The 121,896-nt window shown below is 41.7% G+C and overlaps 1 protein-coding gene, 1 long non-coding RNA gene and 1 other non-coding gene across 4 annotated transcripts; 1 reads left to right on the forward strand and 2 right to left on the reverse strand.

The window, feature by feature from the left end:
• Positions 1-3,400: 3,400 nt before the first annotated feature.
• On the forward strand, positions 3,401-105,846 carry Ntn4 (netrin 4). Of its 2 annotated transcripts, none has more exons than XM_027392640.2 (10): positions 3,401-3,924; positions 6,846-7,375; positions 43,612-43,890; positions 66,179-66,305; positions 69,095-69,283; positions 92,090-92,303; positions 92,612-92,724; positions 98,930-98,998; positions 100,640-100,810; positions 104,794-105,846. In XM_027392640.2, the coding sequence occupies exons 1-10, from the start codon at positions 3,870-3,872 to the stop codon at positions 104,928-104,930; spliced, it is 1,884 nt and encodes a 627-aa protein (XP_027248441.1). In that variant the 5' UTR covers positions 3,401-3,869; the 3' UTR covers positions 104,931-105,846. The 2 variants fall into 2 exon arrangements, with proteins under 2 accessions (XP_027248441.1, XP_027248440.1); XM_027392639.2 differs by having other exon boundaries at positions 3,402-3,924; positions 92,609-92,724.
• On the reverse strand, positions 54,787-54,893 carry LOC113833029. The gene has a single exon (XR_003480574.1). It is a non-coding gene; the product is annotated as a U6 spliceosomal RNA (small nuclear RNA).
• On the reverse strand, positions 90,639-113,430 carry LOC118239439. Its single transcript, XR_004771562.1, has 4 exons — positions 112,235-113,430; positions 111,991-112,142; positions 93,675-94,496; positions 90,639-91,649 (listed from the first exon to the last, which is right to left on the reverse strand). It is a non-coding gene; the product is annotated as an uncharacterized LOC118239439 (long non-coding RNA).
• Positions 113,431-121,896: the final 8,466 nt, after the last annotated feature.

The raw sequence follows: 121,896 nt of genomic DNA on the forward strand, positions 1-121,896 counted from the left end.
TCCTCCTCCCTGGGAACAAGCAGCTGTGGCCAGGGAACACGTGAAATAAGAAACGGTGCCATTGGCGAGAGGCTTAGATTAAAGCTTGAGGAAATTCCTAAAGTGATGTTCCTAAAGGACAACTGAAGGGCAGAGGCCAGGAAGAAAGCAGAAAGGGAAATGATTTCAGTGGGAACATCTCTCCATCCAGCCTTCACCACAAGCTCTCCCAGCTCCAAAGAGAGAGAAGGTTGTAGCCACAGAAGACTGACTAGCGATGAGATTCTGGTCTACAAACCTAGGCCCCATTACATTCATCAGGCATTTACCGGCGTTTACATACTTACGATCTAAGTTTAATGGTGACATCTCTCCTGTCACTTTCTCTTTGTACAGTTCTCTATGGGTTAGAACACACACACACACACACACACACACACACACACACACACACAGAGAGAGAGAGAGAGAGAGAGAGAGAGAGAGAGAGAGAGAGAGAGAACTTGTATTTTACTTTGTATAGTTGCAAATGCCTATAAGAAGGTAAATGCCACAGTTACATAAAAGAGTCCTGAAAACAGAAGGGTTGCTTTGAGTCTTTTACTTATTGGAATGCTCAGAAGGAAAATTGCATGGCCAATGGGCAAAGTTTTCATGGTGAAAGCAGAGCTCCTGGTGGGGCAAGAAGTTGGGGCCCAGGCTTCAGTCATCAGGTTTTGTCCTGAGTTTTTATAGAGCAGTCTCTTCATCACCCTGTGATGCTTTATCTCTGGGCTAACAGGCCCTCAACTGCTGGGGGGACTTCTATTAGGGGGGGATAGATATTGTTGCTTATGCGTTTGTCTTCATGTCTACTGTTCCAATTTCACTATCCTCTTGATTACTACTCAGCCTTGGTTCATTCCTTCTCCTTAACAGGATCCTGCTGCATTTGAGCATGTTATCCTAACACACTGAGCCCCCAAAAGTACCCCAAGGAGACACACTGAGATTGGGGGAAAAATTTAAATATGGCTCAGGGTCACTCGTGAGTAAGTACTTTGGTGTGTGAGTTTTTTGCCATCTATTTTAGATATTAGAGGCCCTTTTTAACATCTTTCCAAGTTGTGAGGAATAATCTCAATTAAATTTATCAAGACAAGGGGCTGGAGAGATGGCTGAGCAGTTAAAAGCACTGGTTGCTCTTCCAGAGGCCCTGGGTTCAATTCCCATCACCCACATGGCAGCTCATACCTGTCTGTAACTCCACTTCCTTGGCAAAATACCAACACACATAAAAATAAAAATAAACTTAAAAATTGTCAAGACATTTGGAAACTTGCTGTTGAAATTCTGTGATTTCTTCAACCCCCCCCCCCATGTAATCCACGACACTTAGAAAATTCTGAATCAGTTCTTGCAAATTTCATAACACAAAATCATAATCAGTAATGTCCTCACCCCTGAGATTTACTTACATTGATCAACTCTCTTGAGTCCTTTCCTCAAAATGAAAATATAATTTGTGACAACTTAGAATAGATAAGCATTTTTTAAGTAGTTGTGGCTAGCCTCAAACTCGTTATGTAGCCAAAGCTGGCCCTGAGAGCTTGATCCTCCTGCCTCACCATCAAGTGGGAGGATTCCAGGCAGGAACCATCACATGGCATCCTAATAGCATTTGTTAGAATACTCACTACCTTTTCTTTTTGAGCTAGTACACACATGAAGCATTGGTGCAGAGAGCACACATTCCACTAGAATGCTGGAAGTCACTCTTATTTAGCTGGTTTTCACCTCGGTTTCTATTCTTAGCATATAACAATAGTTTTGAGATAACTCAGTCAAAACATTCAGTGAACATTTATTGCATGCATGACAAGTGTCTTCAGTTAAGAATAACGAGCAAAGGAAGAGAAAACATAATTGTGTCTTGCATAGACTAAGTGTCTAGCTGCCATTTAAGGAGCTTGAAGTTTTCTTAAAGGAGCAAAAAACCAGTTACAAAGCAACCAGGGAAGTTCACAGCATTGGTGCAGAATGAAAATGTTTCAGAAATTCATAACCAGACATGGATCAGCTCTGCTCAATATATTGACTCAGAGATTAATAGTAAATACTGTCTTTCTCTTGGCCAGTAGACTAATATTTGGGCCAAGGGCCTTAGCTTGTTGTAATTCCCTATCATTTGTTTAATAGAAAGAATAGTTGGAGCGGCAGTTTAGCGACTTCATCGGGAGCATTATCTGTGCGAGCCAAAGATGGCTCCAACATTGCCAGGATTTGAAAACTCAGAGGGTTTGTTTTCCAAAGCTAATGGCGGCTCCCACTTCGTCTGCCACTTCCAGTTATTGGCCAAAAGAATAATTTTAACGCCTCCCAAGTGGCTTATGCTAACCTCAACTCAGGGAAATAGAAACTTATATGTCCCCATCTGGGTCATTATAAATAACATCTACGATGTCCCCGAAGCTCTAATTGTCCCATCGATAATGTTGACGATTTATAACTGAATGTTATCTGAAAAGCAGTTAATTTTCTGGAAAATATTCAAAGGCAAACACTGAATGCTGCAATACAAAATTGTATTCGACTTAACTTTTGCCAGTTTCCTGGGATGTGTAAGCAGAATTATATTTTCACAGCAGTTAGAGAAGTCCCAGGCTGAAGTGCTATTTAATCTCCTTCCATAAACACCAGCCCTGAGCTACAATTAGCTGCTTTGTGGTTGCTGCTAAATTGCTCCCCATAAGATATTTCATAACATTATCGTTCCCCTGCAAACCATACTCTAAAAAATGTGCACCGAGGACCCAGGGGTTCTCTTTGTTACATCCCTGCTCTAGACCGGGATGTTCTTAAAGAGCCCATTCCCTGGTCAGAGATCCTGGGCTTTCAGACCCTTGAGTTTGACGAGAGAACCCGTAAACCCTCGGTTCCTGTAGGCAGCAGCTGTTAGCTGGGCTGCACCCCCCAAAAGGTGGCAAAGACTCAGAGGACACTTGGCACTTGGCGCGCGCTCAGTGCGGGTACCCTGGGCTGAATTGGGGTTTCTGAACCCAGACCGTGGAGCTCCCAGAGAAAGGGTGTGCAGTGGAGTGGAGGGATGTAGGCTTGTTTTTGTGGGTGATTTTGGAAAGTAGTAGCTCGCCTGTTTCGCGGGTTTTTAAGCCCCTTGGCATGCCCTGACCTGATCGGGAGGGAGTCAACTGCTCTCAGGAATGTTCCTGGAGAAGGTGGGAGACTGCTTCCCAGGCGAGGCCCGTGGGTGCTGGAGGGCACCCGCGAGGTCAGGCGGGGAGATGCGCACAGCGGGGGCGTCCGGGACCCCTCCCTGGGCGCCCGGTGACGACGACTGGACCGAGCCTCTGCACCGCCCGGGCTGTCAAGCGCGCGCGGGGGGGGGCGGGGGAGGAAGGGGTGGAGGTGCGAGGGGAGGAGGAGGGCTGGCACCGGAGCGCCGCGGTGTCGGTGCAATAAAAATGCATCCCATGGAACTGCCCATGGAGAAGGACGGGACCGAGCCGCAGCGGCCACAGGAGGTGGGAAAAGCAGAGGAGGACGGCCGGGAGGCGGCGGCGGCCGGGAAGTGAAAGGTCTCGCAAAGTTCAGCGTTGGCTGCCGGCGCCGAGCCCCGGGCGAGCGGCTCACCCGCCCTCCGGGCCGCTCTGCGGGCAGAGGCCAGGCCGGCTATGGTCCCGGGGCTCCCGCCGCTCCTGAGCTGCCCGGGCCCCGCCAGGCCGGTGCGCGACGGTCACCCCGCCGCCCGGCACGGTCCCGGCCCGCGGCTCCGTGCCCACGGTGCCCACTGAGCGAGCCTGGCGTCCCGGGAGGAGGAAGAACCACAGAGCCCCGGGTGCTCCCGAGGACCACTGCCGCTTCATCCCACCGGCTCCCGCCGCTGCCCGGCCATGGGGAGCTGCGCACGGCTGCTGCTGCTCTGGGGCTGCTCGGCGGTGGCCGCAGGTGGGTGGTGACGCGGCCGGGCCCCCACCCCTCTTCCCTTGCTCCTGCCCACCCCCCAAGCTCGGGGACTGTGGGGATGTAGGGACCCCGGACAGGGAGCCCTGAGCTCTGCTACCGAGGATGAAGCGAGTGGCCATGTTCCGTCTCCTTTGCCCGCGACTCCGCACTTTCAAACACTTGATTTTTTTTTTCCCCCTGCAACTGAGATACACATGTCCTTGAATAACCAGATATCCTGGGTACGCCCTGCAGGAGATAGAGAGATCAGTGTTTCTTTCTGGGTTTGGCTTGAGAAAAAAACTGCCTTTGCACTTGGCGAGGGGAACAAAGGACCCAGCTCGCCATCCCCGGGCTCTCCATGGCCTGAGGAGTGACGAGCTTGCGTGGGCCGAGACCGCTTTCTCAGTTAGAGCGATCACCACCTTCCCGGATCTCACTCTTGTGTACTTGGGAACCAGGTAGGGCCACCTGGGGTGAGGGTGAGCGCCCTCTTCCCCGGGGCGGTGGCTGCAAGGCAGTAGAACTCGGAGCTGGGGACCATGGGGGGTGATCACTCAGGTGGTGATTGCCCGGAGCTGGCTGACCGCCCCTGGGGAATTGGTACCCTGGTCGAGGCTCTGCAGGAGGTCGGAGGCGGGTCTGCTCCTTGGCTCAGTAACTGGACTATGGGCAACCGTCAGATGCCCTCTCCCTCCCACTCGGGTCCTGGCTCTCTTGGACTGCCCTTAGGCCACCGGTTCCAGGTTTGCTGTTTCTGAGTCCCTGAGCCCCTCTCTGCTCCTCTCCCTTCTTTCTCGCAGGACACCTGGCTTTCAGTTGGGCTAAGTACAGCACAGTGGGGTACAGGGTAAAGATTGTGAGGCACCCTGATTTCATCCTCCCTCAGATGGACGTGACTTGCTCCAGAAAGCAGAATATGGGTTAGAGGAACCGACTGGAAGATTCAGAGCATTGTAGCATGCATCTCTTGGGTAGGGCTGCTTCCACTCTCTCCTCAGAGCTGCTGGCTGGAGAGTAAGCCTCCTCTATCAGTCCATACCCCCCCGTCATCTCTTCAGGGATCACCACTGTTTTTGCTCACTGATAACTATTTATTATCAAATTATTAGGGTGTGGAAACTTTTATTTATTATTTTTCCCAAGGATCCGTCAAACATCTCACTGTTAAAGATCTCACTTGAATTCTTCCTGCTCACACTCCTTACTGTGCATTACACATCCACGCTCCCACAAAAAGTGAACTTTTCATAAACTTCCCCCCCCCTTTCAAGCCATGTTATGACAAAAAAAATAATAAACCACGGGAGCAATCAAGAGGTTGTAAATAAACATCACAAGGCGAGTGTTGCAAGTCAAAGATACTTGTACAGGCAGTATGCGCTTTTCCCCCTGGAATGTTTCTCAGGTGAGTCATAGAACACTGTGTTTGTGTGTTTCTGGCCACAGGCAGCTGTTGTGCCCGCTAATCAGAACAATAGCAAACAGTCTGGGCATGGTGCACATGTTCATTTGACACTTAAAAAATAATGCCTGAGGAAACCCCTTATTTTGGTTGCAAGCCTGTGTGAGGTAGTGATTGTCACTGTGTGAAATCTCCCCTCTCCAGTCAAAGCTGTCATTTGGCTCCACCCAATGCCCCCTGTGATAACAATTCAGAGGTCTGTCTCTTAAACAGAAACATCCAATTAGCCAGAGTTTGGGCTTTGGTTTCCTTTTCCTTCTTTTCCTCTGTGTTTTAATTTTTCTTAAATGGACAATTTTTTTGCTTATGGCAGTCACAATTAAAATGACAAACCCAAATTAAAGGATTATGACATGTAGCCAGAATGTGATTAAGTGGGTAGTGTTTACCACTCTAAGTACTCCTGAAGCATTAAGGTGGCTGGGAGCTTTGGGAGGGCAGGTCTGTCTCTTTAAGAGGATGTTTAGTTCATGGCAGTTGTGAGAGGTGCAGTTTGGTGTGCCAGACCATCAACATTTTCCAGCTAAGCCAACAGGTAAGTACCATACAACCTGCCACAGGAAGAGACACTTAAGAAGCAGAAAGCAGGGACAGAAAGCTTTCTGGTCATTGGTAGTTTGGAGGGTGTTTTTGTTTTTTAAATAGTTATATTTAGTTAGTATTAGACATGGATACCACACATTTGAGAACTGAGGTGTCATTGTATATTTATTAAATATCTTGTGTTGGATTTCCTAGAGAACTAATAAAGAAAATGAAGGAGACAGGGAGATCACTAGCTCAGTTGCTAAAATGCTTGTTATACAAACACGAGATGCCGAGTCCCATCCTTAGCAATCACATAAAAAAGTGAGGTGTGGGAGGGACCCCCACAACCCCACACTGGAGAGGCTGGGACCAGTAGACCCAGGTCTCACGGGCTAGCTAGTCTAACCTACTTGGCAAGTTCTAGGCCAGTGAGACCCTGTCTAAAAAAGCACAAGGTGAAGGGCTGGAGAGAGGGTTCAGTGATTGAGAGCACTTGCTGCTTTTGCAGAGGACATGGGTTCTGTTCCTAGCACTGAACACTAGGACTCACAACTATCCGTAACTACAGTTCCAGGGGATCCAGTACCCTCTTCTGGCTCCTTCATGCACCTGTGTTCACGTGGTACACATGCATGTACATACATGCACGCACACATACAGTATTCTGGCCTCCATATGCCTTGTGCACACTTACTTGTACACACATACAACTGCACACATGAACACACTATCATCTATCTTTCAAGCGCACACATGCTTGTGTACATGAATCACTGTGCGTGTCCAACCTTGTTTATGGTCCAGTTTGGCAGCTTCTTTTTAGAGAAAGGAAGGAGGATACCTTGACTGTTGTAGATAAATCAGGCACATAGCAGATCATGTCTATTCCCGATGGGTTTGTCTTGAATGACATAAGCTCTCCCCTCCTTAGGACTGAGTGGAGTAGCCGGAGCTAATTCCCGCTGTGAGAAGGCCTGCAACCCTCGCATGGGAAACTTGGCTTTGGGAAGAAAACTCCGGACAGACAGCACCTGTGGTCAGAACGCCACTGAACTGTTCTGCTTCTACAGCGAGAATGCTGATCTCACTTGCCGGCAGCCCAAATGTGACAAGTGTAACGCTGCCCACTCCCACCTGGCCCACCTGCCCTCTGCTATGGCAGACTCGTCCTTCAGGTTTCCCCGTACGTGGTGGCAGTCTGCAGAGAATGCGCACAGAGAAAAGATCCAGTTAGACCTGGAAGCAGAATTCTACTTTACTCACCTAATTATGGTGTTCAAGTCCCCCAGACCCTCAGCCATGGTGCTGGACCGGTCCCAGGACTTTGGAAAGACTTGGAAGCCTTACAAGTACTTTGCAACCAACTGCTCAGCTACTTTTGGCCTGGAAGATGATGTTGTCAAGAAGGGAGCTATTTGCACATCTAGATACTCAGATGCTTTTCCATGCACCGGAGGAGAGGTAAGGGCCCCTGTTTAACTATACGCTGTAAGGAGGGAAAGGTAGAAAAATGCTACCAGCCCACATATTTTAAAAGCGTGAAGCTATACTTGTAGCAACATGAATGAAATTAGAATTTTTCGTGAGCTTGTCATAAATTATTTCTCACCCTTGGACATGGATGTGTAGTTGTTCTCAAGCAGATTGCCCACTGGCTGGATTTTTGTCAGAATTCTAAGGTTCTAGGTTTTTCCTTTGCACCATCCCTCTATCTGGGATGCTTAAGACTGCTGGTCCCTCCAGGTAGCATGGATACTTACTATGTTGCTGAGAAAGCCTGCTTTGAAGTTTGTGCTGAGGTTTTTTTCTGATACTTGTAGCATAAATGTAGTAAATAAAAACAAAGCCAGGGAAGGGGGATACCTTCATCACAAGACAGTAAGGAGAGCTGCTGAGAAGGTGACTCAGTTGGCTAAGAGCTTCCCTTGCAAGCATGATAACTTTAGTTCAGAACCCCCCCCCCAAAAAAAAAAGCTGTGTGTGAGGATGTCTGCTTGCAACCTCACTGCTGGGGAGGTAGAGACAGGAGGATCCATGGGGCTCATTTGCCTGCCACTGTGGCCAAATAGCAAGCCACAGGTTCAGTGAGAAGCCCTTTCTCAAAAAGTAAGGGAGAAAGCCTGGGGAGATGGCTTGGTTGATAAAGTGTCTGAGATACAAGCATGAGGATTTGAGTTCAGACCCTTGGCAACTGTGTAAAAGCATGATGGGTCCCCAAGGTCTGCTGGCTAGCTGGCTAACTTAGCCAATCAGCAAACTCTGGGTTCTCTGTGAGGTATTACCTCAAAAGATAAGGCTGATAGTTGAAAGATACTTGATGTCAGCCTCTGGCCTCCAAATGCACACACACACACACACACACACACACACACACACACACACACACACACACTGTGCATGCATTACACACATGCACACAAATAAGGTAAAAAAGAGATAGAGGAAGATGTCCACCAGTAGCCCCTACTCTCCATGAGCAGGTATACATACATGTACATGGATATTACACATACACTACACACATATAAATAAGGTAGAAAAGTGATCAGGGAGGATGCTAGCCTTCAACATCTGGCCTCCATACAAATGTACATAAATTCATACATGTACACAAACATACACACACACACACACATACATACATACACACATACACACACACACACCTTGGAGGTTTGGTATTAAGATGCAAGAATGTGAGCAAGCAAAGGAAGATAGTTCCTTTTAATGCAAAAGATGATGCGAGGCTCACGTATACATGGCCTCCACTTAGGGACTTGGGTCTGTCCTCCTTCCTAGGGCCAAAGTCAGGCCATTTTCATTCTGTAAATCAGCCTTGCCATCTACAGGTCCTTCCCCTTTGGGCAGAATAGGTCATCTTAACTTTCACAGAGGCTCCCAGGGAAGTTCTTGCTAGGTATATGAGAGTACATACAAAGATCTAGATGAAAGCAAGCTAAGAGACTCTGATGCGTTCAACAGCTAGATCAAGAGATGCTGATTCAAAAATGACAAGGAGGGATGGAGAGATGGTTCAGCAGTTACAAGCAATGGCTGCTTTTCCAGAGGACCCAGGTTCAATTCTCGGCACCCACATGGTGGCTCACAAACCATCCGCAACTCCAGTACTGGGACTACAATGCCCTCTTCTGGTTTTCATGGGTACCAGGCACACACACACGTGGCACACAGACATACACATAGGCAAAAAAATTAAATTAAATTAAAAATTAAAACAATAAAAGAAGGAAAACAGAGAGAGAGAGAGAGAAGAAAGAAAGAGAGAGAGAGAGAGAGAGAGAGAGAGAGAGAGAGAGAGAGAGTCATCTTTCTGATGCTGATAGCTACCATGAATGTAAAGTCTAGGTAAGTGATGTACAGCCAGGGGTCATCTTACATAATCCCCTGGCATCAGGACTTTTAGTGATGTCTGGAGACACTGTTGTCCTATGAGGAGTGGTGTTCACCACTGGAATCTAGTGGTTGGAAGCCAGGGTAGAGCTAAGTCCTAGACAATGCACAAAATAGTATTCCCTACTCCTTCCCCAAAAAGAATTATCTAGCCCAAGATGTCAACACCACCCTGGTTGAGAAAGTAGGAGGTAGGTAATGGGCATGCATCCAATGCACATGACACAAAGGCTTTAGTCACTGAGATAAGAAGCTTGCAGGAGTCATTTACACAACTACTCACCAGTTTCCCAGATGGCGGCATTTAACAAACATTTATCGAGTCCCTGCTGTATGTCAAGCACTACTCTCCTTGGTGCTACTAGTTCTGCTTTGGGTCGGTAGAGGATCTGCTTGTGGGGCCTGATGCAGAGTTTAGTGTAGGAATCCCTTCTTCCCTGAGCACTCTGACACAGAGTCCCAACGCTTGCTTCTATGGGTTTGCTCCCAAAGCACTCAAGAACAGTGCTACTGGAACCAGAACCAGGAAGGACTTGGTTTGCCACTGTTTCCCATTCTCCTCAGTAGCCTTTAAAGCTTGCTTAATATTGTAAGCCCTTTATACCCTGTTATGATGGACGTTTTTAAAGATACGAGGGCAGGGGAGAGAAAGATAAGTTAGAGTCTGTTTTCTTATGTGGAGAACACTTTGTGCTAAAAACAAATGAATGGGCCAGGCGGTGGTGGTGGGTGACTTTAATCCCAGCACTTGAGAAGCAGAGACAGATGGATCTCTGTGAGTTTGAGTCCAGCTGGGTCTACAAAGTGAGTTCCAAGATAGCCCTAAAGCTACAGACAAACCTTGTCTCAAAAAAACAAAACTCAAAACAAAACATCAACAACAACAAAAAACAAGCAAGTGAATGGTTTGAACTCTCAGACTGCTTTGGAGCTGACCCACAGGTGCCTATCAGCTCTCTATACCTCAGTGTTACTGGGCTGCAGGTGTTTGCAAAAGCAGCAAAAATAGTGGGTAACCAGATGACAGGGGCCTGCTGACTAACAGGTGTCACACTGGATTAGTACAGTGGTTCCACAATTACTCAGAGATGGCTAACACAATACTTACCTGGGCTGTACTGGAAGGGCAAACTAAATTGCTGGGTAGCTCAGCCAATCAAGGTTTTGCCTTGCAAGCACAAGGACCTGTTTTCCATCCCAGAACCCACATAAAAAAGCTGGGCATGGTGCCACACACTTGTAATCCCTGCCCTGGGAAGGCAGAGATAGGCAGATTCTGAGGGCTTGTTGGCCAGGTAGTCCAACATACTTGGTGAGCTTCAGGTCAATGAGACCCTGTCTTTAAAAAAGACAAAGGTAGACAGCCCTGGAGGAACAACAAGCCTGTCTGATAGAATCCACACGTGTATGTGTACCTAAACACAAATGTGCACACACTCGTGCACAATACTAAATAGTTATCACCAGTGCTTACATCACATTCCAAGCAGAGACTACAATTTTTATCATGTATTTCAATGGACAGATACCATTTTATTTTTATTTTTTTGAGACAGGGTTTCTCTCCATAGCTTTGTAGGCCAGGTTGCCCTGGAACTCACAGAGATCTGCCTGCCTCTGCCCCTCCCCACCCCCCATGTGCCACCACCACCCGGCTTCAGATACTATTTTAAATCTATGTTGTAAACATTTTTGGTTAACCCTGCTATTTTAGCAGACTTCTTTTTGTTTGTTTGTTTGTTTTGTTGTTGTTGTTGTTTTTTCGAGACAGGGTTTCTCTGCATTGCTTTGGAGCCTATCCTGCCACTCACTCTGGAGACCAGGCTGGCCTCGAACTCACAGAGATCCGCCTGCCTCTGCCTCCCGAGTGCTGTGATTAAAAAGGTGTGCGCCACCAACGCCCGGCTAGCAGACTTCTTTTTTAATGGCAAGGGAAAACACATTTAGTTTAGCATCCCTTAGAGCAGTATTTACAACAGTAATCTACTGCTGAATTTCTCCCCGAAACTTTCTCTTCTGAGTTAGCAAGCAAAAGAGCCTTGCTCCTGACGGTGGTGGCACATGCCTTTAATTGGGAAGCAGAGACAGGTGGATCTCTGTGAGTTCCAGGACAGCCAAGGCTGCTACAGAGAAATCCTGTCTCGAAAAACCAAAGAAAAGAAAAAAAGGAGAGAGAGAGAGAGAGAGAGAGAGAGAGAGAGAGAGAGAGAGAGAGAGATTGAGAGAGAGCCTTGCTTCAAGATCAGAGCCCAAGGAAGCTTCCTAGGACCTATCAAGAATGGAACACCTCTCGTCACTCTAGAACAAAAGTTGGATGGAGTGAATTGTGTTCAGCTACAGTTAATTTTGCAGCTAACACTGCAAATCACCAGGTTGTATCTTTGGAAACACAGTGTTCAGAAAAACAAGCCAGCGACCTGGATTTCAAATAGGACATCTCAAGTTCCATTTCTTGCTTGCCAATAACCTCATAGATCTGTATCTTCCTGAATTTTATATGACTTGCTCACAACTTCAGTAAGCAGGTGTAGTTATGCCCCTGCCACAATTTAGCTTCCAGGGTTCATTCAGAAATCTGGAGCTGAGCTTTGAAATCTTCTAGCTGCACGTCTAAAGAGTCTCATGCCTCCATCAAACAAAGCTGGAGGGACCACATTCTGAAAGAGGGCTTTAAGAACTTAGGTGTATTAATTCACCCAGGCTGCTTTGTGGGAGACAAATACTGGTGGTTGAACCCAGGGTCTTGACCATGCTAGGCAAGCTCTCTACACTGAGCTACACATTCAGCCCCAAAGGATGACTTTTTAAACCATAAAGTTTTAAACCTGCTACATGGACTTCTGGAGGTGGCCAGTATTTTAAAAGGATGGGGTGTGGTTATTGTTAAGCATACCTCCTACCAAGAGGATGAGTATGTGGCCCAGAAGTAGCATGATTTGTCCAACAGTTTATTGTAAGCTGTGGGACAGAGTTAGGAATAAAGGGTCTTCTGACCTGAAGTCCAGTATTGTTCCATAAATTATGTTCTCCCTCTAATACTGACACCCAGAACTGCTGTGCACCCCCTCCCTCCCCACTGTCTCAAAGCCATTTATTTGCTGCTATTCATTTGGATGATATATAGAAGAAAAAGAATTTTCCAAATAGCTTTCTCCTAAGAAACAATATCTTGAGATGTCAATGGTGTTTCAAGATGGACAGATTCAATGGTCAAGTTAGTCTAGGAAACACGGACTGGGGTCATGATCTATTTTCTGTTACTGTAATAGAATGCCTGAATCTAGGCAATTTGCAGAGACAGATGCAAATTTGGTTTGTAGTTCTGGAGGTTGCCAAATCTAACACCATGGTACCAACGTCTGCTTAGCACTCTAACAAAGTCAAAGGCATCACATGTTTTCACAAAACAACTTGTTAGCTTGGGTCTCCCTAGTCTTATAAAACTACTAACCTCATCACCCTCTAATGCAATCCCAATTACTGCTTGAAGCTCCTACCTCTAATACTATCAACATAGGAATTTGGAGCTTAAGTTTCGCACAGATGAAATTTTGGAGAGCAAAGTCAAACATCTACAACTGGGTTCAACAAAGTTAAACATCTGTAGACACAGATACTATCATTTGCCTTGCACACCAGTGAGAGAAAAAGGAACATGGCATTCAATCCAATTGGTTTGGCCACGGGCCCTCTTTCTGCAGCACTCCAATTACGGTCTGCCAGGACTCCAGAGCTCCACAGAGCACTATGTGGGAAATCCTGCAAAGGAGGTAGTATGTGCTGCCAAAGCCTCAGTGAAAGGCACAGACAGGCCTGGGGCTCAGGTGGTTTGATTTCAAGACTCTCTGTCAACTAGGGCTTAGTCAATTTGACAGAGCAGTAGATAATAACAAGCTTGGAACTGAAGATGGTGAGTTAATTAGGCTCTTTCAGGATGAAAAGAGGCCCCCTTACCCCACCTCTGGGCAAAGAAAATGGAGGAAAGCGAGGAGAGATAGCACATCACTCAGGGTCCCCTAGTCTTCCAGGCTTCCCGGAAGTGGGATTTTGATCATGTGAACTGAAAGCAACGGTCATTTATCTCTCTGCTCACTCCCTGTTCCATTGACTGATTATTAAAAGAATTCTACACAATGCCGGGCGTTGGTGGCACATGCCTTTAATCCCAGCACTCGGGAGGCAGAGGCAGGCGGATCAAGTTCGAGGCCAGCCTGGTCTCCAGAGCAAGTGCCAGGATAGGCTCCAAAGCTACACAGAGAAACCCTGTCTCGAAAAAACCAAAAATAAATAAATAAATAAATAAATAAATAAATAAATAAATAAATAAATAAATAAATTCTACACAAGATTTGGATCACAATCAACTGGACCACCTAGTTTTTTTTTTTTTTCCTCCAGAACATAATGAATAGATCACACTCAAAGAGAAGACAGCAAAGTCATAGGCAGCAATAAGAGAAGCCAAGAGCACAACAGAGGAGCTACGTCTCCCAGCTGTCCTTGAACAGACAATGTCTGCTAACAGGGTAGGGATTTTATCAGTCTTGTTTATGACTGTTTTCTTGGCAAGTAGGACATTGATTTGATCACACAGGCAGTCAATAAATATGTAACTGGAATGAGTGGAGGGATGAGTGATAAGCTGGGAAAGTGTAGAAAAATGTTCTTAAATAGAAAGTGAAGGCAAAACTAATGAGGGCTGAGTAGGGAGTGAGAGGCAGAAGCTCCAGTTGACACGGAGAAACTAAGATGGCGTAATAGCAGACAAATATAGAGAGGGACAATTAATAAGGATGCCAATGTCCACCAGCCCAGTCATTTAAATAACTTTTGAGCTTCTGTGTGTCAGGGATCACTCTAGATTCTAGGGGTATATCAGTGAACTGGACAGGATTTCCCTATCCTAATGAAAACTTTAGATTCTAATGCAGGGGTTGGGTGGGCGGGCTGGGGAATTGAGAGTAAATAAAATGTGTCATGTACCAGAGAATGATAAATCCTAAGGAGAAAATAACCACAGGAGATGGAGAATGTCAACAAGAGGGCGCTACTTCTAAAAATTACTAAGTGATCTATGTTTGATAGAATGGACAACTGAGCTTCTGGAAAGCTCTTGATTGAACAACATCTGTTACTTAGGGGCCTCTCTCTCTCTCTCTCTTTTTCTCTCCCTCTGTCGCTCTTTGTGTGTGTGTGTGTGTGTGTGTGTACTATGCATGTGTATGCACATCTGTTTGTATACATGTGTGCATATGTATGTAAAGGCCAGAGGGGAACATTGGCTGTCTTACACCATCTCTCCCATCTTGTGTTTTGAGAAAGATTCTCTCACTGAACTTGAGCTCACTGGTTAGGCAAAAGCACCAGTAACACCCCACTCCCGCACCTCCCCAGCACCAGGATTCCAGCTTTTACATGGGCTTCAGGGATAGAACTCAGATTCTCACACTTGTATAGCAAACACTTCACTGAATTACATGTCCCTCAACTTGTAAAAAAAAAAAAAAGTAAAATGAAATTGGATGTTAATAATTATGACAACAGAGTGATCAAAATCTAATTTTTTTGCTAATCAATCAAAACCCACTTCCCTAGAATGAGGGAAAAAGACTGTAATGTCACGCAGGGGTGGGGGCAGGTACACTGATGACAGGGGAAGAGAACACTACTCATGAGAAATTTGAAGGCTGGATTGTTTAAATGGTTTCCCTACAACTATCCCACTGGACCCTGTCTTCCCAACCTCTTTTCCCACTACACATGCTACGCTAAAATGTGCCTGTGACAAGTTGGGTACCATGTATGTTCCTTTTCTTTTCGGTCCTTCAGCCTATTGAGTGAGAGGCCATCTATGGACTGACACCTTTAGTAACTTAGGGCAGTGTATGACTAGTCCCGAAAATACATTGTGTAGATGGCATTCCCTTCAAGATCCAAGCATTTAGCTGTCTCTTTAGGATATTGACAAGTTTGAATTCTAATACCTGGTGATAAAAGTCTGTAGTGCAGAAAGTGATCAGCTGATTGAGTTTTTACATGTATTTACATGTTTATGTTAAACTATGCTTGAGATTTTTTTTTAACTTAAAGGATAAGACAAACTAATACAGGAGTAGGAATGTGCTTTAAACAATGCTCTTTAGTTAGCTGTTTTTGCCAGTTGCTGACATCTGCTCATGCCTGTCTCATCAACAGTATCTGTGATAAGCCATGATGGTGAGCTAGTAATCTATGTAGTCTTCCAGTAGAAAGACCCTTGCAAGCATACTGTAGCCCGTCTTCTTTAAAGAACTCCATTAAAGCTGGGCATTGGTGGCCCACACCTATAATCTCAGCACTAGGGAGGCAGAAGCAGAGGGATCTCTGTGAGTTTGAGGCCAGCATGGTCTACATGGTGAGTTCAGCAAAACAAGAAGAACCCTATTGGTCAGGTATCAATATGAACTGAATTACATTGGCATAAAAATGATGGACAATTGGTGAGTCAGAGTAATTCAGCCACATAAGCGATAAGCTAGCCAGTAGGAGAGATGGCGTAATGATCTTACCTTGAGATTATTGATATGATTAAGTTCTAATATAACTTCAAAGTAGAGAAGGTAGCTGTCAGGATAGCTCAGTAGCTTAGGACACTTGCGACAAGCCTGATGACCTAAGTTTGATCCTCAGGACACATGTATGGAAGGAGAGAACTCACTCTTGAAAATTGTCCTCTGACTCCCACACATGTGATGTCACATATAACCTCCCCCCCACATAAATAAATGGAACAAAACGGTTAAAGAAGAATTCATTAAGTAGGAGACAAAACTAAAACTAGACTAGTCTGTAACTGTTAGGGGTTGTAAACAATGTCCAGACTGACAGGTAATTTGAAATGTATTGCATTATATACTTTGGGTTAAGAAATGACTGTTTTCTTATGGTCTAAAAATACTTATAACAAGTGAAGATTTAACATCAGATAATTTAAAACAGTCGTTCTCAACCCTCCTAATGCTGCAACCCTTTAATACAGTTCCTCATGTTGTGGTGACCAAATTATTTTCATTACTACTTCATGACTGTAATCTTGCTACTCTTGTGAATCATAATGTAAATATCTGTGTTTTCTGATGGTCTTAGGTGACCTCTGTGAAAAAGCCCAAAGGGATTGTGACCCACAGGTTGAGAACCACTGATTTAAAATAAGGCATCTGGGGAGAAGTGTGTAACTTTCTAGTGTCACTGAGCATACTTTTTGATTGGTTTGATTTTTGAGAGGGGGAGAGAAACTTTCACCTAGCTAGTAGCTGCTCAAAGAAGTTTTTCTAAGTTAATTATCTAATATATTGATGTGCCTGTCATCTTGAAGTTCATCCTCAGCTAAAACTGTACAATGTTATGTCTAGTCACATACAACAATTTGATTATATGCAGCCTAAGGAATTCCTTTCCTCGGGAATTATAGCTAAAAATATATAATAGCACCTATTCAAAAAAAAGGTTCCTTCAATTTAAACAAACCTCACCCAGGTGTTATTGGTTAAAATCATTTAAAGAAGCTTCAGAAAAGGGGGGAGGCAAACATAGATGTCCAGGAGTGTGTGTGTGTGTGTGTGTGTGTGTGTGTGTGTGTGTGTGTGTGTGTGTGTGAGAGAGAGAGAGAGAGAGAGAGAGAGAGAGAGAGAGAGAGAATGTATGCATGAGTGTGTTTGTGTGTGTGTGTTGTGTTTTATGTGTGTGTGTGTACAGGTATACACACACAAGTGTTAATGTCAGGCATCTTCTATGTCTCTCCATCTTATTTTTTGAGACAGAGTCTCTCACTTAACCTGGAACTCATTAATTAAGCTTGACTGGCTTGCCAGCAAGTTCCAGGGACCTGCCTATCTCTACATAGTCACCACAGTGCTAGCTTGCCATCCTGTGCAGCATTTATGCAGGTGCTGGGGACCCAGACTCAAGTCTTCATGCTCATGCAAGCACTTTACCTGCTGAGCCTAGCCATGTCCCCAGTCACCTGAGTGAACTTTCCTTCCAACAAAATAACACCGTGGTTGGCTTTTTTTTTTTTTAAGTCTGTTTTTCATTTGTTTGATGTTTTAACTTTGCCAATATTTGATCAGAATATTCTGGAAACTTTGAGAAATCAGATTGCAAAATGTCAAATTTTTGTAGTGAGTCATGGAAACATTAAGGTTTAATGAAGAACGTATGAGAGGTAGATACCTGGAAGTCAGGTGTGTTCAAACATATGAGGCAGCTTCGAGACATGGAGAACCCTCAAAACCAGAATAGGGCTTAAGGGTATTAGGTGTTGGGAGCTCCATAAGCCTGTGAAGGTGACTCATACTAGCAGTGTGGGAGTGACTGCTTTTCACCTGAGGTGGGAGGTGTGTGGGAACTTAGGGGACTCTCTTCCTATTGCAACATGCCTCCCATCTCTTCCACCCACAGTGTTTGTTCATTGGGGGCCATTGTTCTTTGTATCACTGTATTCAATCTGTGGATACCAGCCCCCAAAGCCCTCTCCAGCACAGATTTCTGTAAGAAGGAAATGTCTGAGGTACATTTGTTGAACTGAACTGAATTAGATGAAAGTAACTACAAAAATATTTATTGACTGTACTGGATGTTACATGTTTACTAAGTAGTGATTCTTTCAAAATATTCATGGTTCATTCTTTGTTTAAAAAAAGATTTTATTTATATACTTATTATGTATACAACATTCTGCTTCCATGTATATCTGCACACCAGGAGAGGGCACCAGATCTCATAACGGATGGTTGTGAGCCACCATGTGGTTGCTGGGAATTGAACTCAGGACCTCTGGAAGAACAGTCAGTGCTCTTAACCTCTGAGCCATCTCTCCAGCCCCTCATGGTTCATTCTTACTATCTATAAATAGTTGAGAAAAAAAAAGCCCTCCTGACTTTCAGAGAGAAAGTTTGGGGGGATGTTTGTTTTTTTGTTTGTTTATCCCTGTAGACTTGGATGAATGGTAAGGAAAAATGCTGAGCAGGGAAAGGTAAGAAAGAGGATGTACAGAAAGGGGTGAATGCTTAGGCAGAGCCTCCAGGAAAAGCATCACCAAGACTATAGAACAAAGTCCCAAAGGCAAGCTGTGAGCTGCAGGCCTGTGCAGGAAAAAGCAAGGGCCCTGGGCCTGCTGGCCTGGGGCTTTCAGAAGTGCCAGGCAGCAGATGCTGAAGCAGAGTGGTCAAGATGGAGCAGAGCAGGTGAGATGGGAGAGGTGACTGAGAGCAGTGAGAAAACAAGGGACATCTCAAAAGCAGGTACCACAGGGAGGTCCAAATTTACTTCCACAAAGTCAAATCACTATCTTCAGCATCTTCTTATACTTCAAAATAAATCCCAATTTGCATCACCAATTGATTTGACTTACTTATAAAGTCATTAGTTTTCACCCTGATTGTTATTAAGTTATTGGCGTATCTAAACAAATGTTAGATACAATGCATTTTAAGATACATGTTAGGAAAAAACTACACAGGGAGGAAGGGTGAAGGAGGAGTTGGGGACCAGCAGGAATGCATGGCAGAAAATCAGACTAGATCTCATAGAGGTTAGATGGGCAGATGAGAGAGGAGGTGGCAAAAATGGTCAGATTTGAGTTTCTTTAGGAAAAGCTGACACCTTGCTGACAGGTTGGGTAGATGATGATGATGGGAAGGAGGAAGGAGATGAAGGAAAGGAAAATATAAGGGTGCTTATAACTCATACACCTGGAAGAATAAAACAACCCCTTTCTAAGAAGCAGAAGTCTCTGGGGGGACAGAAACTTATTTTGACATGCTACATGTAAGCTATTTATTAGACGCCCAGGTGCAGACACTGAGGAGGATTAGAGTCAAAGAAGTTGACAGTTTGCAGGATGTATTTGACGCTTTGAAACTCACTTGAGATGATGACTAAGCCCAGGCAGGGGCAGCTTTGTCCACTGATGCTGCCATTTCTGAAACACTCTCAGAAGTCCTAAGGCATTCAGAAGTCAGTCTTGCTCACTTCCGGGACCTTTGGTGATTGTGCTTTGAATTCCATTCCACAGCCAGAAGGATGGGTGTAGAAAATGACAAGAGAGTGGGAAAGTGCAAGCAGCACTTTGGGTTTCTACAGGAGGTACCAAGACAATCAGAGAGAAGGAGGAGCAGTGGCTGGGACAGAGTGACAGTAGATCCTTATGGGTCTACTGTCTGTGATCCTCTCCATCAGTTCTACTTCTCATTCACCGGCATAAATTCTAATGCAAGCATGTTTTCGATGGATGGAAGGATGGATGGCTAGATGGATGAGTAGATGGCTGGCTGTCTGGATGACCAGATAGTTCATGTTCATCCATAAGGACTTTATTTAGGCTCCATCTTTCACCTAAACTCAGGGGTAGCTATATTGTACATGAGCATCGTGTGTGTGCATCCCAGTACCCGTAATCACTTCTGCTGTAGCAGCCATCACATTCTTTTGTGAGCTCCTTAAGGAAGTGCAGACCATACCTGAGTGTCTAAACATGCTGCCTGTCATTAGAGAGAGATTCATGAAATAAATGAATTCTGAGATTATTAATATTATTGATGACAACTTCATTTTTTGTGATTTAAAGTACGTTTACAGCAGAGAATCAGGTATAAGACACATAAGTAGTGTGCTTGAGCAGGCGCTTGCCAAATGCCTCTTAAATCTGCCACTCGGGGTGACAGGTCCTCAGGAGAACAGTCGACAAGTATAGCTTTTCACTAAGATGTTGTCATGGGTTCCATTCTTTTGCAAACCCAAGCCGCAGGCTCTGTTTCTAGTCTCCTGAGGCCTGCTATGAAGGAAAGACTCCCGTCTATTCCCACCTCTTGGAAACAGTACAAGGTACATGGCAAGGTTCACTCCAGGATGCCATTCAGTTTTGTCATCAGTGTCCCTGCAAATGATTGGGAAGGGTGCCTCGTGCATGTTCTTCTGCAGTGCTGCCAACTGGGCTCTCGCCACACTGCTGTGCTTAGGGCACGAGTAGTTGTTTGGGAATTCTGGAGAACGAGCCTCGTGATATTATCCCTGGATGAGCTTTCTTGGCTGTTGGCTTGCTTGTGTAAAACCAGGCTTGCCTCTCTCTCCCACAAAGACCTACTCTTTCAAGTAAGCCAAACAACATCCACCTCATCTACTTATCTAGAGTTCAGAGAAAATAGTAGTTGAGAGAGAAATCATTTTTGGAGAAAGAGCTTAAATATTAGCAGGAGGGTGGCGGTGGTGCACACCTTTAATCCCAGCACTCAGGAGGCAGAGGCAGGTGGATCTCTGTGAGTTCGAGGCCAGCCTGGTCTACAGAGCAAGTGCCAGAACAGCCAGGGCTTTCTTGGAAAACCAAAAAAGAAAGTGAGATAGTGACAGAGAGGGAGGGAAGGAGGGAGGGAGGGCGAGAGCCTGAACTGTGTCTCCTCTTCTCCAGTTACCCATATGGTGTGTGTCTAAAGACTGGATAATGCAAATGAGAGTCTCAAGGCATGTCTCTTAAGGATGACTAAAAACTGAAAGGAGGGGATGGAATTTCCTGGGAAAGTACATAACAGAAAGTTGCCTGCAGACTAGTTGGAGAGTCTGAAGCACTGGGTGACAAGGGGAATGGGAAGGAGAAGCGGACCATGAAGGCTGGGTTCTGATCTCTCAGCCTCAGTCCTGAGAGAGCTGGAGGCCCACCAGCAGCCCTAGGCAAGGGTAACATAACCAGAGCTATAGGAGGAAAATGGAGGGACCAGCATGAGAAACCCTTAAGCAAAACACGGAAGATTTATTTCAGTAGTGATACATAAATTCCTCTGTTCAAAGCTCGGCTGACCTACCACCACCAGGGAGGTGTGACTGACTTATCAGCTATTCATGTGAAAAGCGGGGAGGGGTGGGGATGGACAACCCTGAGGGTTTTAGTTGACTGTGATTTCAGTGTGAAGCATCAACACACCGTGCCTGCCAAAACCCTGAATGCAATCTTAGGCTACATTAGCAGAAGAGCAGTGTTCCAGGCAAAGCAGAGAATAGCCCTCTGTCCTCCTCCTCAAAGCACAGCTAGAATATTATGTGCAGGTCAAGATTTTCCTATTTAGAGACCGCCGAGCAGAACTAGTGAGAGCAATTAGAACCCTTGTTATATAATGAACAATTAACTTGGGGTATTTCGCCTAGGAGAGGATTTATGGATGTTCAGGGATTGGCAGCATTCTTCAGATATTTGAAGAGGGATTAAATGGAGTCTGATGCTTTCAGAAGGCAAGAGTATGACCAGAGCGAGACTTTCTGAAAACTTAAATGTATCCTGAGTCAGATTGAACTTGACAATTTCTCCTGCTGGGGATGTTTCAGAAAAAAATCCAAGGACCCATGGAGGGAGGCTCACCAGCAGAGGTGGCAGCCTCAGGAACTGCTCTGTCCCCTCCAGCTCTCTATGCATTCATTTCGACTTAAGAAAGTCTTTACATCCTTTCTCGTTTGAGAGCGGAGGTCTGGTGGTAGGTACTACAGAACTCTGCAGAGCTAGCTAGACTGCCGGTGTGGCCAGCTGAGCAGCCACCATCTGCTGCAGCAGACTCTCATGCTGCTGTGGAAGAAACGGCCTGCTTCTTAACCATTAACCACTAGGAAGTCATTCAGCAGCCAGGGGAAGGAAATGAAGATAGAGAAAACAAGTCCCTACTGTCCAGGTTTTTGCTTTGTATGGTTGGGGGTCATTTCATCCGTATTTTGTAATAGATCAGATACCATGTGGCCATTTGAGAGAGGAGTTGGAGCCCCCATCTGGCCTGCACCTGGGAGGCTAGCAGCTCTCTGGCTTTTACATCCATTGGCCAATTCTGCTGCTGTCCCCTCCAGATGAGGTTCCATCATCTGACACTGCAGTGTAGCCTGAGTAGCTGCCTTCTTATTCAAGGGACCTTCAGTTCTTCATTTATAAACTGGGTCAATGTAAGACTCGGATGTCTCATATGTAACTGTGTTTCTATAAATGACTGAGTACTGTGTAATTACTAGTAACAAATCTCTATCTTACTAGTGAAGATGACACTTGGGAACACTTCATTTGGTGACCAACCAGATATTTGTTTCTAGGGATGCAGTAACAAACAGAATGCATTCCACTTCTAAAGTCCAAACAATAGGTGTAAATGAAGTTTTCTTTTTAAAAATTATTGTAATTCAGTTGGGCAGTGGTGGTACAAGCCTTTAATTAGAGCACTTGAGAGACAGAGGCAGGTGGATCTCAGTGAGTTTGAGGCCAGTCTGGTCTACAAAGTGAGTTCCAGGACAGCTAGGACCATTAGACAGAGAAACTCTGTCTCAAAAAAAATGATTGTATTTCATGTGAATTAGTGTTTGGCTGAAAATATGTGTGTACAGCACAGGTGTGAGCATCATATGGGTGCTGGGAATTGAATCCAGGACCTCTGGAAGAGCAGCCAGTGCTGAGATATCTCTCTGGACCTCTAAATAGACTCCTTTACAACAACAGTCAGTTATAAATTAGGGACTTCTTGTAGTAACTGAGTATTTGTCAATGTTCCCTAGATCATCGAGGATCTATCGTTTTACCTTAGTGACTTTAGACATTTGGTGGCAAACAAACATCCATCTTGGTTATTTAATAGTAGATAAATAAACATAAAGAATTATATGCTTTTTTAAAAGCCATAGACCAGCCATCTTGTTGGACAGTAACAAAGTTGCTAACAATGTTAGATTTGGTGAAAAGACAATTCATGTCTCTTTGGTCCATATTTAGTTCTGCCTATCTCCTGTGACTTTACAAATTATTTTAACATTGTATCATGAATGTCAAGTACAAGATAAAGAGCCAAATTTTAAGAGATATTTTTAGGTGGCAATGCTACAGCCAGATGAAAGTATGACCTGAAAGTGAAATGCCTGAGCAAGACTGAAAGAAATGTACCCACCTACACCTTTTTGGTATTCCAGACTCCTGAAGTAATTTCTAAGTAGCCTTATCTGGAGGCTGCTCTGTAGTGAGCTTACAGTGAGCAACAGTTAGCTCTCAACCCTCCTCTGGGTTCCCTCTGAACTTTTTAGTCTTCAGCTAAGGGTAAAAATTCTTTATGACATTATATGAAAGGTTTGCTGTTAAGATGAATGGACTTTTCAAACACTATGCTTTTCAGGTGGGCGGTTGGTGGTGCACACCTTTAATCCCAGCACTCAGGAGGCAGAGACAGGTGGATCTCTGTGTGTTCGAGGCCAGCCTGGTCTACAGAGTGATTTCCAGGACAGGCTCCAAGGCTCCAAGAGAAACCCTGTCTTGGAAACCAAATATATATATATATATATATATATATATATATATATATATATATTCTCTTAAGGTGTTTTTCAAGTTAGTCAGGGAGTTAGAACATGTTTACAAGATTATCAGTTTAAAGTGTAAACAGAACACACACACACACACATAACCTGTTTTCCAAAAAACTTTATGAAAGATGTTCCAGGCCCATATTAAATCCACAGCCAGGAGTTCGGTGGTGCTGTTTCTCTTTAGCTGCTCTTTCCCCTTTAAAATCCCAACTAATAATGTACTTAGCCACTTTTGCATGGTCTTCTATAGCAGATTCCGTGAGCAAAGCCCATGTGGCTGGCTGCAACTCCAGGAGCTATGTCACTTATGTGGCTGGCCCCTGGTGCTGTACTCTTCAAAGGCCATTTTAATCTTATGGTCTGTTTCTAGCTAGTCATCTGCATCTTTTGAGCTGCTGGGGAATTCTGCAAAGACACTGTAGATATTTTACCCAGAAAGTTAATTTGATGACTGCCCCCTAAACTATTTGAAGGATTTCCATATTGAAGACTAAATAGGCTTATGTTGTATGGCCCCCCAGATAAGTATTAGATATTATATAGGACAGGGGGAACAATTCTGTTTCACATGTAACTACTGAATACTTAGACTCATTTAGTTTCCCCAAACCTTCACTCCTGTGTTGCCTCAGTTTTATCTGCCCTTCTCCCAATGAATTTAGTTAGCATGTGACCAGAAATATCACTTTCTTGGGATGGAAATAATGCAACACAAATGTTATAGAAATGTGTAGATTATGTATTTTATATTGTAATTCAGATATAGAACTGACTCTTCCCCTCCCCCACTTCCCAATATAATAACCTTTGTGGTCATTCTCAAATCATTGTTAGGTAACTGCATAAAAGCCTACACAAGCATGTATCTTGAAAACAGCACTCGGCCTTCTCATGCCACAGTCCCCGCCTAGTCAATGTGATTTCTTCCCTAAGAACTACACCCACCAAAAGCACTGCACGTCTTTTCAAACTGCATATTTCTCCAGTTCCAGAAAACCTTTGGCATCCATTTAGATTTAAAAGCACAGTCAGAAAAAGAAACGTTCAAAAACAGAGGTTACATGCTTGGCATCATAGAAGGAAAAGATGAAAATATTTTAATTGGTGGCTTAGGCATAGAAATAAAAGAGAAGCCATTGGCTACTCATTCAGAGGGGTAAATGGTATAGAAACTATGTGACATGAAGAACTGTAGACAGTTTACCCAGAGAATGAAAGCTAAGTTGATGACCACATTTAACCATTTGAAGGACTTTTCCATATTGAAGATAAAAATGAATTTACTTTGTTTATCTCCAATATAGTATCAGAAATTACATGACAGACTAGAGCTCAATGCAGACCTTCTGATAACGAAAACCATCCAGCAGTGAAATGTGCTGCTTGATGAGGGCAGGACCTCTTATCAAGTGGGTGGGTTCATACCAAGTCAGTGGGTCTCACAGCAAGTGGGTGGGACTCACAGCAAGTAGGTGGAACTTATAGCAAGTGGGTGGGATTCACAGCAAGTGGGTAGGTCTCATATCATGAGTAGGTGTCAGCCATAATAGAGGAAAGTTTCTCTGTTAAGAAATTAGGATTAAGTAGTCTTTTGTTCCCTTCTATTTCTTAAAAAATAATAATAAATAGAATTGTTTCATAGTATTTTTGATGGAGCTCAGTTTTCAAGAATTAAGGGGCAATTGGAATCTTGTGGTGTTCATTTTTCTAAAATTAGAGACCTCTGCAAACCAGACGTGATAGCACATGCCTGTAACTCCCAGGATTTAGAGGCTGAGGAGGAATAAGTGGAGGCTAGCCTGAGCTGCATAGTGAGTCCAAAGACAGTCTGGACTACACAGGGAGACTGTATTAGTTGCTTGTCTTGTTTTTGCAACAAAATACCCAACTTAAGCAACTCAAGGAAGAAGAGTGTATTATGTGTCCATCATGATGGAGAGGTCAGAGTGAGATGGACTTGGAGCAGCTGGTAACCTTGCATCTATAGTCAGGAAGCCAAGAATGATGAACATCACTGCTTTGCTGTCTTTCTTCTTTATTCATTTCAACAACCCACCTCATCAGATGGTGTCACCCACACTTTGGGAGGTCTTCCTACTTAATGTAATCTAGAAAATCCACGAAACAAAACCAGCAATGTGTTTCCATGATGATTCTAAATCCTATTGAGTTTATAATCAAGCTTATTCATCACAGAGACACTGTCTCATCAAAGAAGAAAAAAGGGAACCAAACCAGAAATCACTTGAAACAGTATGTGTGGTCGATTTTCTTCTTCAGTATTACAGCCTGGGTACTGTGTGAAATACAGTACTGAATGGTTCCTCTCTTAAAAAGCTTAATACCACAGACCTGAGATTTTCATCTTATTTTATCATGGGTTTGTTGTCATTTAAAAATAAAATTTGCTTTACATTTAAAAGACATATGCAGGCTATAGTGCGAATTTATACTAACTAGGCTTGCAATTTGGCCAGGTTAGGATTTTTTTCTTTTTTTCTTTTCTTTTTTTTTTTTTTTTTGCTATCAAAATGAACAGGACAGAAACTATTTGTTTGTTTAGGGGCTACAGAGATGGCTCAACGGTTAAGAGCACTGGCTGCTCTTCCAGAGGACCCAGGTTCAATTTCCAGCACCCACATGGCAGCTCACACCTGTCTGTAACTCCGGATCCAGTTCAGACACCCTCACATGGACTTTTGTGCAGGCACAACACCTGTGAACATGAAATAAAAATAAATTATAAAAATGTATTTAAAAAAGAAACTATTTATTTATATCTGTGTATGTTTCTCAGGAGTCAAACCTAGGGCCTAACATATACTAAACATATATTCTACCACAGAGGTACATCCCTCAGTCCATTTGTAGAAGCTGAGATGAGGTTCTACTTGTTAGCCTATTTCTCTTGGAGTCTAGAATTTCTACTATGAGCATTTTTGCTTAGAAACTCCATGGCTTGTAAACAACCTTAAAACTCTGTGATTTGAACTCTTCCCTAGAAATCTCTACTCTGTGGGCAGAGGAAAACATCATAGCCTGCTTTTATGGTATTGTTTTCTCTTTTTAGGAGTTGTACAAATTCCACTTAGCCATATCCCAGTTGACAGAATACTTGAGGATATGCAGTACAAAACAGGAGGTTTGTGCTTTACTTTGGAAAGACTAGTTAGCTGCTGGCCTTTTCTGTTCGAAAGTGTTTCCTCCTAGACAGCTTTCTGTTCTTTTCCTTAATTCAGCTCTTGAAACTAATCCTCATATTTCACATTGGAACTAATATCTACTGGGAAAATTTTTCATGGAGGTAATTAATACTGCTCTTCAAGGTCGCCTACCGGTGAAGGGCAAAGTGGCCCTGTTCTACCTACTACTCCAATAACAGCAAATATTTGTCTGTGGCCTAAGGCAAGTTGCAAGAACCTTTTGAAGTCCATTTGTTTGGTAGCCAGGGTCTCCCCACCAGGGAAACAGGATTTGAAACTTGTTTTCAGGACATTTGGTTATTCCTGATAAAGTCTGAAAAGAGGAAAGAACATTCTAGTGTTATGTTTGTGTTATAGAAATCTCTCATTATGCACACTCATGTTCAACAAGAGAGCTCATGTAACTGTGGTATTCTGTTTCACTGTAGGTAGGTAGGTAGGTAGGTAGGTAGGTAGATGATAGATAGACAGACAGACAGACAGATACCAACTTTCCCATTTTCACTTTCACCACACTTCTTCATTAGAATACCTTGTAGTCATAATGAAATGGCCAAGGCAAAGAAGAGCCTAAAAGCTTTATTTTGATTATATTGATTGATGAAAGCCTAGGATCTTTAAGCTCAAAAAGTGAAGCATCCTCTGAGAGGTATTGGAGTTTCCCTTTACTCCAGGGAAAAGGATGGCTCTGCTGTTCAGACACTGAGTATGTCTCCTAACACAACAAAGTACAGAGAACAAACTCTGCAACTTGTTCAAAGGAAAACAATCTCAAGTAGAATCCTCAGCCCCTGAGAGAGGAAGGGAGGTGGAGCCTAGAAGGGCAAGCAAGGAAAGAAGAAATGCATTTACGCATGCAAACTGCTAGCACTAAATCAGGTGGATTTTCCCCTTTTGTCTCCTTCCTAACATTCCACAAGTACAATTTCCTAAAAGTTATAGCTCTGATATGGGATTCAGTTTTGGCTCATGAAGAATTATCAGCTACAAGATTCAGCTTCCTGCAGTTTAACACAAAACAAAACAAAACAAAAAAAAAAACAAGCAAATTCCATTAATACAATTGTTTTCACAATTGAGAGTTGAGAAAGGAGAAACAAACATTGCAGGCCTTAGGGTTGCCTCTGCTTACCAATGGTTACCAAGAGGACATTTCCAAGCCTCAGCATAAAAAGGGAAACCCAAATTCTAGTGTCTGAGTTGAGGAAACAAAGAGGGACACGTGGAAGAAAGTCAAGACTACTACAGTCCTTGAGGGTGGGTTACTTGGGGGTGGGGATGGCTAAAAGATGGGTTCAAAGGTTGACTCAGACTTTTGGAGGAATTCCAAGTTGAATATGTATATCCTAAACCTCTCCAAGTATGCAGGGAGCACTTCCAGAAAGTTGTAGTTGAACAATTCTGAGAATTTCTTAAAAGGTGGGAAATAGCTGGTCTTCCCACTATACAAAATCAAAGATTTCATCATTCACAGGCACCAGGCAGAGTGGTTACAAGGATTCTCAAGAGAGCTTTAGTGGTGTAACTAAAGCTAGAAGATTCATTCTACCAAAGGAGATGGTTCAGTGGGTAAGAGTACTTGCTTTGCAAGTGTGGGGATCTGAGTTTGACTCCCCAGCACTCACATAAAAATCAAGGCCAGGCTGCATGTGTGTATAACCCCAGCACTGAGAAAGGAGACACACAGATCCTGGAGCTCACTGGCTACCCAACCTAGTAAATGTGGTGAGCTTTTCCTTCGGTGAGAGAGTGCGCTACAAGGCAGTGATGCAGAGAACAATAGAGGAAAACACCCAAAGTCCTGCCCTATCTAGCACTTACTCAGAAAGAGTTCGTTTATCACAATTAAACTAATTTTATACCACATTTAAGTCTAACCCATCTATGAGAAAGAAGTGCATCAAAATCTACCGAGTAACAACTTAAAATTCACAATGCCTACCCTCTAAGTAAAAACCATCAAGTAAGGAAAAGAGACTCCTTACCAGGAGAAAAGTTAATAGAACCATACCAACAAACACAGCCAGCAGAGTCAGCAGGCAAGGGCATAAAAGCAATTATTGCAAGTATATTCCATGTGTCCAAGAAAACATGAACGTGTTGAAGAGAGCCATGGGATACATGAAAAAGATTCAAAGGGAAGGTCTAGAAATGAAACACATACTATCCAAAATGAAAAAAAAAAAATCACATATGCTTCAAGGCATTAAAAGTAAAAGATGTGGTACAGAAAAAAAGTTTGTCACCAGTAGAAACTACAAAAGAGTGCAGACCAGAGGCAAAAGGAGATTGAGCAAAATAATAAAGCAACATTGAATCGTGGAAGAATACCAGTTCTTCAAAGATTCATGCAATTAGATATAAAGAAACAGATGGCAATGAAGGAATGAGGGAGAAACTTTTCCAAACTGGGTGACAGCTGTCAATCTACAGACCTAAGACGCTCAATGAATCTCAGGAAGAAGAAAAAAAAAAAAAAAAAAAGACAGAATGAGAAAAGCACCAAGGCTGCCAACACGATTCAAGAAAGAAAAGGCAGGCATTTCCAAAAATGGTGCCCATATAATTAGACCTGTAAAACTTAAAACACAAGTCAAACAATCCTCAAGATCTTCAATAGTCGGTTCATACCCCATAAAAGCTGACCTGAAACAGACTATAGGCCCAAATATAAGAGCTTCAATCCATAAAACTTATATAAAAGTTATATGTGACCTAGGGTTGAGCAAAATATTTCATAGATGGAGTATAAGAAGCACCAACTACCAAAGGAAAATATAAAATAAATTTTTCTAAAATGAAAAGGCTTTGCTTATTAAAACACATATGTGTCCTCCTGTGAGAAAGATTTTAAAACCTGATGTCTGAATATGTGTTTACATGTAATAATTCATGAAAATCGTAACTCAAGGAAAGTAACAATATGGGCGAAAGGTTTGGATAGACACTAAGTCAAAGAAATGAGCCAAAACATAAAACAATGCATAACCCAGAAAGCCAATGGAAAACCACAGATTAAAATCACCATGAGATAGTGTCCAGATTCACTGCAAAACTAAGATGGCTGATAAACAAGTGTTGACAAGGATATGTGGCAGCTGAAGCTTCTCATCATGCGCCCATAGCAGAGATACAAACATGCACAACACCCCAGCAGAAGCCTGGCTGTTCCTTACACACAGGTGCTTCGTTCACCACACCACCTAGCAATTCCCCTCTTGGGAAGAGCAATGGCTTCTATCCTCTTTACGACTTCTATGAGATGCTTTAGTGTGCAAACATCCCAAATGCCTCTCGACTAATGGATAAGTGGCTGCTGATATTCCTCTATTTCTTTCTGGTTTCTGTTTCCTGGTCCCATAGTCTCTCTTTAAACCTTTACAAACTGACCCTTATTCCCTCTGAGCTGTCAAAAATAGTCTGCATTCAGCAGGGTGTGGCAGCTCACACCTTTAGTTCTAGGGCCCAGGCCAGCCTTTTTGCATAGTTCCAGGCCCGCCAAGGCTACATAGTGAGACTCTATCTCAAAACAAACAACAACAAATAACTTCTGTATCTAGCCAAACCAGGCAAGGTTTCCACTCCCCCCCCCCCACCCCGCCTTTAGATTTGCATCGGCCATTGTTGCTTTTCCTTTCTGTGCATTTTCACTTCTTTGAGCATCCATTTTTCCTATTACATTACATTCATTCCTGACCCTTATATTTTTTCCTGGCTCTTTTCTTCCTTCTGATCTCTACCCATGGTGACCCTCAAACCTTGGCCTTTGGCTTCTCATTTTGGTTCTGGCATCCACTAACTTGCCTCTCACACTTGGCCCCTCTTCTCCTGACCTCCCTGGCAGCTGCCTCTGTCCTGGTTCTCGTCTTTGTCATGTTAATTCTCCAGAAGGCAGACTCCAGTCCTTTCTCTGCCCTGGTCACCTATTCACTATTCTATAGCCAAAGTTAGCTGAATTTGGACTCCAACAACCTGGTTCAAATGATAGCTGTGCCACTTCCCATACAGGACCTTGAACAAGGTAACATTTTTTTTTTTCAGAGTTCCTTTATCTGAAAGATGAGAATGAATAACACCATTGCCAATACCCTAGGTGTACTTTAAGGGTGAAATGAGATAAAGAAGAATGGAAGCTGTTTATAAACTAGAAACCATTGTCAAGCCTGACTTCGCGTTTTCACAATTACGTATCTGTAGTATATGCTAAGCTTTGCTTGCACAAGCAGATTAAGTCCCTGTGTCCATAGAGCTCATGGCCTAGAAAGGAATACAGACAATTAAACAATTTTTTTAAAAAAGCATAGTAACTTCCAAGTCTGGAAGGAATAATAGACACTTGAAATAGCACACGAGAGGACATCTAAGCTGGACTTGTGATGAAAAGGGACAATGAAGTTAGACTTCCTGAATAGAATGGCATGGGAGATAATATCAGCAAGACAGTATGAGTTGATCAAGTCACAGGGTGGGCGATGGGTGAGGATGACAGAGGGGTGTATTCCAGGTCAGGAACTCCTTTGGAAAGGAGCTTTTTAGGAACAGAATGAGGTTCAGTATGGCAAAGAAGGGCAGGTAAAAACAAGGAGGGCATCTGGGCATTCCCCTCACAGGGCAGGCAACTAGAAGCCCCTGTTGATCCAGGATGTGAGCCAAGTGTGCTCTTAAGAAATGGGTCATTGGCATTGGAGCATTACACAGGTAGACAAACAGAATCTGAGAGGCTTGTCAGTAAGTCCTAGACATGGACTGGCATCCACCAATTGGTCTGTGTCTCAACGAAAGCAAGGTCCCCAGGGAAATGCTATGTGCTAGTCAGTTTCATTTGTTAAGAGTGGTGATATCTTTTCAAGGCATTTCTACATTTGCTACTTTTGTTAAAAAAAAAAAAAATGCTCCCGGCTCCCTTGAGTGCCACAGAAACGTGATCATCACTTCTCCCAAGAGTACAGTCAATCCCAGTCACTATTAGGATAACAAGTAGAGGTCAGATATAGCATATGCAACATTTTCTAATTCCATAGTTTAAATTCATCTTACACCAGGAATGACCAGCTACAAAGTGGAATTAGTGGGGTAAACCCTTAAGGGGGAGGCTGAAATCCTGGGTTCTGGTCCTAACTATCAGCAACTTGCCCTCTGATCTTGTAAATCACTCTGAGCTTGGAAGGACTGGATCATTGATCCTAAGCATTCTTCTACCTTTTGAGTCCTTTAATTCTAAGTGCCGAGCAAAGGAAATGCTAGAATTCCATACTTATTGGGGAATTGGGGACATTTGTTTTCCACCCCATCTCTGTTTTTACTTTGCTCCTCTTTTGTTTCTTGTCGCTCCTTTGGGTCCTGTCTTTCTCCTCCCCTTTGAAGATATTTAAGAGGGGGCCCTTTCGTCACTCAAAAACCGTAAATATGCCCTTGAAACACGCAAAGAGGCTTTTGTGTACTTACAACTGGAGGTTATTATCGGACAAGCAAGTCACTTGAGTGCACGGAATTCCTCTGGCTGCCCCACTGAGAGCTTTATTGGGTTGTGTTGCTCTATCTCAGCAGATAAGACTCTGCCACTTTAAAAGGTGGGCTATCTGATGAAGCAGGGTGCCTAATGCTTCAGGAGTGTAAGCAAAAGGATTCTGGAGCTGCCCAGAAGTCAGACATACTTCTCCAAGACAAGTAGGTGCTTCGCTTAAAGTGTTACAGTCAAGGACAAATGTTCTAAAATTAAACCAACCAGCTGTCCGACTGCAGACGCCCACATGTCAGTTTTGCTATCCTCTCCTTATCTAGCCTTAAAGGAATTCCTGCTCTCTGCAAGGCTTCTGAAAAGCCTGAAACTTCACAGACTTTCCAGGAGGAACTCTGGCCATAAAGGCAGAAGCTGTTATGGGCATCCTAGAGCACATCTCCTCCTCTCAGAGCGTGTGTGTGTGTGTTCTTTGCATTTTTCAGTTGGATGTCCTTTGATGATGGCAGCAACTGGCTTCGGATGTCAAGGGGATGTAGCTTTCCTTGTTGACATTAAAGAATATTAAAGACTGTGTGTGTGGATGGAGAGATGGCTCCTGGACAGTGTGGCTCTTTCAAAGGGCCCAAATTCAGCTCCAAGCATCTACCATATCAGGCTGCTCCAGGGGAATCTGACATTTCTGGCCTTCACAGGTGTCCATACTCATAGGCATGTATATACCCACATACACATGATTAAAAATAAGATGAATCTTCTTTTAAAAAAAAAAAAAAAAGGAAGAAAACAAGCTGGGCAGTGGTGGTGCAGGCCTTTAATCCCAGCACTTGGGAGGCAGAGGCAGGCTGATCTCTGAGTTCGAGGTCAGCCTGTTTTACAGAGCTAGTTCTAGGACAGCCAAGGCTACACTACACAAAGAAACCCTGATTCAAAACAAACAAAAATCATTTGTTTTTCATGTCTTTTTTATTTACTAACTGCAACCATGCATACAGCTTTATTATAAAACTTTCAACTGAGTGTGATGGCATATGTCTGTAATCCCATCTCTTGGAAAGCTGAAGAAGGAAGACAACTGTAACTCACAGCCAGTCTGAGCTACATAATAAAACCTTATCCTGCAAAGCCAAAAACCTACCATCACTACCACCACCACAACAAACAAAACAATGACAAAACACTTTTCAATATGTCATTTATAGCAATTCATATAGGAAAATAAGGTATTAGTCCACACACAGTTTTATAACTATATTTTATGAAAGTCAAATTGCCTTGAGTTTCACCCTTTATTTTTTAGCCAGGATGGATGACAAAGACAAGGTTCACCCTCACTTGAAACAACTAAATGCCAGAAAAGATTTGTGAGACAACAGTTTCAAAGCACTGGGACATTGGGCAGGAGAAGACAATGATGCTTGGATCCAGTCCCCAGATACTTCTCTTACTTTAGAGAAAGTAACTGGGTACCAATGCAGAAAGGACGAACATAGATGGAGCTGGAGGATTCTTGGAGTTAAGAACTTATGAGAAATAAAAAAGAACTGTGAGACCCTGATAAAGTCAAAGCAACTAGACCTCATCAGGATGGAGTGCCTGTAGTTGAAAGCTTTTATATGTTTTGCCTGGTCCTGCAGCCACTTACAAAATAACACTCCCTGGTTTAATATTAATTATAATTGTTTGGCCAATGGCTCAGGCATATTACTGACTAGCTCTTACAATTATATTAACCCATATTTACTAATCTGTGAATGGCTTACTGGTGATGTTATGGCATCTTACCCCTTTGGCAGCTCCTTGACTCTGCCGTCTTTTTCTTTGTAACTCTGTTTGGATTTCCCACCTAGCTATATTCTGCCTGGCCATTGGTCAAAACAGCTTTATTCATCAACCAATAAAAGCAACACATATTCACAGCATACAGACGGACATCCCACATCAAGTTCCAGAAAGGAAGTAGGCTTTCCAAAGGTTGCTCTCAAATGTCCAGCTGAGTATTGATCAACATATATGGAATAAAACTGCCACTGGGTGTGGTGGCTTGCACCTATAATCCTAACACTTGGGACACAGAGACTGAGGCAGGATGATTGACCTGAGTTCAAGGCCAGCTTGGGTTATTTAGTGAGTTTCAGGGTAGCTTGTGCTATAGAGTAAGATACTGCTACAATGCTACTACTCATCACAATCATAATCATAATAAAATTAAATTCAAAACCAAAAACTACAGAAAGCATCCTCCCCATAAAAGGAAAGAGGAAATAGTTCCCATAGGTCACCCAGGCTATACAGAACCAGCACGGATCTTGTAATGCATTACAGACTAATTAGAGGGTGTTGTCGCCTCTTCAGAGAAGCAGACTGTGCCTGATACTGTCTCAGTGTTCTATGGCTGTGAATAGATATCATGACCAATGCAACTTGTAAAAGTCAGCATTTTATTGGGAGCTTGCTTACAGTTTCAGAGGTGAGTCCATGGCCATCACAGTGGGGAGCATGGCGGCAGGAGGGCAGGCATGGCACTGGAGCAGTAGCTGAGAGCCACATCCTGATATGGAGGCAGAGACGGATGGCAGGGGAAGCAGGAGGAGTGAGGGAGGAAGGGGGAGAGAGAGAGAGAGAGAGAGAGAGAGAGAGAGAGAGAGAGAGAGAGAGAGAGAGAGAAAGAGAGAGAGAGAGAGAGGTACTGGAACTGGGCCAGGTCTGGGCTTTTGAAACTTCAACGCCTACTCCCTAATGATACACCTCCTCCAGTAAGGCCACACCTGCTAATCCTTCCTAAACAGTCCACCAGCTGGGAACTAAACATTTAAATACATGAGCCTCCGGGGCCATTCTCATTCAAATCACAACATACACTAACAAGTATATTGGGTTTACCTAACAAAACTTAAAACTAAGCCTCGAAAGGATCCAGCTCCTGTCAACTAATTTGATTGCATCCCAGGATAAAGGTCAAGACTGCCAAATTATCCAGCACCTAACAAAGTAAGCTTCACAGTATCTTGCAGCCAATCAACACTTGCAAAGAAACAAAAAGTCAATACACAGTGGGAGGAAAAACCACACCCATGGAAAAGATGATGAAAAGCCAATGTCTCTTGTTGCTGAGGTGAAGGACATTCTGGCTGGTATTGGAAGACACCACAGAAGACAAGACTGGTAATTATGATCCAATAAACAACAAAGGGGGGAAAGACCCAGAAAAAGAAGTGAAGTATCAATGAGCTGTGAGAAAACTTCAAAGCAACTTAAAACAAGCATAGTTGAAATTCACACAAGAAAGAGAAATGGAGAGAAAAAAAAGAAATGATGGCTGGCATTTTTTGTTAGAATATAACCATAAACTCACAGATCAAAGAAGTACAACTAAATACACGAAAACACAAGAAAAATACCCAAAGGCATATCATAACCAAATTGCCAATGGTAAAAAGAAAAACTTAAAATCAGCCAGAGCAAAACATAGCACAGTGTGAGGAGAGGAACAAATGTGGGAATGACAAGGCTTCTGCCTTAATCAAAGCCAGTAAGAAGACGATGAAGATGGAATCTAAAGAATGGGGTGAAAACGATTACCACTATACCCAGCAACACTTTCTTTCAAAGTGAAGATGGAATGGAGACTTTTTAAGACCTAGAAAGGCCTCCCTTGCCCGACAAAAGATCATCACCAGCCAATTTGTACTTCCAGGAAATGTTAAAGGGCTCTCTTCAGATAAGAAAACTGATACCAGATCAGTATCTACAGCTACAAAAAGGAGAAAATATCATCAAAAATGGAAAATGTGAATATGCATAAAAATCTGTTTTTCTTATTTTTAAATTTTCCTTAAAGAGGTCTGTCTTTTTAAAGCAGAGGTAACAATGATATATTTTGGAGGTTATACTATATGGAGAACCAAAATGCAAAACAGCTGCACAAAAGATTAGGGGAGGAGAATAGGAATATACTGGACACAAGTGTCAATAAGTGTGAAGTTACATCAGACAGTATGTTCTCTGATCCCAAGAGAGTTCAATTTAAACAACAACAACAACAACAACAAGATATCTGGGAAGACCCAATATATTTGGAAACTAACATAGTTTTGAATAACTCATAGGTCAAAGAAGAAATCCAAAGAATTTTTGCCCTGAGTGAAAATGAAGCAGCAGCAGGTCAAAGCTGGCGGGTGTAACACAGAAGCCCTTAGGAGTCGTCTCACAGCAGCAAGCTCAGGTTCTATGCTAAGAAATAGGTGTGAGAAGAGCAAGTGGGAAGCAAAGAACAGAAGCGGGAAGGAAGGAAAGGGAAAACAGTGGCCAACTCGATGGAGACAAAAACTGCTTCTTTGAGAACATGAACTTCAGATTCCACTAAGGAAGAAATGCAACTATGATCCCAAAGCATCCTTGCTCCACAAATAAGAAAACACACCAAAGATCTCATATTTGTATATTTGAGAGATTACTCATTGCCACCTCATTCTTTTCCTTATAAATACAAAAAAAAAAAAAAATCACAGGTGGTGCCTTTAATCCCAGCACTCAGGAGGCAGAGGCATCCTTGTGAGCTTGAGGCCAGCCTGGTCTACAGAGCAAGTTCCAGGACAGCCAGGATGACACAGAGAAACCCTGTCTTGAGAGATGGGGAGATGGAGGGAGTCAGGCAAGACCAGGGATTGGATAGGAGAGGATCCAAGATTCATTCAGAAGGGCAGATATTTTTAAATTTTTCATTTTCTTTGCCCCATTGATTTTTACTTTTGGAAGTTAGGAAAATACCAAATACGTCCACATTTCACTTACAATGTTGTTCATTGTATTTGGTTACATGGAGAAGGAAACAGCCTCATTGCCCAACAATAGCAGCCTAGTTAAATAAATTATGTCATCCATACAATGGCATGCTAAGCAGGTTTTTTTTTTTTTTTAAACTGTGTGGCAATGTTTCTTACTCTCTCTTCTGCATCAGAATTAGCTAGAGGGTCCACTGAAACACAGAGTGCTCAAGACAAGCTTGTAGGGTCCCTGATTTAGTTGACCTGAGATAGAGCTCAAGAATTTGCTTTTCTAAAAAATTCCCCAAGCATGCTGTAGGTCCAAGGACTACCCTTTCTGAACTACTGCTGTAGAGGCAGATTTCTTGAATTGGAAGAGTACTCACCAATCGTACAGAACTGTTGGCAATCTATACAGGAGTTTAGGGAGAAAGACATTATTAAATTCATATTCCTGGCTGTCTGTGGCAAACACATAGGGTGGGAACTTAACTGCCTTCTAAGGTATGAACGGAACTTCTCTGTAAAGAGCAGAATGTCAGTAAAACACAGTAAAAATCACTTAATTTAAGGAGAAAGAATCACGAGGCACCGGGCATCAGCCCTAACAGGCTGGAAGAATGCTTCGTCTTCATCAGTGTACTTGTTGGGAGTGTGTGTTCAGGAGCAACTGGAGGCAGATCAATGATGGATCAACCCCCAGGCACCTCCTGCTCTCCATGGGGACCAAACAAGAGGCTTCTGGGAGATGGACGGCTTCCACAGTGCCTTACTTCTCTTCTATAGTGGCACACAGGCTGCTTCTGGGTGGGACCCAAGGCCACCTGCCAGGACTTTGCAGCATCTGGATTGGCATACTTTTTGTTTCCTGATGTAGGCTAGATCCCCTTCCCAGAGTATCAGATTAAGGCGTCTCCTCTGGGGGGGGGGAGGGATAAAGATTTCATGGTTTAAATTCCCGTTGGCTTTTGTGTCGATGGCACTCTGCTGTCTCCTTCCCGGCATGCAGCCTCAGGGGTCATGATGTCCCTTCCCTGCTGATACCAGCGTGCCAACTGCGGTGTCATGCACACCCAGCACAGAGCCACCATTCAGCCTCCCTGGGCTGGTCTCAGGAAGCAAAAGGGCCTCTAAGTTTCCCCAAACCTTGACTGATCTTCCTCCCCTTGTGTTGGTGTTGAGAGGGGTGGGGAGGGAGAGGCAGTCAGGGTAAATGGCAAGAATGTGAAGGGTAAACATGTGACCGGAACAAAGTGCAAACAAGCTGCCACCAATGTCCAGGAAAAGGAAGGGTGGGCAGACAGCGCATGAAGCATAGTAGCTTCTCAGTGGGCATTGCTTGGTTAGCACTGAGCTGTGTCTATGCCTGCATGAAAAGCTAAAAGAAACTCCAGGGTCTCCTTTACCCATGATGGCTCCAGCTTTTTGGGAGTTTTGTTTGCTAAGTGTCTCAAAAATATGAAATATGTTCTGATTTTTGTCTTTAAGAAGCAAACTCATAGAGCCGAGCGTTGGTGGCACTCGCCTTTAATCGCAGCACTCAGAAGGTGGAGGCAGGCGGATCTCTGTGAGTTCGAGGGCAGCCTGGTCTCCAGAGCGAGTGCCAGGATAGGCTCCAAAGCTACACAGAGAAACCCTGTCTCGAAAAACAAAAACAAAAACAAAAACAAACAAACAAACAAAAGAAACAAACTCATGATTTCTATGATGACTATCAACTATGTGACATAGTATTTGTTGGGAAACTTGATTCTTTGCTGTGTCATTTCCCAGCAACTTTACATGTGGGTAAGAATGGACTGGAATATATTTAAGATTGCATGTGTCTAGGTTTGAGGTATTTAGAAATGCATGCACTGGTTAGTTAATAATGCAGCCATTCTTTATTACTTCTGTGCCAACTTCTTGCCTCTCCCGCTTTAGTGCTGTGAAATTTAGTGCAGGTCTATGTGGGGACTCCTTACAGAGAGAGGGTGCTACAATCTCACCATTACTCAGGTGCAAATGGGAGTTTTGTAATTCATTAGATATTTACCAAAAATGCATTAAACACCTACAAAGTGCCAGGATGGTACCTGTGATGCTGGGACTACCCCCAGGAAGTTTTCACTCTCCCCTGGGAAGACAACAGATCAAAAAGAGCTATAAGTAGACTGTCGGGTACTAAAGTACTGTTTACTGTTAGTACCATAAGTATTGTCAGGTACTAAGCACAGGTACTATAAGTACTGTTTACTGTTAGTACCATAAGTAGACTGTCAGGTACTAAGCTTAGGCATTATAAGTACTAAGGACCAAAATCAGGCAGGGCCATTGAAGACTATTTTATTCTGAAGAAATTGGGTCTTTGGCAGGGCAGGGAGGATGGTTGAGGTAGAGTGGGAGGTAATTCAGTCTTCTCTTTTACACTAGCTACTGTATAGAGGCCAAGTGTATACCGAGGCCCTTGAAGGCAGTGTTGTAGCTGATCAAGAGCAGTGCTATCCTCAAAGGCATGGTGGTGAGTCCTCCACAGCTGATCCCTGCCTTTTCCTGCTTTTGCTATAAAACACATTTTTTGGGGTGGGGTGGGGAGTGATACAGGGTTCCTCTGTGTAGACCTGGCTGTCCTGGAACTTGCTCTGTAGATACCCAGGTTGGCCTTGAACTAGGTGATCCACCTGCCTCTGCCTCCTGAGCACTGGGATTAAAGGCAAATGACACTATGCCTGGCCATTTCTTCTTTCTTTCTTTCTTTCTTTCTTTCTTTCTTTCTTTCTTTCTGTGTCTGTCTGTCTGTCTGTCTGTCTGTCTGTCTCTCTCTCTCTCTCTCTCTCTCTCCCTTTCTTTCTTTTAAGTTTTACAATATTTATTTCTTTTATGCATGTGAGTGTTTTGCTCTCATGTATATGTGTGCCCCACACATGTGTCTGGTGCTTGTGGAGTGCCGAAAAGAGCACTGGATTCCCTGAAACTGGAGATTTGAATGTTTGTGAGCCACCATGTGGGTGTTGAGAACTAAACCCGGGTCCTTTACAAGAGCCACAAATACTCCTAACTGCTGCACCATCTCTCCAACCCCCTAAAACCCATTTCTAAAATGAAAATTTTATATCTAAAGCAGCCTTAAGAAAAAGTTATTTTTCAAAAAGAAAAAGAGAAGGAACAAGTGACAGCAGCACTGACGATATAGAGAGAGAGCTTCCTGGAAGGTGAGCATGCGCAATGACCCTTGGCCTCATCAAAAACAAATAAAAAAAATATTGTTCTATAAAGTCACTTGAAAACATTTTCCCTAAGCAGTAGTTTTTCCAAAGCCTACATTTGATAATTATTTTTGTACGACTTAGTTATCAAAATATTTGTTATGTACTATTATTAAGAGTTTTTAGCTGGGCAATGATGGTGCATACCTTTAATCCCAGCACTCGGGAGGCAGAGGCAGGCGGATCTCTGTGAGTTCAAGACCAGCCTGGTCTACAAGAGCTAGTTCCAGGACAGGCTCTCCAAAGCTACACAGGGAAACCCTGTCTTGAAACAAAACAAAACAAAAACAAAAAAAGTTTTTAAGTTCTCACAGCCCAAAAAATACTCAAGAATCTCAACATGCACAATGCTCAAGATTGCTTACGTTTTATTTGTCTTTATAAAACTTGTGTAATAAACATGCTTTTTAAATACTATTCATGCAATAATACTTCAAAATCTTTTTTTCTCAATTTTTTATTTAAATTAGAAACAAGATTATTTTACTTGTCAATCCCAGTTCCCTCTCCCTCCCCTCCTCCCCTGCACACCCACCCCCCACCTAGAACCCTACCTATCAATACCCTTTCTGCTCCCCAGGGAGGGTGAGGTCTTCCATAGGGGGTCTTCAGAGTCTGTCATATCCTTTGGGGTAGGGCCTAGGCCCACCCCCCTCACCCCACCCCCACCCCCGTGTTTCTAGGCTGAGGGAGTATTCCTCTATGTGAAATGGGCTCCCAAAGTCCATTCCTATCCTAGGGATAAGTACTGATCTACTACAAGAGGCTGCATATGTTTCCAAGGCCTCCTCACTGACACCCACATTCATGGGGTCTGGATCAGTTCCATGCTGGTTTCCCAGTGATCAGTCTGGAGGCCAAGAGCGCCCACTTGTTCAGGTCAGCTGTTTCTGTGGGTTTCACCAGCCTGGTCTTGTCCACTTTGCTCATCACTTCTCCTTCTCTGCAACTGGATTCCAGTTCAGTTCAGTGTTTAGCTGTGGGTGTCGGCTTCTACTTCCATCAGCTGCTGGATGAAGGCTCTAGGATGGCATATAAGTTAGTCATCAATCTCATTATCAGGGGAGGGCATTTAAGGTAGCCTCTCCACTGTTGCTTAGATTGTTAGTTGGTGTCATCTTTGTAGATATCCAGACCTTTCCCTAGTGCCTGATTTCTCTGTAAACCTTAAATGTCTCCCTCTATTATGGTATCTCTTTTCTTGTCTTCTTCTTTTCTTCCCCTGACTCAACCTTTCTGCTCCCTCATGTCCTCCTCACCCCTCCTCTTCTCCCCTTCTCATTCTCCTAGCTCCCTCCCCCCTCCTCCCGTGCTCCCAATTTTCTCAGGAGATCTTGTCCCTTTTCCCTTCTCTGGAGGACCATGTATGTCTCTTAGAGTCCTCCTTGTTGCCTAGGTTCTCTGGTGGTGTGGATTATAAGCTGCTGCTCCTTTGCTCTATGTCTAGAATCCATATATGAGTGAGTAATACCATGTTTGTCTTTTTGTGACTGGGTTACCTCGCTCAGAATGGTTTCTTCTAGTTCCATCCATTGGCCTGCGAATTTCAAGATTCCATTGGTTTTTCCCCCCTGCTGAGTAGTACTCCATTGTGTAAATGTACCACATTTTCTCTATCCATTCTTCAGTTCAGATCTAGGTTGTGTCCAGGTTTTGGCTGTTACAAATAATGCTGCTATGAACATAGTTGAACAGATATCCTTGTTGTATGAATGTGCTTCTTTTGGGTATATGCCTAAGAGTGGAATTGCTGGATTTGTGGTAGACTGATTCCCATTTTTTTTAGGAGTCGCCATACTGATTTCCAAAGTGGCTGTACAAGTTGGCACTCCCACCAGCAGTGGAGCAGTGTTCCCCTTTCTCCACATCCTCTCCAGCATAAACTGTCATTGGTGTTTTGATTTTGGCCATTCTGACAGGAGTAAGATGGTGTCTCAGAGTTGTTTTGATTTGCATTTCCCTGATGGCTGAGGATGTTGAACACTTTCTTATGTGTCTTTTAGCCATTTTAGATTCCTCTATTGAGAATTGTCTATTCAGTTCTGTACCCCACTTTTTAATTGGATTATTTGTTGTTTTGGAGACTAGCTTCTTGAGTTCTTTTAAATTTTGGAGATCAGGCCTCTGTCGGATGTGGGGTTGGTGAATATCTTTTCCCAGTCTGTGGGCTGCCTTTTTGTCTTGCTGACTGTGCCCTTTGCCTTACAGAAGCTTCTCAGTTTCAGTTCTGACTCATGTCAGAAATCAATCTGCCCTCAAGGGCAGCACATTCACTGTCTGTAGGGATGTTCTTCTTTAAAGTGCCATAAATGTGGAATTCAGTTCCAGATAAGGAAAATCACAAATATTTGTAGAATAGCAATAATGGCCCCAATTGTTAATCAATTAGTCTTTGAAAGGGTTAAATCTCACTCAGAAACACAAGCTCCTGGATGTTGCATGGCTTTATAGCTGCTTCTAACTGGTCCTCCTGTTTGACCTTTGACTATTTTGCTATTTATTTAGTGAAGTGGTAGGCATCCATCAAACCCACGGCCTCCCCTGTGCTACCCACACGCCCTTATTCTTTACAGGTACAATCTATGCCCTGGGAAGTGATGTCATCTTTTCAGAACATGCAAAGATATCTTTTTAGAACATGCAATGACTCAGATGGGTTATCTGGCCACACACCCACCATTGGCTACCTGCAGTGCAAGACACCCCACCGAAGCCTCAAAGCCTCCCTCTCTGCATGTCAGTCTGCCATTTGTTTCCTGCTTGCTCAGCCCCTCTGACCTTGTTCACTGGTCTCCAGACACACTTATCTTGTTGGTTTGCTTTTGGTTTTGTTTTGACACAGGATGTCCCTATGTTGTCCTGGCTGGTCTTGAACTCTTGGCTCATATAATCCTATATGCCTCCATGCCTGGCTTATTGTTCTTCCTGGAATAAGTCAAGCTTGGCTCTGCTACAAGGCCTTGAAGCTTGCTGTTCCTTCTGCTCAGAATGCTCTTCCAGGTGACCTCTGCGCGGCCACCTTCATCTTAAGATCCACGTACCTGTGGGTTACTCACTGTGTAATTCTGTATCCCAACAGGAGGCACACCTGTTCCTTAGAATAACAGGGTGGCCCTTCTCCAGGTGTGATCAAGGTCTAAAAGCCTCAGGTTATCTTATCAGTCACAGATAACCAAAGGGATAAATCAAACTGGGACTACAGTGGGCAAATAGTCCAGGGCTTGCACACAGCCTGTACACACATGGTGTTTTCTTCTCTTTACAGGTTATTTTCAGAGCTCTGTCACCACCATATGACACAGAAAACCCTTACAGTGCCAAAGTTCAGGAGCAGCTGAAGATCACCAACCTCCGTGTGCAGCTGCTCAAGAGACAGCCCTGCCCTTGTCAGGGAAATGACTTGAATGCAAAGCCTCAACACTTTACACACTATGCAATCTATGACTTCATTGTCAAGGGCAGCTGCTTCTGCAATGGCCACGCTGATCAGTGTGTACCAGTTGATGGCTTCAGACCTGTCAAGGCCCCAGGAGCATTCCATGTGGTAGGTAACAAGAAACAAAACAAAACAAAAAACCTAGAAGTTATGTTCAGCTTTGGGGACTATGGTCTAAGTTCCCTGAGCTGATATCTGCCTAACAGTGTTTATTTCCTCCTTGGTATCCACCCCTCCCATTCCCTACTCAACCCACAAAGTACTATTAACTTCTTTTTGAATCTTCAATTTTGGAATTACAGTCAAGTGTGATAACTGGATTCCTTGGGAATTATCCATGGCAGTTATTTTGTGCCATGACATTTGGATCTGAAGTGTAACGTGAGCAATATTGAAAAGTTGGCATGGTCATATTCACAGCATTATCACACACAAGCCACCTTTGGCTACGGTAAATAGGGACCACTGTTGAGATTATGGAGCGAGGAAAACAAGATCTTTGCTTCAATGTCTGGTGGCTTTTCTGTCCAGTAGGACAAATAGCAATTCCCTGTGAGAAGCAGCCTAAACACCCTTCACGGGAAGGCAGAGCTAACCTCTCTTACTTCCGTGTTCTCAGAACACAGACAAATGTCTTATATCCATTTCTCTGCAAATGTCCTTGAGTTCTCCCTCAACGCTGCCCATTGCCCTTTGAGAGTGTAACTTCCTGCCACCAGGGGATGTGTTTTCAGGATATTCATATCCTCAGGAACCAGCAGGTTACCTGAGCTACAAGCAGGTGCACAGTAAGTGAATACAGAACACAGAAGATTTAAAAGAAAAATATCAGCATTGGTTGTCTTCCATATCCACCAAAACAGGAAAGGTCTCAGACATCAAGAACTTCAGAACTATGGGTAGAGATTATAAAGAAAAAAAAATAAGTAGGAAAACACTCTAACTCTTTAAAAAAAAAAAAAAACATTTTTCTTTACCTTTGTGAAATTAATTTTTAGCTAGCATAGAATTTCATTGTGATATTTTCACACTTTCATGCCATTATACTTTGGGCTTATTCAGCCCCTACCCTCCCTTCTCCCCCTCCCCAGCTCTTGCTGTCTGTCTCTCCTCCCCAGAAGTCCCTTTCATGTCACATTCAGTCAATTTACACTCTCTTTAGAACTTTTTCTTCCCAAATAGTACTATTTTTGCTGTCCTGTCCTACACACACACACACACACACACACACACACACACACACACACACACGTGCATATGTATATGCATACATATGTAAATCTAAACCTAGATTCTGCACATGAGAGAAGATATGTGCTATCTTTATGAGTGTGGCTTACTTTATTTAACAAAGTGATCTTCTATCTACTTTCTTGTGAATGTCATGATCTCATCCTTTACAGCCCAATGTAATTCTACAAAGTCTGTGCATCTCATTACCCAGCCAACTGCTGACAGTCTTCCAGGCTGGTCTCCTGGCTAGTCACATCCTACATGCACTCAATTCTATACTTTTACACATCCCCAAGCAAAGCAAAAGAAGTAACAGCAGCAAAGATAAACAAAATGGAAGACATTTACATTAAGAAGGTGTGAGTAACTTGGGCCTGGTGGTGTACACTTGTAATCCCAGCACTCAGGAGACTGAGTCAGGAATACTGAAAGTTTAGGGTCAGCCTGGGCTACATATTGAGACCTTGTCTCAAAACGAAACAGAGTGTCTGTAGGACATCACATAAAGGGTAGATTCTACAGTTTCTTCTTTATCCTGGTCCTGATGCAGGACGGACCATGCACTGTTTACCCAGCAGTATACTGAATGTTAATAGGGCTGAGTTGCTAGGGTAACTCAGATGAACAAGAGAGTGGCCAGAGAGTAACAGAAATGATTACCTCTGCAAGTGAGTTTAGTGCTCCCCAAATTAAAAAAAAGAAAGAAAGAAGTGCAGCTATCACATAGCCAGTGGTTTCTAGTTTCTAGGCACTGAAAGGCCTTTGAAATAATACTGCTGCAAATAGAGTGGAATGATTTTGTGTATGTCAGTTAATTTTGTTTCGGTTTGGTTCAAATTCAAATGACCGAGTTACTCCAGACACAGGTAACTGCTCCAGCAGGGATGCCCAACATTTTGGCTTCCCTCAGCCAAATGTTGTCATCTACAAAGGTCATACTTGAGACCTGCACAAACAAGTCACATGACAGGAAAATAAAAGTTCATAATGTTATGAGTACCTTTTTGACTTGTGTGCTGGACCACATTTATAGGTATAGCAGAATGCGGGCTACCTGTGGGCTACATGGTGGACATCTGTCAACCAGAAAGCTCATGTGAGAGAGAGTGCTCGCACATCTTGGTACGTTATGGAAAGGTGCATGGGCCTTTTGTTCCCTCGGCTGTCTTGTCCTCCAAGACATGCAGGACTACTTCCCAGCAGAGTCCTGAGCAAAAGCCTTGAGGCCCCCAGCACATGGCACAGAAAGGCTACTCAATTAGTATCTGTGGAATGAATGACTTTTTAAACAATGATCACCCCTTACCAACAAGACTAAGTTGCCAGAGCAGAGCAGAGCATTCGTGTGCATGTATTTGAAAGCAGTTATTTCTTTTTATTTTAAATAGGTCATTGGCTGTAAAGATTTAGTAATCCCAAGGATCCTGGCCCTGTCTTTAAAACCAGAAAAATCCATAACTACTTGACACTGAAATGGTTGGACACACGCTTGAATGTGATTTTATTTTATTTTCTGGATTTGTGAACAGTTGATGGTATAGGCCGAGTGTCACTTTCCTGAAATATTTGGGATTTTTGGATAGTTCACATATACACAATAAGATTATCCTGGGAATGGAGTCTGAATTCAAACATGAAATTCATTTATGTTTAATGTGGACCTTATGCACAGAGTGTGAAGATAAATGTATATAACAGTTACAGTGCATCCATGTTTAGGCTATGACCCATCACATAGGTCAAGTGTGTAATTTTGTACTTGTGCCATTTTAGCGATGCCCAGAAAGTCCTGGATTTGGGATTTCAGGATGTTGGATTAGGGGTGTTTAAATTGCTTTAAATTTGGAAATTGGGGCTCAGGAAATGGCTCAGTTGGCAAAATGTTTGCTGAGTAAGCATGTGAGCTTGAGTTTTAATCCCTAGAATCCACGTAAGAAGCCAGGCATGGCAGCACACAACTGTAACAGGGAGGAGTTGAGGCAGGTAGTTCTCTCTAGCCAGGCAGCCTAGCCCCAGGATCGAGGAGAGCCTGTCTGAAAACTAAGGTTGAATGAGGAAGACATCCAATATTGATCTCTGGCCTCCACATACTTGCACATACATGAGCACACAGGAATACTTACACCACACACATACAAATCCTAAATCTGGGCATGGTTGCCTCTTTTGACTTGCTGAGTTCTTATTCTTAGAAAGAACAATCCTTGACCTCAGTGGCACATACAATGGTCAAATGTCATTCCATGTGTGCACGATTGTCAACACTATTTATTTATGAATTTGACTTTTAACAGCTGGATTAATAACTTATGACTTCAGAGTGGTGTTGGGCCGCTTAAGAAATGCTATTCTTTTATCGGTCACTTCATCATAGGTATGTTCATATAAGTGTGACTCTTTGCAGCACATCATTTTTTTTTCTCTTTAGGAGTAGCTCTTGACTTGTAGTTCCTGAAACAACATTGCCCACATTTCCCAGTAGCCTTTGCAAAGTGCAAATCTTTAGACTCTATTCCAGAGTGACTGAATAGGGAACCCTTAAGTCTGTTGAGCAAGTCTTCCAGGTGATCAGGGTACTTCAGTCTGAGGTGACTGGTTTAAAAACTATGATTTGTGTACAGCAAACCATGATCCTAGGAGTAACTATAACAAACTGATTTTCTAGACTAGAATTCTTTTTATTAAGATTTTTAAAATTAGGGTTTCTTTTTCATTTTATGTGTATGAATGTTTGGCCTGCATAAATCCACATGAATTGCCTGTTGGATCCCCTGACTGGTGTTCCAGATGGCTGCAAGCCACCATGTGGATGCTAATTAAAAAGTATGATGTCTCAGGCTTGGTGATACATACCTGTGCTCCCAGGCCTCAGGATCCTGAGGCAGAAGGATTCCAAGTTTGAGGCCAGGCTGGCCTATATCCTGAATGCTGTCTCAGGGAACCGAACATAAACCATAATGGCCGATGTCCAGGCTAGGGTAAACACTACTTTCTTTTCTGTTCTTACCCCATGGCCTGATCTCAGCCACCTCTACTGCTTTTCCCACATACACTTCTTCCCAGTTACAACAAAAACAAATCAAAGCTTGTGTGCTACTAGCATGTTTACAAGGCTAGGGGTTTGTGGCTCAAGAAACTGTACTTTGACTCCAGCCTGCTGAGAGCCCAGAAACTATGTGAGTGGAAGAACCCATGGTTTCTTCTCTTTGCAGTTGTGGAGGACTCATTTAGTTCCTGCTTTGTTTGTCTTTTTTTTCCCCTAGCAGCTGCTGATTTTACAGCTGTTGGATGATGGATGGCAATGAAAAGGAACATGGAAGGTTTTTTTGTTGTTGCTTTTAAAAAAAAAACTGGAATATCCAATCTACTGGACAACACCAGAGACCATTGAGTACCATGGAGAATTGTTTAAATGCCTTGAGCTATGCTTGTTAAGGTAGATTTATAGTTCACAATGAGAAACACATTTAAAAAGAGTATTTTGACTGCAGTATTCTAAATTTCAGACTCGATACTGATATTTGGGGAACAATACCAGCTGCGTTTGTGGATAAGTTCACATCACCTAGCAGTGTAAGGCATGTTTGAGACTCATTCAATAGTTTTTTGTTTTGGTTTGGTTTGGTTTTTGAGACAGGGTTTCTCTGTGTAGCCCTAGCTATCCTGGAACTCGTTGTGTAGATCAGGCTGGCCCCAAAATCACAGAGATCCTCCTGCCTCTGCCTCCTGAGTGCCAGGATTAAAAGCGTGTGCCACCACAGCCCAGAAATAGTTTTTTGTTTGTTTTTCTTTTTGCAACTGAATATGAGTACACTTATGTATGTTTGTACAACTCAAGTATCATAAATATAGAACAGATTTAAGTCTATCGTTCCATCTTCTTTCAAAAATTTCCTGTATTATAAATAAGTCAGAAATATCATTAGGGAGCTGGAGAGATGGCTCAGGGTGTAAGTACCCTGGCTGCCTTCCAGGAACCTGGCTTCTTTTTGAGCATCTATGTAGCTGCTTAAAATAGCCTGTAACTCCAATCCCAGTGATCCAATACCCTCACTAGACCTCTGCAGGCACCAGACACGCACAAGGTACACATACATGTATGTAAGCATAAAATACACATAAAATTAAAAGAAAAAAATGAATAAAAAGAAAATGCTGAAATATATGATCAGAAAACTAATCTTGGTCTTGTGGGAAAGAACAGAAAGTTTTAAACAATGTTATTAAATGAGATGACTGAAACCAGATTTTAAAATCTTTTTCTACAGTATGCTACATATCCATATTTGGAAGTGAACATCTGTAAGTTAGTTTTAGATCTTAGCATAGAAAACAAAACAATCTATCATGGACTCTAAATACCAATAATTACCATTTATTGAATGTTGTGGTGTAACAAGTCTTGGGCTATCATGCTACAAAAGCCACTGAATTTAATCTTCATTAACAGCTGTCTAATGCATCATCATTTTTTTCATAGAAGAGGAACTAAAGCATGGAGATGTATACTGGCTTCCCAAGAGCTACTAAGGAACAGCTACACTAAATTTACTTGTCAGACTCAAAAGTTCATTCTCATATTGATATACTGTGAAAGACATGAATCCAACTAGGGTTAACTGGCTAACAACAGAGGAAAGAGGGAAAGAAGATGAGGATGGATTATATGACAGTGAACTGTGGAATCGAAACCTAGCAAGGATGGAATTGAGGACACAAGAGTAAAGAAGTTAAGTACTCTATAAGGCTCTTGACATCCATTATTTCATGGGATGCTTGGCACATTGTTTATTTTTCGAGACAGGTTTCCAGACAGCTCTGGCTCTGTAAACCAGACTGGCCTCGAACTCACAGAGATCTGCCTTTGCCTCCCATGTGCTGGGATTATAGGTATGCAACACCATACCAGCTAAGAAAAACAAAACAAACTAACAAACAAAACAACAACAACAGAAATCCTTATTGGAAGGACTCTTATAGAGATAGGAAATCTATCCAGGTTATCTACCTTTAAATATGGCATCCTATAGTAGTATCCATTTCTTTCTCTTCCATTCATCAATCAGTGAAATATTCCAAAGAAAAGGAAATTTAAAAAGACACAGAGAAAGAAAGAATGTAAGCAATAACTTTGGATATTGGATTTGAATATCTACAAAGTAAATAATTTCCATGTGGCTGTCTTTTAGGGGTTAGGGTGATGGCTATCCCTCGGTTTGTTAGGGAGAGGATTTCCTGGATCTAATAGCCTTTACTTCATGTGGTCCTAAATCGTTGTTGCTGCTGACAAAAGCAGCCTTCAACCCCAGTTGTTTCATTTGTCACACAAAGATCTGGAAGAATAGAGGATCCTGTCACCAACATGATTGCAATGTATTCCTAACATTAAGGAGACATAAAACCTTCCCATTATTAACCAGACACACACACTCACGCTCATACACACACACACACACACACACACACACACACACACACACTCACTCACACACTCATACTCACACTCTTACACACTCACACTCATTCACACACTCACATTCACAACTCACACACTCATATTCACACACTCATACTCACACTCACATACTCACACTCATACACACTCACATTCACAACTCTCTCACACACTCACACTCATACACATTCACACTCATACACACACTCACACACACTCATACATACACTCACACTCATACATGCATATAAGTGCACACACACTTATTTTATAACTATAGAAGGTAGAGAAAATTCAAAGCCTTTTTTTAAATTTCGCTTTTGGAGCTGGGTACTGCTGTGTAGCCCAGGCTGGCCTGGAATCCACTATACAGTTGACTTCAGCCTCACAATCCTACCGCCTCAGCCTCCTGAGTACACAGCCATTTTAAATTACAGGCAAACAAAGTGTGTTGGACATTCAATTCTTCTTCAATATAACTGAGACTGCACTTGTATTCCACCTTATCATTGTAAATACCTAATGCAATAAAGTGTAGGTGGTGATAAAGAAAGGTTATAATATTTGTTAAAGCCAAATAATACTGATGCTAGCAATATAGAATTCTGATATCATTTTAGCCCCTCTCTCTAGTTCTTTATATATAAACCCAGAAAAACCTGTGATTGTATAATTTTGGGAGTGATAAGGTCTAGCCCTGAACTTTGGGCTTGAATGACCCTTCTGCTTCGGCTACCCAAAGAGCTAGAACTGCAGACATGAGCCACAGTGCCTCATTGGAAGTCATGCTTTCAAAGACAAAATAAATTACTAGCTTTGGGAGAGCTCACATGCTAGCAATGGGAAGTGATTACATATGGCCATAACATCTGAATGTGCCCAACCATGTCTATCCCAGAAGTTAAGCAGGGTCAGGTCTGATTAGTACTTGATTGGGAGAAAGTGACTGTATCTGTTTCACTATTAAATGTCTTATATATGATGCTAACAATCATGAAGTTCCTAAGAAATATTTGCGTCTCTAAAAGTACCATGGCCAGGCATGGAATGAAGCTGACTGTGAGCTCTCAGAATTCCCAAGGGGCAGGGACTTCACTGTGTGCCCCACAAAGCTTTAGCAGGGTCATGGAAATTAAAGGGACTGTGATGGGTTCTATGTTCACACTGAGCGGAAGATAACCTTCTCGGTCATAGTGCAGTTGCATCGTAACTCTTCTTTGTAACTTTATTTGATTCCCACATGTAATGAAGAGAGAGCTTCTTTCCAGCTTTGCCACCTACTTTCAATACTGTGCAAAAATTAAGAATTATACCCCTTGTCAAATGACTGGGTTATTAGAGCCATGACACAAAATTCTAATCGTTCTTCAAGCTGCCCACAGCCCTTCTGAGCTGGACATCTTTCAGTGTTACCATCATCACTATACCATTTACCTCACTGTGTTGTAGTTGACTGCTTTCACACTCAACTCTCCCTATCTGCTAAAATATCTGCTTTCATAGCAAAAGGTTGGCAATTCACAATATCTATTACATGGTATGTTAAAAATTCTGAATCAAGCTGGGTGTGTGTGGTGGTGTGTGCCTTTAATCCCAGCACTCAGGAGGCAGAGGTGAATCTCTGTGAGTTCAAGGCCAGCCTGGTCTCCAGAGTGAGTTTTAGGACAGCCAGAATTACAGATGGATATGCTTTCTCAAAAACAAAAATAAAACAACAAAAATTCTGGATCAATATATGACTGAATTAATCAATGGCATTGAAAAATAAGATACTTAATTAAGATAATAATGTTAATATTAAAAATAATGGTTAGCCTTAATGGTGTTATACATATGCATATATATTTTTTTCTCTTTCAATCCCCTAACAAATAAATAGGGCCAATATTTGTGCATCTTTATAAATAGGAAGCTATATTTGTTATAAGAGACCTTGTCTATGATTATTTAGAAGAGGAATTAGGAATTACATGTATCTAATTGCAAATTTTTATTTTCCTTATGCCACATAATGGCAAGAAGAGAACTCCAGAGCCCCTAGAGCAGCAGTTTCAACTTGTGGGTCACTATTCCTTTGGGGGTCACAAAACAGATGTCCTGCATATTGTATATTTATATCATGATCCACAACAGTAACAAAATTACAGTTATGAAGTAGAAACAAAATAATGTTATGGTTGGGGGTCACCACAACATGAGGAACTGTATTAAAGGGTGGCAGCATTAGGAAGGTTAAGAACAATTGCCCCTTGAGCTTCCTAGCAATTGCTTAGTGTTTTCCGTTGATTATTATTGTGGTTTTATGAAAGCAATACATAAAGACCAAATTATGTTTTAGGATCACCACAAGAAAAAGAAATCCTCTCAGGAAAGCATTGCAAACATTTGTAATCATACAGATATTTACAATGGCCAGAGGCACACTTCCTCAGAGAATGCTAAACTATCTTCAGTGCTTCTAATTATTGGACTTCTCTAAAGTTATATAAAGGAAAATACATAGTTAATTTATGATACTGACAGTGTTTTTCCTTTACTCACTCTTTTTTGTTGTTGATAGAACATATCAATTGAACAAAATAATGGTCATTGTGCCACTGTTTTTGTTAAACTATTTTTCAGGGTAGAGGTGGAATAAAACTTCTTGGAACATTTTTCATGTGATTTTTCTTGGTTTATCAAAAAAAAACATAATAGATGTTTACTTCTATTTACTTTCTAACAGATTTTAATAAGAAAATTCCACTCTAACCTTAACTCAATTTTTCTCCCCATAAGAAGTGTATGTGTGAACACAGTGAAAGGGGATTTTCCATAGAGGCTGGAAGACGACACTGGATCCTCTCAAGCTAGAGTTCCAGGCCTTTGTGAGCTGCCCAGTGTGTGTACTGGGAACCCAGTTTTAGTCCCCTACAAAGAGCAGCGAGCACTCTAAAACTGACCCCATAAGTTGTGAAGCTTTTTAAAAAACTAAATAACTTATAAATATGAACACATCTATTATCTTAAATACATCATTTATTCCTCAGTATAATATATAATACTGACTCTGTACTTAATTTATTATAATAGATATTTTAAAATTCTTTTCATATTACTTAAGTTTCATACTGTAGAAATTTGTGTTCTTAATTAAGATATACCTTTATATATTTTTTGTCTAGGCTTTTTATTAAGGAAAAAAGAGAATGGTATGCTCTTGTTTATGCAAGTTTATTTTAACTCAAATCTAGATGACTAACAATTTGAAATTCAGTTAATTTAGCATCAGAAAATCAACCAATGTAATCTGCCATAATCATAAGCAAAAGGCAAAATCTACCTTATCTTCTCAATAGATGTGGGGAAAGCATTTGAAAGTCAGTCCAACATCCTCTCAAAAATAATGACGAAAAGCACTCAATAAAGTAGGACCAGAGAGGCTGTCCTCCACACAGTAAAGGTTATCGACACTGGACAGCACACATAATGGTGGAAAACAAAACAAAACAAAACAAAACAGTGCTTTTCCTTCACTATCAGGAATAGATAAGTATTCCTGTTCTCAATGCCTGTTTAACTTTGTGCCGGAAGCTCCAGGCCAGACAATTAGGACAAAATAAGAAATAAGACAGCCAGACTGGTAGACATGGAATTCAAAGCCATCCTCAGTGGTACAGAGAGTTGCAGTTGCAGAGAACCTGAGACCCTGTCTCAGAAAACAAAAACAAAATAAAACAACACAATGAAAAAGACTACTCAATGACAGTGAATGTCTGTTCAAAAAATGGTGAGCATATTACAAAAATGTATTTAGGCCTATACCACACACCACGTAGAAGGTCACAAAATGGACCAACAGATTAAACACAGAGTTAGCATTGTAAACTCTTAGAAAGAAACATGGATTAACTGTGACTTTGCTTTAGACGATGGTTTAGACGTGACACTCAGAAACACAACAACAACAATAACAACAGTAATAATAAATAAGCTGAGCATGGTGGCACACAACTTTTATCCCAACACTCAGGGGGCAGAGACGGATGGATCTCTGTAAGTTCAAGGCCAACCTGGTCTACATATTGAGTTCCAGGACAGCCAGGACTACATAGAGACCCTATCTCAAAATAAAACAAAACAAAAATAAATACGTTTGACCTCAGTGGAATCAAAAATTGCTGAGCAAAGGACACTATCAAGAAAGTGAAAAGATGGTTTAAGTAGAATGACAGAATTCTTCCAAATCATCTCTCCACAAGGTTCTAATATCCATAGCGTATTAAAGAACTGTCACAGCTCAACAACAGAAAACCAACATAGTTTTTTTTTTTTTTTCTAATATGGAACACTTCACAAATTTTCATGTCATCCTTACACAGGGGCCATGCTAATCTTCTCTGTATCGTTCCAATTTTAGTATATGTGCTGCCGAAGTGAACACCCAACCTAGTTTTTAGAGGGGAAAACCGATGCACAGACATTCCTTTAAAGAATGCACACAAAGGGTCGGTGTGTATGTGGAAAGATTCTCAGTATCTTAAGTCATTTAGATGGATGCAAATCAGAACAACCATGAGACACACCACTTCACATCCACTTTACAGCAGTCACCAAAAGGATAAATAGTAACAAATGACAGTGAAGACATGGAGAAGATGGAGAGCTGAGGAAATGCAAAACGATGCAGCTGCTGAGGAGAACAGTCTGGCACTTCCTCCAAGAGTTGAAGATAGAGCTGTTGTATGATCCAGAAATTTTACTCTCCCCTATGAATTGGAAATATGTTTACATAAGATCCTGAACATGAATGTTCAAAGCAGCATTATGCATATTAGGAAGGATTGATTCTGCACAATGCCCCTCAATTATCAAACACATAAACAAAATACAGCATATCCATAGTCCAGTATTATCCAGCCTAAATAAGGAGTGAAGTTCCAATACACACTTCAACATCGCTAGATATTGCAAACATTAAACTACAAAAAAGAAGCCAGACACAAAAACCCATGTTCTATTTTTTTCTTTTACATGAAATGTACAAAGGGGGGAAAAATCCATAAAGGCAAAATAAGTTGGCAACTGCCTAGTGTTACAACTCAGCAAAATTGGGGAGTGCCTGTTACGTACTTTTTACTTTTTAGAGTGATGAAAAGCTCTACATTTGTGTTAGTGCTTGTACAACATCTTGACTATACTGAAAACCCCCCAAAAATGAAAATGACAAATTCTTTGGGACTATTACCTCAAAAAGAGAACAGAGATGTTACAACAGTCTCTCTGAAACAAACCCAAAAGACAAATGCGAATGTCCATAGAAGAATTTGCACACTGGCTGTATTTCTTTTCTAGCCTTTTGTCTTAAAGCTGTTTTAAAAAGCCATATCTTTGAAGGAGACCACTGCTTTTGCTACCTGCGACTGCTGTTTCTGGCCACATTCAGATGATAACAGGTCTGTCAGAGCTACCAAGTAAATGGAACTTTTAAGTAAGTGAGTTGCTTCTACCTCAATTGTTCCTATGAGCATGCCTAAAATAAATGCAGATTACATTTTACAGGAGAAACAGGCAATTTTCTACTGTGAAGAGGAGCCTTTGAATAAATCAATTCAACAACAGGAAACTGTGGAAGAAAATATGCCCTAGCAACTAGCTTCTTGTGCTACAGTCTGAGGCTCATTTATCTTAAACAAGTCAACTTGTGTGACGCCCTCTGCACTGTATAGAACACTGAGTGACAGATGGACAGAGCTGTCAAGGAAGAGGGGAAGCGGTGGGAAATTCAAACTAGAATGAATTAAGAAGGGGGAGGGCTGTAAGAGAATGCAAAGTAGTTGGTAGCAAGGAATTTTCCTTTAAAATAAGCCAAAGCTATGTGAGCACATTGAACAAGTGTCATTGAGGTGAAAAGTATTTAGTAAACCACCAAGCTCTCATAGAATTTCCCTGCCCCCCCCACTCATTATGAAAACTCATCTAAGTCCTAAAAGATGTTGAGCAAGATCCTACAAAACCTGCCTTCAGCCTCACGTCAAATGGCTTCACAGAAATCGCTTACAAAATGAGTTCTATTCACACACTCTCCCTCTCTCCCTCTCCCCCCTCATTCTTATGTAACATAGGAAGACAACAGCATGGGGGAAGATGCATGTCACTAACTCCACTGTAGCTATTCCCTCCTGAAATTATGAAATTAAATGTCTAACAAGAACCTGAAATTGAGATCTTCCTTTCCTTTCCACAAAGAGATTCCATCATAGGCAGCTATTTTAAGTGTTAGTGGGAAGGATTTAAAAAATAAAACACAAAGTCCCCTTGATGGCATGGCATCAGTGTTCTGAGACAGAACTTGGGGTGCCTGGGGGCCTCTCAGGGAGTCAGTCTTATGCGCTGCTGAAGATTAGCTATGAAAAGTATGAACTGTAAGTGTGACGTCAAATGAACGACACTTACCAGAGCCCTGCAGCACTCGAGAGAGCTGAGTGGCCACTAGCAGCTGTTCCCAGAACTGAGTGAGCCTGGCAGCCAGGCACTAGTTTGAAAGACATTTATAATTAACTGTCTATTGAGGGGGGTCCCTTATACAAAGCACTATAGGAGATTGCAGGGAAAATGTAGCAGTATTGATCCAATTTAAAAAAAAAAAAAAAACAACTTTTGCTCTATAATTTGACGTTAAAGAAACTGGAAGGTACAGAGCCAGCTTCATATTCTAAAGCAATGAGGTCTCAGACACAATGAAAGAGGTGTCAAGAGCATGTGACTCTACAGCCATTGCCTGCATGCAGATCTGAAGCCTGACAATATGTACACACTCGCCCAATTCACTTGTATGATTTAGTCAAATAACTTATCTGTAGACAGAATAATTTTAACTTAGTACTCATAAATATTTTTTTAATCCACTGGAAGCAAAACAAAACAAAAAAACCCAAATAATAAACAGTTTTCTGCAATGCAGAGAGGGAAAATGTAGTCTTATCTAAATGCCTTTCAAGGCCTCCTGGGTTTTGCAGTTTTTAGCTCAATGGTATCCTTTGCATTTTTACATCAGAGAAAAGATCAAGCACCTGGTGATACTGAAATGAAGAAGCTATCAGAATTATTTTTGTAAAAATATAAGACATTCAAAACTCATTTATCTTTATAAAATATGTTGAAATCCTATCTTTAGAAGTAAATTCTTAAGTTTTTTTTTCTTCTGTTTGTTTTTTTAGACTGGGTCTACACCACTTAGCTATTTCAGACCTAGAGCTGTCTAGGCCTGGTCTGACCTTACCTTGTGGTCCCCCCACCTCCGCCTCCCAGAATGCTGGGTGTCGGGTTGTACGCCCACACTCAACCTTTTTATTATTCTTATTCCTTAGAGATAGAGTCTCACAGCGTACCCGGGCTGCTCCTGAATAGTGATATTCATTCAGTCCTTCTGCCTCAGAGCCCCAAGAAGCCAAGACTACAGGCACAAGCCACCAGCCATGTTTGGCTTCAAGTAGTCTTGAAAAACAAGAAAAAGAAAGGAAGAAGGTAAGGAAAGAAAGGAAGGAAAGGAAAGGAGGGAGAAAGGGAAGAAAGAGGAAAAAGGAGAGGGGAGAGATAGGGGAGAGAGCAAGAGAGGATGAGACAGCAACAGACTGAGTCTGGACTATAGCTCAGTTGATCGAGCACTGTGGTGATGACCAGACCCTATCTCCACACCCTAATACCACAAAACAAAACAAACACTTCACAGATACCAAAGTTAAATGATCAGAACCAGTAAGACATTATGCAATTCAAATGAAAATTTTTAAATATACACATATTTAGGCAAATACAAAAATACACAATGCTGGTGCAAGCCAGGCATGGTGGCTCAGACCTAAAATCTCAGACTAGGAAGGCTAAGGCAAGAGGATTGCTTCAAGTTAGAGGCAAGCCTGGGATGCACAGTAAGTTGAAATAATAATTTGCATTCTTTCAACACACCTTATTCTCTAATACAACTGATTTGGGCTTCTATGGATAAGAAACATTTGAATTATTGGTTTTCTATAACTCCTAGAGATGTAAAACAGTGCAATGATAATAAAACTCTGACTAATTAAATAGAGGAGGGGGCAAAGAGAGATCCTTCAGGGAGTGAGATTTCCAAATGAAGGCTATCTGGGACTCTACTGTCCACAACTACAAACAGAAGTACTAGTGATCCCTGGCCTCAAAAAGGAGAGACTTGCTTTGTTCTATTTAATTCCCTACAAAGTAGAAGAGCATCTCACTTTATAACTATTTAAGAGCCCAACATTTAAATTACTCTGTTCACTAGCAAAAACAAAAACCCATGGTATTGAGCCACTACTATGTTTTTAAAACAATGAGAATAATTAACTCCTTTTGTTTTGGCTTTTAAAAAACTGAGTGTGTTTGGGCTGGAGCAATAATTGAGCTGTTACAAAAACTAGACCTAGCTAGAAATAGCTCTGTAGGCCAGCCTCGAACTCAACAGATCCACTTGCCTCTGCCTCCTGAGTGCTGGGATTAAAGGTGTGTGCTACCACCACTGGCCAGAACCAGTGTTTTAAATGCACAGATAGAAAGGGCTTGTATGCAACCAATGAGTTTCTTATGTTCTTCTCCATCCTACTTGCTGGATATTTACTTGTGGCAGGTGTGGAAAACTGTGGCCAATCTTCCTGTATTCCCTTAACCTCAAAACAGCTTGGCTTCACCACAAATCCAAGCCAACTCAGACCTGAAGAATTCTGTTATTTTTTTTTAAAGTGTGTGTGTGTGTGTGTGTGTGTGTGTGTGTGTGTGTGTGTGTGTGTATGTGTGTGTGTGTGTGTGTGTGTGTGTGTGTGTGTGTGTTCGTGTGTGTGTTCGTGTGCACATACATATAGTCATATGCATACCTACACACAGGCACATGTATGCCGCAGCACAAGTGTGGTGGTCAGAGGACAACTTGTAGGAGTAGGTTCTCTCATCACACCCTGTGGATTTCAGAGATCAGAGTCAGGTCATAGCCTGGGCAGGCAGCATCCTCACCCACTGAACAATCTCACCAGCTCCCAAAAAGCTCTTGAAGGGCAAACTGGATTGGGACATACCCTGAACTGGCTTGGACCAAGTGGATCCCTTGAAATCTACTCTCTAGGTATTACAAACTGGGGTTAGGTTGGGAACTCGGGAGTGAGACAACTAAAATGCAAGCCACTCTACCACTTTTTGAAGTTTTGACGTTGGGACAAATTATCTAAGCCCTCTGGGCCTTGGTTTAATCCATTCTGAAACTGGGCAATGCCAATTATTCTCACCTTCTAATAAGGTTTTGTATGAAGCAAGTTAATTAATATTTATAACGGTGCCTAGAAAAACTTGTGGCATGTTGTAGAAGTTGTATGATTAAAGTCACCACTATTATTATTATTATTATTCACCATCATCCCATGGCAGATCTATGTTGCAGCAAGTCTCTCAGAGAACTCAGACATGAACTAATATAGCCTTTACAGAGAACATCTTGGTCATGACAGTTTGTCAAACAACTGTAGGGATCTCAAGCCCACTTCACATGCATAGCTAACTCCCAGCCTTCTCTGCAGTTTTAAATTAATGGCTAAAGTCCTCAACGTCCTGCTAAACATATATCAACTGAAGGAAAAAACATCACATATTTACTGATAATCTATTATACTCTAGTTACTGGAAATTCAAAGAAACTAAAGCCACTGTTCCCTGCAAGAAGTCTACAATCAGTAGAGAGAGATAAGCATTTTGTTTCTCACATAAGAGTGCAAAAAGCTCAGCACTTCCTTCAGAAATTTGCATTGGCCCCATTCACGCTTTTTCCTAAGTGTCAGTAAAGGACCGGTTTTGGCAAATTAATGAAGGAGGCAAAGTCTGTCATTGGCCCCTTTCCTCTATGCCTAAAACATTCCTTTCAGTTCCTCCAGAAGCCAGGTCCTCCTCCAAGCAACTCTGTCTCCAGTGGTAGGATTAAGAACCCATATTTCTAATCTCTGCTGCTAGGGTTTTCACTAATCGATTAAGGTATATTTTTATCATGAGCTCTGGAGCCTGACACATCACTAGAGCTGGAAGAACAGAGCTCTCCAAGAAGCATTTCATGGCTCAAGCTAAATGGAAAGGACAGTCTTAACCGGGAACCAATTTTCATTCTGTATTTGTAATCACTTTCCCCCCTCCATCTGCCAGCACAGGTTTCCAATACAAGTTGTTTGCTTTAGTGTTCTGGTACAGCCCAAAGAATAAACTACACAGCTGCCTGTTTTCCTTGCCTTCTTCCTGCCTGCATTATCAGGCAAGGATTAGGACTCCCTTCAACCTATTTTGTCCACTCTGACAGAATGCTTCAAGCTCCTTTTCCACCACTCATTATGAAGTTCTGTCTTCCCCATAGAATTCTTACTTCTGTTAAATTAAACACGCAGGCAAGCCTCTCATGGGGAAGGGCATGTTTTATTTTCTAATGAAAAGACATCTTTTCTTCAAAGACCTTCCTAATCATGGGTTGTAGTATAGCATTGCTGTGTTTTTGCCCCATATAAAAAGAGCAGATTCCAACAGGCTAGCCTGTTGTTAGAATTTCTCTCTCTTCATGCAGAAGAAGTTTGTTCCTTTAGAAGCTAATCCTTTTCTCTAAGAGGGATATACTATCTCCTCGGAAATTAATTCAGTGTTTCTTCCATTTTGGTCTTAAGAGGGTATATGGCTTCTTTCCACTCTAGGTAATCTGTTAGAGCTAAACAGAGGCCTGTTACACTGCCACTGACACCATCAAGTGTTCATTCTTGGCTCACAGGCTCTGTTCTTTTCACAACTTCTTTTTTAATGATAATAATATTCATTTTCTATTGGAATTCAAAGTTGTAGTGATGGGGGAGGTGTCCTATATATTTGTTTGTCTTGTTAGTTGATGAATAAAACACTGTTGGCCAGTAGGGAAGCAAGATAGATAGGACTAGGAGACAACGAGAATTATTCTGGGAAATGTAGTAAAGAAAAGTCACCATGTGATCCAGGCAGGAAGTGACATAGCAGGCAGAATCAGAATATAAGCAAGGGCAAGCAGGAAATTGCTCTCTTCTCGGCAGAGATGCTGAGCAGACGTGATGTAGACCCCAAGGGAGTAAGAGGCCTGGACCTTTCCTCAGGTAAGAGAAGGCCATGAGGAAATAGGGCCAGGGAACCAGCCAGGCCAGAGAAAAACCTCACATTACAAAATTGCACAGTAATGAAAATAAAACCATGTGTATATAAATTATCACAGATAAGAAAATTACTCCATTTTTGAAATTCAACCATTTCTTAATATGAAATTGTAAAAAATGTTTCCCATTAACTTACACGATTGTTTTCTGTAGGATCTGAATAAGAGACTCAAACAGTGGTTTTACCTCCTTTCTCAGAAATGATAGGGATCTGATTTTGTCAGACATTCCCTAAAGAAGTTAGCATGAATCCTGTGAAACATTAGCGCTTTTGATATGGCAAAGTCCACAGGCACATCATCTTAGCCCTTTTGATATGGGGAAAGATCATCACTAAGAAACAGTGCATACTTATTGGGGATGAATAATTACAACAGTTGTTCCTCTAAGATGGCTTTAGCGGTCCCTAAGCCAAGTAAAACTCCATCTCCAGACTATTCATGATCATTTGTTTATCTGTGCTACCCAGGGCAAGAAATAAGAAATGTGCTCTTGGCTCTTCTGTGTTTCATGTCAGAGTTTCTGACTTTGGTGAGAGGGCAACAGACCCTCTGATTACTCAGAAAGGACTGTGGATATTGACTAGATGCCTACAACCGGACAAACATCCAGACTACAAAGATGTAGGCCTTGACATTGCACTATTTTTTAAGGACTCCAAAAATTTTTCAAAGGTCATCTAAGCCAATCTTCCATCTAATACTGAAATATTCTATAACATCTTTGGGTTGGAGAGATGCTCAGTGGTTAAGAGCATGTATTGCTCTTGCCGAGGACCCAGATTTGGTTCCCAGCACCCATTTAGAGGTTCACAACTGCTTATAACTCCAGCTTCAGGGGATATGACACCCTCTTCTGGAGTCTGCAGGTACCAGCTCTCACATGTGTACATACCTGTGTATAGACAAACACACACATACATACATACATATATACATATATATGTATATGTATATATACATAATTAAAAAGAAAATCAATGTTTTTCATCTACATTTAAAAATCTACATACAAATAAAAGTGCTTGATACCATCTGTAACCAGATTCCTACCATCTCTTGACGTGACTAATGTCCTCAGTCACATGACAGAAGACCACTGAAAGCCAAAATGAACCAATAAAAAAAGAAAGAAACTTTACTATCCTATGCCTATCTTCTGACAGTCTGAAAGGCAATCTTGCCTGATTTTTTGGCCCCACCTAAATTTTTATTTTGCAACTTCAAATATGAAAAGATGTTTTCCTTTTCCTTATCTATCTGGATTTAATATACGATTATTATAATAAAACTGCACAGCTGTTTTGAACACACTGGTCCAGTGTTTCAAATTTGTACAAGTGGAGGAACAAGTGCTAAAAAATGAGTAGAAAATAGGTTCATTTTAGTGGTAAATAGACTTGTGTGCAATTATAAAAACTCTGACTGGGAGCTGGGATATGGTAGCTCAAGACCCAGCATTTGAGAGGCAGACAGATAGATCTCTGTGAGTTCAAGGCCAGCTAGTCTACAGTAAGTTCCAGGACAGCAAAATCTATACGGAGAAATCCTGTCTGGGGCGGAGGGGAGGGGCAGTTTGGACACTGAAAGAGAAAAATAATCTTGACATTAATAGAGGTGTTTCTGAAACTCCTACAATATCCAAATACCTCAAGTAATTACAAGTTGTGGTTTTGTGGTCAAGATTCTCATTTTCCAGTTAGACAACGAGACAGCAACATTAAATGAACTCTTCAGTGCATAACTCTTGTCTTCTTATTCTTTACCTAGTCCATGTTTATGCACCAAATAGGAGTTATGTTTAACTTGTTACCAAAGTTTCCTTTTTCTGTTTGTTCTCCAGGGAAGACCTAGTTTTACTTGTACATTTTTCACGAGCATCAAATAGTGGGTGATCTTTCAAGCTTGAACAGCAATAGTTGTATCGCTGAGGAAGGAGTTCTTGTTTCAAACTGTCTGGGTAATGATTTACAGCTATTTTTGGTAATTCTCAAAATGACAGCTCCTTGAATTTTTCTATGTGCAGAAAAATTTGCTGTCCCAGCGTCTTCAGGCCCTGGGAGGTCCATTTCAGTCCTTGGCAGATGGGAACAAAGGAATGCTCTGGATGGAACAGATCTGTCATTATTATCCTGTGATACATGTGAATGTTTGACGAGGTTACCTCCAAATGTCTGTGAGCTCCTGAGGCCTAGGATTTGGGGAACAGAATAACCTATGAGTTGGGTGAAATTATAAGATTTGGACATTCCAAGACTGAACTCGATAAACTGGATTCTTGGCAACAGTTGAGTTCTTGTAAAGAGAATTAGCAATACTTTTCAATATTATTTTCATATAAACCTTGATAAATTGATGCTAAAAGGATTGAAAAGACACAAACAAGGAATAAAAGTAATTACCTTTTAAAATTACAAATGTTATCAGAAAATACAGGCAGTGTTACTGGCTACTGGGATACATAAGCTGGGAGCAGGAGGGAAAAAACAATAAAAGAGGAAGGGAAAGAAAAAGTATATTATTAGGAAATAAGGAAGAACATAGAAAGACTTTTTCTTGGAGGTGAACAAAAGAAAGTGTAGCTAATACATTTCCCAATTAATTCTTTATTTAAAAATCTTTTGTGCCTGCATTATCTACAGGATAAATTCCAGACTCTTGGTGCTGAAATTTAACGAATGCCATGATCATTCTAGACCAAGCCTGTGTCCCTAATGCACACTCTGGTTTATTTATTGACTGTTCTTTGGACATCCCTTTGCAATTCTCATCATCATATTTCCAGTACTACTACTACTTTGCCTGTATTGTGAACCACATGCAGTGCCTGTTGCCCACAAAGGCCAAAAGGTGTTAGATCTCTAGGACTGGAGTTATAGATGGTTGTGCCACCATGGAGGTGCTGGGAGTCAAACGTCTAGAAGAGCAGCCAGTGCTCTGAATCACTGAGCCATCTCCCCAGCAACCACCAACTCTTCATCCCTTCTTAAAGAAAAGAAATGCTGTGGCTTGGGAAATGGTCCTGCAGTTAAAAATGCCTTGGGCTTTTCCAGAGGACCCGAGTTTAGTTCCCAGGTCAGGAAGCTCACAAGCCTGTAACTTCAGCTCTAGGAATCCAGCATCCTTTTCTGGCCTCTGAGGACACCTGAACACATGTGACATATATTCAAATACACACATAAGTGAAAATAAATAGAAAGGTGATGCTTTGTGTACCAAACTCAGTGTACCATAGTGATTGTCCTTTCTAGATCATCAATACATATTCATTGACTGACTGACAAGATTTGTTACCTTTATGCTGAATTGTTTTATAAATGCTGTTTTTCAACAGAAACTTGCAGATTCATATTTATAGACCCCATTCAGATCTACTTTATCAAGTTTCTTGTCTATGCTCACTGTATCAGTATCCTTGGTAATCTTACTAGGTGATACTAATGTTATCAGTGAAATAAAGGCCAAAAATATCTCCTTAAGAATTCTACCAAAGCAGCAGGGTGGTGGTGGCACATGCCTTTAATCCCAGCACTCAGGAGGCAGAGGCAGGCGGATCTCTGTGAGTTCGAGACCAGCCTGGTCTACAAGAGCTAGTTCCAGGACAGCCTCCAAAGCCACAGAGAAACCCTGCCTCGAAAAACAAACAAACAAAAAAGAGTTCTACCAAAGCATCCTTCTCTGGGAAACACACTATGTTAGATGACCCTCAAGGATTCAATTGTGGGGTCAAAAGAAAAGCCCATTAGTTATGCAAAATGTATGCAAAGTCTTAGCAATTTTGGCCCTTTAATTAATTTTCCTTCTAGGAAATACATTTAAGAGAAATAAAGAGTTACACAAATACTTTAGCTACAGGGATATTCACTGTAGTAATGGGTATATCAATAGTTTAAACCTTTGTGATAAGACAGCAGGTGATTGTTCAAAGAAACTGTTACTCATACAAGTGAATGTGTTCCATACAAGAATATTAAAGAAAACATACAGATATTCTTTTTCTTTTTTTTTGGTAGGGTCTGGGAATTGACCCCAGGGGTCTTGCACATGCTAGACACATACCCTACCACAAAGGTACATGTTTCTAACATGTTATATAGAACAAGTCCTTAATTTCGTTTTAAGGAATTAGAAATATATATATATATTCAAATATCGATATTAATATTTTTGAAAAGATAACAAACCTCTAAATTTTCTACAGTAAAGATGCACTGTTTTACACTAAGAATTTTTTTAACTAAGGATATTAAAATTGACTTACATACTTAGCCACTACCATGGAGTTTCTTATTAGGTCATAGATCCTACAGCCAAGAAAAAGTATTGTTTCCTTTGGGGGGAGGGGTTAATCACAAGACACACTAAAAGAATTTTTCCTCGTGCTAGCTAACTTCTTCAAAAAAGTGAACTCATGTCTTCCTGCTAAAAGCAACTGGTGCAAAGAGATGAGGGGAGAATTTCCTCCTAGCGACAGGGCCCATGCTCACAACTCTGACATCACGTGGTTTGTTCTGCAGTTGCACGGGAAGTGTATGTGCAAACACAACACAGTGGGCAGCCACTGTCAACACTGCGCTCCGTTGTACAATGACCGGCCCTGGGAGGCAGCAGACGGCAGGACGGGGGCTCCTAACGAGTGCAGAAGTAAGTATCAACCTCCACTCCTCAAAAGCCTTCTTTGTAGAAGACACTTATCTGTGAATTCCTTCTTATCTCTTGAAACACAATATAAAGTGGTGGGTGACAGAAGCTACACACAAACATACCCACATCACTGCCCAGCATGACTCCAAGCACTGGAAACAGTTAGTTTGTGGAGCTGCCAATAGGACAGAGTGGCCAACGATGGGCTGTCTATTTGCTTGGACACTTGTGGGACCTAAATGCTGTCCTTGAGAACTTGACATGATACAAACATGAGTAGACACAAGCAACTAAGAGTTATAGCATGCGACTGCTCTCATAGCTGTGATGCTGGATGTTAACCAGGAAACAACTCTTTTAAATTAGGTTCACATACCACCTGAGAGAGCAGATGGTGTCAGTCCTGTTTTGGAGATCAGGAAACTGAGGCTCTGTAGGATTAGATGTCTAACCAGTTAGAAAAAGAAGGACTAAGGACTGGATCCCCAGTCTTTGGGGTCCATCAGATACTTTCCCCACTGATCCATCAGACCTGGATTAAAACAGCACGTCAAGGATGGGATTGTTTTACTGGGACTAATTTGGGGTTTGCATTTGAAAAAGGGAAGATAGGGCATGGGAAATGAACCATTTTTCCATTTGCAGTTTACAGTGTTCAGAGTCTGGTCCAATGGTGGCAGGCTGTCATTCAAGTGGGCAGATGTTCTGAGAAACACGTGCCCACAGAAATGTTTCCAGTCCCAAGGCTGTTTTAGGAGGATTTTTAAATCTTGTGTCTACTCATGTTTGTGACATGTCAGGTTCTCAGGGACAGCATTTAGGTCCCCCAAAGTGTCAAAGCAAATAGCATATCCTTGTCCACTCAATCCTATTGGCAGCTTTGAGACTGTTTGTACCATGAATAAAGCTCTAAGAAGTCTCTCCCCATACACAATCTGGAATCAGAATGGATTTGTTCCTAAGAAATACAAAGGGTTTCTTCTAAGCATAAATATCAAACTATCATATGCCTTTTAAAGATATGAGTCTGGGAAAAATATCATGACATGTCGAGGAAACAATGAAAAAATAGCACTAGCATTTTCAAATACAGTTGACTTCCGGGGTAAGGGTGGGGATGTCTGGATTCTTTTCCTAAATCACTTATCAAGAGAATCTAAAGAATTTCTCCTAAATTCCTAGAGTGCCATTCTGGTCCTTTCCATGGAAACCCACTGCATATCTAAATACACAGACACAGAGACGTGTCACTTGGAGCTAAAGACTGATAAGCTTAGAGATGCCATTGAGAAATTATTACATAAGGAGCACCGAGGCCTCCTCTATAAATGGAGGCTTCAGTATCAGACTTCCTTATAGTCACCAAATGACAACAGCTGAGAAATGTCACTCCATAGACAATAACTTAAACCAGGCCTGATGTTCAGACCTGTGATCTCAGTTACTTGGAAGGCTGAGGCAGGAGAATTACAAAGTCAAAGCCTGCCAGGGCTATAAAGTGACTTCAAGGATAGCCTAGGCAAATAAGTGAGACTCTATCTCAAAATAAAGTCAAAAGGTGGGCCAACAATAAGACTCAGCTTGCAAAGATGCTTGCCACCAAGCCTGATGACCTGAGTTCAATCCCCAGGCTCCACACAGTGGAAGGAAGAGAGCACTTCCAGTTCCAGCTGGAACACACATGGTGGAAGGAGAGAACTGATCCCTATAGTTGTTCTTTGATATGCAAACGTGTGCGGTGGTGCCATGACATGTACGTGCACATGCACAAGCACTCATGAAAAGCACCTAGCACATGTTAAACCCAGGGCTTAATCTTAGTTCCACAAGAGAGAGATACTCAGGCTGTGTTCACGGTCCACCAGATGCTTCTTTCTAAGCTCATGGGTGAGCATGAATTATGGTTTGTATCTGCAACATACTTTGTATGTTTCAAATAATGCCCAGAGTCTTAGGTTTTCTCCACTGAGACAAGAGATCCACTGATCCTCAGAAGGTAGCAGGAACAGAAATGGTCAAGTGTCACCATCAAAGAGGAAAACAGGTGACCTCTCAAATATCTTTCCAAAAGAAATGCCAACCTCAGTCTACGGAGTTACCAGAATATCTTTACCTGAATGGACATATCTTCACTTTGATAAATGTTTTAGCTTCTTTTCCTGTTGCTGTGATAAAATACTCTGAAAAAAAAAAAAAGCCATTTAAGGAGTTTATTTTGGCTTATAGTTCGAGGGCACAGCCCATCACAGCAGGGAAGTTTGAGTACAGGAACTTGAATTAGGTGGCCCCATTGCATCCACAGTCAGGAAGCAGGCAATGGGGAATGCATGCTAGTACTCAACTGTTTTCTCCATTTTGTACAATCCAAACTCCATGCCCAAGGATTGGCTGGTCCACAATTATAATGGCTCCTCCCACACCAATTAACATAATGAAGATAATCTCCATTGTTGAGGCCAATTTCCCAAGTGATCTAGAATCTGTCCAGTTAACAATTAACTCTATCCATCACAATGACCTTCATGTATATACTAACACTTTAAAATATCAATATACCATGAAAAACAGAAATCTAGATAAGACGTGTAAAATTAAAGTGGCATCCTGATCAAGGGAAAGCAAGGTATTTCTTAAGATATTCCTGTTTGTATTGCTTTTATTCTCATACTATATCCTCTTCAATAAATTAATAAAATTTAAGTGTAACAATGACTATCTGATTTTAACATCTTAACCATAAAAGAACCTGTTGCAGTGTTTATGTCTCTCCTGTGCTGTTTTACCGCCAGCCTGCAAGTGCAATGGGCATGCCGACACCTGTCACTTCGACATCAACGTGTGGGAGGCGTCAGGGAATCGAAGCGGTGGTGTCTGCAACAACTGTCAGCACAACACTGAAGGACAGCACTGTCAGCGCTGTAAGCTGGGTTTCTACCGTGACCTCAGGAGACCCTTCTCTGCCCCAGATGCTTGCAAAGGTAAGCATGGTACCTAAGGTGATCTATGCAAACAAGACATATCTTACTGTCCTTCCCTTTGCTGGCCCAAGGGAGAAAGCTTATGAAATCCTCAGACAGTACACTTGGAGATATCAGCTAATTTATTACCAACAGGAGCCAAGAATTTTCAAGCTGTTCAGTCAAAACAGTCTAATATTCATGAAGGGAATCTCCCTTTCTCCCCCGACCCCCCCCCCATAAAGAAGTTTCCTTAGCGCCACAAGAGAACATGAGACCTAGCAAGAGCGGTGAAGACGGGGGGGGGGGGGGGGGGGGGGGGGGGGGACACACGTGTAAAGAGCACACAATAGGTGAGAATATGCTGATGGATTTGAGTGCTCACTTGCACTTTGGCTGTACCACCTGAACCATGATCTTGAACACCCTGGAAGAAAAAAAGAAAAAGGCATTTTCATGCCATGATGAATGTATTTCAGTTGATACTGCTCAAGTGTACCCTGTTATCATGACTAATGCAGGGCATAATAATTTTATGATCTCTCTTAAAACACGGGATGCACAGGCTAGGTTCTGCTTCTCTGTTGGCATAGCTCCCAGAAGTTCACTTGGAGAGACTCGATTAAAAGATTAAAAGGTCTGCCTCCGCCGGGCGTTGGTGGCGCACACCTTTAATCCCAGCACTCAGAGATTTTTAATCCGCAGAGGCAGGCAGATCTCTGTGAGTTCGAGGCCAGCCTGGTCTCCAGAGCGAGTGCCAGGATAGGCTCCGAAGCTACACAGAGAAACCCTGTCTTGAAAAACCAAAAAAAAAAAAAAAAAAAAAAAAAAAAGGTCTGCCTCCTGTGTGTTGCATTGCCACATGTGAGTATGAGGCATGCACATGGAGCCAAAGAATTGTACACGAGGATGCAAAGCTTCAATAACACAATGGGATCTGCAAGCCTCTCAACTAGAGGTTATTAGACAAGAGAAACCACATGCCTATCAATGGTGTTTGATGATCATGTCCTTCATTTTTACTGAGGACTCGGGATTCTGGCTTGAAATCAGTGACGTGATGGGATCAATACAATGGGAAACAGCACTCTGGGACATCGCCACCCCACCCCACCCCACCCTGCCCCACCCTGCCCCAGCACCCATTTTAAAAGGAAAAAACAAATTGCTCTTTAAAAATATATCTTAGCCGATTGTGATGGTGCATGCTGGTAGGATTTGCTGAAGGAGGTGGAGGCAGGAGGATCACGAGTTTGAGGCCAGCCTGGGCTAAAAATACATGTTTTGAACTTCAGGGAGCTGGTGAAATCGCCAGATGCAGTTTAGTGGGTTTCTTATGGCAAGCTTCATCTTGTAAACAGTGGAGGGTAGTGGAGCTCATCTTTTCCTTGCAACTCCAGATCTGGATCTGCCTCAGAGTGCAGTGGATTTTGAAGATGCTATTGGGACTAAAACAAAAAATACTTATCTATATGTGCTGACTAAAAGAACTGCATAGAAAATTGCTTCATTATGGAGAATGTGCAATCCAACACCATTTGTATTAGGTGTGTTTAAAGAGGTGGGAATGTACATATGTATATATGCATATCCCATAGTCTCAGACCACTAGTACTAATGTCTAAAAATTGAAGTGTATTACCCAGCAAATAAAAGAGGAAAAGAAAAGGAATTTGTCATTGAGTAACCTAGATAGCTTTCATAGGAAAATAGGCAATATTTTCTAATGTTTATAATGTTTTCTTCAAATATAACACTGTTCAGTGTACCCAATATATTCACTTATTTGTCCATCCATCCATTCATTCCCTGACTATCTATTGAGGGCCTATTATGTCCTGAGAGCTTAGGAAGCTTCAGGGAACAAAACAGAAATCCTTACCTGGGAGGATATATATTCTAGTACAAGAGACAAGCAGTAAATATGATTGATAAATATGTAATGTCAATGGGCTGGAGAGATGGCTCAGCCATTAACAGGCTAGGCTCACAACCAAACATATAAGAAGGTACTAAGTGCTGGCATTATCAAAACAGGAAAAATAGATCATGGATAGAGTAGGATGGAGAATGCCACACAGTACAGCAGGAAGAGGAATGGCAAAGTGTGATATCAAACAAGACATGAAGGGAGGGTGGGTCTCATGATTGGATAGGTAAGATGAGCTGAGATTTGAAGACAACAAGAAAGGTCTAGACAGAGGTGATACCTAAAGCAAGTATTCCAAGACAGGAAGGTGCCTACTCCGTCCAAAGAGAATCATGGAGGTCAATGTGGCTGCGTTAGAACAGGAGCTGGGGAGTGGTGGAAGGTGAGACTAGACAAGTGGCTTGGGCAGGGGATGATCTACATGTGTCTGTGGACAACTGTGCAAGCACTTCTGTAACACACCTTCTACAAGTCCTAATAGGTCTTAATAATAAAAACCCCAGAGTCAGATATTAAAGGGTAAAAGCTGAAAGATCAGAGAAGCAGACAGCTCCTAGAGCTCTTACCTCTACAAAATCTTCAGTTGAAAAGAGACCAAGTTCCTGTCTCCTCCCACCTATATTCCTCTCTCTACCCAGTCATCTCACTTCCTGTCTGTCTGTACAGACCTCCAGACCTCTATGCTGAGCTACTAGCTAGCTCTGCCCTCTGATCTTCAGGCAAGCTTTATTGGTTATGCAAACAAGATATCACCACACACTTCAGCTTTGACTCAGATAAAAATGATGAGCCATGCAGTGACAGAGCAGAGAAGGTGGCTTTGTTTCAAAGGACGGTTCTTGTATTATACAAGGGTGACTTCCATCATATTTGTACTTCTCTCGTTTGATTTCAGTGAAAACTAACAAACTAGTGATCTCCCAAATGTTACCCCTGGGGAGTACCAGCAGTGTCAACAGGGAAACGTTAGATGTGCAAATACTTAGGCACCAACAAAGACCCACAAATTCAGAAAGTCTGTTGATGGGACTCTCAAATCTGAGTTTTAACAAATCCTCCAGGTCACAGGTCACGCTGTACTCCCCTCCCCCATAATTGTATATTGGTTAAAACAATCTCAATCTCTGACCTTTCACTAATATTTGAGCATCATTATGGGATTGCAAATAGTCAGTCATTTCCATTAGAGAGAAGGCCAAACGGAACCAGTGAAAGAAATTCAGGAAGGTTCTTGGTGTTGTCTAGATTTTAGAGAGCCCTGACTGCCATCTTAAACATGCTGATGTTCACTGAGAAGGACGTAGTGTTGCATACCTTTAACCTCAGCACTTGGGAAGCAGACAGAGGCAGGCGGATCTCTGTAAGTTTGAAGTCATCCTGGTCTACATAGTGAGTTCCAGGACAGCCAGAGCTATATAATGAGAACTTATCTTAAAAAAAAAAAAAAATAGAAAAAAAAGTTGATGTTTAGTTTCCAGAACACAGGAAGCCATTGCAAAAATTTAATTAGTAAAGTATTACATATTTGCAATGTATTATTGCAATGTATATGTAATGTATAATTGGTTCATTTTAAGGCATTATATAGTATTCACTGACTTATTTTAAAAAACGTCTCTCTGTGTGTATGTGTCTGAGTGTGGGCACGTGTGCATGTATGAGGGTCAAAGGACAACTTTCAGGGGTTAGTTCTTGTTGTCCTTGATGAGGCAGGGCCTGTCTTGCTTCTGTTGTTGTACTTCAGGCTAGTTGGCCCACAAGCATCCAACAGATTTCACTCTTCCCGTCTCTACCTCTCTTCTCACTATAGGAATGCCAGGATTGCAAATGTGCTCTACCTCATCTATACTGTTTTAAAAGATTTTATCTTATTTTTAATTCTGTGGATATATGTCTCTGTGTGTCTATGTGCACAGCAATGCAAGTGCCCCCAGGGACCAGAAGAGGGCATCAGATCCCTCTGAGATGAGGATAGGTTGGTTGAACCACCAAAGGTGGGTCCCGAGAACCAGATTCAAGTCCTCTGCTAGAGCAACAAGCACTCTTAATTGCCAAGCCATTTTTTCCAGCTTCTACCCCCTCCTGACCCTATTTTTTATTTTGTTTTTTTGTTTGTTTTTTAATTATGGGTCCCAGGGATCAAGTTCAAGTAGTCAGGCTTGCATGTCAAGAACTTTCACCCTCTAAACTATCTCTCTGGCCCTTACCATTTTTTTTTTTTAAATTTTGTTTCAATTTTACAAAATAAAAAGACAAAAAAGGATTCACAAAGGATTAAAACAGGCGAAACTCATTTTTGAATGAGTCTGACCAATAGAAAAAGGAAAAGGGAAAATGTTTACCAGCAGAACTGGAGCCATAATGAATACCTCCCATTTTTGTTTTTGTTTTATTTTGGTTTTTGCTACTGTTCTGTGACACGCTAGGATTCATATGCTTGCCAAATGTCAAAAGGCTGTTCTAATAAAAATAAAAATAAAAAAGCTCTAGCTTTTCAAGACCTAAAATACACACAGTCCAGAGGTTTATAAGAAGGGTATAAAAGAAGAAACTATAAAATAACAACAACAACAACAACAAAGGAGCCCTTGTAACTGGTCAGGAAACCAACAATGTCCCAATGAAAACTATTAATACCAGATTAAAACATTCTCGAAACAAAACTAAACAAAACTAAACAAAACCACAAATGGCATTTGTCAGATTGAGTTCTTCAACCCCTTAAGCTATCCTGAGATACACTTCCCTCTGGGCTACTGAAAGATCAAACTACGAAACTACTATAATAAGCCATATTTCAGATCATGCCTAGTCAGCAAACATGTGTGCTTGGTTAGTGTACCATGGAGGGGAATTCTGAAAATGATTGATACTAGTCTGGCATTTAAGATGGTATTCAGGAGGTGGATGAGGTAATAGGAAAACCTGTCTTTTCTTCTTCTTCTTCTTCTTCTTCTTCTTCTTCTTTCTTCTTCCTTCTTCTTCTTCTTCCTTCTTCTTCTTTTTCTTCTTCTTCTTCTTCTTCTTCTTCTTCTTCTTCTTCTTCTTCTTCTTCTTCTTCTTCTTCTTCTTCTTCTTCTTCTTTTAGCCTATGCTTGTTACTAACTAGCTCTTGTTTTCTTTTTTCCTCCATTTTTTATTTAAATTAGAAACAAGATTGTTTTACATGTCAATCCCAGTTCCCTCTCCCTCCCCTCCTCCCCTGCCCCCCACTAACACCCTACCTATCCCATACCATTTCTGCTCCCCAGGGAGAGTGAGGTCTTCCATGGGGGGGGGGTCTTCAGAGTCTGTCATATCCTTTGGGATAGGGCCTAGGCCCACCCCCGTTTGTCTAGGCTGAGGGAGTATCCCTCTATATGAAATGGGCTCCCAAAGTCCATTCCTATCCTAGGGATAAGTACTGATCTACTACAAGAGGCCGCATATGTTTCCAAGGCCTCCTCACTGACACCATATTCATAGGGTCTGGATCAGTTCCATGCTGGTTTCCCAGTGATCAGTCTGGGGACCAAGAGCTCCCCGTTGTTCAGGTCAGCTGTTTCTGTGGGTTTCACCAGCCTGGTGTTGTCCACTTTGCTCATCACTTCTTCTCTGCAACTGGATTCCAGTTCAGTTCAGTGATTAGCTGTGGGTGTCTGCTTCTACTTCCACCAGCTGCTGGATGAAGGCTCTAGGATGTCATATAAGTTAGTCATCAATCTCATTATCAGGAGAGGGCATTTAAGGTAGTCTCTCCACTGTTGCTTAGATGGTTAGTTGATGTCATCCTTGTAAAGAGAAAGCCTGTCTTTTTCTTCTCTACATAGTCCCTGCACTGTGGAATAGACAGTTCCATTTATCTCAGGAATATTCCAGGGCACAGACATCCATGTCCACTTTCTTTCAGAATACATGTCTAGTTTTTGATTTCCCTGTGTGCCCTCTTCAACTATTAGCTCTGATGACAAAGCTGATGACACACAAGGTCTGTTGTGTATGTGATGTACAGACTCATATGAAGTGCCTTTATAGAGAATCACTATAATTAGGAGCCTTCTCTCCATCAGTTTTTAATTTCATGGAACGAAGAATCAAAAACCAGGTTGATTTAAAAGAAGAAAAACCAAACTATTTCCATGTGTGGTTCCATCAACAGCATGTACGGTCTTACTCAGATTAACAATTTTACTGTTTTTGTTCTACTGAGGCAGAAGAGTAACCTGCCCCCAGTGTGTGGTCCAGACACCAATCTCATTGGTATCCTCTGGTAGCTGCTGAGAAACGCTGAACCCCTGATCCCAGCCCAGGTGAAGTCAAAACTTCACTCTGACAACTCCTCATGTGGCTCTATTGTATTAGGGGTTGAGAGTGCTGCAAAATGCCTTCCAATGAAGATTAAAAGTATGTATGTACTTTCTAGAGTTAAACTGTTTAAACTAGTTAGCAGAATATCTACTTAAACCAGCATTTGAATCAACCAAAGATTTTTATCTCTGTTTGTGTGCTTATAAAGTTAGAATTTTAAAATAAATTTTAAGAAGTTTACTAAGAGAGAAAAACAGAAATCTAGATAGATGTGTTTGATCTTCAACAGAACTCTAATTCCATGAAGGGTTAGTAGAAATTACAAGGGAGTTTTCCTATGGCCGTCAATTTAGAAGTGAGTTGACTAAAGTTTTCTTTACCCCGAGATTCCTCAAGGCCCAATTTGCTGCTGTTGACTATAAATCTTTTGTATAGTGGCTGTATCTATGTGCAGGCTTCACTTAAAGACATTTATTGTCCCCTCTCCAGGCACTGTGTCAAGCACCAGGTCTGTAAGATGTCAGGGTCTTCCTGAAAAGGCTTTACATGCTCGATGGGAAGAAACTTAGAGGAACAGAACCCTTCAATACAGTAAAGTGGCAGTGACATGATGAGCGGGCGAGCACTAAGTGGTCAGCACTCTCTGTTCACTCTCCAACGAGCTGAATGTGAACTCATTGAACTTTCTCAAAGTGCTTTGATATGGTACCATTATGATCTCTGTGTTGTGGGAGGAATGATACACTGTGTGCCCTGGGGAGAGGGTGGGAATAGAATGAGGACAGTTTGAGGACTTTGTTTTTTCCTCTGAAATTATTGTCCTACTTCCAACACTGATGAGTGCCTCTATGGCCTTGAATGCGTTAGGCTAAAGAATGAAGTGAATTGATGGTATCCCTCCTTATAGCAGCTCCCATGCATTTAGTAGGATGTCACCTGGTAACCTTAGCTCACTGGCAAACAGAGTAACATTAACACTGGGAGTCAGTTCTCAGGTTGCTAACTTCCTGCACAATAACCAAGGACTGTTGGCCCCATTAGTGTTCTCAATGGTATTGTGCCTCTCTCTGTCTTGGTGTGTTAAATGGAATGGTCCTTTTATGCATACTTTGATGTCACAGCTCCATCAAACTTGAACAAACATGGCCCTGCACCAAATCTACTGTCAATATATTAATTCCTATGAGCAATTAAATCACCTGTTTTCACTTCCTCTTTATTTTAGCCTTACCCAGTCTACTGTGGGACTGTCCACCACACATTTCCAGGCCAAGGGATTACTTCTGAGGATTCTTGGGATGTTGTTTGTTTATTTAAGACAAGTGGAGATCATTGAAACTGAATTTATTTACACAAGGAAGGAAAAGAAGTGTTTTTAAAAGACAGTGCATTTAAGGTCTCTACACACAAGGGAAAACGTGAGTCTCCCAGCTGAATTTAGGGCTAAGAACAGAAACAGACTCAAACTAAGTGGTTGCTAAGGGCAGAGAGGAAGGGGGAGGTCTCTCTCTCTCTCTCTCTGAGCTGAGCTACTCTGAGTGTCAGTGTACTTCTGAAGGAACATAGTTTCTTTCAGAGAAACCCATTTGAAACTCTCCACTCTCTAATGTGACTATATCCTATGCTGGTTTGGCTATGGCAGATGTATTAAAAATGGGAGAATAAGCCACATGGCACCCAGTGGTGTACTGTCTTTTGTAGGTGGTTGTTTTACTCTTTTGACTCTTTGCTCTTTACTCTTTGCAGGGGCCTGCCACCCAGTTTCTGCCAAAATACATGGAGGCTTATTCTTTCTTATGAATGCCCAGCCTTAGTTTGGCTTGTTTCTTGCCAGCTTTTCTTAAATTATCTCATCTACCTTTTTCTCTGGGCTTTTATCTTTCTTTGTTCTATATACCTTTCTTTACTTCTTACTCTGAGGCATGCTGTGTGGCTGACCTCTGCTGTCCTCTCTCCTTCCTTTCTCAGTCCTCAATCTTTTCTTCCCAGATTTCTCCTATTTATTCTCCCTGCCTTCTGGCTCCACCTATTTCTCTCCCCTCCCAAGCTATTGGCCATTCAGCTCTTATTAGACCAATCAGGTATTTTAGACAGGCAAAGTAACACAGCTTTACAGATTTAAACAAACGCAACATAAAAGAATGCAACACATCTTTGTGTCATTAAACAAATGTTCCACAGCATAAACAAATATAACACATCTTGAATTAATATTCAACAACAGTCTTTCAGTGGGGTGGAGATAGAGTCCTAATTTGTAGCATTTTTCATTTCTATGGTTTTAATGTTCCACCTTAGCCTGTTTCAAGCTACCAGATTTTGAGGGTGGGGGATATTGAAGAGTGACTCACAGGCCAGGCAAGCACTCTACCATGGAGCTACATCTGAAGCCCCTAATGTTTTTCATTAGGAAACCAAACAGGTGACAAACGTAAGTGGGATGTTTATCTACTTTGCACATAGTCTAGCCACCTTCACAGCCCACTTTCATAAGTGCAAGCACACTCTCTATGCTCATCGGGTGTGGATCAGAATCACTTGGGAGCTCTTGCTGAACATAAAGACTGAGATCTCCTGACTCAGAAACCCCAGCAGAGAAGTGACCGCAACCCACACTTTTTTACAAGCATCCTTGGTGATCCCAATTTAGCCTTTCAGACTCCTGCTGGCCTCTGAGGACCACTGTATACACAGTCCTATTTCCTGGGGTGTGATATCTTCACTTCCACCTTGGAATGAAAGACTCTGTAATATGATCTTCTTGCTGAGGTAAGCATGCCTCTGGCAGGAAATCCTAGAGCATTTCTAGGTATGCTTTTTCTAACTCACACACACACACACATAATATGCTGGGGAGCATCCGTGTCCGATGTCTTCTCCCAGGTAAGATGGTTAGCATAGAACCTGCTTTTCTCCAAGATAATCTGTGAAAACATTCTAAGATGTCTGCTTTCTATATAACTATTTCAGAATATTCATCTGGAAACTCCAATCATAGCACTTCTTATTCATAGTATATATGGATTTCATGTGTGAGAGTGTGCATGTGTGTGATTTTTTGTTTTGTTTTGTTTTGTTTTTCGGGACAGGGTTTCTCTGTGTAGCTTTGGCTGTCTGGAACTCACTACATAGACCTGGCTGGCCTCAAACTCACAGAGATCTACCTACCTCTGCCTCCCAAGTGCTGGGACTAAAGGCATGAACCACCATAGCTGCGTTGTGTGTGTGATTCTTTAAAGCATTTAGTTTTGCTCCATAATGACCTATTTTGGAACAGTCCAGCATTGGAATACTGTAGGCTTGTTATTGTGTTGGCATTGAAATCCAATTCCTCCCAGATTTTCTCCTTCCCCATCCCTTCTTTTCAACACTAACGGATTTATAAAGTGTTGTGTAGGTGGAAGATTGAGAGGGCATGGACTACTGACAGCCACTCTGTGATGCTTCTATACAAACTTTCCTCACTTCCCAGAGCAGGTTCAAAACAGATGTCTGAACACATGCCTGGCAGAACAGCGTTAGCTCTTTCTCGGGACACACCCACTTAGTTCCTTTACAGTGAATTTTTTAATGTCAAGAAACACACTTTTAACCACTGCATAGTCTTCTCAATATGTAAAGAAAAGCAACTGCTGGAAACAGTAAAATACTGAGCAGCCACCTCCGGGAAGGTCAGCACCCTCCCTTCAGAATAAGTTCAGTCAATTGCCTTTTAGGAGCACATGAATAAAAATAAACTTATTCTCCTCCTCCCTGAACCCCAAATCAAGTGTTTACTAAGATCCTATCTGGCTCCTTAGTTTTACACACACACACACACACACACACACACACACACACACACACACGCCATAAGTTTGGAAGTGTTGAATATTAGTAAATTCTCTGCAGTGTCTCTCAAACAGAAGGTAAAGTTCATTGAATAAATAAATCAGATATGCCATTTTACACTTGATAAAGATGATAAACATTAAATAAGCACTAAACCAAAAGTTTTTATAGATAACCAAAAAGTAGAGGGGGATTCGGAGTGGTGATTTTAAAACAAGTTATTGCCCTAGAACAAAGAGGTATAATTAGAGATAATTGCATGCAAGAAAAGAAAAGAATTTCAGATTGATTCATGTGGGAGCGATTGCTTTCAGTGAAAGGCATTATTTTGGGTGGAGAATGTCTCCTGCAGAGTTATAGTACTTTTATTACAGGTAGTAAATAATAAAACTGGACTAGATGAAGCATTAAATGTAAGGAATAACTGTGACCAAGTGACTTGGCATAACTGACTTACTTTGGCCATTTGCATTTTCTACAGGCTTATTTGGAGTCTTGTTTGCTTTATTTTTCTTTTTCCAGTATCTCAATATTACATACAACAGTGCTAAGAAACTATAAAACCTATAAAAGAAGTAATGTGGCCCTGTTGGCGGGTTCACCAAAACAGAAAATCATTCCATGCTTATAGACAACTAGCATCCTTCCTTCCTTCCTTCCTTCCTTCCTTCCTTCCTTCATCCAGCAAAGGCCTGGGCTTTACTGGATATAAATATAGGAAGATGTGGACCTTACCTTGTAGACCTCACACTGTACTACAGAATGACATTGAGGCAGTGAGAGACTACTAAAGACCAAAGACCATAAGTCATTAAGAAATACTAGATAACATCATTCATTCATTAAAATAAAATTCCAAACAAGGGGCTGGAGAGATGACTCAGCAGTTAAGAGCACTGGCTGCTCTTCCAGAGGACCCAAGTTTGGTTCCCAGCACCAACATGGCAACTTACAACCACCTGCAACTCTAGCTCCTGGGAATCTGATGCCTTTTTCTAGCCTCTGTGGGCACTTACACACACACACACACACACAAATAATAATAATAATAATAATAATAATAATAATAATAATAATAAATCTTAAAAACAATAATAATAGTAGTAGCAATAATAATAATAAAACAGCTTACTCAATACCTAACAAGTGCCAAGCCTACTCTACTTGTTACATATACAGTAAAATGGAACCTCTGCCTCACTGGAAACAGATCACACAGTAATTTCCCCCATGTAAATATAGAATTAAAAACTGTAAAAGTGTTAGAAAGAGAAACAAACACCATGACAGATTATAGCCCAGACTCATCATCTCAGCTCAGAAACAACACATGCAGTCAGTAAGGAACAGGGCTTCTTTCTCTAAGAAAAAGGTGCCTTCAAGATGACCCCACTCCTGGCAAGGAGGCAAGCAAGATGGTGACTGAGTAAGAACAGGAATACAGGGGGCTGAATAGGTGGCATTTCTCTTAAAAGTATGATATGGACAATAGTAATGACTATGGTATATGACAGAACCAAATGCTTCAAAGTCAAGGAAAGTACATAAAACCCTATCCAGAAGTTTTCTAGTAAGTTAAATTCATCTGTGTATGCAGAAGCACTTTCTTCAGTTTCACAATCTGAGATTGTAACTTTTTTTAAGCATATAAGATCTCTTAGATATGTCCAGGAATAAATAGAAACTGGCATGGTTACAATTGGTAAACAGGAAAGGAATGATACAAAACAAAAGTCTGACTATCAGCCACAGTCATGGATTAAAAATAATGGTCATGACATTAGTATTTATTTATTATACATTTAAATTTTCACCAAAGGCAGATAGGAAATATAAATTACCTTCCATTTCCTGTTTAAGACATCAAATAAAAGCATTTTGTTTTGTTCTGTTTTGTTTTTCGAGACAGGGTTTCTCTGTGTAGCTTTGGCTGTCTGGAACTCACTCCATAGACCTGGATGGCCTTGAACTCACAGAGATCCACCTGCCTCTGCCTCCCGAGTGCTGGGATTAAAGGCATGTGCCACCAATGCCCAGCCAAAAAGCATATCTTAAGTGTGATGGATTTTCCTGTGCCATGTGACACATCTAACTCCTGAGAATAAATTTCAGTAAATTAAAGGCACATGTTAATTTGAATTACTTATTAAATTTATTCAAGCATGATTTGGTTTGAAAAAGGTATGTCTGAAGAACATATTGAATATTATAGGGAAGCTAAAAATAAAACCAAATAAAATGTATTTATCATTTCAAGGATCAACAGGAAAATGTTCCCTAGGTGCTATCTTGCCTTTTACATGGTGAGATTAATTTACATTATTCTTGGTTTCATGGCTATTCATCCACTGACAAAACTGGTTGTTTCTGTTGCTGTTCACCTACTATCAAACAGAGATGATAGCAGATGGAAGGAATAAACAGTGACCCTCAGAAAGATAGAAGGGCTCCTTTTAGCTACTACTTAACTTGGCACTTCATACATCTGTAACAGCTTATACTATCTCCTCTCTGCTTGAAGCTGCATTTCAAACTCATCTCCCTCAAGTCCCCATTCCCTCTATGAACTTCAGCAGCTGCTGGCAGCTTCTGAAGTTCCCCATCAGAAGTCGGAGAGGGCCTTGGGCTTTCCAGGAGAAAACAATGCTGGGAGCCTGGGCGGCGCTGCCAAGGGAGTGGCCACGGGCAGTGGTGAAAGGTCCCAGGCAGCCACTTCTTTCCCATCTGAGGGCCTTGAACTTTGAGTGCTGTTTTTAGAAATGCTAAATCAGGAACAAATACTTTCAGGGTATTTTGCTCTTGGTATATCTTTTGCCAGCAGAACAGCTAAGTTAGTGAACTACCAGGTAATGCTGGGGACTGCTGTTTCTATGGCAAGTCTGGTGTCATGGATCAGTCTCTGAGTGGGCTTCATTTCTGCTGAAGGTGAGAATGAGGGTAAGAGGGCAACCGTGGATCCCTTGGACTTCCCCACTGAGTCCTTAGCTCTCCATCACATAAAAGGAGCCACAGGGACGCTAGCCATTGTCACTGGCATTTGTATTCTTCCACATTCATGCAGCTGAGCAGCTTCGACCCCTGTTCTACATTACAGGCTCACTCTCTAAACAGCAGGACCATAAATCACACCCAACTTTTCCCTCATACTCTAATTTACTACATGAGTGACAGGTTGGTGTTTTTATCCAAGGAAAGGACCTTGCAACCAAAGAGGAACCGAATTCTAAAGCACAGGGTAATCAAGAAAGGTATGCCTCTATTTGCCACCACATTCCTCCTGAGGGCAAGGTAGAGAGACAGGCTGACTGGAAAGCCAGTGAATTGTTGAGTCCCTTGAAGATCAAGCCATGAGGTCATTGCTGGTTTATTCTATGTTCTCATACACTGTGGACTAGCCCAGTCCTAACATCCAATGCCTTTTAGCATTTCTTTCCCTCACTCAAGAGAAAAAATTCTTAGTAAGTTCCCTCATATCTCTGGTTCCTAGAGTTCATGTTAATGCTAAAGTTTAAGAACCTCCCAGGTGAAAGTATGGGTAGATAGGTGGGTGAGTGGAGACATGGATGAATGGACAGATGGATGGACAGAGTAGATGGTGAGCAAGCAGGTAGGTGGAAGGGTGGATGGATGGTGAGCATCTTAAAAAATATGTCAGCCAGAAATCAGTATCAGTTATTAATCATACAGCACAAATTTCTAATGCATTGCTAAATGCATATACAACCTTATCCATCTACAAGCTGCCTTATGCTATAGATACTGTTAGTCTTGCTTGATTAAGGAGACTATCAAGACTTAAGGAAATTAATTTTATAAAGCCTTATAAAGAATAAGCCTCAGGCAGGGCGTGGTAGCACACAACTTTAGTTCCAGCACCGGGAGCCAGAGGAAGGAGGATCTCTATTAGTTCAAGGCCAGCCTGATCTACAGAGCAAGTTCCAGGTTGGCCAGGGATGTTACACAGAGAAACCCTGTCTCAAAAAAGCAAAAAATAAATAAATAAACCTTATAACCAGGATTTGAACTCATCCAATCTGACTCCCAAGTTTATCCCTTATCCACTTTATGATAGTATCTGTCTTGTTCTCTGTTTTTCTAAGATATCTTATAGGCAAATTTCCAAACAGCTGTATTTATTATCAGCTCCTGTAGTTGAAATAAATGCACAATGTTGTTTGAAGTCAATCTGTCAATCCATTATTTCATTAACAGTTGTACCTCCTATTAGAAAGTCCTCCAGAGCAACTGCATGTCATAGCCCGTTTCTGGAAATGTTCTAAAAAGGCAATGGCCATCAGAGATGTATTCCTACAGAAATCTTGTAGACAAAATTTGTGTCTCACTTAGCAATGATCAAAATTCATTGTTCAGAGGGAACCTGCTATGGAATCTTTTATAGAGCAAGTTTCTCTACTGCATCTGTTTAGAAATTTTTTACTATTACTTTAAATTTTCTTCCAGTAGGACACACCTCCAGTAACTAATGCACTACTGAAAATAAGTCATTTGCATTGTAAGGGTCATCGAAGTGGCTAAACCGTTAAAGGCCTCTGCTGCCAAGTCCGATGGCCTAAATCCAATCCCTGAAACCCATTAAAGGTAGGAGAGAACCAATTCCACAAAGTTGTACAGACACAACAACACACAGTGAAATAATAATTAGAAAATATTATATAATCTTCACTATAGAGGTCTAATGACAGGCAACAGTCAAGGACTTATATCATTGTGTGTCAAAACTTTGACAGCCTCAAAAGATAAATGAAGCACTTGTTTTCTCTCATTTGTGGTTTCTAGATTTCATTTAGACACATGAAATCATATATGTACATATGCCATGAAAGTAGAAGTGAAACTTTCTGGAAAAACAAAGGATTAATCAGGGGGAATAAGAAAAATGGGAGGGTAGAGAGGTTTGGGGGAACAATATGCTCAAAGAACATTATATATAGTTGTGTGATAATGTCCTTATGTGGCCCAGTAGCATATACAATGAATGTATAGTAATGAAAACAAAAATATTACATATGTAATATTTTTTGTTAAAAAGAATAATTACTGGGTGGTAGTGGCACATGCCTTTAATCCCAGCACTCAGGAAGCCCAGGCAGACGGATCTCTATGAGTTCAAGGCCAGGGCTACACATAGAAACACGGTCTCAAAAAAAAAAAAAAAAAAAAAAAAAAAGAATAATCAGTATAAAATATGTGTTGAGGACTCAGACTCAAACCATAACCTGCAGACATCCTTTCCCAAGCCCACCAATCTTCCTACACAACCAGTGTGTGCATTCTGGAAGAGAAAAAGAAATGCAGATTGTTTCTGTGTGTCAGATACTGACAGCAATCAAGTTTCAGAAGTCAAGGATACAAGGCAAGCCTCCCCCCAGCAGTCTGAAAAGGCAGCCATGGAGGATGCTGGGGCCTTCTGCCTGCAGCTAGTTCTGCATAGTTTCCCACTGGTATTTTTGTCTTGTTATTATGCAAAAAGTCACATTGACAGAAATCCATTAGCACATGTGATAGAATCGCATTCTTCTCTAGCCATTCCTGACATGTGTGTCACTTTAAAACATAAGGTCCTACTGAGAGGTCAACTCCACACTTTTTTTTTTTTTTTTTTTTTGCCTTTTTCCATTACAAGAAAAGCTATGAGTGGGGTCCCACGGACAGGGGCCCTACAGCATCCGCCTCTGTCTCAATCTCCTGTAGCTGCTGTCAACAACCCAAATGATTTAACTGAGTGACACAGAAATGCTGGTTTAATCATCAAAAAATTATGAAAATTTTATGCTTCCTTGTATGATTTTATTTAATGTCATCTCTATGCGGTTTTGTACTTGCTATTTTGGTATATTCACATTTCATATTATATAAACTTTCCACATAGGTTAATTAAAAACAAGTCATAAAACCAAGTGGCAAGGCCAGCAAGATAGTTTACCAGGAAAAGGCACTTGCCCTGTGACCTCCATTTGATTCCTGGGTGGAAGGAAAAAGCTGGCTACACAAAGTTGTCCTCTGACCTCTACATATGTGCCACGTCAGGCACACACCCCCACATCATAATAATACATACATCATACATATACACACATCATACATACATAACACACATCATGCATACATAACCCAATAATAAAGAGAAGTTATTTTTAAGAATAAGTGGTAAATCAATAGTGATTTGATCTCTTAAGAGAGAATTCTGGAAGATCCTTATAAATTAGGAAAAAATTAGGAAGCTTAATGAAGACATACAATATATAACTGCCTTAACTTAAAGGACATTATTACCACAAGAAACTGGGGGGTTGCCGGGCGTTGGTGGTGCACGCCTTTAATCCCAGCACTCGGGAGGCAGAGGCAGCCGGATCTCTGTGAGTTCGAGGCCAGCCTGGTCTCCAGAGCGAGTGCTACACAGAGAAACCCTGTCTTGAAAAACCAAAAAAAAAAAAAAAGAAAGAAAGAAAGAAAGAAACTTGGGGGTTTAAAGATAAAATCTTTTCTTCTCTTTTTGTACTAGGTAAGTCCTTTATATTGGAATAGCTATTATTATTTTCAATTTTATTATGGTATTTGTATGGTGTGTGTGTATGGAGTGTATGTATGTATATGGTGTGTGTGTTATGGTGTGTGTGTATGGAGTGTATGCATGTATATGGTGTGTGGGTATGTGTGGTGTGTGGGTATGTGTGATATGGTGTATGGGTATGTATGGAGGGTATGTATGTATATGGTGTGTATGTGCGTATGGAATATATGTATGTATATGGTGCGTGGGTATGTGTGGTGTGTGGGTATGTGAGGTGTGTGTGTGTGTATGGAGTGTATGCATGTATATGGTGTGTGTGTATGGTGTGTATGTGTGTATGGAGTATATGTATGTATATGGTATGTGGGTATGTGTGGTATGTGGGTATGTGTGGTGTGTGGGTATGTGTGGTGTGTGGGTATGTGTGGTGTGTGGGCATGCACATGAGTCAAAGGACAATTTTCAAGAGTCAGTTTTTTCCTTCCCCCAGGGTTCTAGGAATCAAACTCGTCTTGAGGTTTGCATGTTGATGCTTACTCTATAGTCATCTCATCAGCTCTGAAATAATTATTCTTGTAAACTGCGAGTCTCTTCAAAGGGCAAAGACTATCCAGTTCAACTTAGATCCCTAGCAGTCTGCTGAGTACTTACTTGCACACAGTAGCTGTTCATTAAATATTCATTGACTAAATGAATGGGTAGATGACTGCTGCCTTATGCAAATACACCAGTGTCCTTTTGGCCACTTGTTGAAGAGTTTCTATCATTGTGTTTTAATTTGATTTAATGTGTGCTTTTAGTGTATAGAATTTACAATTACTTGTTATATATAGCTACATGTATTCAGTCCTCCCTCTACTAAACAGAAACATGAGACTCGGAAAGGCTAAAAAAAAACAACTGTGGTGTGCGCCTTTAATTCCAGCACTACTGAGGCAGAGGCAGGTGGATCTCAGTGAAGCCAGCCTGATCTACAAAGCAAGTTCCAGGACAGTCAGGACTGATGCACTGAGATACTCTGTCTCAAAAACAAACAAAGCAACAACAACAACTAAGCCATCTAGGAGATAGATATGGTCCTCAGACCTTACAGTCTAGTGTGACAGAGAAAACACACCCCTGTTGACAAAGCTCTAAGAAGAAACATTATCCTTAAAGCAGCCACAGGTTTCAAAGAAAGGCCAATCACATCCATTGTAGGGATTAGGACCCAGTCCTTTGCAAATTTACCCTGCAGTTAGGCACCCGGAATGGCTGCCTTGGGCGCCAACCCAGGCAATGTGGAGAGGGCTGTGGAGAGGGCTGTGGAGAGCAGGGGGACTGGCATTCCTCTTCTCTTATGAATGTCATTGGTTTCTGTTGCACACAGTCTGTCTTGGACTGCTGGTGTGGCTCAGTTGATGAAAGGTCACAAGCCTGGTAATTGAGTTCAATACTTGAACCTACATGGTAGAAGAGAGAACCAACTTCAGTAAGTTGTCCTCTATCTCTACACACTTGCCTTGAGCACTCACCACCTCAAATGGATGAATCTGAGATGCTGTCTAAGACAGATGTGAATGATGTATGGAGTTGTGAAAACTACGTGTGCAGGGGAGAATATCCCCTCCCTCAATGAAAGCCCAGAAACAGGAAACAGTGGAGTGTATCTAGAAATGGAGGGTAGCATTTAATTAGGATACGTGATATATGCAAGAAAATAATAAAAGAGAAGACTGGAGAAGTAGTCTAGGGCCATAGCATGTAATGTCTGACATCTTCAAACTGCAAATGCTTCATAAATATTAGAATTATTATCTACTCTCATTTCTTCTCGAGTAAATGAATAAAATAGACTGAATAAAAGATTCCTTCCAAGGGGGGAAAAAAGGCAACATTCTATGCCATTGTGATGGCTCTCAACCCAAGAAAGCATGTGGGAGGGGGGAGACAGAAGGTCACACACAAAGTGTCACAAACCTTACCCAGTAGTGCTCATCTGGGAACAATGCTCTACACTTATAGTTAAAACAAAGAGTATCTTACCAGCTGTCATGTCTTCAGCTCCTGTTCTCAGGAGAGTCATCAGTGACCTGCTGATAGTGTTACCGGCCTATTGTCAGTCTTAGGTGACCCATTGTAGTCTGTGGTATTTGTCACTGTTAACCACTTTCTCAACCTTTGTTTCTCACAGCTCATTTTATTTCTCTTCCCTCGCTAACCCTTCACAATCTTATAACTTACTGCTCCTGCACTTGTCTGTATTGTAAAGATGACCTCCATGCTGTGTCTGTGCTTGTCTTCTCATGCTGCACTCTTTCGGGGCTTTTACCACCTTCTCTCGGCTTCAACCACCTGAAAATGCTGTAAACTGTATTTGTGACCCTCACACTTTTCTCCTACGCCTACGATTATTTCCAGTTGTCCATTATAAGTTATTAGCATAGCCCACAAGCACATCAGAGCTAATGTCTGACCCTGAGTTCATGTTTTTCTCCCTCTTCTGCAACCTCTATCCCAAACACACGTCCATCTATCCCAACCTTCTCTTGCTTATCTTCATAAGCAATGTCATTCTTTTTCACCAAATTGGAAAGCTTAAACCTTCCTCAATATCTGCTTGCCCTTGACGAGTTTTTTCCCATCTGACGGTCTTTATAAATCTTTTTGTTATTGTTTGTGGTTCCTTGTCTTACACAGGGTCTTAGCCTCAAAAACAAACACAAACAAAACTTTTCTATGCAAACTTTTCTCACACCTACTCCTTCTGCCTTATGTGTCCTTGTCAACTCTTGGTCCTTTTGTCTCCCTAATGTTCTACGTGTCTGCCAGAACTATACCCATGCCCTGATTCTGTTTGAAAACTTCTTAAGCCATTAAATCCCTAAGACAAAACTTAATGTCTTGGAGTAAGCTCTTCCACAGTCTGGACTCTATGGATTTTTTAATTCTGTCCTACAACCCTTCAACTCCTGTCCACTCAATCCATACTCCCCAGATGGGCCATGCTCTTGCACACACTATTCCCACAAGCTGGGATCCCCTTAGGAACCTCCCTAGGATAACACCATAATGCCCCTTCAGGCATCTACCATGGACCGTTCTAGGGCCCCAAAAACAAAAATTAGAAGATAAAGACCCTCCTGTCAATGATCACAACCCAGAGAAATGGAGACAAGCATGTCAACAGATAATAATAATGGCCTGTGAGACACACAAACTAGCAATATGCAGAAGGAACAGGAACAACACAGAGAGCAGCTGACCATGGGGAGCTCGACAGGAAAGCGTGTCAGCATCGCTAAGACAGATGGGGAGAGGCGGTGTCAGCATGGCTCAGGGCATTGTCCTGAGGCAGCTCCCACATAATACACAAACAGAATCAAAGGAAATAATCCAAGTAAACTGTATACCTAAAAATGATTAAGATAGTGAATTTTATGTGCTTTCACTGCAATTAAAAATTTTTTAAATTGTTTTTAAAAAGTACAATTGGGGAGTTCCAGTGGGCAACTACCTACCTCTCCCACCTTTTCAACATATGAACTCTCTCCCTGTCTTTTAGACCCAGCTCTCACACCTGAGGACCACACTCCTGTGAGCCTTGTGGACTATCTCAAGCTGTGTAGCCTTCATCTTTGCTGGTTCCTATGCAGACCTCTAGCACTCCACAGTGTATGGAAACTTTTATTCACGACTCTGTTTTTCCTATAAGCCCATGAGGTCCTTGATGTCTGGCACCACTTCTCAAACATGGATCCTACACCTCTATAAGAATTTCTGATTAAAGGTGGTGGTGCACACCTTTAATCCCAGCACTCAGGAGACAGAGGCAGGTGGATCTCTGTGAGTTTGAGACCAGCTGGTCTATAAGAGCTAGTTCCAGGACAGCCTCCAAAGCCACAGACAAACCCTGTCTCAAAAAAAAAAAAAAAACAGAAAAAAAAAGAATTTCTGTTGCTTGATTAATTAATCTACTATGAATAAACTGTCTTTCAAACTCCACACTAATGGCTTTGCATATACAATCTCCTTTCACCCTCACGGTCACATATATGTGTTGTACATACATATACATGCACTATACATATGCATTCTTCAGGATATAAACAGTCTAATTTTCATTGTACGGACATGGAAATTGAGAGGCTGGTTATCTTTCCAAAGGTCATACAATTGGAGCAATGAAGTCAAAGGGAATTTTCAATGTCAAGATAAGTAATATATAAAGTTTTGAAAGGAAAATGTAGGATATAGAAATTTAGTTGACAGGTCATGGCAGAAAAACCTGCCCTGGGCAATAGCAGACTGTGTGCTACACACCTTGCTGAAGGGGTTTTGTATGGAGTAACTTCAACCTTTGGAAGAGGTAGACAGTGTATTGAAGGAGTCGAGACTTGGGAAAGCTAAGTTTCTCCCTCCGAATCACAGAGCTGAGGAGGAAGGAACTCAAAGCAAGATCTCTCCCACCATTTCTCATTTGATTCTTGGAGGGAGGAGTGGAAAGGAGATGAGATTCTGAGGTGGAGAGATTACCTGGATGTTTGTCAATATGTCAGAATCATGTGACTAAGAGGGTAGAATGAACTGAAAAGCCAGAGCAGTTCTGTAGTGACCCTGTAAGGAGTATTTTGTTTTTAATTCAGGTGAAATTGAATTGAGCATCAGTTAGAGGGCCCAGCTGAGATCACAGTTTATAATATATAATGAACCAAATAAGTGCATTTCATATATTCATATAGATTCTCTGTCTCTATATCTGTCTGTCTGTCTGTCTGTCTGTCTGTCTCTCTCTCTCTCTCTCTCTCTCTCACACACACACACACACACACACACACACACACACACACTCACACACACACCTTCTATCCCAGAGGCAAGGAAAACACTGATATTGTGATGTTGTGAGTAGCAGATAGTTTAGGGAGAGCTGAAAAGACAGACTTTCAAAAATGGCCTCTCACAGATTTCAGTGTGAGGAACCAGGCTAACCCCACCCAGATTAAATCTATGTCTTCCTTCACCAATCCTGAGCCTGCTCTGCTATATGAAATGGGAGGAAACCAACTAATGTATCAGATGATACTACACAATCACAATCTCTAACCTGAGGTGTGACCTTAATACAACCTGGCCAATGAGAGTTCTTGACTTCCTAATCTTGCTCCCACATCTCAGACTTCTACTGTCTTTCTCCTCTAGTGATCTCACTTTCTGTGCCACTCACAAAATACGTTCAACCAGGAGAAAAAAATCTCACCAGCAACCACCTCTTACTTGCATTGCTGGCCACAGGGTACATCTCCCATCCTGTCACTAAACTAGCAATGCTCTCCACTCTACTGTATCAGACTCCATCCCCTTCCCTTCTCAAATACACTGAGGTATCCCTCCAATAATTTTCCCCTCTCTTTTTTTTCCTGATGACCATTTTTATCTTTCTATTAGATCTTCACAATCAACATTAAACATCAATGTGCTACATTTTCTCCCCCTTACAACAAACAAAAACCCAAATTCTCATTTGGTTTCACAGCCCCAGCCAATTTTCCTGCTTTGAAAACAGCTATCCGGTCTCCCGGTGGAATTGTCTCTATAGTTCTCTTTAATTATATTCCCATTTCCCACTGAACTGAAACTTCCTGTGAAGATTTCATGTTGTTACGTGCAACAATCCACTCTCTTCTCTTTCTTCCTCTTCTCTGCTCAGCCGTGTTAGACAGATGATGCCACTCCTCTTCCTTAAAGCCTTCTTTACTTTTGGAACAGTGTTTCCCAACTTGTGGGTCGCAACCCCAGAGGGTTGACCGACCCTTCCACGGGGGTCCCTAAACCATCAGAAAACACAGATATGTAGTTATGAAGTAGCAACAAAAACAATGTATGGTTTGAGGTCTCCACAGCATGAGGAACTCTATTAAAGGGTTGCAGCATCAGGAAGGTTGAGAAACAGTTGTGATTAGTTTCAAATCAAATGTTCCTTCTCTGTCCTCCTCCCTGGTTTATCTACATCACTTCAACCAAAAGGTGTCCATACACGACGCTCTCAACTTTAGAATGAATTACATGGTTCTTTTTGCAGCAGGCAAGCTCTCTAATTGTAGCTTGCTTATCTGTAGCTAAACTTTCATTCTCCAAGAGCACACCAGCTGGCCAAAGGAGGAGTCTCAGAAACATGCTGTTTGATGAGGTGAAGCCATTTGCCAGGCACAAGCTCCACACAAATGAGCCACAATCACTCACCAGTCCCTTGTCTCTTCTGTTGTAGCCTGCTCCTGCCATCCAGTTGGATCAGCTACCCTTCCTTTCAACTCAGTGACCGTCTGTGACCCTAGCAATGGTGACTGCCCTTGCAAGCCTGGGGTGGCAGGGCCACACTGTGACAGGTGCATGGTGGGATACTGGGGCTTTGGAGAGTACGGCTGCAGACCTTGTGACTGTGCAGGGAGCTGTGACCCCCACACAGGAGACTGCATCAGCAGGTGAGTGTCTGCCTCTTGTTCTTGTCTATGAGTAGTTTAAGCTTCCGGAAATTGGGCAGTGACTGAATGCCGTAAGAAGAGCACACATCTCTTTAAAAAACTTATTTTCAATTTGCAGAATCAATTTGTTCTTGCAAAGTTTTTTAGGAAATTCTTTTGCAAAATAAGCTATTCTGCACAGTAATTTCCCAAAACAGCACTGGTGTGTGGAAAGATAAATAGTTGGTTTTTATATATATAACACAATTCATTTTTACTTGGGTTCTAAAACATCTCAAGTTTGCCATTGTTTTCTGTTTTGTTAGTAGTGCTGATGTAGAATGGTACCATGAACTCCCCGACTTTCCATCTCCACACAATAAGAGTGAGCCGACCTGGGAGTGGGGGGACGAACAGGGATTCTCTGCACTCCGACACTCAGGTGAGCCTGACCATCCACTGTCTTATTTCCAACTCTGGTCTGGAGCTATAGGGATTGTGTCAAATCAGAGGACAGTTTGAGAATCCTCTGAAACATTCTTTAGTTCTGAGGTTCAATAAAGGGATGGCCTATCCCCAAAAATGTGAAAGTGAAATACACCTGAGGGTTATTTTAATAGACTTCTGGGTTTTTTTTTCTTTCTTCTGGTTTTGTATATTTATCACACACACACACACACACACACACACACACACACACACACACACACACACACAAAGCAGAACATCACAGTAAAAAATGTAAATTTCCCGAGTGCTGCCCAACAGTTTTGTGAATTGCAAACTACAAACTCAGGCCATGGTTTGTTTACAACCTCCTTTCATCATCCAGGAGAACCTAACCCCCTCTGTGGGTTAAGAAGTGCCCTCTGTTCCCTTCACCCCATTGGTCTGCATTGACCATGGCTGTCTAATTCTGAAATCAGACCCAAAAGAGCTGTGATTTCTGGCCCCCAACTCTTTACCTCACTCCCACCCCTACCCCACTGAGAACACACTCTGTTTCTAACCCACAGAGGGTGTTCTCTGGCTCTGATATGGCCTGTATTTATTTTCTTTTCTCCTTTCCTAACATGGCTGTGTGTTTAAAGCTGAGATGAGGCAGAGGCAATGGTCTCTCTCAATAAAATGCTTGCACAACAAGCATGAGGACTTCCAGTTTGATCTCTGTTGTGTAACAAACCTTTTCCAACACATGTCTATTCACCACAGATAGCATGTCCACGGACACACCAAAGTCTAGATATCACCAAAGTCCAACTTGTGAACCCATGAGTATTATTGGGGCTACTTGCAGGAACATGGGTGACGGGTTACTCACAGGAGCAGAAATAACTAAAGGACTAACTGCCTCATCAAGGCCCACCCCAGCAGGGGTGGCAGCTCACAAACCTGGGAACCTGGAGCACACTGCACAGCCTGCAGGAAGCTCAACAGGTTGGAGGTAGTCCGTGCCAGGTTCTTCCCGAATCTGGGCTGCTGGTCTGGCCTCCGGCTGCTTTGTAGCTTTTCCCATCTAAGAGTCTTTCTTTGCTTCAGCTTCCCATCTGAGGGTGGCTCAGGGTTAATGTTTACTCTGGCTGGGCAGGGCCTAGAAAATCTGGTTGGCTTCAGGGACTTCCTCAAGCTGTTTTGCGTTGTTCACCTTCCTGTTGAGGGAGCTTCCCTTCAAGATGGGATGTTTCCATCTCAGAGGTAACTGAAATACAACCATCTCCCAGAAAAAGCATTTAAAAAACAAACAAACAAACCCTCCATGGCACACACCTGTAAGCCCAGCATTTGAGGGGAAGGAAAGGGCAAACAGAAGGATACCTGGGGCTTGCTGGAAATCTAGCTATAGCCCAGGAAATCTAGCTATAATCAATAAGCTCCAAGTTTAGCTAGAGGAACCCTGCCTCAAAAAATAAAGCACAACTGAAGACCACACTGGACGTTGACTCTAACCTCTACCACATGCAAACACACAGATACCCCTTAGTCTTCACACATACAAACACATAAATACATACAGAAAGTAAGCTGAAAACGTATTTGAGTATTGTGGTGGTTTGAAAGAAAATGGCCCCCAAGGGGAGTGGCACTATTAGGAGGTGTGGCTTTGTTGGAGTAGGTGTGGCCCCTGTAGGAGGAAGTGTGGTCACTGTGGAGCAGCTTTGAGGTCTTCTTTGTTCAAGATAAACTCAGTGGAGTAGACAGTTCATTTCCTGTTGCCTGTGGATCAAGATGCAGAACTCTCAGCTCCTTCTCCAGCACCATGCTTGCCTGCATGCTGCCGTGTTTCCCACCATGATGAGAATAGACTAAACCTCTGAAACTGTAAGCCCGCCTCAACTAAATGGTTTCCTTTATAAAAGCACTGTGGTCATGGCGTCTCTTCACAGCAATTGAAACCCCAAGGCAAGCTGTATTACTCAACTATAATATTTTTCCAACATTTTATTATTTTCAGAGAAACCTAGAACTGTCTTTTAATTCAGTCTACATTTTAGATAATGAAAAAAAAAATCGTTTTAACACATTTCCATAGGGAACCTATAGCTCAAGAACCAAGACTTTTGGTGTGTGTGTGTGTGTGTGTGTGTGTGTGTGTGTGTGTGTGTGTGTGTGTGTTTTGTTTTTGATAATAAAGATTATTTTAATTTTTTTTTAAAGATTCAAACCAGACATGGTAGCACAACCCTTTAACCCCAGTATTTGGGAGACAGAGGCAGGGGCATTTCTGTGAGTTCAAAGCCAGCCTGGTCTACATATCAGGCTCCAGGACAGTCAGGACTTCATAGAGTGACACTGCCTTAACAACAACAAAAAGATCCGTGCACCCAAATTTGAGAAGCACTGGTATTTACAATCCCATTTTTCTCTCTAAACATAATGTCATAATAATTTCGCAAATGGTCTCATTTTAATGTACCATAGGAAGAAGGTAGGAAATATAAAGTTACATGAGGTTGTCTTATCTATTTATTTATGTTTGAGACAAAGTTTAATTGTATAGGACAGATTGGCATGGGACTGGCTTCTAACCCATCTCTGTCTCCCAAGTGCACCATGCTTGGCTCTCCTATTTTCCTTTTTTCAAAGCATCTGAGAAAGAAGACAAATATTCATGTTGTATAGTGCATATTTTGCCACTTTAGTGGCCACTCTTAAAAGTGTCTTCTACCTTGGTATGACAATGATTTCTACTCTATAACAGCCTGCTGGACCAAATCTGTAATTAATCAGGTCATTTGGACTACAGGACATCCACTAAGCCCATTGTGCATGTTATTAGGGAGATGGCAGCATGCCCAGTGAGCACATAATGTATCCCCACAGCTGTTAGGCCTAGGATGTCCCCAGGGAGCCTTTGGGATCCATCTGGATGAGTTCCCGAGGGAGGAAGACAGTGTAGCTTCAACATTCCCTTTGGTTTACAGCCCAACAGAAAAGTGACAGCCAGTTTCCTAAGCACTTAAAAAGCCTTTTCACCCTTGAATCTAGCAGCATACCTGTCTACTGATGAATAGTGAACACCATTAAAAGATTTTGACTACAAATATAAAACAGTATGCCAACCAATACTGGTATTTGTCACAAAATTCTAGTTTCTTTCTCTCTCTTTTCTCTTCCTTCCTTCCTTCCTTCTGTCTTTCTTCCCTCTTTTCTTTCTCTCTTTTGCTCCTTTTTTCCTTCCCTTCCTCTTTCTCCCATCTTTCTCAGTGCCAGAGAAGATGCCCTGAGAATTTTGTACTTGGTAGACAAAGTCTTCTATGACTGAGCTCATTCCCAGCCACCCTCTAACCTATCATTTCCACTTGTGAGGTAGAAAATACCAGATGTGAAATCTGGCTTCCCCAGTGGCAAACCTGGCTTTAACTAGTACCAGAGAACTGTGAGCAATGTTCATTTTTCAAAATGTTCTAACAACCTACTGTAACTAAATGGGCCTTTACCATTTCCAGACTTCTTAAATCCTGACAAATGAAAAATATTCTTCTTTGAAATTGGCTCTCATGATATGCCCAGCTGGGCGTGAACTCCCAGGCTCATACAGTCCATTGGGTTCGGTCTTCTGAGTAGAACTTCATCTTGACCAGTACATATTAATGCTTAAACTCTAAGTGTGTGAAAAAGGGGTGTTGTTGGGAAACCAAAGACAAACCTTCAAATGACAGATCCATGTGTGCTGCCCAAAGGACTGACAAGAGAGCTTTGTGTTGAGGAGCGGTATATACCTTTCACTCGTAGCTAGCATATTCTCTGCTTCAGTGAACTTTTCAGAGGCCATGGGCCATTCACTTATAGTAACTTCTGAATGAGGCCCTGTACTGTGTGTAGATTATAAGCAAACCACAATGGCTGGTTTTAAGTGCCTTTAACTCTCTTTCCGGCTCTTTAATTCTACTTGGGATTTTCCACTTATAACCCTTATTCTCTTTTCTGTAGCATGGGTTGCTGACATGCTAGAGTTGTTTACACCACTCTCACTGGATTGGCATTTCTGCCCAGATGTTCTGTCAGCTTTCTGTGATTGACTGTACCCTCCTTGTCCTAGGCCATTGTCATCTCGGTCTGGCCAGATTCATTTTTCCCTCTTTCTTGGCACGTCTGGGTCAGTTCCTCTTAGTTTTGCTATGAGAAGCTGCCCTTCCACTCTCACTGTACTCTCAGAGAAGCCAATCCAGTGTCCTCTCTGTCTCTGGAACCTAAGTGTAAGTCTGCACATGATAGAGTTCATGGCTCCAGAGGCAAAGCTGTCAGAAAGACTACGCTACCTGGGTCTCTGGTGCCCCACTGATTCTTGCTTTTACTAAGTTCTGATTTCAGCTGCTTCTCCCTCCTAGAGCTACTACTATTCTCCGTCTCCTTTAGAGCAACAAACTAGATAGGTGATTGCTACTAAAGCCTTTAAATACTACCAAACCACTGGGCAGTGATGGTGCACGCCTTTAGTTCCAGCACACAGGAGGCAGAGGCAGTTGGATCTCTGTGAGTTGGAGGCCAGCCTGGTCTACAAAGAAAGTGCCAGGACAGGCTTGAAAGCTACACAGAGAAACCCCATCTTGAAAAAACAAAACAGGAACCCAAACAACAACAACAATAAAAAACAAAGCAAAAAACAACAAAAAACTGTAAAACCCTGAAATTCCTTCTGTGATGGCTCAATCCTGTCATTAACTGAAAACCCTTTTTTCATGACATCATTTTTGTTCAAAGGTGTTTTGAAAGTCTTCTACAGGGCCTGGCAACTCTCTCACATGCAACAGTTCTAACAGACAATTTCAACTGTTGGAAGAAACTACTCCATCTTTTTTGAAAATGACCATTCTAGATCCTTCTCCAGTCAGGAAGGCTTTTTTCATCTTCCCAAATGTAGGACCCTCCTCACACCTAGGCGTGTCCTACTTCTATCTTAAACCACTTAATTTTTTAAATACAATCACTTTTTTACTTGCCAAATTGCAAGCCTTAGGCAAGAATTGTACTGTAGTGTCATATTTTTCTCTTTTGGCTTTTTGGGGGACCTGCCACCTAGCTCCCAAATCAGATCATTTGGACTACAGGACATCCACTAAGCCCACTGTGCATGTTATTAGGGAGATGGCAGCATGCCCAGTGAGCACATAATGTATCCCCCACAGCTGTTAGGCCTTATTATTACTTATAGGTCTTATTATTGTTAGGTCTTATTACTGTTAGGTCTTATTATTACTTATAAATGTCTGGTATTAGCTTGGCTTGTTTCTAGCCAGCTTTTCTTAAATTATCCCATGGACCTTTTGCCTCTGGGCTTTTATCTTTCTCTATTTCTGTATACCTTACTTACCTTCCTACTCCGTGGCTATCTGTGTGGCTGGCCCCTGACATCTTCCCGTCGTTTTCTCTTTGCTGCTCCTCCTCTTTCTAGTTTCTCCTTCTATTTATCCTCTCTGCCTACCAGTCCCGCCTATCCTTGCTCCTGCCTCACTATTGGCCATTCAGCTCTTTATTAGGACCATCAGGTGTTTTTAGAGAGGCACAGTAATACAGCTTCACAGAATTCAACAAACACAGCATAAACAAAAGTCACACCCCTGAAAATTTTGCCACATTGTATCTTGCTCATCCTTATGTGCTCTGTGATCTCTGTGAGTTTGAGGCCAGCCTGGTCTACAAAGCAAGCTCCAGGACAGCCAAGGCTACATAGAGAAACCCTGTCTTGGAAAAAAAAAGGAATGACATCACTATGCTCAGCAGGTCATAAGGTCTCCAATTACTTTCAATGGACTACCAAGTATTTTATTTGATTTTCATTGGCATAATTGTTAATTGGATACTTAATATACTTAGTTACTTTTCTACAGATTTACACTTTTAGCTGTTCCTTTTTATTAATACAGAGTATTGACACTGGACTGTATTTATCACAATATCAGTTTGTGCTTTGAAATTTGGTATTGACTTTATCTTCCATACTTAGGTTGATATTTTATTAGACTATAGTCAATTCTATTTGGAAAGGGAATTTACTTCTCTTAAATTATTTCATCACCACTTAACAGTTACAGATGTTATATGAATCAGTAAAGGAGTAAACTGTTACCTGGATTTGCCTACCGAAACACCCCTCCCCCTCCCCCCTCGCTACCCCCATAACACAATTTCTCATTTACTTTATGCAGGTAAATGTGAATGTAAGGAACAAGTGTTAGGAAACCCCAAGGCATTCTGTGGAATGAAGTATTCATATGGTGAGTTTAAAGACCTCCATGAGGAGGCATTAAGATTTGTGACTCAAGCCGGGTGGTTGTGGCACACACCTTTAGTCCCAGCACTTGGGAGGCAGAGGCAGGTGGATTTCTGTGAGTTTGAGGCCAGCCTGGTCTACAAAGCAAGCTTGTGAGACTAGGTTCATTTTCAAGATGTTCTATAATTCTGATCCTTGATGATCCTGTGAAGACAGCTGTCTGCCGTGGTATTTTTGAAATCAGCTAAGATACGGTTCTCTCATTACACATAATCATCTATCAAAATCTGTATGCATGAACTCTCTTCATACAGAAAATTATATCCTAGTCTTCCTATGTCTACACTCTTTCCTACCCCAAAATACTTCACTACCTAATTTCTAGCTGCATACATTTCATAAACTGAAGAACATAACAGAATCAGAAGTCAAGCAGAACACTGGAGGTCTGTAATCACACTGTATTATATATGTAATTACAGATCATATTAGCACTACATGGTTTACTGCAGAGAGGGGTGGGAAGGACTGTGGTGTTCTTCCTCTACAGAGGAATGATGAATGTTTGAACAGGCCCACCTACCCTGTTCTACACTTTAAAATGTATATATTAAAATATCACATGGACTTCCATAAGCACATATAATTTCTATGTGTCAATTTAGAAATATTTTTCAGGTATTAAAAATTAAAAGAAGGGTGCAGAGAGATGACTCAGCAGTCAAGAGCACTTGCTGATCTAGAAGAGGACCAAGGTTCAGTCTCCAGCATACTTCACAGCTGTCTGTAATTCTAGCTCGGGGGTGGGAGGGTGGGGGGGTGGAATCTGATGCTTTCTTCTGGCCTCCATGGGCACCAGGCACACACATATGGGACACACACATGCAGGCAAGCCCTCATAAACATAAAATAAAAATAAATAAATCAAAGCAAAGGAATACTATAGCCCTGCCATCATGTAGGAGGGCAGTTTACACTGTACTCCAAAGAACAGTAAATAATAATAATGTTATATAACATCTGTAAAGTGATGCAAAATATACCCTATCAAAACATTTTGTCCTCTGTCATCATAACATCATATACAGGGAACCACAGAAGTATACTATCATCAGGATCTAAATAAAAACCAGGACAATAGTTTAACTTCCTATTTATTCTTTGTAGTTTTGATATGTGAATATACTTTTTTGTCTTGTTTGTTTGTTATTTGAGACAGGGTTTCTCTGTATAGCACTGGCTGTACTGGAACTCACTTTGTAGACCCAGCTGGCTTGAACTCAGAGATCCACCTGCCTCTACCTCTTGAGTATAGAAATTAAAGGTGTGTGTCACCATGCCTGGCTCAGCTGAATATACTTAAAATCTCACTTGCAGAAGGCAATGGATAATATCTTTCTAATGTCATAATATGGGAAGGTACAAAAGTTGAAACTGCCAATAAAGAGAAAATAAAATATAAATGAGATTAAATCATCTCAAAAATGAATGAGCCTCATGATTTTTAAAGCAGATTTCCACATTCTGGTTTTCATCGATTCACTTTTCCATCATACTAGGAAATAAGTCACCAAAATAGTTCAAATTTCAAGAGAAAACATGAAATTCGTGTGTTTTCCTAACTTTTGGAATTCTGTTGTTCCAGTGTTAAAAATCAAGATTTTATCAGCACATGATAAAGGCTCACATGCCGAGGTCAATGTGAAAATAAAAAAAGTCTTACAGTCGACAAAACTGAAGATCTTACGAGGCAAGAGAACACTGTATCCAGAGTCCTGGACAAACAGAGGCTGCACTTGCCCAATCCTCAATCCAGGTGAGCACTAATTAGACTTAATTAATTAATCTTGTGACCCTTGTCTCTGCCCATTGGCTGGCTGGCTTACATCCTCCAAAGCAAAACTCCTTAAGATCATCTCTTCCCTTACTTTCAGAATACTGAGGAAAATCCAAAAGGGATTCTTTGAACTGACATTTAAAAATACAAAACCCAATCTTCTCCATGTGTTCTATAAACATAAAATATTTTAAAATCCAGCAGCATAATGCTTTCTGTCCTGAAAGAGAAGCCTCAGATTAGTTCCAGATGCCCACTGCATCGACAGGACTTTCCTAAGCTATCTGCCACTTGAGCGTTATTTGAAAGCTAGATCGCCTTCCATTCGAACCTGTTCCCAGAGGAAGCTCCGATTCAAAAGCCCATCTGTGCCAATGACTCCGGAAACCCATTTCTACTATTGCATGAGAGGCATCTGTTTCCCCTGGATAGAAAACAATTCTCAAGTTTTCATCATGATGTTTTTCATTAAATGATCGTTCAGGCTTTGGATGAGAAACAGCAGGGGAAAATAATTTAAATACAATCTTAGAGAAACTTGGAACGGGAGCAAGGTTTAACTTGAACCTGAAAAAGATACAGCTGAGATGATGGTAACATCAGTCACCGATGCACTTAAGACTTTCATGATTCTATAAAGATAGACCCCTGGCAATGGTACTTTCAGAATGGAGGACCAGCTGAGGTAGGGTTCCTCTGTGACCACCTTCCATCAGGGTGTGTGAGAACTCTGCTGACAATACCAAAAATTGTATCCTATGTGTAAGCATATACCTCAGCCACTTCTCTGCCCCCATGCTAAAATTGGAGACAGGATATAGATTTCTGATCACAGTATATCTGCAGTGCCATCAGCATCAGCACCAGCACCCAAATATAATATACTGCACAGACAATAGCTTTGAAAAGCCTGATTCCCGTTCCTGCACTTCGTGATTTCCTGTGTGTGCAGTCACCGCTTGTGCGTCAGAATACTGCTAAGACAGGTTCATAATTTATATTCTACATCTAATTTCTTCCCCTTACGATCCAGGAAAGCACAGTTACATTAGAAAGAACTCTTCTGTGTTTTTAATTAGCAAATTAGAAGAAACAGATAACAGGAAAACTACAACTAAAATATCCCCTTAATCTAAACACAACCAGTGATTTAAGATAAAAAGTTTTCTCAACTAATTTCTTATAACTTCTTTCATTCCTCTAATATTTCACTTAATTTCATTTAAATTTCAATAAGATAGAAGGGAAACTTTTTAATTATAAGAATAAGCAGTTCCAAAGCATAAATCTGAATAAGTAAGAATCTTGGATTTGTAAATACAGGAAGCAAAGAGTCATTCCTTTAAATTCTGTTTCCCGATCATCTTCGCTTACAGTCTCTTATGAGCAATTTTCTATTATCTTGGTAAAAGGGGGGTGGGGAGCCTGTCCAGTTTTGCAGAATGACATTTAAAACAAAAGCTTTGACCATCTGAGCCACCCTCCAGGAAGTGAGCTATATTTCCTGCTCAGGTTTCTGCCAGAGTCCAAGAACCAACTGAGCTCATCACAATTGAAAACATAAGCGCAATTATTCAAAGAATTCTTGAAAACATGTTTACTTGCTTTGAAGAAAAATCTGGAAGCTGCCAAAGCAGAACCAGACACTGTTTCATTTTGCTTTTGTTTTTCCATTTTTACAAGTTTATGAAAACCAAAGAAGACTGATGATAAAAAAAAGAGAGAGAGACAAACTCTGAAACCTTATGCCTCAACTTATCTCCTGTGCTGCCTTTGAAAAGGAGTGAGCTACTGGCCATCCTTGCCAGCCCAGTCTTCTGTGACTCAGGCATATATTTCATCAGTCATGTATCTTTGAATACCAGTGCTAGCACCAAAGTACACTGCCTTTTTTTATAGATAATAAACATTGTGTCTGCAAAACATACAACAAAGCAGACATCAAACTGTAAAGATAGACAAATTAAATGTAAGTGATACCAAGGGGTGTAAAAGAAGACATTGTGTTAAATTATGGTTTGATAGTACTCCATATATTAATACTTTAAATGGAATTCCTGTGCTATTTGTTCTATTTCTGGCGTTAGGGTAACTTAAAATACTGGTCTTGATCTACAACTTGTTTTTATTATTATTATTCTTTTTAAGCCTTTATGTGTATTTGTGTTTTACCTGCATGTATGTCTGTGTAACATTTTCATGAAGTACACGAAGGCCAGAAGAGCTGTCCAGTCTCCTGGGACTAGAGTTACAAATGGGGGTGAAATGCCATGTGGGTGCTGGGAATTGAACCAGGGTCCTCTGCTCGAGCAGCCACTGCTCTTAACCACTGAGTCATCTCACCAGCCCCCAAGTTTTGGTGAAAGAGAATTTTATTATTTAAACACTAGACAATAACAAGATATATACATATATAAATTTTAAAATGCTTACTGTTTTAAATAATAAAGAGAACTTTATTATTTAATTATTAGATAATAGCAAGATTACATATGTAAATATATATATATACATAAAACAAACATACAAACTACATATAGCTTGCATGTTTGTTTTACTAGGGATTTAACCTAGGTCACTCTACATTGCTAGGCAAACATTCTGCCTCTGAGCTATATCTTAAATCCTTTTTATTTTCAGACAAGGCCTTGCTAAATTGCCTAGGTGACCGCAAACTTAGGATCCCCTTACTTTAGTGTCCCAAGTAGCCATAATAACTAGGATTACAGGCATGTCTCTATACATGGCTCATAAATTTAAACTGATATTTATTTTAATTTTTAACATCTAGTGTTTTAATTAAAATTTTAAAGCATATAGCTCTTTGTATTAGAAAGTTATAACCATAATTATTTTTCTAGTCCTATATTTTATAAAATTGTTTCTAAATATCAAAATTGACACCATTACAAATATGTAATGAAGGCTATTATCATTTCCTAAACTAGTACATAAACAGACAATCCATCTCCATGCTTTTGTTAGCCAAAATATTTTACTAAAAGCCTGAAAAAAAATTTGTTATAAGGGCAGCACTAAATATGGCCGAGTCTCCATCAGTTTTTTCATCTTTGCTTTTGCTTTATTTTGTTCACAAACAAGCTCCTTATATTCCTCAAATACAACTGTATAGAGAGAATACATGTCATTTTTTGTCATTCACAACTCTCTTCCAATATATTCCAAATAGTTGCTTTATTTTTGTAAAGTCCTTTTTTGTTTTGTTTTGTTTTTTGTCCTTTGTTTTTCTCAGACAGGATTTCTCTGTATAGCCTTGGCTGTCCTGGAACTCACTCTGTAGACCAGGCTGACCTGGAACCTACAGAGATCCCCTTGCCTCTGCCTCCTGAGTGCTGTGATTAAAGGCAGGTGCCACCGTCACCTGGTATAAAGTCTTTCTTAATTGCTGCTACCACACACACCGATCTCCAGGAAAATTAACATGTCCAGTTTCCAATGATCCCTCACATGTCTCTCACTCAGAGTGCAAAATTACATAGGCCCAGAATCAGACAGTCCTGAGTTTGAGTCCAGGACTGCTACTTAGTAGGAGTTTCCCAACTTCTGAGCTTCAGTTTCTCATCTGTACAAAAGGAGAGACGTGCTACTTATTTTATAAGCCATATCAAGGTCATGAGATAATGTGTGCAGTATTTGGTACATACTATACACTAATGGTCATGACTCTGCATCATTTTTCGAAACAGGGTTTCTCTGTGGCTTTGGAGGCTGTCCTGGAACTAGCTCTTGTAGACCAGGCTGGTCTCGAACTCACAGAGACCCCGCCTGCCTCTGCCTCCCGAGTGCTGGAATTAAAGGCGTGCGCCACCAACGCCCGGCTTCATGACTCTGCATCTTATCCATGCCTATATACAACTATGAAGTAGGAATGTCTGAAATCCCTGAAGTCACATCTCCTCCTTTAACAGAATATAATGTATGCATCTCCTCTGTGCTTACAGGTCTGGAGTACCTTGTAGCTGGACATGAGGATGTAAGAACAGGCAAATTGGTTGTGAATATGAAAAGTTTTGTCCAGCGCTGGAAACCAGCTCTTGGGAGAAGAGTCATGCATATCTTAAAAAGAGAGTGCAAGTAGCACTGGAGGTGTAAAGTAGCACTGGAGGTGTGAATTAGCACTGGTGGTGTGAAGAAGCACTGGAGGTGTGGAGTAGCACTGGAGGTGTGGAGTAGCACTGGAGGTGTGAAGTAGCAGTGGAGGTGTGAAACAACACTGGAGGTGTGAAGCACACAAAGGCTCTTCTCTGGGTAGATATACAAGTGTAATGAAAAAGAGACCTCAAAATGAAACTGGAATATTTTTTTAAGTGCCAAAAAAGTAGAAAAAAATGTTGCAATGCATAGGCCTTGTCTGACCTATCTGTTCTGGATCTGTGTTTAAATACAGCTTTGTTTCATAAAGAGAAGTGAAAATCCCTGAGCTGATAGCTGCTTCCCGTGGAACTGGTTCTGAATGTCACAGCTATGGAGAATATTTTAATAGTAACATGATCTTTAGCACTCACCCATTAAAGGCTGTATCCCTGACAAGTTCTCCCCCAGCTTTAGATATGTCATGTACATTGTATTTGATGCTATTTAAGGAATTAATGAGATTTTAGGGACACCCCCCCCCAAACTCTACCATCAGGAAAGGCATTTCTTAAAAAGAGCCTTGTCTTGTGTGCTGTGTGTAGACGTCAGTGTGTGGGATGCGAAAGGAACTCCTCTGTGTATATATAGTATTTCTTTGTGTAAAGCACTTTACCTACCACTGATGTTGTGAAAGCTCTGAGACCGCTATTGACAGGAAGAAAAGAGAAGGGCTGTGGGAAGACCTGCTGAAACACAAGCACTGCCACTGAGGATGGACACAGGAACCAGGCTAAAGAAAACAATGCTGGGAGAAATGCTGTAAAGATACAACCTAAAAGGAGAATGTTTGTATGAAATCTCTGAGAGGTCCCAGGATACTGGTCATGATGAAACTTAGACTTTAAGACAAGAGGAGGAAACCATGAAATGTAGAAATATGATTGCATACAGGGAAAGTCGACTTTAAATGCCGGAAAGCTCATTTATTTGTGATGCACTTGTACACACTTCGAAAATTATTGTAAACACAGAATTTGTTCTATTTTTGTGTCTAGTATTTAAACGTGAACATTGGACCAGTTTTCTTTCTTCTTTTATTAACAGTACATGGTCATGACATTTACCCTTTTCCTAACACAACATATGTGATAGTTCACCAGATTACTGTTTTTCATTATCTTTCATTTTCTTTATCCAGGCATAGCCACTCTGTGTACAGTTTCTACTGCACTGGAATTTTACAAACCAGGAACCACAGTGCTGAAACTTTAGGTTCATATATCCGGATCATCTTTTTCCCTGAGGTCCTGTGGACTCACATATATATATAATATATATATATATATATATATATATATATATTTTGTGAATTTGTTTTTATATCTCATGTATGTAATAAAGGAATGTGACATCCTGATCTATGTCTCCTGACTAATTCTTTAGTGGTGCCAAAGATTAACTTCTTTTAATAAGAGAACTTAAGTCTAATTCATTAAATTAAGAAAATTAATTATGGAGGAATGACTTAGTGGGTAAATTAAAAGCATTTGCCATGCAAGCCTTATGACCTGAGTTCAAACCCCAGAATCCACACAATAATTAAGAAATGAACTGACTCGGGCAAGTTGTCCTCTGATTTCTACATATGCACCAGAATACATGCATAACCACATACCACACACACACACACACACTCTAACTAAATTAATGTTAAAAAAAAAGTTAATCCCACCACTCAGGGGGTAGAGGCAGGTGTATTTCTGAGTTTGAGGCCAGCCTGGTCTACAGAGCAAGTTCTACAGCCAGGCTACACAAAGAAAGTCTGTCTCATAAAAAAATAAAATAAAAATAAGAAAGGAAAGGAAGAGAGAGATACTATCTCAGAGAGGCCTCAACAACAAGGAGGAAGGGGAGAACCAGCTCCCAAAAGGTTGTTCTCTAACCTGCACACATCAACTCTAACAAATAACCTTGAAAGAAAATAAATTATGGAGAGAGACTGTGTTTCCACCCAGTTACTCTGAGATTTAGGAACAGAGCAGAAGCAAACCCAAATGGATTTTCTTTCTATAATAGCCTTTGGACATTGCATTGCCATTTTTATAACATACTTACTTTCTGTATTTTGGGTTGTGAGCCTAGCCTTTAACGGCCAAGATGTCCCTCCAACCCAACATACTTATTTTTAACTAATTTACTTTCTATGTTAGTGGGGAGTGCTCATGCCACAGCATTCATGTTAGGTCAGAGGGCATCTGGCAGGGGTCATCCTGCCCTTCCACTACTCGGGTTCCAAGGATCTTACTCAGGTCCTCAAGCTTGGCAGCAAGCACCTTTACCCACAGAACCATCTCACCTGCCCTTAACAGTTAATGCTGAAAACCCAAAAGGGAGCTAGTGAGATGGTTCAGTGGGTACTCATACCTGTCCCCAAACCTCAAAGCCTGAATTCAACCCCCAGGTCCCACATGGTGGAAACAGAAGACTGATTCCTAAAATCCATCTTCTGCTCTCCACACATGAGAAAAAAATATTTCTATTCCAACCATCCTCTACTAACAATCAATAGTATTTGATGTTTATGTGTAGACCACAAGTGCATGTGTGTGTGAATGTCTATGTCCCTCTCTCTCTCTCTCTCTCTCTCTCTCTCTCTCTCTCTCTCTCTCTCTCTGTGTGTGTGTGTGTGTGTGTGTGTGTGTGTACCTTTTATATGACTGGGACTATTACACATACTCTTGCAAAATCTGTTTTCACCTGTAACATGTTTCCTAACCTCTTGCTTCTTCCTATCTATCCCAGAAGGTGAACAAGGATCTACTTTAACAATTTGATTGCAACTTATAAAACATGTTATTTAGTATGCCATACCCAGAAAAATAGTTTGAAAGCATCTGATATAGAATTTTCCCATTTCACTTCACTTAAAATATTCTATTTTGAAAGGAACAGCATAAGTGATGGCTATTAAAAATAAAATAAATTATAGAGCATCAAATAGGAAGCATTAAGTAGGGGGAAACTTCAGAACAATGCATAATTATCCCCCAACCTAAGGACACATTCATTGAATTACGTATCTTGAAACTTCTGAAAGGCAGGTCATAGCAATATTGGTCCTAGGGAAAACAGGTTCCCCTCTTATACACATCTGTACTACTTGACATATTTTCACTGATCCTGTGCTGTTCTTGCATTTATTTTTCCCAACAACTAAAATTCAGTCAATGATTTTTAAAATATGATCAAGTAAAATCATAACTAAAAGTTTAATTTTATCTAATTTGTCTAATTGGTGGGCTTTTGTGTTTTCCATTTCTGTTATCTTTAAGTGTTCCCTGGCCTGAGGCCACATGTTAAAGGCTTAGTCACCAATCCTGATGGAATTTTTAGGAGGTGGCACCTGGTGGCAGGAAGGGAAGTGCCCTTTCCTTCCTGGACCTCTTTGCTCTTTGGCTACATTGATGGGAGGGGCTTTGCTTTTCTACACCTCCACCATGATGCTCTGCCTCAGCAAAGGCCTAAGAGCCACATGGCCAAGTGACATGGATCAGAACTTCCGTTATTGTGACCCAAAATCAGCCTTTCCTCATTTAAGAGGTATAGACAGAAGTTTCTGTCCTGCCCCATTCCGCAGTCATTTAGTCCCAAATAAATACACAGAGGCTTATATTAATTATAAACTGTTTGGCCTCTGGCTCAGGCTTCTTATTGGCTAGCTCTCTCTTCATTATTAACCCATTTCTATTAATCTGTGTATCTCTACGTGGTCTTGGCTTACTGGTGATGCCCAGGTCTCTTGCTTCTTCAGTAGCTACATGGCATCTCCCTGACTCCGCCTACTACCTTTCTCTATTCCTGTTTGGATTCCCCACCTGGCTAAATCCTGCCTTTCCACTGGCTGAAACAGCTTTATTCATCAACCAGTAAGAGAAACATATATTCACAGCTTACAAAAGGACATCCCCCATCAAGAGGTTCACCTCAGGCTTTAGCCACAACAGAAAGCTGATAACACAAGTCCTCTGTGACTGGAATTTTCCTCTTTGAAGCACATCTCTTGTAACATTAAAAAAAAAATCCTTCTTCTAATAATCTCATAATAGCTTGATTCTGAAATCACTTACAGTCTCCCAGGAGCACCCTTTGGTTTCCAAAGTGGGGAGTGGTGAAAGTTAGGTCAGTCTTAGAGAAGAAAAAGGGAAGAACTCTTGTTCTGCTCACCACTATATCACACACACACACACACACACACACACACACACACACACACACCATCCCTTCCAGGGCTCTGTATGTATGTTCCCTTCTGAGCATTTTACAAAATAACCACCTGGGTACAGAATCAAACCAGACTTCCATGTATGGCAGCATATGAACCCAAACACATCCCTCAGGAGCTCCTGGGAAAGTCTATGCCCCTAGAGCTTTCTTCTGGGTACCGCTGGGCTTAATTGGTCAGCCAGTCGTTGAGCAATTCCCACATACCTATCCTGATGTGCCTGAGGTCAACACAGTCTGTGCCCTCCTGTTACATCATTTTCCCTGTAGAGGAATGCTGCTAATGTTTAGTATTTGATGCAATGGAAAGTCTCAATAATAGGATAATCTTTTAATAGTGTCCATGTAATGAGGTCAAATCTGTGGGGATGTGACCATGAGTCAAGCAGCAATGTGCATCTGGCATTGAGCAAATAGCAAGGCCAATATGGGTGAACAGTTCTTGGGGACACTTTAAGTTCTTGCAAAACAAACCCTTTTCTAAATGATCAGAGATGGCACTCTGCAGGGTGGGAAAGAAGCCCTTGAAAATGTCCTGTAGTGCTGTCCCTCTGCCACTCCCCTGGAATGCCTGAGAATAAGGGTGAACACCCTGTTGGCCTCTTGTCAGAGGCCCCAGAACTGAACTGCTTTGTGTTCATTGTTTAGATGATAAGCAGTCCCCTGATGTAACCTTACCAAACAGTCAATGTTACTCACAACTTATTTCCCACAGTTTGGGAGAAAAATATTTATGAACAGCTTTAATTCTGCAGGGGAGATTGGTATGATAAGAATGGAACAGAGGCAAAGAAGTGCGCCTCGCATGACTGATAGTTTATTTTCAGTCGTTCTCTTGGAGAAGGATGCGTCTGAATGTACTTTCTCAAGCATGATGCTGCAGTCCCTGTATCACAGCAAAAACATATAACTGTTTCTGTAATATTCAAACATTAATGAACAAGCTTGAAACCTAGAACCTTTTAAATGGTAAATGCTTAGGTCTCTAGCATTCACATATGCTGAATAACTAAAAATGAAGAGAAAAAAGAAACAGTGATGGATCAAACACTAACTTCTAAAATGTGACATTGCTCATTCCAGTATGGCTTTGGGATACACCTCCACAGTAGAACACTTGCTTAGAGTACCTGAGTGGCCCTGAATTTGATAAGTCATAGTGTGGCCCTCTGAACAGGAGGGAGTAGAAGCCAGACGAGGGATCTTGCTTGCAGGAAAGAACAACTTCTAGCAAATTTTCACAGGCTGGGTATAATGATCAGCTCAGAACTCCTGGATGCTACCAGAAGTAGTAAATAAAACTTGGTGACCACACCCAGTATGATGGCACACACCTTTAATTACATCATTTGGGAGATAGAGGCAGGAGGCCCTCTCTCTGAGTTTGAAGCCAGCCAGGGCTACAAAGAGAGATCCTGTGCCCCCACCCCCCCAACCCCCAACCCCCCCCCCCCCCACCCCCCACCCCGCCCTCTCCCAAGGAAAATCAAACAACCACAAAAACTTAGTGAATGAAAAATTAAAAACTAATAATAACAATTAAGAATCTAAAGTAGGGACAGGCAAAGGCACTTGCCACCTGGTGATGTAAGTCTGACAATTGAGTTTGATCCCCAGGAAACCACACAAAGGTGGAAAGAGAGAACTGATTTCACAGAGTTGCCCTCTGACCTCCTGACGTGTGCCATTTGTGGTACAGACATCCATGTGCCCCGTCCACAATACCACTGGGTACTACTCTCATTTCATCCTCTGAACACTCCTGATATGTGTAATGTGCCCATTTCCCAGATGAGGGAACTGAGGCACAGAGAAACTGAGCTGTTCAAGGGCACCCTGCTCATAAGTGTGAAGCCTAGATTTGAACCTATGCATTCTAATTCACAAAGTTCATGTCTCAGGCAGTAAAAGGATTTGGGTATCAGAAAGGCATCCATGGGAATGGATGCCAACTGTGACATTTTCCTGCCTGTCGCTTCTCTTGGATCGTGGTTGAGAAAAGAGCACTGAAGTTCTACATTTCTCTTGTTTTCCTTCTCCAGACTGCAGACTCCAGTGCATTCGATATTATATTCCGCAGTCAGATGATTTTCCTACCATCTTTGTCACAGTTACCACACTGCCTGCCACAATTCCTGGTTAAGACAAAATGGTAAGAGCCCCTCTTTGGCCTTCACTCTTTCCCCTTGGCCTTGCTTTGTAAGGGCCATCTGGGCAGAAAAGCTGCTCCTGCATTCGTCGGTAATGACCCTGACCAAGCTACTGAGAAACCACATGGCATTTCAAATCAATTCTCTCAGCTGTGACGTGTGCTGTGTGGGCAAATTCTGCTTGCAAGATGAATGAGAAGGCATTACACCAGAGTGAGACAAGGAAACAGGGAGAAATATAGAATGCAGGTACTTCGTCAACCTAGGATGGGTAGGAAGAGGCAGGAGACAAAGGGGGAAGGATAAAGAGAAGCAGCAACTGGACACAGAAGTGCTTGATCGCTCTAGTAGGAGTAGACAAATTATTGCAAAGTAGAGCATATTCAGCGAACCACTTCTTTCAAGGCTACACATCCCAATTGATAATTTTGAATATTTGCCACTATTTCTATCTAATACTTGTCTTGTTATATTTTTTGAATACTTGTCACTATTTCTATCTAATACTTGTCTTGTTATTGTCTTTGAGGAATTATAGACCAGAAGAGATAAAATACTAAAGAAATATTGGGAAATGATAATAAACTGTAAAGACCGGGTTGCAGAGATGACTCAGTGGCTAAGATCACTTACCGATCTTTCAGAGGGCCCAAGTTTGGTTTGCAGAATCTACTTGTTGCCTCACAACCATCGGTAACTCCAGTTTCAGGGGATCTGACACCTTCTTCTGGCCTCCTGAGACACCAGGCATGTGTGTGGTACACATACATGCATGTAGGCAAACACTCAAAAAATAAAAATAAATAAGTCTTTAAAAAGGAAAATTAGAAAGCCAATTTGACTTTTACTATATATTGATACTGGATTCTAAACTTACCATTCACAGTGTACCCAGTCAACAAACAATTATAGTCAGTAACCATTGCCTAAAAGCCTTTTTACATGGTAATTATAACAATGGTGATCTCCTTTGCCATCATCATATACCAGATGCTACCCTAAACTTTAAATGGATTGGCTCCTCTGGCATAATATAATAATAGCCGTGTAAGGTCAATAATATTATTAGGCTGAAACCAAGGGCCAAAGAGGTCCAAGAACTAACTTGTCCAAAGGGCAGAATGAATAAATGACAAGGCCAGGCTTTGACCCCTGATGTCTGTGCCTTCAGAATTTACACTTTGCCTCTCTGCTTTGCTAGTAGTTTCTGTAAAATTCAGCAGACAACGACTTTTTTAATACAGTGTTGCAGACCCATCCCTCTGAGGCCTTAACAAAGGTCTGGGAACAGAAAAGGAATGAACACTTTATTTATTTATAAATGTTGTTGTTATTTTGTTTTTTGATATAGAGTATCACATAACCCAGACTGATTTCAAACTCCCTACATGTAACTGAGGGTGGCCTTGAACTTCTCTTCCTCCTGCTTCCATCTCTTAAGTACTAGGCATGTACCACCATGCCCAACCAGGGAGGAAAATTTTAATAAATATCATTGGTGACTCAGATATAGGTGGCATCTTGATATGGCTGAGAAACACTGTCATTAGACACTTCTCTGGAATAAAATCTGCCAAGTCATAAAGTGATTCATTTGTTTCTGCAAATCTTCCTCTGGCTATAAATCTCGCTGACCTTTGTCACAAATGTCACTTTCCGAACAACAGAGTCAGTAGCCCTGCTGTGGCACTGTGAACCAAGTCCTAAGAATCAAAGTGGTAAAAAGAAGGAAATTCAGAGGGTATTGCTCCAAGTACATACTTAACATGGCCCTACTTTCTAAGCTGTAGTGGATGTAACTGTGAAGCACCTGTAGGTCTGTCTTTGATACTGTAACTCCTCAGTTTACCTTAGCTGTCTACCATGGCCTGCAGGGGCGCATTGCTCAGAGTCCTATTAAGGTGCCAGAAAAAGTCCTAGACTTTCCTTCTGGCCTTGAACTAATTTGACATTGGCCTGTCATGAGATGGACAGACTAAGATAAAGCAAATCATTCTACTGAAACACTTTCCTACTTTCTGAATTCTCCCTCAGATCGCAATGTACGGGCAGGCCCAAGGAAACAGGGTAAGTCTACGGAAAAGCTTTTAATTCGCACTTCTAATCAGGGATCTCTCGGTTACTGGTGGCAGGCCAGTGCGGGAGATATTTTTGGTCAGATGTGCCTTTCGATGCCTCATAAATCAGGTCCTTGGACAGCTTCCTAATTTCCCTTCAGGCCGAGCCAGTCGCACACACTCAGCTGCACCCTACTGGAAGCTCAAGTGAGGAGAAAGGTGAACAGGAAATGACACTGGCAGAAGGCAGCACAGGGACTGTCTCCAAAACATGGATCCAAGACACAATAATCAGTATAAACAGACTCTGCACTCCCAGTTCTTCTTGCGGGTGAGAAGATAGTCAGACATGAAATGCTAGACACAGAGAGAATAATCAAGGAACAGGAGGGGAGTCTCATCACGACAAGCAGAACCCTTCCTGTGAGAAGACTTCTGACAGGCCTGTGACAATTTATCCAGAGACACTTGCCTGGCAGTGACCTTCAGTGACTTAGAGACTTTTTGATAACAGCTGAGAACATAGAAGTGTACATTTGCATCACCGTGTTCTATGCCTTTGGGAAATACCACACTAAACCATTTGAAGTGAAGATGTTCTGGATATATCCTTAAACAGCACTTAGGAGGACACCTGATTTGCACCCCTCCAAATGTTACAGGTTTTATCAAATGCCTCAGGAAAGCCTTCTCCCCCCCCCTCAACTTTTCACTTAACCCAAGGGTTCTCTTATTAAAATTGTGTTCTCCTATTGCCCTACTTGAGAAGCAGCCCTTAAAACATCATTATCCATAACTGACTTTTCAGTATCTTTTTTAAATATATTTTTTTGCCAGGCAGTGGTGGTGCACAGCTTTAATCCCATCACTCGGGAGGCAGAGGCAGGTGGATCTCTGTGAGTCTGAGGCCATCCTGGTCTACAGAGTGAGTTCCAGGATAGGCTCCAAAGCTACAGAGAAACCCTGTCTTGAAAAACAAAACAAAACAAAACAAAAATACATTTTTTCCTCTTCCTCAAACAGAAAGTAGAACAACACATGTAAGAACAAAACAATTAAGTGTCCTATAACATCAAGAATGGCTTAGAATCTGTTTGGGGTAACAGATATGTATTTGCCCTTTCTTTTCTCATTAATTATTTTAGTTAGCAGATAGAAAATAGGTTTTATTGTAACATTCTACACACATGTATCACTGCACTTCGCTCATGCTTGCCCCCCATACTATCCTTCCATGTCCCCATAGTTTCCCTTTCCCAACCCTCTAAGAAGTCAATTAAATAAACTCCATAGCAATGGGGTTGGGGATAAAGATGGGAGAGTAGGAAAAAAATTGATATCTTCGGAGTTCCAAACACCATCATATTAATAATCTAAACTTATTCTTCTCGTAACCTTTGACATAGGGATTATTCCTTCATTTCAAATATGAAAAATGCACAATTAAGGGAAGTAAAGTAACTTGCCCAAGGCTACACAATAATTACCTAGCAAAGCCAATTTTTCAAAACTGGAGATGTCAAATGGTAAGATCCTCCAACCACGCTTTAAAAAGCTCCATGCTCTCTTCTCAGTCTGATTTGTTGGGAAGTAAATCCGCATTAATTTAACTTATATTCCCTATCACCATGTAAAAACCCTACTCTGACTGAGCTTAGATACTGGCAGTGGAGAGGCCTTCAGAAGCTAGCTATACTACTCTGTTGTTCCCTGTATTGTAAGTGCATTTATCCAGCACCTGATATCTGAAATAAATTTCCAGCTAGGCATGGTGGTATGCATGTCTTTAATCCCAGCACTTGGAAGGCAGAGGCAGGCGGATCTTTGTGAGGTCAAGACCAGCCTGTCCTATATAGTGAGTTCCAGGTCATACTGGTCTATTGAGTAAGAACCTAACCATAAAACAAAGTCAATTTCCACCATCAAAGAGCAAATTCAGTGCAAGAGACCCCATCATCATGACTGTACTAAATACAGTCCCTAAATTACTGTACATTTCCAGAACAGAAAGTTACTGTAGTTAGAAAATGGCCAGAGAGCAGACTTGTTGAGTTCTGCCTAATGCCTAGGAGGGGACAGCAGAATTCCTCCCCACCACTGATAGACAAGGTCCTGCTCTGTGCCATCCTCATGAGCACTCCTATTGGCTGTAAGTATTTACAGCTGCTCTGCCTGAAGCCCCTGTACGAGGGTTCCCTCACTCTTCCATACTAGGAAATACTGGCCAGCTTTGCTGCCTGTGAGCCAGCCAGGGACTCTCCTCGTCCAATCATGGTAGCACAGGAGGGTTCATTTGCCTCTGTGAGAAGTAACAGTGACCATAATAGAAGAGAAATTCTAGGCATTCTTTCAAGTCAATTGGGAAGTTCCAGCACATTCCAGCTGAGAAAGAATTCAAGTCCTCAACTCATGTCAAAACTCCAGTACTGTCCGTATGTGCTTTGTATATTGAATAAACCGAAACTTGGTAATTAACTCCACCACCCTCCCCCTGCCTTATTGATTGTGCCCTGTAAGCTGATTCTATAGGGAGGTCAACCGGGATTAAGTGAATTACCCTCAGGCTTTGGGCAAAAACAGAGGCTAGCAGTGTGCAGTCCGTATTTCAGAGTCTTGTGCCCACACTTGTGACCTGGAGGGTTTTCACAGAATATCCCATCCACTGGGCTTCAAAACTCCATTTGGGACTTTATGTGGCTGTGGCACGAGGGAGTCTTCACTGCAGTCAGGGTCCAGAAAGGCCACTGTTCTCCCATCTTTTTCTAGGTCCCAATGTATTTTTTTCAAGCCACCTTTCTTTGAATTTTCCCTCAAAACTCTCAAACTCCCTTTTGGTACTATCTAAAAAGACTTGCCTCTTTTTTTTAACCTCCTACTTCTTCTTTTCCTATTTTCTCCTCTAAAGGAAGGGAGGTTAATAAAATATAAAATGAAAACAAAAGACGTTGCTCTGTTTTTTCTTATGGCAAAGGAAAAGGAGGAGGAAGAGAAAGCCCTCGCTTTCAACTTGTACACATTTAGGCTACTGTCTAAGTGTCAAACACACTTGTGTCAATGACACAGGACAAGTAATAATTATGCTCTACAGAGAGAGAGCCATTTCCTAACTGTGCCATCGGCTCAGCATATATTGCCTTCTGTATAGAGTGTGTATGTCCTGGTCCCAATAATTCTAGTAAAGGAGGAGGGGAGAGAGGCAGACAGATGAGCACATGGCCAACCCTTGCCAGCAGACAGCTGACTGGGAGCCTGAGCAGATGTGCAACGGCATTTTACATTGGGAGGGGTACTGCTAGTGAATGACAAATACTGAAGAAAAAAAAGAAAAGTCCCAGTGGCAAGGCGACTGGAGCATGGACTATCACCAGCTTCTCAGCTTTTGAGTCTCACCAAGCTGAGGGGAGAGAATTCCATGTTGTGGCTTACGACATCCATAAAAACTCAGAGGCCCCGAGCTGCTGAAATTCAAATGCTATCCTCCCTGAAAATAGTTTTATATGTGGCAACATCACAAGCTGACGGACACCGGGGACTCAGATGCAACAGTCACCCATGTTTTAAGCATGAAGAATGTTCAGTTAAGGTCTAGGCCACCCTGTGGTAGATAGATAGACAAAGCAGATGTGCAGGCTGGGTCTGAACCCCACAGCCTTTGCTCTTGAACATTTCCTCCTTATCGTGCACATTCTCAGACTGCAGGGACAGCCAAGCCAGTTTCTTTTGAACCTCTTTATTCCTTCTGGCCCTCAGGATCATTTCCTGGAGTGAGTCAGGGACTGAGACGTGCAAGATAATGAACTGGGTATTTCTTCCTACAGTGAGTCATCATTACTAACAAAAACGTCACGCTTTTCTCTCTTTTTTAACATTTATTTTGGGGTGTGTGTATAAATGTGCATGAGTTGGGGGGGTGCACATGCCACTGTGTCCGTGCCAGTCAGAGGGCAGCTTGCAGGAACTGATTCTCTCCTTCTACGGAATGGGTTCCAGAAGCACTCTCAGGTCATTAGTCTTAGCCGCAAACACCTTTACCCACTGAGCCGTCTCCCTGCCTAAGTCCATTCTTTTGTACTATGAAGGATGAGGAAATAATTAGTTCCCTTGAATCTGGCAGGCCAGAGAGACAGTTCGGCAAAGTCATGTGCTGCCAACCCTGGCTACCTGAGTTTGATTCCTAGAATCTACATGGTAGGAGAAAGCTGACCCTGGCAAGCTGTCCTCTGACCTCCACTCACAGCTATGGTATGTTCATAACCCTATGCAATCGATTAAAATATAATTTTCAAAATCAGGGGAAGGGCTGGAAAGCACTTCCAGCAGCAGCCTCAAACTTCACAGGAAATACCCTCTTCCCAGGTTCAAGCCTTCTACTGAGATGGATGGGCCTCCATCTACTCGTGGTACATGGAGGCCTCCCAGCAGGGGTTGGGTAATCAACTCTCTTATGTACAGCAAAGAAACTTCTAAGAAAGCTGAGAGCACTCCAAGAAGCTGAAACAACCAGGGCTTTTTCACAGGACGATTCGGGTACCATAGCAACAATGCATGTGATAATGGAGGTAGACATCCTTCTAAAATGAAGAGGGACTCTCTGAAAAGGTCCTATTTAAGCTGCTAGCTACACAAGGAGAAAGTAGCCGTTGTGTCAATAGCTAGGAGAAAATACACTTGTTAAAAAGCAACGGTGAGTGGAATGGCCCAGGAATTAGAACCCACTGAGTGTTGGAGGTTTGTGAACAAGACCAGTGAGGCCAATGGTGGTCAGAACACAGGGGCCTGGGCAGAGCCTGGGATTTATTCTAGGTAATTGTGAGGAGTACAGCAACTGGGGAAGAGGCAGGCATGGCCTGATTTTCTCTCTCAAAGAGATTCCTCTGGCTGATATGTGGAGAAAAGGATGAAAGCAGAAGCAGACAAGATTAACAAAGAGTTGCTGAAGTGTTCCAAGTAAGAGATGGCACACGGTGGGGGCAGGGGAACATGACTGAATCCTAAGTGGTTCACAGGAAACAACACAGGGCTCGGTAGCAGACTAAGTACAAAAGGAGACAGAAAAGAGAATCAGAAATGTCTCCTAATATTTTGGGTTTGAATAAGTAGAAGGATGATCATATCATTTACTTAGGTGGGAGAAGGCAGATTTGGGAATAAAGCTAGTAATATCTTGATTTTTAAAAGTTACTTATTGCTGTTGTTTATGCTTTGGTTTGAAATGCTTCTTAGACATGGGATGGAGATGCCAAGTACTCTGCTAAGTATACAAGTCTGAAACACAAATAAAGCCAGGCCAAAGCTCGGAACTATATTTGGAAGTCACACACAAACAGATGGCATGTTGGTTTGCTGTTGCCCCATAGTTATTCCCAACACTCAATGCTATAAGACAATGTGACTCTGTTGGCGCCTGCATCTGACATTGACATTCCAGCTAGACATCTGTTTGTATTTGTAGGTCTGTGTGTCAGACGAACATCTCTGTTCTGTGTATCTCTCATCCTCCTGGTACCCCACAGGCCTGCCAGGCCACGGCCATGGAATTATACCAAAGGAACAAGAGGAAGTATGGGAGGTCCTATCTAAGCTCATGAAGCATCTTTAATTCTGCCAATATATCATTATCTAAAGCAAGTTATTACACATGCTCAGTCCGAAGTCCCAAGTCCGGGGCAGGAGAAGTATGCTTAGCCTGTGACAAACCTGGATACAAGTGGGAAAGACAATGAAACTAGGGTCAGTAATGTAGTTGACCACAGGGAAGCTCACCCAGGATAAGAATGTAGGTAAAGAGTAACTGGGCCTTGAACAAATATCGAAGGCATTTCAGTATTTGTCAATCAACTGGAACAGAAAAAAATCCTAGCAAGAATTTAGAAAGTGCACCAAGCAAGCCAGCAACTCAGCAATGCCTGTCATGCAAGCACTCCAGAGGCTGAGGCAGGAGGATCAACAGTTTGGGCCAACTTGGGATACAGAGCAAAAACCTTTGTCTCAAAAGCCAAGAAAAAACAATAGAGAGAGTAACAAATGCATAGAAGAATAATCAAGGGGACATGAGAGAAACAGGAGAGAGGAATACTTCAAAAGGGCAATGTTGGGCTGGAGAGATGACTCAGTGGTTAAGATCACTGGCTGCTCTTTCAGAGGTCCTGGGTTTGATTCCCAGTACCTACATGGCAGCTCACAACTCTCCATAACTGCTGAGGGATACAAAGCCCTCTTTTGGCAACTGCAGGTACTGCATGCAGAAAAACAAACATCAGTTCATTTACACTAAACTCTGGTGCTTGTAGATACTGGCATCTTGCTTCCCACTTCCTTGCCTGGCTGCCCCAGTTGTTTTATGATAATGTTTTAATCCAGATCTTCCTTGCCCCCTGACTCAGCACTCACTCATGTAGGGGGAATAGAACTACTACCTCGTGGCTGGAAAGATGGCTCAGAGGTTAAGAGCACTGGCCGTTCTTCCAGAGGTCCTGAGTTCAATTCCCAGAGACCACATGGTGGTTCACAACTATCTGTAATGAGATCTGGTGTCTTCTTCTAGCCTTTAGACATATATGCAGGCAGAACACTGTATATAATAAATAAAAACATGAAGAAGGAGGAAGGAAGGAGGAGGAAGAAGGAAGAAGAAGGAAGAAGAAGAAGAAGAAAGAACAACTCCCTTCTGTTACCACCAGGAACACACTCCACTCCTGGGCAACTGTCAAATGGGAATCAAGGTATAGCCTTTTTGAGCAGCTTCATAGTGTCAAGTGCTTCCCAGCCTTGTCCTCTGGAGCTCATCTCCCCAGCCCCATCTTTGTACATTCTTCCAGACTGGTCACAGCACAACACATATCCAAGGATTCAGAACATGTCAACAGCCCTCACATGCTGGTGTAGACTTTCTTCTTCCTCCCATGGGCCTCCTAACTTCTGGCACATCTGAGGACCTTCCCATTTAGTTCAAATGCTGGTCCTACTTCATATCCCTCTTGGTTCCTTCAGTGACTCTAGCAGGGGATTGAGGTGACAAGGCATTATGAAAAGCAATAACCCTGACAACCGGTCATTATGTCCAGGATATGGCTCACTCTGTATTATTTCCAAGAGTTATAAAAGGGAAATGTGCCAATATATGTCTCATATAATGAAGTATCATAGAACTATTACATCATAACTTAGTTTGGAAACATTCCCCCGTGCATTCTCATGCCTGGGCTTCTGGTAGAGCTATAGAAGGTTGAAGAGGTGGTGTTTCTAAAACATGAGGAGTAGTCGAAGTAAGCTACAGTTAAAGCTGAGGAATCATTATTGCATGTGTGCTAGGCTTTTCTTTGATGTCCTAGAGCCATGCTTTTTCCCATACCACACACATCTTTGGTTGCTATGTGTGCTCCTTCCCTGTTGTCTGACAACTAACTATTCTCTAGCTGACTGGAAAATAGAGAAAGTCTGAGGAGAAATAGCATTAGTGTTCAAACCAAACACACACAAGCATACACATGCAGGGTTCTGCTTTAACTCCAGTTGGCACTACTAACAAAGGATTAGGTTTGGACGCTACCAATTCTTCTGTGTCATGGTCACTTGGTAAATATTTGTTTCCCTGAACTCAACAGGCTCCCTTTTGCCAAGGCTGGAAGCCTTTTCCCCATAAACACACTGCACCTCTTATCACAACTCCCCCTCTAGAGTAACTATGCACCACTCCTACCCCCCAGTGCAGCTTCTCCAAGCTGCCCTTGTGGGACATTAGTCATCTTCAGAAACCAATTTAGCTCTAGTCTCTGCCCTGACCATTTCATTGTAGATTTCTTTTGGGCTTATGATAGCCAGACCTTGTGGCTGTTGCCTGGCAGGAACTGGAGTCTCTTGTCTAATGTGCCCTGCTGTTTCAGCCATGGCTATGCTGAGTTGCAAAGCTTACACACTAATATCTTTGCTGCCTTCACAGTTAATTGCTAACCTCCTAGGATTCCTTCTTAGGGTTACTCTGCAATACCTTTGTCACTGTGTAACTCATCACAGTGTCTCATAACTCTTTTCTAGAGAACTGGATTTTTAACTTGCTATTTTTGATTTTTGAAAACAAGGTCTTCATGTAGTCCAGGCTGTCCTCAAATCTTCTATGTATCTTGAATGTTTGATCATCTTCTACTCTCCAATGCTGAGATTTAGAGTTATGAACTATCAAGAGAATCCTTTTTAAATTAAACTCATTCAGGCTCTACAAAAGCTACTGTAAGGGGAGGAGGGGGATGGCTTAAGGGGTGAGATCCCTGGGAGTCCCACACATGCACCATGGCATGTATACACACACGCGCACACACACACACACACACACAGAGAGAGAGAGAGAGAGAGAGAGAGAGAGAGAGAGAGAGAGAGAGAGAGAATAAACAAACATAACTTTTAAGTTACAGTAAGGTAATAGGCAAATTAGCATACACAGTCATACTCAAAGCTGTCACTTATGCACAAAGCTTTGTGTCCCCAA

Source organism: Cricetulus griseus (assembly GCF_003668045.3).
Source record: "Cricetulus griseus strain 17A/GY chromosome 1 unlocalized genomic scaffold, alternate assembly CriGri-PICRH-1.0 chr1_0, whole genome shotgun sequence".
NCBI lineage: Eukaryota > Metazoa > Chordata > Mammalia > Rodentia > Cricetidae > Cricetulus > Cricetulus griseus.

What these genes read in the sequence shown, in the direction of transcription:
- Ntn4 (XM_027392639.2), top strand. Translation starts at nt 3,870, where the DNA reads ATGGGGAGCTGCGCACGGCTGCTGCTGCTCTGGGGCTGCTCGGCGGTG. An exon ending in TGCCCCAGATGCTTGCAAAG is followed by an intron (nt 69,284 to 92,089) that starts GTAAGCATGGTA and finishes CTTCTGTTGTAG; the next exon opens with CCTGCTCCTGCCATCCAGTT. An exon ending in CTCTGCACTCCGACACTCAG is followed by an intron (nt 92,725 to 98,929) that starts GTGAGCCTGACC and finishes TACTTTATGCAG; the next exon opens with GTAAATGTGAATGTAAGGAA.